At 44.7% G+C, this 117500-nt stretch overlaps 5 protein-coding genes and 1 long non-coding RNA gene across 8 annotated transcripts in view; 2 read left to right on the top strand and 4 right to left on the bottom strand.

The window, feature by feature from the left end:
• Positions 1 to 7886, bottom strand: part of unc93b1 (unc-93 homolog B1, TLR signaling regulator) — a gene marked incomplete at its 3' end in the record, with an annotated part of 24655 nt that extends 16769 nt beyond the window's left edge. The window contains exons 1-6 of the mRNA XM_083764319.1: positions 7728 to 7886; positions 7573 to 7629; positions 5729 to 5926; positions 2377 to 2518; positions 659 to 812; positions 170 to 331 (exon numbers count right to left, since the gene is read on the bottom strand). Of these exons, the coding sequence (XP_083620445.1) occupies positions 170 to 331; positions 659 to 812; positions 2377 to 2518; positions 5729 to 5926; positions 7573 to 7629; positions 7728 to 7730 (716 nt within the window). The 5' untranslated portion in view covers positions 7731 to 7886. The remainder of the gene's footprint in view (positions 1 to 169; positions 332 to 658; positions 813 to 2376; positions 2519 to 5728; positions 5927 to 7572; positions 7630 to 7727) is intronic.
• Positions 7887 to 8793: 907 nt separating this feature from the next.
• timm10 (translocase of inner mitochondrial membrane 10 homolog (yeast)) lies at positions 8794 to 12890 on the bottom strand. Its single transcript, XM_083765128.1, has 2 exons — positions 12750 to 12890; positions 8794 to 11285 (listed from the first exon to the last, which is right to left on the bottom strand). The coding sequence occupies exons 1-2, from the start codon at positions 12818 to 12820 to the stop codon at positions 11090 to 11092; spliced, it is 267 nt and encodes an 88-aa protein (XP_083621254.1). The 5' UTR covers positions 12821 to 12890; the 3' UTR covers positions 8794 to 11089.
• A 1261-nt stretch (positions 12891 to 14151) lies between these two features.
• LOC310858210 (mitochondrial import inner membrane translocase subunit Tim29-like) lies at positions 14152 to 14850 on the top strand (the record flags this gene model as incomplete). Its single annotated transcript, XM_083764318.1, has 1 exon — positions 14152 to 14850. One exon carries the CDS (start codon positions 14152 to 14154, stop codon positions 14848 to 14850), a length of 699 nt encoding a protein of 232 aa, XP_083620444.1.
• A 13399-nt stretch (positions 14851 to 28249) lies between these two features.
• LOC310859294 lies at positions 28250 to 30373 on the top strand. Its single transcript, XR_014569285.1, has 2 exons — positions 28250 to 29079; positions 29435 to 30373. It is a non-coding gene; the product is annotated as an uncharacterized lncRNA (long non-coding RNA).
• Positions 30374 to 31188: 815 nt separating this feature from the next.
• On the bottom strand, positions 31189 to 99420 carry ctnnd1 (catenin (cadherin-associated protein), delta 1). Of its 3 annotated transcripts, none has more exons than XM_083765731.1 (21): positions 77941 to 78105; positions 72312 to 72389; positions 69778 to 69903; positions 67298 to 67602; positions 66967 to 67057; positions 65802 to 65989; positions 63545 to 63803; positions 61827 to 61898; positions 58489 to 58639; positions 56629 to 56836; positions 52143 to 52260; positions 50765 to 50924; positions 46725 to 46742; positions 45023 to 45091; positions 43959 to 44086; positions 42200 to 42350; positions 40066 to 40261; positions 38900 to 39096; positions 37656 to 37709; positions 36995 to 37077; positions 31189 to 31496 (listed from the first exon to the last, which is right to left on the bottom strand). In XM_083765731.1, exons 1-21 carry the CDS (start codon positions 78091 to 78093, stop codon positions 31488 to 31490), a joined length of 2814 nt encoding a protein of 937 aa, XP_083621857.1. In that variant the 5' UTR covers positions 78094 to 78105; the 3' UTR covers positions 31189 to 31487. The 3 variants fall into 3 exon arrangements, with proteins under 3 accessions (XP_083621857.1, XP_083621858.1, XP_083621859.1); XM_083765733.1 differs by lacking the exon at positions 77941 to 78105 and adding an exon at positions 99323 to 99420 and having other exon boundaries at positions 31192 to 31496; XM_083765732.1 differs by lacking the exon at positions 46725 to 46742 and having other exon boundaries at positions 31191 to 31496.
• An 11430-nt stretch (positions 99421 to 110850) lies between these two features.
• The window catches only part of crybb1l2 (crystallin, beta B1, like 2), a gene marked incomplete at both ends in the record, with an annotated part of 7506 nt that continues 856 nt past the window's right edge, over positions 110851 to 117500 (bottom strand). The window contains 4 exon segments of the mRNA XM_083765120.1: positions 110851 to 111022; positions 112981 to 113123; positions 115165 to 115297; positions 115728 to 115846. Coding sequence (XP_083621246.1) covers positions 110851 to 111022; positions 112981 to 113123; positions 115165 to 115297; positions 115728 to 115846 — 567 coding nt within the window.

The raw sequence follows: 117500 nt of genomic DNA, 5'->3' as shown, positions 1-117500 counted from the left end.
AGCGCGCCACTGAGTGGCGCGCTATGAGCTTGTAGGTCTGCTATTTTAGAAAAATTGAAGAACGACTGACATAGAAACATAGCTTTGCTTTTTCAGGAAAACTGTCAGGATGAAGAAGACATTTTTTTAATTTGATCTAAGGTCTTTCTCTCTCTCTCGCTCTCCTCACCTTGTGATATAGTGCCCCAAAGAGGCCCAGAGAGGCACAATGGCTACACCAATGGCGACGGCCGATGGAACGAGGGTGTAGTATCGCTCCCAGTAATTGGTAGATACAAAGAGTGCGTAGATTCCAGAGGCCAGGAACATCATCCACTTAGTACCTAAGAATCTGAGAGAGAGATAGAGAGAGAGAGAGAGAGAGAGAGAGAGAGAGAGAAATAAAATAAATATAAAACCATTACCTGTGTCCCAAAATTACAATTACAAAATACAAAAAAGTATTTCAAATACGTATTTCAAATACATGTATTTCAAATACATGTATTTCAAATACTGCCCATCTCTGCTACCTGATGAGTACAGGCGTGTACAGCAGTGTGTGTGTGTGTGTGTGTGTGTGTGTGTGTGTGTGTGTGTGTGTGTGTGTGTGCGTGCCTACCTGATGAGTACAGGCGTGTACAGCAGTGTGTGTGTGTGTGTGTGTGTGCGTGCCTACCTGATGAGTACAGGCGTGTACAGTAGGCCTACGATAGGCGTGACGTTGATGCCCATCATCATCTTGTGGTCGATGTCCTCCAGGCCCATGTTACTGTACTTCACCTCTCTGTAGGTGATGTCATAGTGCAGGATGAGCTGCATCTGCAACAGGCCTGGACACACGCACGCACGGACACACGCACGCACGCACGCACGGACACACGCACGCACGCACGCACGCACGGACACACACACGGACACACGCACGCACGGACACACGCACGCACGCACGGACACACACACGGACACACGCACGCACGGACACACGCACGCACGCACGCACGGACACACACACGCACGCACGCACGCACGGACACACACACGGACACACGCACGCACAGACACACGCACAGACACACACACACGGACACGGACGGAAATTAAATTAGGCTAACATAACAGTCGTTCTACAAATAGTAGTATACATTAAGGTATAGAACTTAACAGGGGCGGGTGGAGGTGCCGGTCCGCGGGACACGTGCCACTGGTACGCGAGAGGGGAATTCCAAGTTTTGCGTCGTTTAAAAATCCATTTGAAAACACTGAGAAAAGAGAGAGAACAAACACCAGACCTGATGGCCGTTGCGCGTAGAGCGCGACGCTCAATCACCAATTGGAATGCAAATGCTTGCCTTTCAGGCTGCCTTTGTATCCTACTCGTCTCTTTGAAAACGCTTCTGATTGTGGGTGGCGGGGGACGGACGGACGACGGGGACCAAACGTTGACTGAAAAGTTGACTCGTCCGTTCGTTCACTGACTGATTTATAAACGGCTTGGAGTCAGTGTTACTTCCATGTTGCGTAGCACTGTCCAATCTTTACCACTCTGCGGGCAGCAGCAGCTGTAGGCTATTTTGTCACGATCGCGTTAATGAAACCAAACGCTATAGGTACCGGTACAGGATTATTATTTCATGTCAAAATGAAAAGATTATGTTATCCAGGTAGGACAATATAGAACACATAGGTATGTTATTATCATCACAGCAGCAGTTTGGCACATCATCAGAATACAATCTGCATTACCTTCCACGTGAACCTCCTCCTCCTCCTCCTCCTCCTCCTCCAACAACTCGATAACGTTCTCATGTTAGTTTGTTACTTATTTTCTGAGCCATGCAAATAAACAACAACCTGCACTGACTGGAGACGGAGAGGTTCATGTGCCCCGGCGCGTAAAGCTTGACCAGAAACAGGACAGTCATTGCGTCGGATTGCGGATGTAGCCTCGGAAACCCAGACGTTTTATTTCCAGCACGGAGGTGAGGGGGATATCGTTTGGGGATAAAGTTTGCGCGCTTCTATCTGTTACTTCTCTGACACAGCGCAGTTCAAACTTCAAATTCAGCCAGTCAATAGTGGGACACTGCACGCTGAGAGCCACATACACAGCTGCATTTGGTTTTTAATTAAGGGCGCGTTCTGAATGCAATGCAAACTAATACGCGAGTGCACTCTGGTGCATATATGTAAAGGGAAAGAATGACTTCTGTCCGTGACAATAATCAATGCTACAGTTTGAATTCTGTACACACGCACACATAAAGCAAAAAATATGATATGGGGAAAACCTTTTTTTTTTTTCAACTTTCGACCTAATCTGAATCGATAAAATCGATTATTTGATGAATGCCCTAACACACACACACACACACACACAGACTTCATCAAACACACCCATGTAGATGCTGTAGACCATCATGCCTCCCACACTGGCTGCCAGGACGTTCTTGATGACTTCCAGCCTCTTGCGTCGGTAGAAGCGCCTCTCCTCCTCCTCCTCGTCATACTCTGCCTGAGGGCCCAGGAACTCTTCCATCTGACACACGGGACAGGAGAGGGGGACATGAGGACATGGTGGAGGACATGAGGACATGGTGGAGGAATGAGGGATGAGAGGGGGACATGAGGACATGGTGACATGGTGGAGGAAGGAGGGATAAGAGGGGGACATGAGGACATGATGGAGGACATGAGGACATGGTGGAGGAATGAGGGATGAGAGGGGGACATGAGGACATGGTGACATGGTGGAGGAAGGAGGGATAAGAGGGGGACATGAGGACATGATGGAGGACATGAGGACATGGTGGAGGAAGGAGGGATGAGAGGGGGACATGAGGACATGGTGACATGGTGGAGGAAGGAGGGATAAGAGGGGGACATGAGGACATGATGGAGGACATGAGGACATGGTGGAGGAATGAGGGATGAGAGGGGGACATGAGGACATGGTGGAGGAATGAGGGATGAGAGGGGGACATGAGGACATGGTGACATGGTGGAGGAAGGAGGGATGAGAGGGGGACATGAGGACATGGTGACATGGTGGAGGAAGGAGGGATGAGAGGGGGACATGGGGACATGGTGGAGGAAGGAGGGATGAGAGGGGGACATGGGGACATGGTGGAGGAAGGAGGGATGAGAGGGGGACATGAGGACATGGTGACATGGTGGAGGAAGGAGGGATGAGAGGGGGACATGGGGACATGGTGGAGGAAGGAGGGATGAGAGGGGGACATGGGGACATGGTGGAGGAAGGAGGGATGAGAGGGGGACATGAGGACATGGTGACATGGTGGAGGAAGGAGGGATGAGAGGGGGACATGAGGACATGGTGACATGGTGGAGGAAGGAGGGATGAGAGGGGGACATGAGGACATGGTGGAGGAAGGAGGGATGAGAGGGGGACATGGTGACATGGTGGAGGAAGGAGGGATGAGAAGGGGACATGAGGACATGGTGACATGGTGGAGGAATGAGGGATGAGAGGGGGACATGAGGACATGGTGACATGGTGGAGGAAGGAGGGATGAGAGGGGGACATGAGGACATGGTGGAGGAAGGAGGGATGAGAGGGGGACATGGTGACATGGTGACATGGTGGAGGAAGGAGGGATGAGAGGGGGACATGAGGACATGGTGACATGGTGGAGGAAGGAGGGATGAGAGGGGGACATGAGGACATGGTGGAGGAAGGAGGGATGAGAGGGGGACATGGTGACATGGTGACATGGTGGAGGAAGGAGGGATGAGAGGGGGACATGAGGACATGGTGACATGGTGGAGGAAGGAGGGATGAGAGGGGGACATGAGGACATGGTGGAGGAAGGAGGGATGAGAGGGGGACATGAGGACATGGTGGAGGAAGGAGGGATGAGAGGGGGACATGAGGACATGGTGACATGGTGGAGGAAGGAGGGATGAGAGGGGGACATGGTGACATGGTGGAGGAAGGAGGGATGAGAAGGGGACATGAGGACATGGTGACATGGTGGAGGAATGAGGGATGAGAGGGGGACATGAGGACATGGTGACATGGTGGAGGAAGGAGGGATGAGAGGGGGACATGGTGACATGGTGACATGGTGGAGGAAGGAGGGATGAGAGGGGGACATGAGGACATGGTGACATGGTGGAGGAAGGAGGGATGAGAGGGGGACATGAGGACATGGTGACATGGTGGAGGAAGGAGGGATGAGAGGGGGACATGAGGACATGGTGACATGGTGGAGGAAGGAGGGATGAGAGGGGGACATGAGGACATGGTGACATGGTGGAGGAAGGAGGGATGAGAGGGGGACATGAGGACATGGTGGAGGAAGGAGGGATGAGAGGGGGACATGAGGACATGGTGGAGGAAGGAGGGATGAGAGGGGGACATGAGGACATGGTGACATGGTGGAGGAAGGAGGGATGAGAGGGGGACATGAGGACATGGTGACATGGTGGAGGAATGAGGGATGAGAGGGGGACATGGGGACATGGTGACATGGTGGAGGAAGGAGGGATGAGAGGGGGACATGAGGACATGGTGACATGGTGGAGGAATGAGGGATGAGAGGGGGACATGAGGACATGGTGACATGGTGGAGGAAGGAGGGATGAGAGGGGGACATGAGGACATGGTGACATGGTGGAGGAATGAGGGATGAGAGGGGGACATGGTGACATGGTGGAGGAAGGAGGGATGAGAGGGGGACATGAGGACATGGTGACATGGTGGAGGAATGAGGGATGAGAGGGGACATGAGGACATGGTGACATGGTGGAGGAATGAGGGATGAGAGGGGGACATGGTGACATGGTGGAGGAATGAGGGATGAGAGGGGACATGAGGACATGGTGACATGGTGGAGGAATGAGGGATGAGAGGGGACATGAGGACATGGTGACATGGTGGAGGAATGAGGGATGAGAGGGGGACATGAGGACATGGTGACATGGTGGAGGAAGGAGGGATGAGAGGGGACATGAGGACATGGTGACATGGTGGAGGAAGGAGGGATGAGAGGGGGACATGAGGACATGGTGACATGGTGGAGGAAGGAGGGATGAGAGGGGGACATGAGGACATGGTGACATGGTGGAGGAATGAGGGATGAGAGGGGACATGAGGACATGGTGACATGGTGGAGGAATGAGGGATGAGAGGGGGACATGAGGACATGGTGACATGGTGGAGGAAGGAGGGATGAGAGGGGGACATGAGGACATGGTGACATGGTGGAGGAATGAGGGATGAGAGGGGGACATGAGGACATGGTGGAGGAATGAGGGATGAGAGGGGGACATGGTGACATGGTGGAGGAATGAGGGATGAGAGGGGGACATGAGGACATGGTGGAGGAATGAGGGATGAGAGGGGGACATGAGGACATGGTGGAGGAATGAGGGATGAGAGGGGGACATGAGGACATGGTGACATGGTGGAGGAATGAGGGATGAGAGGGGGACATGGTGACATGGTGGAGGAAGGAGGGATGAGAGGGGGACATGGGGACATGGTGACATGGTGGAGGAATGAGGGATGAGAGGGGGACATGAGGACATGGTGACATGGTGGAGGAAGGAGGGATGAGAGGGGGACATGAGGACATGGTGACATGGTGGAGGAAGGAGGGATGAGAGGGGGACATGGTGACATGGTGGAGGAATGAGGGATGAGAGGGGGACATGGTGACATGGTGGAGGAATGAGGGATGAGAGGGGGACATGGTGACATGGTGGAGGAATGAGCAGCTCTTACCGGTTCCTCTGCGTTCCCCTCTGGGTCGACGTTAACCAGTTGGGCGTCAGGGTGGTCCATGTCTGGGACTATGTCCTCTGGGTGGACCAGAGGGGCGTCAGGGTGGTCCATCTCTGGGACTATGTCCTCTGGGTGGACCAGAGGGGCACCAGGGTGGTCCATCTCTGGGACTATGTCCTCTGGGTCCGCTCCCTCCATCTGACAGCCAGGAGGAGGAGGAGTTTACACTGAGTTTAATATCATATCGTTCATCTTTATCATATCATCATATCATCTTTATCAATATCATATCGTTCATCTGACAGCCAGGAGGAGTTTATACACTGAGTTTAATATCATATCGTTGCTGTTGGGAGGAAACCACCTATTTTTGAGGTGTTGGCATAAATCAGTGCTAGCTTTAAGGCTCATACATAGTCTGGATTTTCGGTGGTGAGGTGACCACCGAACTACAAGATGACGTCACGAGCCGCGGTGAAGAGCAAACCACCACCACCGCTCCAGCCCTTCTCTCTGTTTCTGCTAATGCAACTAACTCCACCACCTCTCTCTCCCCCACTCAATATATAAAGTCACATTCACAATATCAACTTTGATGAGGCAGTATTGCCTTATTAAAAAAAAAAAAAAGACAAATGAATATATAGATATTGTCAAAGTTAACGCACTATTAACTAGTTAACTCACAATCCTTTTAATGGCACTAATTTTTTTAATGCGCGATTAACGCACTGTGAAGTTTGACAGAATGGTTTAGAGACGCATGCATGTGAATGCAGGCAGTCAGTGAGCCCCGCCTCTCTCCCCCCCTCTCTCTCTCCCAGTGAGTCTACACAATTAGAAAACTTAGAAAAAATGTTATTTTGATCAACATGGCCTGTTATCTCTCGTAATGGTACCATTGGCCAACATCAATACAGTTCTTTAGTTTGGGTCTGGAAGGCTAAATCTCATCAAATGGTGGTCCGTGGTTCAAATGCAGAATAAATAATGGGCCTTGATATGAAAAATCTTGAAAACCACTGATTTAAGGTATATTTAGAACGTATACAAAATATGCGATTAATTTGCGATTAATCACAGTTAACTATGGACAATCATGCGATTAATCGAGTTAAATATTTTAATCGATTGACAGTCCTAATATATATATCTTTTTTTAGGCAATACTGCCTCATTAAAAAATCTTCATTTCCAGAAAGAAATACATTTTGGAGTTACGTGGTTAGGTGGTTAGTGTGTGCTACAGCTGACATTTATGCTTCCATTTGGAAGTTATCCCGAAGTTATCCCAAACATGTACATTTACTGCTTTTGACATCATTGACTGTTATAAAACAGACAGAGCAAACTCTCAAAACCTCATTTTCAATGAGCCTACATTGCATGAAATCATGTATAGGCCTACGGCTCTTATACATCAATGACACAATCTGTGGTGATATTTAAGATTAATTAATTTTATATTTATTAAATTAAACTGACATGAAAGTCAATTAAGTCATGAGAAAGTGTACACTAAATTAAAAAACTCAGTTGAAAACCAGTTAGGATTGCGTGTGTGTGTGTGTGTGTGTGTGTGTGTGTGTGTGTGTGTGTGTGTGTGCGTGTGAGACTGTGTGGGGGACTGTGTGTGTGGGGGGGTCATTTTTATTACGATAGGCCAAATGTTAGTAAAAGAAAACTAATAAGAGTTAAAAATACAAGATAATGAATCCGTCGCTAGGGTATTGATTGATAGGTGGGCGGTCAAGTGTCATTCGTCAAGAATTAAGTTCATAGCAGACGTGTTTAGACGGGTGAAACGAAACTTAACAGTAATAATTATAAAGATTATAACTTACATTAGTCGATGTAACTTTGTTTGTTATGTGCCAGCATCTCTGCAATACTGCTCCATACTGACAGCCACACACACACATACAGCACAGTTATTACTCTTTGTTAGTGTTTGTTATTTAACAACAATACATACTACGAGAAAAGGATTTGGACTTACCATCTCTGCCGGTATGCGCTGCCTGGATCATGGGTCTCTACAGTTAAATGTTGATCACGTCTCATGATAGAACTACACGATTCTTTCATTGGTACACTTCCCCTTTCTCACGTAAAAGTGAACCATAAATATAATAAAAACTCCCGGCGGTGGAAATGAAACCTGTTCGTCTTCACTTCCCCAGAGAAGAGCCAAGAGAGGCTGTCCGCACTTCCCCAAACTACACACACACACACACACGCTGGATTCTCTTAAAGATACAGAGCCCTATTTGTAATTCTGATATAATATTTATGATGATTTCCTCTTTTGACTATAGTAGTGTATATTCGTACGTCTCTTAATGTTTTGAAGAATTGAAAATGGTGGGCCCTATTGTAAACAAGTGTAATGCTTTAGTTTATGGTGTCGTCCACTCACAGTTAACAGCTTTAGTATTGAGTTGTAGGCTACTTGAAATGTACTGTAATTCTGCAAACTGTTAATAAATCAATCAAAATGGTTCTCTAACTTTTTCATGTCAAGGACACCCAATGTAATGTAGGCTATTTAATCACGAAACCCCCATACAATATCGTGGATTGTTAAAATTGAAAACATTAAAAACCAATTTTGAAATAGCTTTAGGGTAAAAGTGCTTCAACTGATTTGGAATTTTGGATGCTATATTTTTAAACGATGAGGAAAGCAGCTGTCGTTTTAGATTTTTTGCGACAGCCTATTAAAAAATGCCAGATTATGGACTCCATTTTACACCTAATCTTAATTGCCAATTTTTACTATTTTTAAACATAAGTTTAAAAAAAAATTAAACATAGTTTAAAAATAGTTCAACTAGCCAATCTACATCGACTATTTGTACTGTTTTAAAATAGTAAAAAGATATAGGCTATAGGGCATAGACTATAAGCCACAATTTTTTAATAATCTTGAAAGTGTGAGAACTAGTGATTTAGAAGGCATTAGTAGAATGGACCTCAGGCTAACTCAACTGGTTCCCCTTCAAGGACTTCTTTGAGAACTGTTCTAACGCGCCCATTTCCATTAAATAGCAAAAGGACACAGATTAACGTTTATTACACACATTTTGTGCAGTTGTAACAATAATGCACATTTAAACAATTCCATGTATATGGCAATGTAAGGACGATAAGTAAAACCAAACCAGTGCAATGCCACTCAACAAACATGGTCCACAAATATGATGCAGTCTATCTATACAACCATACGCTCTCAGTCCATCATAACCAAAGCAAATGAATGACATACATTTTTTAAACTGATTACCGTACATGTAAAACAAATCAAAATCAGACACACATCGTCAATATTATTAGGACAGAACTGACTGAAAGTGTAAATTAAGTATAGTGTCTCTGGTATAAAAGAAATAGTTTTTTGCTGAACAGTATTTTGTTGTCTCTCCAATGCTCGGCTTCACCTCTCCAAACTCAAGCTTTTCCAAATAGTTCCTAGACTTGTTTTACCTTCTTGGGGGAGGAGGGGAGGGGAGGGGGGGGATACGACAGGTAGGCATAGGCAAGGCTTTAAGACGATCCCAAAGGTCATTCAAAAAGGTCTGCTGATGACATCCTTGAGGAGTGGGCTGGCTCCCAACTCTGGACTCTCAGGTACAGTACAGGTGAATGCAATTACATAGAAGTAACAGTAACTGTACCAGACATCCTCGAGGTCGGACCCTCACCTCACGGCTTCTTCCACCAGGGCACCACGGTCAGCATGATGATATCATTTAAAAGAGGTGTACCCCCAGGGTCCACCGTTCTCTCATTTAGACCAGTTACTCAACGTCGGGTCCAGGGACCAACAGGGGTAAAAAAGAAAAAAAACTCCAAATGGACCACACTCGACGTTGCAAAATCACAGGTCTGTAACTCTTGAGGTATACATGGGTGGGGGGGGGGGGGGGGGGGGGCTGGGTGTAATTGACAGCAATGCCCAAAACGCTAAAAATTAGTTATTTAAGAAAAGTACAGCAGCACACAGACACTACAACCCTGCTCCATAGTTCCAGCAGTTGGCACTACTGGGGGTTACGCGTGAGCGAGCGCAAAGCTGAAGCACAGCCTATATCCAAATGATTACGCACGCTGCATGCAGAGTTCAGTGCAATCATTTATTGTCTTACCTAGTTTATACGTAAACATATTTGTGTGACCCACGTCACAATCAACACTAAAACAAAAGACTCTTAATCTAGTAAGAGAGTGGTGACACTAGCGTTGACTCTCATTGTAACAATGGAATGCGGAAGTGCTCATTCTATCTCAATGGGATAGTTCCAGTCATAGGAGCAATGTTTGGAACTATAGCCCATAAAACACCCGCTTTGAGGTGAGATCAAAGTGTGTCGCTACTCTCCTACTCTGCTCCAGAAGTGCTTGCTTCTTGTAATAGGCTAATAAGTGGAACAGGATTGTTTGGTCTTTCCCCAATTATCTTTGTGGGGAATTCTGATCAAATAGGCCTCTTGGTATTCTCCAAGATCAACGGGTCGGATACCCATGTTTATTGCCGAGTTTCTAAATGAATGATCAATCACGCGACAGGTGACATAACACATGTCATATGAAAAAAAAAATATCATTTTACAGGACTATTCAAAAATCAATGTATTACAAAACCTAATGGAATTCAGTTGTATTTCTCATGATTATTTTTATTTTGTCAGTTGTAATGCAAGAAGTTTTTTTTTAACATAATTAAAAAAAAGAAGAAGTTGAGGAGCACTAGCTCCCTATCCTATGTCCAGCTTTGAGGGTGTCTACAAACACAAACATTGTCCTAACACAGACATTTAATGCCATTGAAAATGTTCGTGTAAACGCAAACATTGAAGACAAAAAATGAGGACGCAAATTGTGATTGGCCGGAATGAGATGATGTCATGATGATAAGAGCGCCGCTCACTTCACACGGGTGTTCTTTTATTGAACATAAAGTGTTCAAGCCGCCCTCTCAAATCCACATAGGGATCTCAAGTCAAAAACGTATCAGGGGCCACGCCTGATTTGGACCCTTCCCCCTCAGAATACTCACCCCGGAAAGTGAAGACATCTCAGTATCTCACCCCTGGTGAGTTGTATTCACTTTCGGGGTGAGTTGTCCGTCGGACAACTCACCAAAAAGGGTAAAAGGGGTGAGTTGTCTTGTTACCTCCCTCTCAGAGTTACAGACCTGTCCTGTAAGGCGTCCATTTGGACCCCACGTTGAGAACCAGTGATTTCTTTTTTTATACAATCCAGAATGTTTAGGAACCCCTTTTCCATCGATCGCCCCCCTCAAAATGGCCGCCCTTCCTTCCTCCTCTCCCCTCCCCTCCCAGACTCCCCATAGACTCTCTAGCCACTGCCAACGGCCGCCTTCCTCATCATCTCCTCGTCCTGGACCGACAGCTCGGTCAGCTTGCGGCCCAGCCTCTCGTGCAGGTCCAGGTACTTGGCCACGCAGCGGTCCAGGCACACTGCCTCACCCTTCGACAGCTCCGCCTCCTTGTAGTGCGGAGGAACGCATTTCCTGTGGCACGCGTTGGTCATCCTGGAATATAATGGAAAGGAAAGGTAATATGTTTAGTTGTTTACCCAGGGTAACTGGACTAAGCTCAAGAACTTGTTTACAGCCCAGGCCCTGCTCATAGAACATTTCATGGTAGGGGTTCAATGCCTTGTTCAAGGGCACTTCAGCGGTGGTAATTTTAACGTGCCGGTCCGGGGATACGAACTATAGCGACTGTAGGAGCCGTAATGTGTTTGCATTCTAATGTGCTATTATGATTGACGTAAGGTATGTCACTTTAATGGGCACTGCACAGGTAGTGGGCGTGTCACCGGGGCTGGGGCGCTGTCACTCTATTTTCATGGCGTTACCTGTCACTTGGGTGAGGGAAGTTGGATAGAGAGAGGAGGTGAGCGTGGGAGAAGACATTTCTGTTGACCGTATCAAACGCACCTTTTATCACCGTAACAACCACGTTCAGTTATAGCTAAAAGCGTGGGAACTGTTGTGACTCAATACGTGCAGGTGACTGAATAAATGGTCAAACTTACAACTGGAATGGACCTGGATTCATTGCGTGCGCGTCATACAAGCGTCTATTTACTCTCATGTTTAGCTCCTCGCGGCGGCCTTTAAACCGCCGCAACAGCGACCTTCCGATATCAAGACCGCTCCGCAAACCGTTCGGCCACCGCTATAGGGGAGGAGGGGAGGGGGCATACATTATGCAGTCTGTTTTTGAAGCACATAATGCATGCAACAACAACAATAATAATAGTCTGATGAATTGAAAATGGGTGGGACCTATTGTAAACAAGTGTAATGCTTTATGCATATTGCAGTTTTTGTATTGAGTTGTACTTGAAATGTACTGTAATTCTGCAAACTAGCATGACTGAGAGGTCATTTTGACCCTTTTTTTTTTTTTTAAGATTTTGAAGTTGATTATCTTTGAGCCCATGAAGCTTTCAGAAGGTTATTCCCCTTCCATGAACATCATCATTCCACCATCTCAGAAATGTTTGACATCTGAAACATGTTCTAAATATGAATTTAAGCACATGCTACTTGTGTCTGATTTTGCTAGTGCTAATAAATCAATCAATAACATTTCTAGACTAGCAAGAGGCGAGACAGTTTGATATGTTGTTGTGTTATTAAAATAATAGTTTTGTATAAACGTTCAGACAAGCAATATGAATAAAGCCATTCATTCATGTATTGATTGTGCAACATTTTGTCAGTCACCGATGCCTCAGTGTTTCAGCCTGCTGCGACAGATAGCATGCATGTCACAGAATACAGATCCGTCTAAAAACGTCTCTTATACCAAATAATCCATTTTTCATTTAAACCAAAAAACATGCACAAATGTAAATAAAATTCGGGGAATACTGCAGCTCGTGCCGTGATGTACAATAAGATGCATGGACGGGTATGGAAGGCTAAATCACCGGTTATTAGCCCGGCTTGCTACTTTTAGCATTATATAAAGCATTATCTTACCTATTGTACATATCAGCCATCATCTCCACTTCTAACTCCGCCGCCAGCTGCTGCGCCTTCATGGGATCCATGTCGTCTTCTTATTGGCACTAGTCTGTGAAGACCCAACAACAACCGACACCGGGTCAGCTTCTGTTCGGCTGCTTGTGGTCCAGAAACAGATCCGTTTCACTGTCTGTAACCTTCAAATCCTCTCTCTGCACAGAACACACGTGCGCCTTGTTTCACCCGGTCCGCAACAGAGGACGCACACACTTCCGCTACCAATAAAGTTATGATTTCAAAGTAACAGCTGAGAGAGAGGGAGGGGAAGAAAAAAGAAAAGTACCACCGCTGTCTCTTATTGGTATATTAGGAAGAATCACAATTGTGTGAATAATAAAGTGAGGGGCGCAAGATATATTTATATTGGCCATATGTACGTCAGTCTTATTTGATTGGCTGATGCATGTATGATGACGTTTTTGATTGATTGATACATTTATTAACAGTTTGTAGAATTACAGTACATTTCAAGCACAAACTCAATACAAAGACTGTTAACTGTGAGTGGACGACCCAATTAAGCATTACACTTGTTTACAACAGGGTCCACAAGTCCCGTGGCCCGCCCCCTTTCATGGCCTGGGATTTAATTTCCGATTAACTTTTACATTGATTTAAAGGCCGCTCGGACAAAGCCAACTCGGCTCATGACAAATCATGACAATAAACACAATTTTTGGGGGCCGAATAAATAATTAGAAAGGAGAAAAACTCTTAAAGAAAAGTGTCGTACCCCACCCTTTTTTTCTTCTAATTATTTTGTTTACTCGATCTGAGTGACGTCGTCACACTCATGTAACCATGACTCAGCCATAAGTTATGGCCCATAATAACCATATAAGGAGCTTAAGACCCAAATATGGTCTAACCTGAACCTCATGTGTCATAGACTGACACCACAGCGCGTATTCAGGGCGGAGTCACCACCCCCGGGCCCCGGGGGAAGTTGTGATTCGCTCTCGTTCACTGCAATGCAATTTGCGGCATTTCCAAAACAATATTGCGCAGAGTAGCGAATATCAAACGTATTTGCAATGCCATACATTGAAAGATCTGTTGCCCGTGGACAAGGCATGCTACTACCTCCGCAAGTTAGATATTATCGGCATAGATGTTTGTCCGTATGTGATTAAGGATTGGAAAAAAGTTGCATTGGCAGCCATAGAAAATTCTTACCCCGGGCTAAAACCGGATGTGACGTTTATGGGCGTTCCTGTCTTACGTGGTGTCAGTCTATGGCACCAGGAGCAATGCCCATATATGGACATAAAGTGATGACATCACGTATCTCTATATGGTCATAAAAAGACCGACAGTGGCCTGTGTGTTGGTGTCACATTTGAAGAGCTCATGGAGGATGAAGGTGATGATGATGATGACGAGGAGGTCGCTGTGCACCGCCGTCACTGCGGAGGTCACCGTGACCCGGTGGGAAAGGGTCAAACGCAGCAGAGCGGGCGCGTGGTGTCGCGGCCTGGCGTCCGACTACGCGGCGGCGTGCTGGGAGGCGGCCGTCGGCGTCCGGCAGCGACCGCTCGCGGCGCTGACCTGCCTGGGCCTGGGGGGCGGGGCCTGGGCCTTGGCGCGCACCAACCCCGACGAGGACTCCCTCCTCCGCGGGGCGCTCCTCCGGGCCTCCAACCGGCTGGCTCTCCTGTCGCCGCGGACGCGCAGCGGCGCCGCCCACGCCCACATGCGGAACCTGGCCCGGCTGCGCGACGAGGGGCGGCTGCGTCACCTGGGCCTGGGCGTGGCCTCGCTGGCGTGGCGCGCGGACCACGCCCCTGGCGTCTGTCTGTACGAGGCCGAGCACCTGGCGCCGCCGTGGTTGGAGCTGCCCGGGCGCGTGTTGGACGTGGGCGTGGCCGGGCGCTGGTGGGTGCTGGACGCCGTGATGAAGGACTGCGACGTCAACGAGGAGGAGTTCGAGAGACTGCCGACGCACATGCGCGCCACGCTGCCCCCCACTGTACGGGAGGTGGAACGCAACGAGAGCTTGCACAAGGCGTCCTGGCTGCCTCTGAAGATGATGGAGGAGGAGGAGGAGGAGCTATAGAAGACAGCCGCCAGGATGCTGTTGTTGTAGCACCGGAAATAGTAGAAGGGCAAAAGGAAAGCCGAGCGTAGTGACGAGAAAAATAACAACAAAACGAATTAACATTAATAAGGCAAAGCAGACATATAAGCTCAAAACTGCCACATAAATCCATCATCCAGCCATCACCAGCCTCAGCCTAACATCAGGGAGGTCAAGAGTCAGTTTGTTGAGTGTGTTGGGCGTTGACGTCACAGAGTGCGTTCAGTGTGCCTTATTTACGAACGACCACAGCTGACCCCAGCTTCAGGGTAGGGTCGCTCAGTGGACGACCCCAGCTTCAGGGTAGGGTCGCTCAGTGGACGACCCCAGCTTCAGGGTAGGGTCGCTCAGTGGACGACCCCAGCTTCAGGGTTGGGTCACTCAGTGGACGACCCCAGCTTCAGGGTAGGGTCGCTCAGTGGACGACCCCAGCTTCAGGGTTAGGGTCGCTCAGTGCGGGGCACTCGGCACACCCGGTGCGCAGCGCACTGGATTTTCGAACGACAAGGTAACGAGTGCAGACTGAATAAACAAACGACAAGAGATCACACCAGTGCGTTCAGGGCGCATTTCCGAACGAAAAATAATCATCTGCAAGGAATTTCTTGACAGGAAGTAACACGTCTACGGTGGATTTTTATGAAACAAACACTTTGCAGATAGTAAGAGGATAATTCAAGCTTTTCGTACAGCTGCAATGTTGGTGAGTTTGACGTTGTTTAATACAATTAAATAGGACTGTTCTGTTTGGATGAATGGGCTGCCTGTGGGAAGTTGCACCTGGAAAGATGTGCATATCATCAATATGATGTAATCTTCAAAAGCCATGCATTGGAGGGCTCAAAAATAACACCAATGTTAGTATTCAAGTCAAGACATTTTAATATAAAACATGCATTTGCAAACCCAGATAAGTGCAAAATAGTATTGATACGTAATATAATATTATTTTAGAGTCAAAAGATATAAGTGCTTGTTTACGACAAGATTGTACACTTCTCATCACAGGCTGACTGACAGTACGTTGGGGTTAGCCAACAGGCGATGGTCGAAAAGTGGACGGGGCGACGTCGCCCGAAAAGATAAAAATGATTCATCTTTTTTGGGCGACGACGGGTGCTTGGGCGATGTGTCGGCCGATGCTCGATGCCGCTGTTAACCCATTTTGGGCGGGAACCTCTTTTGGTGTTAGCATTATGTTATGCTTTAGCTATTGAAAAATAGCAGATCTACAAGCTTGTAGGTCTGCTATTTAAAAAATAAATCGAAGAACCACTGACATAGAAACATAGCTTTTTCAGAAAACTGTCAGGATGTAGAAGACATTTTTTGAATCTGATCTCAGGTCATATATGTATGATGAGTCACAGCAGGTCTAATATGAATCCAACCTTAGTCTGACTTGTGGTTTTCTCATTTCACTCAATGTTAAGGAAATATGAAGAATAAATGAAATTTGTCATCCGTCTCCTCTTTGCCATGCAGACAGACACGTCATGTTCATGTGACTCGTCATCATGCCCCACACCTCTCTGAGCAACAGGTCTGGGGGGAGAAAAAATAAATAAATATATATCCACCTTCTCTACATGCGTTTCCTGTCGTAGTTCAACCCCATGGCGATGCTGCGGAGCCGAGCGTAGAACGACGTGTCCTATAAAGTCTAAAGTGTTCGAGGGGTTTGTGTCTCAGTCGCACACGACAGTTTGCATTCCCGGAGCATGAGGATGAGTCTATGGATGTAGTCCTCTGTGGCGTCTGCAGGCCGTTGGGTGTCTGACTCCCTGGTGTCTGCAGGCCGTTGGGTGTCTGACTCCCTGGTGTCTGCAGGCCGTTGGGTGTCTGACTCCCTGGTGTCTGCAGGTCGTTGGGTGTCTGACTCCCTGGTGTCTGCAGGCCGTTGGGTGTCTGACTCCCTGGTGTCTGCAGGTCGTTGGGTGTCTGACTCCCTGGTGTCTGCAGGTCGTTGGGTGTCTGACTCCCTGGTGTCTGCAGGTCGTTGGGTGTCTGACTCCCTGGTGTCTGCAGGTCGTTGGGTGTCTGACTCCCTGGTGTCTGCAGGCCGTTGGGTGTCTGACTCCCTGGTGGTCGTGGCGGGCGCTTCCAGAGCTATAGAAGGGAAAGAAGGACGTTAGAATTGTTTAGATGAAGCTTCTCATTTACCAGAATCTCAGTCAACCTCTCACCCCCCCTCCCCCCACCCCCACACACGTGCCCATATAACTATGGCCAAAACTATGAGACTAAATATATTGACAATTTCGTCAACAAATAGAAACTAGACTATGATGTTAGGAAGGGACTAGTGGACAAGAGATCCAGTATAAGTCATTTTACACTTGGTAGCATGCTGAAAATAGCAGATCTACAAGCTCACAACGCGTCGCACTAACACATTCCGGGTGACTAAAATGTGACTAACACATAATCTCCAAATATGGGCAAAAAAAGGACCGGGGCAGGTTAAAATGGGTGCTATGACAACGGATATTGCGTACAATAAAATAAAATTGGATACTAGGGGTATGCGTTCCCGGTTTTCATTGTTAAGTAAGCCGGTGCTCGACGGGGCACTGTAGGTCTACTGTAACTAAAAGCTGATTATAAACTACATATTTTATACACAACTGGATAACATTCAAAATAATTAAACTTTTCACAAACAGTTTTAACTTTCCCATTTACCATTTATGAGCAGCATACTCACGATACTTAAAGGGGAATACCACTCATTTTCAACATTTTACCATGTCATTAATATACCTTTGAGCTGTTGTGTGGACATAATAAAAAAGTCCCCCCCCATTCTGTGTTTCCTAGAAAAATCATTGACAAAAAACATGGTGAACTAGACAAAGTGCCAATCGGCACAGGTCTTCACCAGGGCAGGTCAGGTTGTGGCCTCATGGTGGCGCTATAACAGGCTGTTGAGGAAGATTTGGGCCGGAGGTTCGTATTGGAGGGATGCAGGTACAATGTTTTTCCATGTGTGCATACATAAGTTGTATACAGATCGATAGCTAAAAACAGGAATTGGCCTGTTATAGCGCCACCGTGAGGCTGATTTTGAGGAAAAAATTGTGGCATGTCGTCCTCGGCCTAGTGAAAATGTGCGTGTATAATTTTACGGAAATTGCACACTGTGTTTGTGATTTGTGGCCTTTTTTCGAAATGGACGAATCGTGTGAGCTTTGGAAGCCAATCTTAGCCAATCAGGATGGAAGATGGGAAATGGTGCCGCTCCGTGTTGATCACATGACTATGGAGATAGTGTATACCGATTTGCGTGAAATTTGGATAAAATCTGAAGGAGTAATAATAGAAAATGTGTTTTACATATGTCGGCCTCCTGGTGGCGCTATAAAGAGCAGATGTGAAAAATTCCAGGCAAAGGTTTTTCCTTGGCCTCTAGGGAGTTGGCATACAAAGTTATCCACAGATCCGTGCAGTTAGAGGTAAAAACACTTTTCGGCCAGTTATAGCGCCACCTTGAGTCTGAATTGAAATTGTTCATGTGGCATTTGGTCCTCGGCCTAGTGGGAATGTGGGTGCACAATTTGACGGAAATCACGCGATGTGTTCATGATTTGCAGCATTTTGTTTGAAACTGAGCACTCCTGTGAACTTTGGAAGCCAATCTTAACCAATCAGGATGGAGTGTGAGAAATCTGAAAGACCCGTTTCGTTGAATGGCTCTAGAGAGACTGTGTACCAATTTGCGTGATGTTTGGACAAAGTCTGTAGGTGTACTGTGCAAAAACTTGTTTTGCACAAAGCGGCCTCCTGGTGGCGCTATAACAGGCCGTTCTGGAAAGTTTGGGGCAGAGGTTCATCGTTGGCATCCAGGGAGTGTGTGTGGAAAATGTGGCATCGACCGGGTTAACGGTGGCCGAGATTAGCTGCTCACGGACACACGGACTGACACACACACGGACGGACGGACGGACACACGGACGGACGGAGTGCAAAACATACTCTCCCCACATGCCTTCGGCCTGGTGGAGACAATCACATATTGATGATTGTCAGACCTCCAGTTCTAGGAAACAACAGCTTTAAGGTATATTAATGACATAGTAAAATGTTGAAAATGAGTGGAATGCCCCTTTAACCCATTTTGGGTGGGACCCCTTTTGGTGTTAGCATTATGTTACGCTTTAGCTATTTTTGAAAAATCAAAGAATGACTGACAGAAACATAGCTTTCTCAGAAAACTGTCAGGATGTAGAAGACATTTTTAGAATCTGATCTCAGGTCAAAATGAGTTAAATACTTAATTGATTTACCTTCATCGGGATGTCCCATTTCTCCTCCATTATCTGCCACCTTTAACAAATACAAGAAATTCCTCTGTAGTGGCAAAACAAGGCAATGGCTGGTTCTGGGAGGAAGATTCTGTTTGTTTGTCCTCTTTCCCACTTACTTGGCAGGTTTCTTCCGATGGCACATCGTTTACCACTGCCTCCTTGGAATTAAACAACTCTTCCCCTTCTTTTTCTGTCACAGTTTCACTCCATATATAGTTTTTATTTTGGCTCTGGTGTCCCTGTCGCTTTTCCTCGTGCTGTGAGCGTTTGTCGGCTTCTTGTGGTCCACAAGTCTCAGCTGTGATGATCCTGTGGCTGTGGGGGTTCTGATCAAATGGAAAACCATGTACGCTACCGATTGTTTTCCCTTTGCCTCCCATCTGTGCACTCTCTCTTTCAAGTTCTGATTCCCTGGCAGATTCTTCCTGACTGCTAACCTCCTCTTGACTTTCAGCACCATCATTGGACCTCTTTGGTTCCCTGGTCCTCCAGTGTCTGTGTTGGATGAGCTCCTGAAACTGTCTGAGAGTCACCGTGGGTGGCCGTTTGCTTTTGGCATGCTCTGGAGTCGACTCGTTCTGCCCTTCCGGAGTCGAGTTCGATTTGGGAAGGAGGGAAGGCTCGTCGGAGATTTGGGCTGCGATGTCACACGAGGCTGAAGTGGGGATGTGACTCGAATCAGAAGAGGGAGCAACACGGAACACATGGTCCGGCTTTATCTTACGGGGTCTCCCACGCTTCCTCTTTGGGGCCATGGAGTCTACACACTGAACGCTAGAGCTTGTCGTAGCACGGGGTCTTCTACGTTTCCTCTGTGGGGCCATGGAGTCTACACTCTGAACGCTGCTGCCCAGGGTGGAGTCTACACTGTGAACGCTTCTGCCCAGGGTGGAGTCTACACTGTGAACGCTTCTGCCCAGGGTGCTGCGACCAGAGCGTGTTTTTTCCAGGGTGCTGTGACCAGAGCGTGTTTCTTCCAGGGTGCTGTGACCAGAGCGTGTTTCTTCCAGGGCGCTGCGAACAGAGCGTGTTTCTTCCAGGGCGCTGCGACCAGAGCGTGTTTTTTCCAGGGCGCTGCGACCAGAGCGTGTTTTTTCCAGGGCGCTGCGACCAGAGCGTGTTTCTTCCAGGGTGCTGTGACCAGAGCGTGTTTCTTCCAGGGCGCTGCGACCAGAGCGTGTTTCTTCCAGGGCGCTGCGACCAGAGCGTGTTTCTTCCAGGGCGCTGCGACCAGAGCGTGTTTCTTCCAGGGCACTGCGACCAGAGCGTGTTTCTTTCAGGCCGTCGTTAGAGCTCGCCGTTGACTTCGTCTCACGACGGGGTCTACCACGCTTCCTCTTCGGGGCCGAGCCTGTCGTCGACGTCATCTCACGGGGTCTTCCACGCTTCAAGTCCACGCTCTGAACGCTTCGGCCTGGGGGGGCGCTGGGACCGGAGGAGGGGCTGTTGGAGCTCGTCCCCGGCTTCATCTTCTCCTGTCTTTTGTTTTCCGGTGGTTTCTTTTCCAGCAGCAGCGTTCTGCGAGAGCGCCTCTCAGCAATCTCCCTTTCCTTGGCCATGACGACGCTGCTCGACAGACGGACTGAACACGCACCCAGCCGGAGGACGCTCGGACATCGCTCGCCGAGTTGAAAAGTCGTGCGCGACGACAAAGTATGGCTGGAAGTAAAGCGGCTCCTTCTTTTGCCGCCGTCTTCGACACCGCTTCCTGTAGCTGCTTCAGCGGCGCTCGGCCCGCCGTCGTCACGACACTCCACGGCGCGTGCGGCGCCACAAGCAGCGTTTCTAACTTGACGACGTGGGAGGGACGGACACGACTCTGCTCTGTGAACACGGGGGACGACGAGAGGAAACTGCAATACTCCTGGCTCTGTCATCAGCCAAGACCGCTGAACCGTGTTTCCGTGGTCTGCAGGGCGGTCGTGGGAAGGTCGGCGGGGTTTGGCCGTGTCAGTACGTGGCTCTGACGGTCGGGAAGACTGAGGACGAGCCGGGGAATGTCCACGGGAAGGTTGACCGCCGTGGGGGAACGGAGCGCTCTGGGCGACGCCAGGTGTGTTCTGAGAGCTCCGTTCGTCCAGTCGGGCTGGGCGTCTCAGAGAGTGGGCTGTTGAGGAAGCAACAACATGTAATTTATTTATACAACATACTGTACAGTATAAGAATTCATCGTTGCTGTCAGAAACCTGTAAATGAATGACCTACTACTTCATCATACAAGAGTGTCGTCGCACGGAAGTAATGAAAAGCACATCTACGAGCGGGAACCCCTTTTGGTGTTTTAAGCATTGTTATGCTTTAGCCATGGAAAAAACAGCAGATCTACAAGCTCATAGCGCGGCAGCTTGTAGATCTGCTATTTTTAAAAAATCGTGAAAATGTGGCGCAAAGCTTTGAATATATATTCTTTCAGAGCGAACGTTTTTTAACTCGAATCTTTGCTTCTGGCGGAGTCCCTGGAACTAGATAGTTTCAGATGGGGATCGGTTGGCCGAATACACGTGAATTTTGGCGTCCTTGACATGACATTTTTTTAGCACCACTGACATAGAAACAGAGGTTTTTTTTTCTGAAAACTGCCAAAAGATATCTCGGTACCTCCTGTATCTGCTAATGACGCGCCGTGGCTTGCTGTCCGGTCGTCCGTGCACACTGCAGGATGTTGGAGGTTTGGAGCTGAAGACTGGTGGGTGGTCGTGGTTGTTGTTGCTCCATCAAGGTTTGGTTGGAGGTGGTCGTGCGGGCTGATGTAGTTCCTCTCCAGACTCATAGAGGGCAACATAATGTTAAGACCAATATCCTCCAGGAGCCTCTGTATCTCCTCCGGAGATTCCTCTGGGTCGGCGTCCGCTGGTGCTGCTGGGATGCGTGGGGGGGCAACGGGTCCACGGGAAGGTTGACCGCCATGGGGGAACGGAGCGCTCTGGGCAACGTCGGGTGTGTTCTGAAAGGTCCTTTCGTCCAGTCGGGCTGGGCGTCTCAGAGAGTGGGCTGTTGAGGGATGGCAGGAGGTGGAGGGGCAACGCTGTGGACTCTCGGGGTGGAGTGTGAATTCTGGGTAACACACGAGAAAGCTAATTTAAGTACATTGGGAAAACGATACATTTGTAACAATACTACAGTCAGTGTAACATATTATTATATTATACACGCAATGATCTCAACCAGAACAAGGTTGAGATCATCCTCTATCCCCTTGTGTTAAATATAACTTGTCAAGTTGTGCTCAGAAGAGCTTGCTTGCACAATAAAAGGCAGAACTCTTTAAAACAACACCCAGGGCAGAAAAGAAAATATTCATTCTCCTCACTCATCAAGCCAGCAGACACATAAGTCAAGTTTATTTGTCAAAATAACACATATAATATACGTAGTACTAAGGAATGATTTTCAACATACACGGTTTCCAGACAACAGAACCAAAAGATATCTCGGTACCTCCTGCATCTGCTAATGACGCGCCGTCGCTTGCTGTCCGGTCGTCCGTGCACACTGCAGGATGTGGCGAACCCTGCTTTGATACGCTAAGGTGTGGAGCTGAAGACTGGTGGGTGGTGGTGGTCGTTGGTCTATCGAGGTGTGGAACTGAAGACTGGTGGGTGGTGGTGGTCGTTGGTCTATCGAGGTGTGGAACTGAAGACTGGTGGGTGGTGGTGGTCGTTGGTCTATCGAGGTGTGGAGCTGAAGACTGGTGGGTGGTGGTGGTCGTTGCTCTATCGAGGTGTGGAGCTGAAGACTGGTGGGTGGTGGTGGTCGTTGGTCTATCGAGGTGTGGAACTGAAGACTGGTGGGTGGTCGTGGTCGTTGCTCTATCGAGGTGTGGAACTGAAGACTGGTGGGTGGTCGTGGTGGTTGTTGCTCCATACATATCAAGACCAATCATCATGATATGCTCCAGAAACCGCCCTATTTCCTCCGGAAGTTCCTCCACTGACTCGGGGTTGGTGTCTGGGATGCGTGGGGCATCGGAGAGGGTCTGTTGGCGGTCAGAGGTGGTACAGTAGGCTGGCTGAGGTGAAGGAGGTTCAGGGGTGTTATGGGTGACCTGTGGACACAATGGATTAAAGCAAAAAATAAATAAACTGAAAAATGTTGCTAGGCCAAGTCCTAAATACGCAATTTGTGAAACGGCGTGACTGACAGGAGCCACCACACATTATGAAATATCTGAGATCTTTAGCATGGTTTTCAACGCATCGCAGCTGCGACGCGTTGTGAGCTTGTAGATCGGCTATTTTCAGCAAGTGTACAGTCATTACGACGGCGTCAACGCCCACCAAAATACATTTTAGTCTACTGAATCAACTGTAGATTTATTCGACAAAAAATCATATGATATTTAGTCGACTAAAACTAGACTAACACTAAAACCATTCCAGGTTGACTAAAATGTGACTGAAACTGAATGAAAACTATTGAAGAGACTATTATGACTAAAACTAAAATAGAAATTTTGCTGCCAAAAACAACTGTTATCCCATTCTGAACGGGAACCCATTTTGGTGTTAGCATCATGTTATGCTTTAGCTATTGAAAAATAGCAGATCTACAAGCTCATAGCGCGCCACCGAGTGGCGCTCTACGAGCTTGTAGGTCTGCTATTTTTGAAAAATCGAAGAACGACTGACAATTTTTAGAATCTGATCTCAGGTCAGAATGGGTTAATCAGACCAGTGTGTTGTCCAGTGGAAACCTCGTATGAATCTGATCTCAGGTCAGAATGGGAAAAGCACATTGGTTATTATTATGACTGACCGTGTGCATAACGGTGCACTGTCCGACGTCTCTACGCACTTCCACCAGGCCTCCGATCCTCAGTCGACGGGCCGCGGCCAGCACTTCCTCTCGCTCTGCGGCGTCCTCCAACCTCAGCTCCCCAGAGTACAGAAGGCCCACCAGTTTCACCAGCGTGTGGCAGCTGGTCAGAGACCCGAGCTGGAGGCGGCGCCGGTTCTCCGCAGAAGGAGAGGAGGGGCAGGCGGACAACTTCTGGGACAGATACGGGCTGAGGGCGGCGATGACGCAGCCGTGGGCTGGAACTGAAACGCCTTGTTGGCAAAGGGGCAGGAGAAAAGGAACAGAAAGAGAGACACATTGTTGTTATGCTAGGAGATATATTGGGTAACAAAACAATAATATACTAAGATAGGCTACTGTATTTTACAGACGCAGCAGGGTCATACGCAGTGGTGTAAAGTACATTTACTTAAGTACTGTACTCAACCCATTTTGACCTGAGATCAGATTTTAAAAATGTCTTCTACAGCCTGACAGTTTTCTGAAAAAGCTATGTTTCTATGTCAGTCGTTCTTTGATTTTTCAAAAAATAGCAGACCTACAAGCTCGTAGCGCGCCACTCGGTGGCGCGCTATGAGCTTGTAGATCTGCTGTTTTTCAATAGCTAAAGCATGACATAATGCTAACAACAAAAGGGGTTCCCCAAATTCAAAAGACTTTTGATGCCCATACCTTTGTCCTTTTACTCAAGTAAATTTTGAATCACAGATTTATTTTTTATTAATATTGCAGTATTGATACATGAGTACCTTTCCCACCACTGTGTTCACACGTAAAGCATATTTAAGCACCAGACATAATAAGGGGTTCAATAGAGCGTCACCTGACAGAGGGGAATTTCCCCGGCCGGACGTAGCACGTGGAAGGGACACGTTATTCCGACCAGTTCCTTTCCCCTCCATCAGGCGCCCCGGCTGGCCAGGGGGAGGCAGTTTAGAGACCAGGATTACGGCATGTTTTTGTGAGGGTAAAGTATTTTTAAAGACGTTTACGCCGCGGACAAAGCCAACTCTTGTCGTGACAAATCATGACACAATGTAATTAGAAAGTATTACAGGTTACTTTTTTGTTGTTTTTCTTCTTTGTGATTATTTGTTTGGTCCAAAATATTGTGTTTGTTGTTGTCACGGGGCAACCCATGCCCTGTAGACACTAGAAGACTCCACAATGTGAAACTGAACATTTTTACAAACGTGATGATTTGTCACGACTCCAGTTGGCTTCGTACGACGCTCATAAGGTCTTTAAATAAATACTTTTTAAAATGTCTATGAGGACAAATGCATTGGGATTCATTTCCTGGGCCAGGCGTTGTCACGCTCTATACCAGGGTTCCCCAATAGGCGGCCCGCCCCCTTGTGGCCCCTGGAAGAATTATTTTTGGAGGGGTCCCAGATATAAATGGCATTACATGGGGGTCACTGGGTCAGTAGCCTGGAACTCACCTATGCTTTCTATGGCATAGGCAGCTCCCGGCAGGATCCGCCAGGAGAAACTGTGCGCAGCTGCTGGACATGAGACTAATTAATTAGAGCGACAGAGAGAGAGAGAGGAGTGTGTGTGTGTGTGTACGGGTGTGCGTCTGTGTGTACGGGTGTGCGTCAATTTAACAAAGGTGCAGACGATCAGAAATCAGCAGAGAGTGATCGACGTTTGTGCTACTCTATGCCGTATTGAAGTGGACTCGGACCCAGACTTTTTTTTTCTCCCTGGAAATAAAAATGTCTGGGTTTCCGAGGCTACCGGGTCAGTAGCCTGTGCATGTCAAACTGGGCATCCTTTTCAAATGGGGTCTTGCCCGGAAAATGAATTTTCCGGGCAAGACCTCGACCTCGCGCGTGCGGACTCGGCCCCCAGCCTGGTGGTACGCTAGCCAAAATATGGCCCTTGAGTGTCCATCTCACCACTAGTCTGTAGCAGGGTGTCACAGAGGGGAACCCTGCTCTATACTGTAGTGTAGTGTGTCCATCTCACCACTAGTCTGTAGCAGGGTGTCACAGAGGGGAACCCTGCTCTATAGTGTAGTGTAGTGTGTCCATCTCACCACTAGTCTGTAGCAGGGTGTCACAGAGGGGAACCCTGCTCTATACTGTAGTGTAGTGTGTCCATCTCACCACTAGTCTGTAGCAGCGTGTCACAGAGCAGGTTGCTGTTCTGTTGTCTCTGGATCTCAGCCAGCAGCCGAGGCTCATGGTCCGTTAGGCGGTACCTCCACATCCTGTCATCAGCACTGGGAGGGAGGAGAAAACACATTGAGGGGATTGGGATCAGTGTTGATTGATTGATTGAAAACGGTACAGTTCACAGTTCAATACAAGGTCTCAATACAAAAGCACTTGTTTACATTGGGGTCCTGCATTTTCAATTAATCAGGACATTTAATGACATACAAATAGACAGTAGCTGCCTATGCAAAAAAGAGGGGGAAAAAAATCACATCACATCACATTATAAATTGGACATTTGAGCCACAGACGACCATCTGATGAGATTTATAGCCTCTCAGATGCAATACATATTTGTCTTGTCGTTGGATAGGATTTTGTCCACAATTCCATGCTGCCTGTATTGATGTTGGTACCATTAGGTGAGATAACAGGCAACCGTAGATCAAACTAACAAGTGTACATGCTCTAATTGTGTAGACTTCTTGTAGCCTAAATGCAGGTATAATTTTAACTCTTGAGAGTGTAAAATGAAACCAAGTGGACCCGTTCTTCGTGTTAAAGAGTCCAAGAGTTACAGATCAATAAGGGTCCATACTAGCCCAACCCTCCCATAATTTCAGTTTAACTGGGGACCACCTGGAACCACCTCAAGGGACCACTGGTTGAGAAGCACGGATATATATAAACGGTTGCCAAATTAGCATTTATTTACAACAAACCTGTGACGGACGGTACATCAAGTTAGATTGGACTGTTTAGACATAAATATACAGTAGCCTAGTAATAATAGTAATAGTATTGTTGGCTACTAACTTAATTAAGTAGTAGCTATAAAAGCCTACAATAGGCCTACATTATCAAACGAAGATCATTGTCATAATCATTCAGTCATGACGCTATAGTTTCACCCTGGTGTATACGCACATCGATACATTTACAACGTTTAAAGTCCAACATAAACGTTCACATTTCCAATATAAAGTGCTCACCCCCGTGGCCACGGATGTTAAGGTTCTCCTCGGGTGGTTTATTAACACCTGTGCGTTCCGTATGGTTCAATAAGAACCATTTTTATCAGACCTCTGGCCACTTTCTCACTATATTTTCGCCGCATGCTTTCAACGACGCGACCCTATCGGTTGGGAGGTGTAATGTATTGCAGGGCGGCTGATACAAGTGTTTTGATGGGAAATGGCCACCGATCGGATTAAAATGCATTTTGTATTAAACAATACGCAACAGCACGGGTGTTATTACCGACCCGAGGAGGATTCCAACATCCGTGGCTCCGGTGGAGAGCACTTTATATTTAAAATAAGACCCTTTATGTAGACTTTTAACTTCAATGTTCCACGGTGCGCAACACAGGGTGAAGTTAACCGCCATGACGAGTATCACATTCAAGAGGGATTGCATGGAATCAGTGTTGGTCGATTTAACTCTACACTCTGAGCCTGTACACGTTTTCCCCCTTTAACGTCCGTGTATGAGATGATTTAGTTATTATTTTGTTGCAGATAGAAGTGTAGCCTATTATTTGTACGTCTTTAAATGTTCTGATGGATTGAAAATGGAGGACCCTGCAGTGCAGGAGCTGATGTAAACAAGTCTTTTAATGTGCCTTTTCTGGTCGTATCCTCTTTAGCAGATTTGACCTGCACTTTCTTCAACTGTACTCATTATGCAAACCGTTAATATACATATGTGCAATCAATCAAAGTCATGTGAACCACGGCTAGCCTTTAATTCATAACTAATTTAGCGAATATTGTCTACATTCGATTCTAAATCTCAGCTAAAACACAACACGTTGGTTAGAAATGCATGACATCTGCAGCATGCAGTCAACTTACCTTTTCTGAAGAATGGGAACACACATGTCTGCAAACTATTTTAGGAACCTAAAAAAACTGAACATTTACTGTGAACAAATTCCCACGCCGAAACCAATAATGGCTTTAAAAGCATACTTTAAGATGTAGCCAATGGGAAGTTAGGAACGCCCCAGGCCAGCTCCACAATAAAAATCAAGTGTCCAAATAAAAACATACCCACCGTTCTCTCCAGTGCTGGATGGATGAATCACAAAGAAAACAAGGGTTCTGAAAAATCACTTTTTTCCTTTTATTAAAAACTTGTATTGCTAGTTACATATTTGATTCACCAATGAGAACTGTGCAACATTAAGAGCCAAGGCAGAGATTAAGGTTTTTCAGCTTTTTGATTAGTGTTCAAATAGTGGCTGACATGAGTTTCAGTTTGAGCTCGTTTTGTAATTTAATTAAAATAACCTTTAAATGTTTTAAAATCAGACAGAAAAAATAATAATAAAAGATTGCATATGCATTCACCCAGAGCACCCAAAAACAATTAACCCAAAAATCATAAAATATATATATAAAAAAAAAACGAAATACATAAAACCATTAAAATTAACAAATATTCTCTGGTATATATATAGTTTAAATGTGCTTTTATTTATTTTTCACGTTATCTAAGCAAACAATCACTGTCTGGTCTCTGCCTCCACAAACCGAGGTTTTTTTTTTTTTTTTTTACAAATCTTATAAATCGGGCCCTCCCCAAGTCCTGCAAAAAAAAAATCCTTGCTTCACATCTGTTCAAGAATTAAGGGTAATACAATCTGTCCATTCACTCTTGAAGGCAACTTGAGTCAATTGTAGTCGTTTGTTTGAAGTGGCATATGAACAAAACAAGGGGAAAGAGAATCATTTACATTTACCCACCCCCAGTGCCTTTCTATTTATCTTTCTCAAAATCATCCGCTCAGTAAATATCTACATCTTACTCGGCACTATAAAGAGTATGCAATCTTCTACAGAACAAAGCACTACAAAAAGCACGCAAGAATGTCTCACCCAAAATGTCGTTCCGTTGTTCTGTATAACCTTGAATGACTACCGGCCAATAGTTAGGTCAGGGCTGGGCAACTTTGACGATGGAGAGGGCCACTATACTTCCACACTCACTCCCTAGGGCCATATATTAGCTATATTCAAATTGAAATCTTGAATTTTTGCCATTTTTGAATTGGAATCCTGAAAGTTTACATTTTTATGTATTTTCAAATGCCTTTAATTATACTTGTGTTGAAGCAATGAGCTACTAATTTAGACGGAAGTAATAAAAGCGGGTCATGTTTGCATGTTGTGGAATAGTGACAGCTGAAACCAATATTATCAGTGTTCTGACAATAACCTGAGGGCCACATTAAGTGAAGGTGGGGCCGCATGTGGCCCCCGGGCCGCCAGTTGCCCACCCCTGAGTTAGGTAGAAAGACCACGAGTTTGTGGAAATCAAAAAGAGTTTTATATTCGATATAAAACAAACGCAGACAACCAGACTATGATACATACAGCCTTTACATACAAACATGTAAGTTCAACACATTCCAATAGCACGTGGAATATTGAACTGTTTGAGATCGATCCATACATTCTGAAGTAGTAACTTGCAAATAAAATTAAAAAAAACCTCCCGAACGGTTTACCCAAATTCATCTTGGACAAATCCACACCAGACTCATTGTGCATGAACGAGGCACTCCAGTTAGTCCACGCTGACAGTTTTTGTTAAGAGGCGGTCTCATATTTACACATTTATAATTCATAATAGATTTGTAGATACAAAAAAGAAAAAAGAAATGCACTCAATGAATCAATACTAAATCAAATCCTTTTCTGGTCTCCCAAGAATACTAAAAGTAGATGCTTAGCCGTGATAGAAACATAATGAAAGAATTGTAGAGCATGTGGCTCTAATTCACTTCACTTCTACAGTCCTGGAATACTCGGTACCAACACCTCTATTTTGGTATGTGAAATTCATACTTAATAAAAAATAAAAAAATAAACACACATCACCGTCTTGAGTTCTATCACGAAAGTCTTAAATTACACGGAACATAAGCCAATTAATCACAAGTCAATTCAGTGTAAATTAAGTTTTTTTTTAACTTACACAGAACATAAGCCAATTAATCACAAGTCAATTCAGTGTAAATTAAGTTTGTTTTTTTTAGCGAGGGGAGAAAGGTGTCGGAGTCTACAGTCGCGGCAGTAGTGGTGTCATTTTGGCACATACTGGTACATGAAGCAAGATGACGATCACCAAAACAGGAGTAGAAAGAAGCATCAAGGATATCTAACACAATCCATGAACATTGCTTCTTCTGTTGTAAGAAAAAAACAGTATTTAACCATTAGGGGGGGGAAAAAAACATTTCTCTTCACGTTTGAGGCCAAGTGGTTAAAACAAAATATCATATTATTGTACACGGATATTTTCTGGAAAGGGTCCTGTTAAAAATTCCAAAAGTTTCCCTTTTGATGTGTTTGGCAAGTGTAGTAGTAGTAGTAGTAGTAGTAGTGTATTTGACTTCCTGACCGTGTTCCAAAAAAGTCCCAAGATCCTCTTTTTAGCTGTGTGTGCATTGGCTTTGTTTTACGAAAGACGAGATCGTAGGAGACAGATTAATTTAAAAACAAAACAAAACAAGAAGTGGTTATTGTGTCACGTCAAACTGTCCACAGGGAGAGTAAAGTCATTTTTTTTAATATCCCAGGTATTTCAATAGTGGCTAAAAGTCGGTCTGGTCTGATTCAGCACAGGAATGTAAAGAAACAGACTGAGAGGAGAGAGAGAGAGAGAGACAGCCTGGACACACTTGACCTTCCATGCGCGGCCAAAAGGAAGCCGTGTTTTGCGTCATCTCCGGGTTTTTAACCCATTCTGAACGGGAACCCATTTTGGTGTCAGCATCATGTTGTGCTTTAGCTATTGAAAAATAGCAGATCTACAAGCTCATAGCGCGCCACCAAGTGGCGCGCTACGAGCTTGTAGGTCTGCTATTTTAGAAAAATCGAAGAACTACTGACATTTCTAGAATCTGATCTCAGGTCAGAATGGGTTAATCAGAGCAGTGTGTGTCCAGTGGAAACCTCGTATTGAATCTGATCTCAGGTCAGCTGGTGGATGGAAAAGAAGCTCCACCCAACGCGGGGGAAAGGCTTTTCCCGGGAATCTGGCCCGACGCGTCAATCTTCCGCGTGGGGGGTGGAGCTTCATTTCCATCCACCAGCTGTCTAAAAAAAAAACGGAAATGATGCAAAACACAGCTTCTTCTGTCTGTCCGCGCATGGAATCTAAAGTGTGCTCAGACCCAGAGAGTGTAGTCTGTAGTGTAGTGGCGGTGGTCCCAGATCAGAGACCTAGAGTAGAGAGAGAAAGAGTGTAGTCTGTAGTGTAGTGGCGGTGGTCCCAGATCAGATCAGCAGGGGGCAGTAGGCGGGAGGCTGCGGTCCTCTGTTGTTGATGCACACGATCAGTTTTTCTGAAAAGAAAAAAAAAGTGTGGGTTGAATTTGACGCATTTCTTTTAGACCCCGCGGACGATTCTACAAAATGTCTTCTAAATCCTGACATTTTTCAGGAAATAAAAAAACTCATGTTTCTATATCAGTGGTTCTCTAATTATTTCATGTCAAGGAGGACCCCGGAAATTATATGTACTTGGCCGTAGACCCCCCCCCCCCCCATCTGAAAATATGTTGTTCCAGGGACCCCCCAGAAAGCAAAGATTTGAGTAAAAATCTAATAAAGCAATGCCTGTGTATGAATAGATACTTGAACACAATATTGAAACGTGTAGCGGAGCGCGTTTTTTTGCAACATGGTACGTACGACACACAGTACGACAAGACATCAGCAGGTGGCGCACAACGCAATTAGCAGAACACACCGTACAAGATCCGACTGTACACAGAGAATGAGACTGTACACAGAATGAGACTGTACACAGAATGAGACTGTACACAGAGAATGAGACTGTACACAGAATGAGACTGTACACAGAATGAGACTGTACACAGAATGAGACTGTACACAGAATGAGACTGTACACAGAGAATGAGACTGTACACAGAGAATGAGACTGTACACAGATAATGAGACTGTACACACAGAATGAGACTGTACTGTACACACAGAATGAGACTGTACACAGAGAATGAGACTGTACTGTACACACAGAATGAGACTGTACACAGAGAATGAGACTGTACTGTACACACAGAATGAGACTGTACACAGAGAATGAGACTGTACACAGAATGAGACTGTACACACAGAATGAGACTGTACACAGAATGAGACTGTACACACAGAATGAGACTGTACACAGAGAATGAGACTGTACACAGAATGAGACTGTACTGTACACAGAGAATGAGACTGTACACAGAATGAGACTGTACACAGAGAATGAGACTGTACACACAGAATGAGACTGTACACAGAGAATGAGACTGTACACAGAGAATGAGACTGTACACAGAATGAGACTGTACACAGAGAATGAGACTGTACACAGAATGAGACTGTACACAGATAATGAGACTGTACACACAGAATGAGACTGTACACAGAGAATGAGACTGTACACAGAATGAGACTGTACACAGAGAATGAGACTGTACACACAGAATGAGACTGTACTGTACACAGAGAATGATACTGTACACAGAATGAGACTGTACACAGAATGAGACTGTACACAGAGAATGAGACTGTACACAGAATGAGACTGTACTGTACACAGAATGAGACTGTACACAGAGAATGAGACTGTACACAGAGAATGAGACTGTACACACAGAATGAGACTACACACAGAATGAGACTGTACACAGAGAATGAGACTGTACACAGAGAATGAGACTGTACTGTACACAGAGAATGAGACTGTACACAGAGAATGAGACTGTACACAGAGAATGAGACTGTACACAGAGAATGAGACTGTACACAGAGAATGAGACTGTACTGTACACAGAGAATGAGACTGTACACACAGAATGAGACTGTACACAGATAATGAGACTGTACACACAGAATGAGACTGTACACAGAATGAGACTGTACACACAGAATGAGACTGTACACACAGAATGAGACTGTACACAGAGAATGAGACTGTACACACAGAATGAGACTGTACACAGAGAATGAGACTGTACACACAGAATGAGACTGTACACAGAGAATGAGACTGTACACACAGAATGAGACTGTACACAGAGAATGAGACTGTACACACAGAATGAGACTGTACACAGAGAATGAGACTGTACACAGAGAATGAGACTGTACACAGAATGAGACTGTACACACAGAATGAGACTGTACACAGAGAATGAGACTGTACACACAGAATGAGACTGTACACAGAATGAGACTGTACACACAGAATGAGACTGTACACAGAGAATGAGACTGTACACAGAGAATGAGACTGTACACAGAATGAGACTGTACACAGAATGAGACTGTACACAGAGAATGAGACTGTACACAGAATGAGACTGTACACAGAATGAGACTGTACACAGAATGAGACTGTACACAGAATGAGACTGTACACAGAGAATGAGACTGTACACAGAATGAGACTGTACACAGAATGAGACTGTACACAGAGAATGAGACTGTACACACAGAATGAGACTGTACACAGAGAATGAGACTGTACACACAGAATGAGACTGTACACAGAATGAGACTGTACACACAGAATGAGACTGTACACACAGAATGAGACTGTACACATAATGAGACTGTACACAGAATGAGACTGTACACAGAATGAGACTGTACTGTACACAGAGAATGAGACTGTACACAGAATGAGACTGTACACAGAATGAGACTGTACACAGAGAATGAGACTGTACACAGAATGAGACTGTACACAGAATGAGACTGTACACAGAGAATGAGAATGTACACAGAGAATGAGACTGTACACACAGAATGAGACTGTACACAGAGAATGAGACTGTACACACAGAATGAGACTGTACACAGAATGAGACTGTACACAGAGAATGAGACTGTACACAGAATGAGACTGTACACAGAGAATGAGACTGTACACAGAATGAGACTGTACACAGAATGAGACTGTACACAGAATGAGACTGCACACACAGAATGAGACTGTACACAGAGAATGCCTCCAAATGGAAAAAAATAAAAATCACTTGTGTCTTTCCAGCAGGGGGAGCAATAATACAGTCCAAGACAAGTAACTATGGCGGTTCACTCATACAACTGGTCACATAAACTCACGCTGCGACACACACACACACACACACACGCACACACACACAGTCACACACACACAGTCACACACTCTTTGACCATGCAGTGAGGGCTAGTAGGATACACATAACATACCATGCGCTCACATGCAGTGTGACAGACTGTAGGTGTAGCCTAACCATCATATGAATCCATGAGAGGCACTGAGGCCTGCCGTTCCCCATACACCCCTCCCTGAGAGACACACACAATGACACAACCATAGAGAGAGAGAGAGAGAGAGAGAGAGAGAGAGAGAGAGAGAGAGAGAGACACACACACACACACAATGACACAACCATAGAGAGAGAGAGAGAGACACAATGACACAACCATAGAGAGAGAGAGAGAGAGACACACACACAATGACACAACCATAGAGAGAGAGAGAGAGAGAGAGAGAGAGAGAGAGAGAGAGAGAGACACAATGACACAACCATAGAGAGAGAGAGAGAGAGAGAGAGAGAGAGAGAGAGAGACAATGACACAACCATAGAGAGAGAGAGAGAGAGAGAGAGAGAGAGAGAGAGAGAGAGAGAGAGAGAGACACACACACACACAATGACACAACCATAGAGAGAGAGAGACACACACACACACACACACACACACAATGACACAACCATAGAGAGAGAGAGAGAGAGAGAGAGAGAGAGAGAGAGAGAGAGAGAGAGAGAGAGAGAGAGAGACACACACACACACAATGACACAACCATAGAGAGAGAGAGACACACACACACACACACACACACACAATGACACAACCATAGAGAGAGAGAGAGAGAGAGAGAGAGAGAGAGACAATGACACAACCATAGAGAGAGAGAGAGAGAGAGAGAGAGAGAGAGAGAGAGAGAGAGAGAGAGAGAGACAGAGACACACACAATGACACAACCATAGAGAGAGAGAGAGACACACACACACACACACAATGACACAACCATAGAGAGAGAGAGAGAGAGAGAGAGAGAGAGACACACACACACACAATGACAACCATAGAGAGAGAGAGAGAGAGAGAGAGAGAGAGAGAGAGAGAGAGAGAGAGAGAGAGAGAGAGAGAGAGAGAGAGAGAGAGAGAGAGAGACAGAGAGAGACAGAGAGAGACAGAGAGAGACAGACACACACAGTGACACAACCATAGAGAGAGAGACAATAACACAACCATAGAGAGAGAGAGAGAGAGAGAGAGAGAGAGACAGACACACACACAATCATAGAGAGAGAGAGAGAGAGAGAGAGAGAGAGAGAGACACACACACAGTGACACAACCATAGAGAGAGAGACGGTGAACCATTGAGGAGGAGGAGTAGTAGGAGGAGGAGGAAGAGGAGGAGTAGTAGTAGTAGGAGGAGGAAGAGGAGGAGGAAGAGTGTTGGGGAAGAGAAGAAAAGAAGAGTAGAGAAAGATGGACGTGTTTGTGGACAAAAACGGAAATGACGGACAGACGTGTGCGTCACACACACAGACGAGAAAAGGAGAGAACGTTTACAAGTTTAGTTCAAGTCAAGAAGAAATATAAGACACGTTAGTGAGGGGATATATAAGTGAGATTTACATATAAGTGGTACTGTTCAGCAAAACATGCATCAACATGCTCTCCGCGTGTGTGTGTGTGCGTCACCGTGCACACCCAACACCTTTCACAGTGAAGTGATGTAACCGGCCCTCATGTGCAGTCAAGTACAAAATGTGTCCTTTTGAGTTCAAGTTGTTCGTCTGCAATCTTTGCCAGATTTGAATCGTGGACGTTTCATATTGTGTCATTTCCGTGCTCTGGTGGACTTGAGTCTTCAGTGATGTTTCACCATCATATTCATATTTATATATTAGGGCCGGGACTTTAACGCGTTAATCGAGATTAATTAACTACAGAAAAATGTAAAGGACATTTGAGTATTCATATACACATTGAAGACACTTTATATAGGCACTTGCTGCCTATATATATCACCTTATATCACTGTTGGGATAAAACGCATTTTTCTATGGAGTTGTGTGCACTGGAAATAATAAAAAGTCCCCCCATTCTGTGTTGCATATAGAACTGGAGGTCTGAAAAAAAACAGTAACATTATGAAGTATACGCCCGGAAGAGTGTGGAAGGCACGCCATCACGCTGCTGCCACTCAAGTGACTATACTGGCCAATCACAGCGCATCTTTTCCGGGACTTACTTACAGACCCCCAACATGCGCTCTGTGACGCAACGCTCACGCTTCCGCGGGGCATCGCAAAGGAATCTGGGGAAAGTGTTGCCCCTCCCCCTTGAGCACACATACGCTCCAGAGCGTCTACGTTTATCAAGGGTCAAGGTAAACTTTATTGTCTTGGGCTTTCACCCCAGCTACAGCCACACATAAAACATCAATGACAACACAAATACATCACAGAGGAAGACACAACATTACACAATTGCACACGTGATGTGGATAATCAGGCCTCACGTAGTTACCGCTGTTTCAGAGCCTCGTTCAGCATCTTGGTTGATGCTGATACAAACGATTTTTTAAATCTAGTGTACTTCCACTTTGGTTCTTTGTATCTTCTCCCAGAGGGCAGAAGTACAAACTCGCCATTTAAGACATGGGTAACATCACTGACAATGTTTTGAGCCTGTTTTAATGTTTTATATGTCTCTGTGTGTGTGTGTGTGTGTGTGTGTGTGTGTGTGTGTGTGTGCGCGCGTACCTGCACTGTGTCTTTATCAGCAGGATCGAGTGTGTCGTCGAGAGTGTTTCTCCTCCCTCTCTGGTCCAGTGTGGAATAGGCATCTGAGGAAGACAGAAAGAATGTAACCCATTCTGACCTGAGATCAGATTCTAAAAATGTCTTCTACATCCTGACAGTTTTCCATTCTGACCTGAGATCAGATTTTAAAAATGTCTTCTACATCCTGACAGTTTTCCATTCTGACCTGAGATCAGATTCTATAAATGTCTTCTACATCCTGACAGTTTTCTGAAAAAGCTACGTTTCTATGTCAGTCGTTCTTTGATTTTTTTTTAAATAGCAGACCTACAAGCTCGTAGCGCACCACCGAGTGGCGCGCTACGAGCTTGTAGATCTGCTATTTTTAAATAGCTAAAGCATAACATAGTGCTAACACCAAAAGGGGTTCCTGGCGCCCAAAATGGGTTAAGGACAGCAATATACAACAAATACTTACCGACACCCGAGGCACTACTCTCATCACCTGATCCCATAGATAAATAAAACCTACTCCCGTGATAACAAACTTGTCTCCGAGGCATAGCGTGTGTGTGTGTGTGCATTAATTAATGTGCTGCATTAAAAAACGTACCCGGTCCCTTAAGTTACATTAATTAATGTGCTGCATTAAAAAACGTACCCGGTCCCAAGTCGTTCATTGGAATCATGTCTCTTTCACCGTCTGCTTTTACCCCTGTAATGAAAACCAAAGACACAATAAGCATACAGTATATTACAGCCATATCAATGCTTCTCATAAAAGGTCTCTGCCACGGCCTTAGTTAACACATAAAAGGTCTCTGCCACAGTCTTAGTTAACACATAAAAGGTCTCTGCCACGGCCTTAGTTAACACATAAAAGGTCTCTGCCACAGTCTTAGTTAACACATAAAAGGTCTCTGCCACAGTCTTAGTTAACACATAAAAGGTCTCTGCCACGGCCTTAGTTAACACATAAAAGGTCTCTGCCACAGCCTCAGTTAACACATAAAAGGTCTCTGCCACGGCCTTAGTTAACACATAAAAGGTCTCTGCCACAGCCTTAGTTAACACATAAAAGGTCTCTGCCACAGTCTTAGTTAACACATAAAAGGTCTCTGCCACAGTCTTAGTTAACACATAAAAGGTCTCTGCCACAGTCTTAGTTAACACATAAAAGGTCTCTGCCACAGTCTTAGTTAACACATAAAAGGTCTCTGCCACGGCCTTAGTTAACACATAAAAGGTCTCTGCCACGGCCTTAGTTAACACATAAAAGGTCTCTGCCACGGCCTTAGTTAACACATAAAAGGTCTCTGCCACAGTCTTAGTTAACACATAAAAGGTCTCTGCCACAGCCTTAGTTAACACATAAAAGGTCTCTGCCACAGTCTTAGTTAACACATAAAAGGTCTCTGCCACAGCCTTAGTTAACACATAAAAGGTCTCTGCCACAGTCTTAGTTAACACATAAAAGGTCTCTGCCACAGCCTTAGTTAACACATAAAAGGTCTCTGCCACAGTCTTAGTTAACACATAAAAGGTCTCTGCCACAGCCTTAGTTAACACATAAAAGGTCTCTGCCACAGTCTTAGTTAACACATAAAAGGTCTCTGCCACGGCCTTAGTTAACACATAAATAATAAAAAAATAAATAAAAAAAGAAATAGTGAAAAATAAATAAAATAAAAACGTTCGCTCTGAAAGAATATGTTCAAAGATTTGCACCACATTTTCACAATTCTTCAAAAACAGCAGATCTACAAGCTCGTAGCGCGGCACTCGGTGCCGCGCTATGAGATTGTAGATCTGCTATTTTTCAATAGCTAAAGCATGACACAATGCTTTAAACACCAAAAGGGGTTCCGGGCTAATAATGATAACTATTTGGTCCAGGAGTCTAACCTTTGTCTATGAGAGGCAGGGTGCTGCTGTCCTCGTAGCCTCCGTTGGCTCTGGTGTTGACGGTGGGAGGGCTGAGGTTGACCATGAAGTCAGTCTTCTTCCAGCTGTCCTTCTCCAGGGTGCGCCTCAGCTCCTTGTAGGCCCAGACCGTCTGCAGCACCAGGCCCGCCCCGCGCACCTCGCGCTCAGAACGGTTACTGCATGGTGGACAGACACGGACACAAAGGAGGAAGAACAGAGTCAGGCGATGATAGGCCTATTCATAGTCTGGGATTTTCGGTGGTGAGGTGACTGACCACCACTCCGGTGGTGAGGTGACCACCGCTCCGGTGGTGAGGTGACCACCGCTCCGGTGGTGAGGTGACCACCGCTCCGGTGGTGAGGTGACCACCGCTCCGGTGGTGAGCTGACCACCGCTCCGGTGGTGAGCTGACCACCGTTCCGGTGGTGAGGTGACCACCGCTGAGCATGAGTGAGCTACTTCTAGCTCACTCATGATCTAGCTACTTTTTCTGGTGAATTGGGGACAAATCGTGTTGACAGTCGCCAGAGATAAAACCCTCCTTTTTCTTAATTCTCCCTCTCTCAGCCTCAAATCCGCTAGGTTGGCAACACTAAAGTGCTCCGGCCAGCTCGGCGCGTCTGGCTTCCTCGGCTCGGTTATGTGCACAGAGCAAGGAAATGGTTTTCTGGGCTGGCTCCATATTTCCGTTGCTAGGGTCACCTAAAAGTCGCTAGGGGCAACGTGCGCGCGCATATCCCACCCCTAGCGACTTCTAGCTACTTTTCGAGGAGCCACTAGCTATTTCCGTTACTGGAGAGTTGGCAACACTGCCCCTTACCCGTCTATCTGCCCCTTACCCGTCTATCTGCCCCTTACCCGTCTATCTGCCCCTTACCCGTCTATCTGCCCCTTACCCGTCTATCTGCCCCTTCCTTACCCGTCTATCTGCCCCGGCCCTTACCCGTCTATCTGCCCCTTACCCGTCTATGTGCCCCTTACCCGTCTATCTGCCCCTCACTTACCCGTCCTTGTTGATGAGGACCAGTCTCTCTCTTACCCGTCCTTGTTGATGAGGACCAGTCTCTCTCTTACCCGTCCTTGTTGATGAGGACCAGTCTCTCTCTTACCCGTCCTTGTTGATGAGGACCAGTCTCTCTCTTACCCGTCCTTGTTGATGAGGACCAGTCTCTCGATGCCCTGCGAGGCGCGGAGCGTCTTGGCGGCGTCCAGACTGGACCCCAGAACCTCATGGAGCGTGCTCAGAACCGACACCACCGTCTCCTCAGACAGCGCTCTGACCGGCTGGCTCTGACCGCCGCCCGGCAGGTTGGCCACCAGGTGGGGCACCGCGTGTTTTCCTGACACACACACACACACACACAGAGACACACACACACACAGAGAGAGACACACACACACACACACACACAGACACAGCTATGAGTATACATTATAGAGTGCTACGGCTACATAACATGCTAAGTTATAAATCTAAATGACATAGATTGAGCCTTTGCATACGCCTGTAAGGTCGGCGAGCCTATAGTGCAAGTGCTACGGAGTCTGAAAAGGTGAAAGCTCACTACGGCGGAAGTGAGACTTCCTTCTAAGGGACGAGCAGACCCCATGTCAGAACCATTTGGACCCCCTGAAGGTGACCCCAGTCTGTTAACCCATTTAGACCTGAGGACGATTCTATAAATGTCTTCTAAATCAGGACAGTTTTCTGAAAAACCCTATGTTTCTATGTCAGTGGTTCTCACAGGGTTAAACCCCTATGTTTCTCTGTCAGTGGTGCTCAGAGGGTTAAAACCCTATGTTTCTATGTCAGTGGTTCTCACAGGGTTAAAACCCTATGTTTCTATGTCAGTGGTTCTCACAGGGTTAAAACCCTATGTTTCTATGTCAGTGGTTCTCACAGGGTTAAAACCCTATGTTTCTATGTCAGTGGTTCTCACGGGGTTAAAACCCTATGTTTCTATGTCAGTGGTTCTCACGGGGTTAAAACCCTATGTTTCTATGTCAGTGGTTCTCACAGGGTTAAAACCCTATGTTTCTATGTCAGTGGTTCTCACAGGGTTAAAACCCTATGTTTCTATGTCAGTGGTTCTCACAGGGTTAAAACCCTATGTTTCTATGTCAGTGGTTCTCACAGGGTTAAAACCCTATGTTTCTATGTCAGTGGTTCTCACGGGGTTAAAACCCTATGTTTCTACGTCAGTGGTTCTCACAGGGTTAAAACCCTATGTTTCTACGTCAGTGGTTCTCACAGGGTTAAAACCCTATATTTCTACGTCAGTGGTTCTCACAGGGTTAAAACCCTATGTTTCTATGTCAGTGGTTCTCACAGGGTTAAAACCCTATGTTTCTATGTCAGTGGTTCTCACAGGGTTAAAACCCTATGTTTCTACGTCAGTGGTTCTCACAGGGTTAAAACCCTATGTTTCTACGTCAGTGGTTCTCACAGGGTTAAAACCCTATGTGTCTACGTCAGTGGTTCTCACAGGGTTAAAACCCTATGTTTCTACGTCAGTGGTTCTCACAGGGTTAAAACCCTATATTTCTACGTCAGTGGTTCTCACAGGGTTAAAACCCTATGTTTCTACGTCAGTGGTTCTCACAGGGTTAAAACCCTATATTTCTACGTCAGTGGTTCTCACAGGGTTAAAACCCTATGTTTCTATGTCAGTGGTTCTCACAGGGTTAAAACCCTATGTTTCTATGTCAGTGGTTCTCACAGGGTTAAAACCCTATGTTTCTACGTCAGTGGTTCTCACAGGGTTAAAACCCTATGTTTCTACGTCAGTGGTTCTCACAGGGTTAAAACCCTATGTGTCTACGTCAGTGGTTCTCACAGGGTTAAAACCCTATGTTTCTACGTCAGTGGTTCTCACAGGGTTAAAACCCTATATTTCTACGTCAGTGGTTCTCACAGGGTTAAAACCCTATGTTTCTACGTCAGTGGTTCTCACAGGGTTAAAACCCTATATTTCTACGTCAGTGGTTCTCACAGGGTTAAAACCCTATGTGTCTACGTCAGTGGTTCTCAAACATTTTCATGTCAAAGAGCCTCAGAATTATCTGTATTTGGCCGCTGACCCCATCATGAAAATATGTTGTTCCAGGGAACCCCCCCTCCGAAAGCAAAGATGTGAGTTAAAAACGTTAAAAAATCTAAGATCTGCACTACAATTTCACGATTTTTCACGAAAAAATAGCAGACCTACAAGCCCATAACGCGGCACTCTGTGCTTGTAGATCTAGCTATTTGCTACTAGAACACAGTAGGGCCTTACCCAGCAGGTCTCGGTTGCGTGCGTCGATGGCCAGGTTACGCAGGGCTCCGGACATGGCGCGGACCACCCGGTCGTTGCTGTGCGCCAACAGCTCCGTCATCATAGGCAGGCCTTTCTCCTGACGCAGCAAGGCGCGGATGTAACGACCGTACTGCATGGTGGACAAACACATCAAAATGGACATTAGAATAAAGCAATAAAGTGCTGTCACCTCACAGCTAGAAGGTCCTGGGTTCGATTCCCGCTCGGGACGCTGTGGGTGCTGGCGGCGTGTTTCCTCCTCTGCGTCATCAGTGCCCATACCTGAGGCGGGGTTGGCGAAAGGGCCTTTCTGTGTGGAGTTTGCATGTTCTTCCCGTGTCCCCTAGGGTAGATACCCTCACAAAAAACATGCAGTAATCCTGGTCTCTAAACTGCCTCCCCCTGGCCAGCCGGGGCGCCTGATGGAGGGGAAAGGAACTGGTGGGAATAACGTGTTCCTTCCACGCGCTACGTCCAACCTGGGAAACTCCCCCCTGTCAGGTGTAAAGGAGCAACTTGGACACTCAGGCATGAAGGAAGCATGAGTTAAGTCCGTTGCTCTCCTCATGTCCCCCATATATGGGGACTAGGTTGGCGGAGGGTGTGTAGAGCAGAGATTGACACAGGGGTGAAAAATGGGTTACAAAATCGTGGGATAAAAAATATATTTTGAAAAAGAATAAAGCAATAAGCCACGAGAGGTCTCAGGTTACCGGGTATTTTACAATGGCTGGGGGCGTAGACAGACCAGAGTTAAACAAATAACATTTTCATTTGTTTCCCCATATAATATTTGCTCTGTGTGTGTACAGAATTCAAACTGTAGGATTGGTTATTGTCACGGACAGAAGTCATTTCTTCCCTTTTGCAACTGCATCGTAGTTCAGCCTTAATTACAGTTGTGATTCTCCTTTGATGTGCGCTCTCAGCGGTGTCCCACTAATTGGCTGGCTGATGTTGGGCGGGAACCCCTTTTGGTGTTTCAAACATTATGTTATAATTTAGCTATTGAAAAATAGCAGATCTACAAGCTCATAGCGCACCACCGAGTGGAACGCTATGAACTTGTAGGTCTGCTATTTTTTGAAAAATCGTTAAAATGTCCCTCAAATCTGGCCCAGGCCGTAGCGTAACGGTCTGGGCACCGGACTGGTAATCCAGTCGCAGTGTGCCGCGGGTTCGACTCCCGGACCCGGCACGGCCTTTACTGCATGTCTTCCCCCATCTCTCTCCCGTTTCCTGTCAGCCTACTGTCTGTCCCTTCAAAAATCAATAAAAGGCGTAAGCCGCAAAAAAATAATGTCCCTCAAATCTTTCCGAAAATTTTCATGATTTAGAAAACTTTTTTTAATTTATTTCGACTTCAGGCCTGAATGGGTTAACTGCGCCGTGTCAGAGAAGTACGGAAGGGCGCAAAAAGATAGGTCTACATATGGTGGGTGTGTGTGTGTATCCCCCTTATGGTGTGTGTGTGTGTGTGTGTGTGTGTGTGTGTGTATGTATGTGTGTGTGTGTGTGTGTGTGTGTGTGTGTGTGTGTGTGTGTGACGTGTGTGTGTGTGTGTGTGTGTGTGTGTGTGTAAAGATAGGCCTACATATGGTGTGTGTGTGTAGTGTGTGTATGTATCCCCCTTATGGTGTATGTATGTATGTATGTACAGTATGTATGTATGTATGTATGTATGTATGTATGTATGCCTTATGGTGTGAAGCACCAACTCAAAGCCGGGTCCACTTACATTCCAGCGTCCGGCACAGAGGTTCTGCACGGCTCCGGCGGAGGCCTCCAGAACCGTGGGGTTCTGAGACTCCTTCAGCAGGGAGGTGTAGATGCGCACCACCTCCGGCTGGAACAACAGCTCATAACCTGCCCCACGGGACGGAGGAGAACACACGTTAGGGACCCATTTAGTCCTGGAACAACAGCTCATAACCTGCCCCACGGGACGGAGACAGAATGTTAGAAACCCATTTAGTGTGGAGTTTGCATGTTCTCCCCGTGTCCCCTAGGGTAGGTGCCCTCACAAAAAACATGCAGTAATCCTGGTCTCTAAACTTCCTCCCCCTGGCCAGCCGGGGCGCCTGATGGAGGGGAAAGGAACTGGTTGGAATAACGTGTTCCTTCCACGCGCTACGTCCAACCAGGGAAACTCCCCCCCGTCAGGTGTAAAGGAGCAACTTGGACACTCAGGCATGAAGGAAGCATGAGTTCAAGTCCGTTGCTCTCCCCAGGTTGGTGGAGGGTGTGTAGAGCCCAGGATCACATTAGATGATTGACACGGGGGTGAAAAATGGGTTACAAAATCGTGGGATGAAAAAAAAGAAAAAAAGAAAAAAGAAAAGTATTTATTTGGCAAGCTTTCGGTCTACTGACCTTCTTCAGGCATAATCAAAAAGTGACATATAGGACAGAATATAATGTTCATCACTTGATTGGATGATTGATCACACCTATGTCAAAACATTTCAATTTGAATGATAACTCATGGGAGTTGTAGTTCTCAGTGGACTACAAGGCACCCAAAGACACCAAGTCAAGTCACGTCAAGGACCCCCCCCCCCCCCCAGAAGCAAAGATTTGAGTTAGAAATGTTCATAATATATTCCTAATTTGTGCCACATTTTCACGGAATTAAAAAAAAATAGCAGATCTACAAGCTCGTAGTGCGGCACTCGGTGCCGCGCTATGAGCTTGTTAGATCTGCTATTTTTCATGGGATAAAAATTTGATATGAACTTATATTCTTTATTTTTTTTGCAGAAAGCATATGGGGACAGAGATCTGCTGGGTGACTCGTTTTACCTTTGGCAGGTGCGGTCCGCTTCGGAATGTCTATTACAACATCTGCTGCAGCATCCTCGTCTTTCCTCCCTGGAACACATTCAACAAACACCACCACAGATTAACAAACAAACAAACAAACAAACAGACCGACATACCAGTCAGGGCAGATTCCCAAACCGCCTGGTCAGACTAGTTTGGTTATATTACACCACTAAATGACTAGAACATCCCCTTCATTGAGACGGTCAGGATCAACACCAGGGCTTTAACCCAATTAGGCCTGAGGTCAAAAAAAAAAAAAAAAAAAAGTCTTCTAAATCCTGACAGTTTTCTGAAATACCTCATGTTTCTATATATCGGTGGTGCTCAATATTTCATGTCAAGGACCCCAAAAATTATATGAAAGTGGCCACCGACCCCCCCATCTGAAAATATGTTGTTCCAGGAACCTCTCAGAAGCAAAGATGAGAGTTAAAAACGTTCACTCTGAAAGAATATTCAAAGATTTGAGCCACATTTTCAAGATTTTTCATAAAAAGCAGACCCACAAGCTCATAGCGTGGCACTCTGTACCGTCACCTTGACCTCAGGATACTGCATTAACCCAATTAGACCTGAGGCCCATTCAAAAAAATAAAGGCTTCTAAATCCTAACATTTTCTGAAAAACCTGTTTGTGTTTCTGTGTCAGTGTTGCTCAACCTTTTTCACGTCAAGGACCCCCACAATTATCTGTATTCGGCTGCGGACCCCCATCTGAAAATATGTTGTTCCAGGGAGCAAAGATTTTAGTTAAAAAATTTGCTCTAAAAGATGTTCAGAAGATTTCGACTTCAAAAATAGAAGATACTACAAGCTCGCAGCGCGGCACTCGGTGCAGCGCTATGAGCTGCTATTTAAAAAGCTGCTATTTAAAAAATGATCTGCTAAAGTATAACACAATGCTTAACCCATTTTGGGCGGGAACCCGTTTTAGTGTGTTAGCATTATGCTACGCTTTAGCTATTGAAAGATAGCACATTGACAATGAATGGCTTTGAGCAGCTCTGAGTGTTTGTGTGAACGCTAACATTGTGTAAGACAAACATTGAAGACAAAAGTGTGGGACGCAAATTGTTATTGGCCGGAATGAGATGTATAAACTATGAAGCGCACTGTGATTCACTTCACTGTGATGTCTACCTTTCAATCTGGGAAGCCCTTTTGTGGTATATAGTTGCTGCTACGTACAGTTACAGTATATAGCAACATCTTTTTTTTTCTTCTGAAAACGTAGGTCAGGATTTAGAAGGCATTGTTAGAATCGGCCTCAGGTCTAAATGGGTTCGACTGCATTGAAATAATGTTATGTTTTTGTATCGATTAAAAACGCACACAGAGTGTGTGTGTGTGTGTGTGTGTGTGTGTGTGTGTGTGTGTGTGTGTGTGTGTGTGTGTGTGTATATGTGTGTCAGACCTGCCAATCTGCACAAGCACAAACTACACAACACACGCGCACACACACACACACACACACATACATACACACACACACACACACACACACACACACACACACATAAAGTAACAACACTATAAAGTAAGGTTAAGGACGGTTAGTATACAGCTACAGAGATCTGTTATTAGCTCAAGACTGGTTATGATTACTACAGCATGCACAGCTGCAGCAAAGCACAGCTCGGTCACACAGCAGCAGCAGGAAGCAGCAGAAAGGGGCTTACCTTTGGAAAACCACTCATCTGTAGCCCACGGCCAAGAAGCAGAGGAGGAGGACGGAGGAAGGAAGGAAAGAGGGAGGAGAGGAAGGCCAGAATGGAGGAGAAAGAGAAAGAGAGCAAATTAAGTGAGAGGCGAGCAGCCACATCCCAAAGCCACCAAACATTGACATTTTTGTTCACATCCCAGACAAGTGGCACCGTCCGCTCCACCACAGGGATATACATCAGGAGGCAGAGGAGGGCAAAGAGTCGACCATTAAGAGCCATAAACGTCAATTGCCAATGAAGTACCGGATTTTTTTTTCATCCATTTTTTGAAAATTCCTCTAATCTGGTGTACAGGTGATGACATACACATTACATGCATACTATAATTACAAATTATTTCTTTCTTTATAATGGGAGAATTGGCACTCAAAGCCTAAACTGGTGACCACCAGGTGGCGCTGAAAGAGTTTAAAAGGAGAATTCCATGCTAGGAGGCTTTCTTACCTTTCTTTGTAGTCGTTACGTCGCCATCAAAGAGGTCCAGGTGTTTTTTTGTGTGCAAAAACTCCTTAATGGCTATTTCCCCTACCATAAGCCCTCAATGAATTGCATTGAATGGGAATTGAATGGGGCTATGGGGGTGTTGTGCTAATTCGCTTATTTCCATCGAAATAAGTAGTAAAGTGTGCCGCTTGGGATATTATTTACATTAAGAAGAGAGGATATATACAAAAAAATATATATATGGAAATAAGCAAATTAGCACAACACCCCATAGCCCCATTCAATTTAATGCAATTCATTTAGGGCTTATGGTAGGGGAAATAACACCTGGACCTCTTTGGTGGGGACGTAACAACTATACAAAGAAAGGTAAGAAAAACTTTTAGTATGGAATTCTCCTTTAAAAGACGATAACACTCCAGAGAAGTTATCTCACATATTAAGACAGGTAGCAGAGTCACAACACTGTCTGAAAAAAATATGTCAGTTAATATAAAAAAACGCCTAGACATAACAGGGAAATACGACCATATATATCATAATGGAGGAAAAAACACACACACACACACACACACACACACACACACACACACACACACACACACACACACACACACACACACACACACACACACACACACACACACACACACACACACACACACACACACACACAGGGTCTCTGCATGCTATGCGGGGTCAAGCTTTCGCCACCTCTGGTGTTCTTATTTTTGCATGGCCGTGTTGTCGAACATTAAAGGCTCTTACAAAGTCTGGATTTTCGGTGGTTAGGTGACCACCGAACTACAACATGACGTCACTGAGGTGACCACCAAACTACAACATGACGTCACTGAGGTGACCACCGAACTACAACATGACGTCACTGAGGTGACCACCAAACTACAACATGACGTCACTGAGGTGACCACCGAACTACAACATGACGTCACTGTGGTGACCACCGAACTACAACATGACGTCACTGAGGTGACCACCGAACTACAACATGACGTCACTGAGGTGACCCACCGAACTACAACATGACGTCACTGAGGTGACCACCGAACTACAACATGACGTCACTGAGGTGACCACCGAACTACAACATGACGTCACTGAGGTGACCACCCAACTACAACATGACGTCACTGAGGTGACCACCGAACTGCAACATGACGTCACTGAGGTGACCACCGAACTACAACATGACGTCACTGAGGTGACCACCGAACTACAACATGACGTCACTGAGGTGACCCACCAAACTACAACATGACGTCACTGAGCCGCAGAGCTGCCAACCTGCACACATTTTGTGTACCAACCACGCAATTCTAGGTGTCTATACACCTAGAATTGCGTGGTTGGTACACAAAATGTGTGCAGGTTGGCAGCTCTGCTGAGGTGACCACCGAACTACAACATGACGTCACTGAGGTGACCACCGAACTACAACATGACGTCACTGAGGTGTCCACCGAACTACAACATGACGTCACTGAGGTGTCCACCGAACTACAACATGACGCCACTGAGGTGACCACCGAACTACAACATGACGTCACTGAGCCGTGGTGAAGAGCAAACCACCGCCACCGCTCCAGCCCTTCTCTGTTTTTAATCACCACCTGCTCAGCGTTATTTCAGCTCCGGTGGTCAGCTCACCACTGGAGCGGTGGTCACCTCACCACCGAAAATCCAGACTATGAATAGGCCTTTACACGGCTTAACGTCGAGAGAGTTACACGCCTGACCCGACCAGGTGATGGCAATAACACTAATGACCGTAGTCTTATACCGTGCAACATGAAAACTCCTGCCGGGGCGGTCGTTAAGAGTTGATTTATCTCCCTGTCATTTCCTCGTATTGGGGAGGTACTCAGCGAGAGGCTAATTACCGGCTTGCTTCAAAATGAGAGCTACAGGTCTGCACGGTACATACTTTAGTGTAACGAAGTCAACTAATTGGCGTAGATAAGTAGACGTGCATTAATCGCTTAGTTAAACACAGACATGAAGCTCAATCAGAGAGTCGGACATTCTTGGAGTTCTTAGCATACCAAATATCCACCTCTTTGAGTTGTTTGCGTGACTTGACTGAGACTAGAGGGCAGCTTCCTGTGTGTGTGTGTGGTGATTAGTGCTGAACAATTAACACATTTAGGCCTGACGTCGATTTTTTTTTTTTATCGTCTAAATCTGAAATAAATATTTTCACGATTTTTCAAAAATAGCAGACCTACAAGCTCAATAGCTAAATTATAACAATGTTTAAAACACCAAAAAGGGGTTCCCGCCCCAAAATGGGCAAAAAAAAAAAGAGAATTGTGATCTCAATTCTTGAGGAAAAAGATTCACATTTTGAGCAGCACTAGTTGTGATGTTTTTCAGTAGACAAATTCAGTAGCACTCACACAAGACGCTTATAGAGTCAACATTACATCATCACTGCCCATCCCATAAATACAGCTGTGTGATCTATGTGACCGAGACTGATTTGCAACATCTATAAAAGATATTATATTGCCTTTGAGCACACATGACACTCCTCGCTCTGACGAAGCACACAGACACAGGTTTGTAACACTTAATGTGTACTAGGGGAGGCTCAAGAGGTACAGCGGACCTTCTACCCGGTTCCATTTGGTTCTGTACCTGCTTGTACTACCAGCAGTTGTTTTCAACCTTTTTCATATCAAGGCACATTATCGGTAAAGGGGACCACGGACCACCATTTGATGAGATTTAAATCGCTATCGTCCCTTATTTGTCATATCGGTTCATATCGGTGTATATGCCAGTCTAACCACAAATCCGACACAGGGGTAAGGGGTTGACACTATGCCAGTCTAACCACAGATCCGACACAGGGGTAAGGGGTTGACACTATGCCAGTCTAACCACAGATCCGACACAGGGGTAAGGGGTTGACACTATGCCAGTCTAACCACAGATCCTACACAGGGGTAAGGGGTTGACACTATGCCAGTCTAACCACAGATCCGACACAGGGGTAAGGGGTTGACACTATGCCAGTCTAACCACAGATCCGACACAGGGGTAAGGGGTTGACACTATGCCAGTCTAACCACAGATCCGACACAGGGGTAAGGGGTTGACACTATGCCAGTCTAACCACAGATCTGACACAGGGGTAAGGGGTTGACACTATGCCAGTCTAACCACAGATCCGACACAGGGGTAAGGGGGTTGACACTATGCCAGTCTAACCACAGATCCGACACAGGGGTAAGGGGGTTGACACTATGCCAGTCTAACCACAGATCCGACACAGGGGTAAGGGGGTTGACACTATGCCAGTCTAACCACAGATCCGACACAGGGGTAAGGGGTTGCTTTGGAGTTGCCCCAAACTGCAAGTGCTCATATGAGTGAGGAACAGAAATTGAGGTTATCGGGATCGGAAGCGAAAAAAGAGTATGGGGACATCCCTCGTAGCGACGGCTCTGCAAAAGGCACAGGGCGGTCGGTACAAGAGCACACACAGACGAGGTCAGAGGTCAGGTCAGGCTGACCGACGGACTGACCTTTGCCCTTCCGAGAGGTGAAGCAGCCGGTCTTCTGGCTGGCGGCGGGGGCGGGGCCCTGGTTGAGGGGCAGGGCCTCCTGGTAGCGCTCGAAGCCCGGGATCTCACGGTGCACGTGATAGGACAGGTTCCTCAGCAGACACACACTGTTCTCTATCAGCTGGGGGGGATGGGGGGGGGGGGGCATTTAATGTCTTCTAAATCCTGACAGTTTTCTTGAAAAACCGCATGTTTCTATGTCAGTGGTTCTCAAACATTTTCATGTCAAGAGCCCCCAAAAATATGTGTAATTGGCCGCTGAAAATACGTTGTCCCCTGCCCCCCCACAAAAATAGCAGACCTACAAGCTCGTAGCGTGGCACTCGGTGCACCGCGCTACGAGCTTGTAGATCTGCTATTTTTCAATAGCTAAAGTATAACATAATGCTTAAAACACCAAAAGGCGCTCCCGTCCAGAATGGGTTAAACCTAAACCATTTCAAATTAATTGTACAGGTAATCTTCCTATGATGATGATTATTATTATTATTTTTAATATAAGTGTATATTTGTTGTACGTCTTTAAATGTTCTGATGAATTAAAAAATGGAGGACCCTGATGTAAACTAGTAATTAGTGGTTTTTCTGGTTCATCCTCGTAGCAGGTTTTCCATTGACCTGTACTTTCATTTGAACTGTACCCAATTCTACAAACTTTAACTTTCATTTTCAATTAATCTATGACAAACTTTAACCTTTATTGTCATTCAGGAATGGGTCGAATCAAGTGTTGATTTTGTCGACTAAAAATGTTCCGTCGACTACCTTTTTTCACCGACGAAAACTAAATGAAGACTAAATGAAAACTAAGCTATGATGACTAAAACTGAGACTAAATATATTGGACAATTTCCTCAACAAATAAAAACTAGACTCAAATGTTAGGGAGGGACTAGTGGACAAAATATCCAGTGCAAGTCATTTTACACTTTGTTTGAATGCTGAAAATAGCCGATCTACAAGCTTACAACGCGTCGCCACTGGCGACGCGTTGTGAGCTTGTAGATCGGCTATTTTCAGCAAGTGTGAAAACAGTCATTACAACGGCATCAAGGCACCGCCAAAACACATTTTAGTCGACTAAAAGCTAAAATCTAAATTTGCTGCCAAAAACAACACTGGGTCAAAATTCAAGTTAACACATTTTGGTGTTAGCATCATGTCGTGCTTTAGCTATTTAAAAATAGCAGATCTACAAGCTCATAGCGCGCCACCGAGTGGCGCGCTACGAGCTTGTAGGTCTGCTATTTTTGAAAAATCGAAGAGCGACTGACATAGAAAACATTTTTAGAATCTGATCTCAGGTCAGAATGGGTTAAGAAGATTGTTTCCAACGCACCTTGTTGTCCACGTCTTTACAGTCAATCTGGGATTGGACAATGTACATGAGCGAGTCGACCAATCCCGTGCACTCCCTCAGCTTTCTCCTCGCCTCACTGCGCTCTGAACTCACATTCCTGGAGATGGAGGAAAGGTGAGAAGGAAAGGGGGGGAGAAAGGTGGAAGAACAAAAGGATTAGGAGTAGCAACCAAAAAAAGAAAAGCACTGTTGGTTGTGGGAACGAGGGAGAAAACAATGGGACGTATCGTATGGGAGGGGGAAAAGAGAGAAATCAAATGAGTCCATTTTGGTTTGGTTGGAAAGAAAGGGATTCCAGCACACAATGCCCAAGACATTAACCTGTTTTGGGCGGGAAACCCTTTTGGTGTTTTTTTTAACCAATTCCGACCTGAGATCAGATTCTAAAGATGTCTTCTTCATCCTGACAGTTTTCTGAAAAAGCTACCTTTCCATGTCAGTCGTTCTTTGATTTTTCAAAAATAGCAGACCTACAAGCTCGTATGAGCTTGTAGATCTGCTATTTTTCAATAGCTAAAGTATAACATAATGCCAACACCAAATGGGGTTCCCACCCAAAATGGGTTAAGCATTATGTTGTATTCTAGCTGTTGAAAAATAGCAGCTCTACAAGCTTGTAGATCTGCTATTTTTGAAAACCTGTGAAAATGTGGCCCCAAATGTTTGAATATATTCTTTCAGAGCGAACGTTTTTAACTCAAATCTTTGCTTCACCTGACCCCCAAAATGTCTTGGTTTGTCCTGGGTTAGTGGGTTGCCCTCTCATTCCTTCCCCTGAACCCCCAAAATGTCTTGGTTTGTCCTGGGTTGCCCTCTCATTCCTTCCCCTGAACCCCCAAAATGTCTTGGTTTGTCCTTGGTTAGTGGGTTGCCCTCTCATTCCTTCCCCTGAACCCCCAAAATGTCTTGGTTTGTCCTGGGTTGCCCTCTCATTCCTTCCCCTGAACCCCCAAAATGTCTTGGTTTGTCCTGGGTTAGTGGGTTGCCCTCTCATTCCTTCCCCTGAACCCCCAAAATGTCTTGGTTTGTCCTGGGTTAGTGGGTTGCCCTCTCATTCCTTCCCCTGAACCCCCAAAATGTCTTGGTTTGTCCTGGGTTGCCCTCTCATTCCTTCCCCTGAACCCCCAAAATGTCTTGGTTTGTCCTGGGTTGCCCTCTCATTCCTTCCCCTGAACCCCCAAAATGTCTTGGTTTGTCCTGGGTTAGTGGGTTGCCCTCTCATTCCTTCCCCCCTGTGTTGTAACGATCTATCAAGTCTCTACAAGTATCTCCTCTGACCCCTTAAAACAGTTTAAGAGCCATAAACGTCAAGACGTCTAATTGCCAATTAAGTACCGGATGCCACGGACGACAAGACGTCTTCCATATTTAGAAAATTCCTCTAATCTGGTGTGCAGGTGATGACATGCACATTACATGCATAATAGAATTACAAATTCTTTCTTTTATAATGGGAGAATTGGCACTCAGAGCCTAAACTGGTGACCACCAGGTGGCGCTGACAGAGTTTAACATGCTGAATATCAACTGTTGACCTCCATGAGGCAGTCCCGCAATATAGGAACAACAGGCTAAAGAACTCTTTTGTACACAGTCTGTTCTGCTTTTAAACCAAAATCGGTCAACCAAGAGGATATGTTCTGTTGTTCTTGTTCCTGTCTGCTGCTGTGATGCGTGTCCTGTAATGTATCTTGTTGTAATGTATTGTGTTCATGTCTTGTCTGTATCTTGAACGGTGACGTCATGGACGCAAGACAAATTGCAGTGCAAGCTGACATTAAAGTTGTATCGTATCGTACAATGGGCGGTATTTTGTCTTATTCCCAAATAACTTGAGTAAACTAAAGACCTGGAGGCGTGATCAATGCCATTTGGCTATTCTGAGTGTCCAAAGAGCATTGATCACGCCTCCAGGTCTTTAGTTTACTCAAGTTAGGTAATAAGACCTGGTACTTAAGACACGCAAAATACAGCCCCTTGTCTCTTCTCTCTACTACTACTAACTCCTACTTCTTTTCACCTCCTCCATATTCATTGGCAGCCTGGGACAGTGCAGGGACAGGGACAGTAGGCTAAGTGATAGAGTAGAACATTGGCATTAACCCATTTAGACCCGAGGACGATTCTACAAATGTCTTCTAAATCCAGACTGTTTTCTGAAAAACTATGTTTTCTATGTCAGTGGTTCTCAAACTATTTCATGTCAAGGACCCCCAGACTGTATTTGGCCACCGACCCCCATCTGAAAAGATGTTGTTCCAGGGACCCTCCAGAAGCAAAGATTTGAGCTAAATAGGTTCGCTCTGAAAAGAATATGTTAAAAGATCTGCACGATTAAAAAGAAAATAGCAGATCTACAAGCAACTAAAGCAGAACATAATGCTATGAAACACCAAAAGGGGTTCCCGTCAAGTAGGGATGCCAAACGACTCATATTTGGCCAATCGAGGCCGAAAATCGACGTGTCAAACGACTTTTTTCCTTTTTCATTATTTTTATATTTTTGTTGTTGCTGCGCAGCAGTTGAGGAGAACGCAACTATGCATTCCTTTAAGCAACACAACTTCTGCAGCTGCATCCATATGTTTAGAATTTGCATCAATGATCAAATCCCAATAATAAAAAATTAACTTTATTTTGTAAACAACGAAACTGAAGGAGCAGCAGCGCTATCGGCTAGTAGTCCCAACTCTCAAGTGTCTGCAGCCTGTCACGAGCCCCGTAATGAACTGATACGGGACGCACGTTGTTCCGTATTTTAATGTCTGGTCGGAGAATAAATACAGTATGAATGACGGCGCGATTTATTTGACAACTCGGTCCTGCTTTCTTCATGAGAAGAGAAGAGCGCTCACCGCTCAGAACAGAGCAGACCTGTGGCTGTCAGTTCACTTTACGGCATGTGTAGATGAGATGTGAACCTGGGTCTGGGAAGCTCAGAGCTGCAGCCATTGGCTCATGATACGAGCACACGACCAATGGGACAGATCATTCAGTGTTGCTAAGATACCACCCCCCACCCCCCACACACACACCCTTGGACGATGGGGTCCAAAGCGCTCTGCTCAAAGTTAACTTGCATGTGACGAGCGGCACAGACAGGCGCAGCAGCACAGCACAAACACGTACCTCTCCCATTTGGAAAAGAATTTAAACAGCAACGTTTATAACGTTTTACATTACAAAAAAATAAAATAAATAAAATAAAAACGATTTTTCGACTCATACGTTTTTTCAACATCCCTACCGTCAAGAATGAGTTAACCAGCCCAAAATTCTATTTTGGTCCCACTTTTACACACAGAATGAAACATTTTATCACATTTCTTAACCTTGGACATTATTATTCCGACATATTTTCAGCAGTATTTTGCTGAACATTTAGGCTGTTCTAAACTGTATCCAGTTGTGACTGACTTCCCACTCCTGCCCTCCTCTCAACAGACGTCACACAACAAGCACTTGTTGTACATGCACAATATTATCGTTAAATACCGAAATAAGGATACATTATTGCAGTAAGTAATCTTTAGTGCAACACACACACACACACACACACACACACACACACACACACACACACACACACAGTCACACAGTATGCAGTTGCTCCATTTACACAAATATTCTCTTTCCCTCACCTCAGAAACCAAAGTTTAAGCTTTAAGACAACAGGGGAAATGAAACATTTGGAAGAGCAATGATTCCATCAGTAAACAATACAACAACAATCGACAATAGAGAGCCACAACGTCATATAATCATTTTGGAAATATTAAAAATTTCACAAAATTTCACATTCACAGTATCGGTATCTGCCGATCATGAGAAAAACTCAATCGGTGATCAGTCCCAAAAGACCTGATGGGAACTCTGAACTGTGACCATAGATAGACTGTAAAAAATATGGACAAAGCGTTCCCCGGGTCTAACATGAACGTAAAATGAAGCCTGTAATTCCTTGCCATATTTCTAGATCCGTTTGGGCCCAGCTGGCCCATTGGCTGGCTCCGTTTGGGCCCAGCTGGCCATTGGCTGGCCCAGACAACGAGGCGGGACTTGCCCCCCCTTACTCTTCGTTGGTTTTTATTTTGACTGAACGGGGGGTGGATCCCGATTCCCGATCATAGACTGTAACGGTAGCCACGCCCCTCAGAACATACGCGACTTTATGGTAATTTTTTTTAATAAATGGGACCATAATTTTCCAAAAAGAATATTATGACATGAGAAATGAGACTTTAAACTAGTGACTGGAAGCAGAAAGTATTCATGACCATGTTTATTAAGGTAATACAGTCTAGGTGAAGTTGGGCCCAAATACATGCGGGCCTCTATGGGGCTATGTTTTTTTTTTTTTGGCCCAATGACAGCGCCACAACAGGTCATTATATGAACTTTCAGGATGTCCCGATTTCCTTAGTGGCTTCACAAAATATCTGTCTGACTGCCCCCCTGGTCCTACCTCAGGCAGCCGGCCGTGTTGGTGAGAGACGTCTCCCACTCCAGGTGCCGGGGCTTGCAGTTCTCCTCCCCGCCACCGCCGGCGCCGTTGCTCATGGCTCGCTCCCAGCCCGAGTGGGCGACCATGACCTCGTCCGAGAGGGCGTGCAGCGCGTGGTCCACGATCTCCATCTTCACCGAGTCGTGAGACGACAGGTTCCACAGCGTCCCTAGTAGAGGGAGGACAGTGTACAGTGTCATGTACAGTACATTACATCTTCACGGAGTCGTGAGACGACAGGTTCCACACAGTGTTGTTTTCGTCGACTAAAACTATGACGAAAAATGTTCGTCGACTACCTTTTTTCACGGACAAAAACTAAATAGAAACTAAATGAAAACTAAGCTATGATGACTAAAACTAAGACTAAATATACTGACAATTTCGTCGACAAATAAAAACTAGACTAAAATGTTAGGAAGGGACAAGAGATCCAGTATAAGTCATTTTACTCTTGGTTGCATGCTGAAAATAGCCGATCTACAATCTCACAACGTGTCGCGTTGCGACGCGTTGTGGGCTTGTAGATCGGCTATTTTCAGCAAGTGTAAAAACAGTCTTTACGACGGCATCAATGCCCACCAAAATACATTTTAGTCGACTAAATCAACTGTAGATTTAGTCGACTAAAATTGCAGGACATTTAGTCGACTAAAACTAGACTAACACTAACACTAAGACACTAAGACATTCCAAGTGACTAAAATGTGACTAAAACTAAATGAAAACTATTCAAAAGACTATGACTAAAACTAAAATCTAAATTTGCTGCCAAAAACAACACAGGTTCCACAGCGTCCCTAGTGGTGGGAGGACGACGGACCCCCGGGTCGGCATCACGACCAAATCACAATGTACAGTTGTATACATTTCACGAAACAATACTCGTATAGAGGCTTTGGAAAGTAACCCATTTAGACGCGAGGACGATTCTACAAATGTCTTCTAAATCCTGACAGTTTTCTAAGTTTAACCCATTCTGACCTGAGATCTGAGTCTAAAAATGTCTTCTATGTCAGTCGCTCTTCGATTTTTCAAAAATAGCTAAAGCATATGATGCCAACACCAAAATGGGTTCCCGCCCAGAATGGGTTAAAAACTCATGTTTCTATGTCAGTGGTGCTCAACCTTTCATGTCAAACACCCCCAAGATTATATGTATTTGGCCACCGACCCCCATCTGAAAATATGTTGTTCCAACTTCCAGGGACCCTCCCCAGAAGCAAAGTTTTGAGTTGAAAACGCTCGCTCTGAAAGAATATACATTCAAAGATTTGCGCCACATTTTCACGACCCACAAGCTCGAGTGCCGCGCTACGAGCTCGTAGATCTGCTATTTTTCAATAGCTAAATTATAAAAGAATGCTTAAAACACTGTGCCGTGCACAGACACGGGCATGTGCTCGAGTGACAAAGGGCACCTTGTGTCACCATCTGCCTTAAGTGGTACTGTCTGAACGTCAAAATTAAATTATCTGTGCACCTGTGTGTGTGACCTCACTGCAGCCGAGCACCGATTGGCGTCTACTTTGAAATGTCTGACACAAAGGAGTGTTTGTCCTCATTCTGATGAAGACTAAAGGCTCCATTTTCGTCACCACTGAAACCCCTTTTTTTTACTAGTTTGAAAACATTTTTGAATAGTTAAAATGGCCAGTCTACAAGCTCACAACGTGTCAATGTAGATTGGCTAGTTTGAACTACCGGTATAAAAAAATGTTTTTCAAAATAGTAAAAAAAAAAAAGCCAAAGAAGTTTAGGGATAAGGGGTTTAGAGGTGACGAAAATGGAGCCCTATGTGTCCAAACTTTAACCACTAACCTGTAATGGTGTCGGTGAGGTCCTGGTCTCGAGTCTTCCTCAGGAGGCGGATCAGGGCGGGGACTCCGTCACAGTTTTTAATGGCGATCTTGTTGTCGGGATCTCTGCCGTACGAGATGTTCTTCAGGGCTCCACAGGCTGCATGGTGCACCTAACACAGAGACACAACAAGAGGCATGGTTTAACCTGCTCCACAGGCTGCATGGTGCACCTAACACAGAGACACAAGAGGAGGCATGGTTTAAACTGCTCCACAGGCCACATGGTGAACCTAACACAGAGACACAACAAGAGGCATGGTTTAACCTGCTCCACAGGCCACATGGTGCACCTACACAGAGACACAAGAGGAGGCATGGTTTAACCTGCTCCACAGGCCGCATGGTGAACCTAACACAGAGACACAAGAGGAGGCATGGTTTAAACTGCTCCACAGGCCGCATGGTGCACCTACACAGAGACACAAGAGGAGGCATGGTTTAAACTGCTCCACAGGCCGCATGGTGCACCTACACAGAGACACAAGAGGAGGCATGGTTTAACCTGCTCCACAGGCCGCATGGTGAACCTAACACAGAGACACAAGAGGAGGCATGGTTTAAACTGCTCCACAGGCCGCATGGTGCACCTACACAGAGACACAAGAGGAGGCATGGTTTAACCTGCTCCACAGGCCGCATGGTGAACCTACACAGACACACAAGAGGCATGGTTTAACCTGCTCCACAGGCCGCATGGTGAACCTAACACAGAGACACAAGAGGCATGGTTTAAACTGCTCCACAGGCCGCATGGTGAACCTACACAGAGACACAAGAGGAGGCATGGTTTAACCTGCTCCACAGGCCGCATGGTGAACCTACACAGAGACACAAGAGGAGGCATGGTTTAACCTGCTCCACAGGCCGCATGGTGAACCTACACAGAGACACAAGAGGCATGGTTTAACCTGCTCCACAGGCCGCATGGTGAACCTACACAGAGACACAAGAGGAGGCATGGTTTAAACTGCTCCACAGGCCACATGGTGCACCTAACACAGAGACACAAGAGGAGGCATGGTTTAAACTGCTCCACAGGCCGCATGGTGCACCTACACAGAGACACAACAAGATGTATGGTTTAACCTGCTCCACAGAGACACAAGAGGCATGGTTTAACCTGCTCCACAGGCCGCATGGTGGTGAACCTACACAGAGACACAAGAGGCATGGTTTAACCTGCTCCACAGAGACACAAGAGGAGGCATGGTTTAACCTGCTCCACAGAGACACAAGAGGAGGCATGGTTTAACCTGCTCCACAGAGACACAAGAGGCATGGTTTAAACTGCTCCACAGGCCGCATGGTGGTGAACCTACACAGAGACACAAGAGGCATGGTTTAACCTGCTCCACAGAGACACAAGAGGAGGCATGGTTTAACCTGCTCCACAGAGACACAAGAGGAGGCATGGTTTAACCTGCTCCACAGAGACACAAGAGGCATGGTTTAAACTGCTCCACAGAGACACAAGAGGCATGGTTTAAACTGCTCCACAGAGACACAAGAGGCATGGTTTAAACTGCTCCACAGGCCGCATGGTGGTGAACCTACACAGAGACACAAGAGGCATGGTTTAACCTGCTCCACAGAGACACAAGAGGAGGCATGGTTTAACCTGCTCCACAGGCCGCATGGTGAACCTACACAGAGACACAAGAGGAGGCATGGTTTAACCTGCTCCACAGAGACACAAGAGGCATGGTTTAAACTGCTCCACAGAGACACAAGACGATGCATGGTTTAAACTGCTCCACAGAGACACAAGAGGCATGGTTTAACCTGCTCCACAGAGACACAAGAGGCATGGTTTAACCTGCTCCACAGAGACACAAGAGGCATGGTTTAAACTGCTCCACAGAGACACAAGAGGCATGGTTTAAACTGCTCCACAGAGACACAAGAGGCATGGTTTAAACTGCTCCACAGAGACACAAGAGGCATGGTTTAAACTGCTCCACAGAGACACAAGAGGCATGGTTTAAACTGCTCCACAGAGACACAAGACGATGCATGGTTTAAACTGCTCCACAGAGACACAAGAGGCATGGTTTAACCTGCTCCACAGAGACACAAGAGGCATGGTTTAAACTGCTCCACAGAGACACAAGAGGCATGGTTTAAACTGCTCCACAGAGACACAAGAGGCATGGTTTAAACTGCTCCACAGGCCGCATGGTGGTGAACCTACACAGAGACACAAGAGGCATGGTTTAACCCAGGGGTGGGCAACTGGCGGCCCGGGGGCCCCCACCTTCACTTAATGTGGCCCTCAGGTTAATGTCAGAATACTGATAAAATATTGGTTCCAGCTGTTTACAATTCCACAACATGCAAACATGACCTGCTTTAATTACTTCAGTCTAAATTAGTAGCTCAATGCTCAACACACGTATAATTAAAGGCATTTGAAATTACATAAAAATGTAAATTTTCAGGATTCCAATTCGAATATAGCAAAAATAGCCGATCTACAAGCTCAAAATGTGTCTCAGCGCGACGCGTTTTGAGCTTGTAGATCGGCTATTTTTGCTACGACAGTAATATATGGCCCTAGGGAGTGAGTGTGGAAATATAGTGGCCCTCTCCATCGTCAAAGTTGCCCACCCCTGGTTTAACCCATTTAGGCCCGACTTCGAAATTTAAAAGAAATATTTTTTCAAATGTATTTTTTTCTGAAAAGCCTCATGTTTCTATATCAGTGGTTATCGATATTTCATGTTGAGAACGACTAATTATACAACATTATAAAACATTCTTCCTTTGCCTTGAAGGTGGAAAGAAAATAACGAACAGGAACAAATTGCACGGCTCCCGTTACTTAAGATTCTAAAAATGTTCTTCTACATCCTGACAGTTCTCTGAAAAAGCTATGTTTCTATGTCAGTCGTCTTCGGTTTTTCAAAAATAGCAGACCTACAAGTTCATAGTGCGCCACTCGGTGGCGCGCTATGAACTTGTAGATCTGCTATTTTTAAATAGCTAAAGCATAACATAATGCTAACACCAAAGGGGGTTCCCACCTAAAATGGGTTAAAGGAAGGGCAAGTGATTTTCCTTTGGTTAAAATAAGTTCTCATACAGAACAAGATAAATTGTGATGACACAATCTTTTTTTTTTTTTTAAACAAACACTATCTATTGCAGTGATTACTATCGCAATACAAAACCTTTGAACAGTGACAACGTTTTGAAGGAGCTTGTCCTTGTTTTAAGACTTTAAGAATGATATAAAAGTAAAGCGTTCCATACAGATTTATTGGCAGAAAGACGTTCCGTTAACGGGGCGTAACGTACCTCCTTCTTGGGATTGTCCAACATGCTGACCAACGACGGGATGCCCTTCATACGACGCACGTCGGTCTTCACCTGGAAAATACATTCACACGTTAACGGCACTTCTTAACCCATTCTGACCTGAGATCAGATTCATACGAGGTTTCTACTGGACACACACTGGTCTGATTAACCCATTCTGACCTGAGATCAGATTCAAAAAAATGTCAGTCGTTCTTCGATTTTTCAAAAATAGCAGACCTACAAGCTCGTAGCACGCCACTCGGTGGCGCGCTATGAGCTTGTAGATCTGCTATTTTTCAATAGCTAAAGCACGACATGATGCTAACACCAAAAGGGGTTAAAATCTCTTTGAAACCTGGGATGGAACTCTTTCATTTTGTATTGATAACGAGCAACCTTATCGAGACGGGTTCTTATCGAGCCCCAATATCGAGCATTTTCTATGTTTGTGCCGGTATGTACCGTATGTATGTTTGTTTGAAATTCTTTATTTAGGAATACCCCATTGAGATACAGTATCTCGTTTTCAAGAGGGTCCTCACTACAATCAATACAATACACAAAAAAGTAGAAAAACTAAACACAAACACAAAACACAAAAAACAGGGTATTACAATAATAATAATAAAATGTATGTTTTTACCATGGCCTCCAAATACAGTACTTTTCTAACAGACGGAAGACAATTGACCTTTTTTTACTTGGGGAAAATATTGAAGAAACTGTAAACTGGTTAATGTGTGGACCTTTAAAGCCTCAAACAAAGCCAACAACTCCCGACAGACACAATGTTGTGAAACCGAACAAATAATTAGACAGAAGCAAAAAATGATTAACAGAAGAAAAGCTAATAAAGTTCTGCAAATAAATACTTTCCGAAATGTCTATGGGGGGAATGGGAAATTCTCTTCCCGGTGCCCTGGAAGTGGGACCCCGGAACTGTGACGCTCACTCCCTCCTCTGGGACCCCTAGGACTGTGACGCTCACTCCCTACTCTTACCTTGTCGTTCTTTTTTTTAAATAATTTTTATCCCACAATTATCTAATGTGATATCCTGGGCTCTACACACCCTCCGCCAACCTGGGGAGAGCAACGGACTTGAACTCATGCTTCCTTCAAGCCTGAGTGTCCAAGTTGCTCCTTTACACCTGACAGGGGGGGGGTGGGGTTTCCCTGGTTGGACGTAGCGCGTGGAAGGAACACGTTATTCCGACCAGTTCCTTTCCCCTCCATCAGGCACCCCGGCTGGCCAGGGGGAGGCAGTTTAGACACCAGGATTACTGCATGTTTTTTGTGAGGGCACCTACCCTAGGGGACACGGGGAGAACATGAGGGTACCTACCCTAGGGGACACTGAGAGAACATGTGAGGGTACCTACCCTATAGGGGACACGGGGAGAACACGTGAGGGTACCTACCCTAGGGGACACGGGGAGAACACATGAGGGTACCTACCCTAGGGGACACGGGGAGAACACATGAGGGTACCTACCCTAGGGGACACGGGGAGAACACATGAGGGTACCTACCCTAGGGGACACGGGGAGAACATGTGAGGGTACCTACCCTAGGGGACACGGGGAGAACACATGAGGGTACCTACCCTAGGGGACACGGGGAGAACATGTGAGGGTACCTACCCTAGGGGACACGGGGTAGGCGGTCTTACCTTGTCGTTCTTGAAGGTGAGGTGCTGCAGGTAGGCGGTCTTACCTTGTCGTTCTTGAAAGTGAGGTGCTGCAGGTAGGCGGCGGCGTTGCTCCTCACGGGGTCCAGCCTGTAGTTGAGCATGGCGATGACCTCGGGCAGCTCCGGCTGGCGCCAGCTCCCGGGCGGCGGCGGGCCTTTCCTCAGCGTGCTGTCCAGCGAGGCCATGCTCCCCCGCTCGCCCTGGGCCAGGGGCGCCCCGCCTCCCCAGTAGTACATGTCCCCCGCCGCGCTCATGTCCCCGTCCAACGTCCCCTCGTAACTCCTGAGACGAGAGGTCGGGTCGTTAGTAGTACCAGTGTTGTTTTCGTCGACTAAAACTTAAAAGACGAAAAATGTTCGTCGACTACCTATTTTCACTGACAAAAACAAAATGGAAACTAAATGAAAACTAAGCTATGGTGACTAAAACTAAGACTAAATATACTGACAATTTCGTCGACAAATAAAAACTAGACTAAAATGTTAGGGAGGGACTAGTGGACAAGAGATCCAGTATAAGTCATTTTACACTTGGTTGCATTGCGTTGTGAACTTGTAGATCGGCTATTTTCAGCAAGTGTAAAAACACTCATTACGACGGCATCAAGACCCGCCAAAATACTATTTAGTCGACCAAATCAACTGTAGATTTATTCGACTAAAATCTTTAGACTAACACTAAGACATTCCAGGTGACTAAAATGTGACTAAAACTAAATTAAGTTTCAGTCCAAAGACTATGACTAAACTAAAATAGAAATTTGCTGCCAAAAACAACACTAGTTAGTACCAATTTATATTTGCCGTATTTTAGCTTCCACCGCTGCTACGGCAAAGGTTGCTTCTGTGGTGAGACGTTGGTTAGTACTGACTCAAAACACGTGTCGACTAAATCAACTGTAGATTTAGTCGGCTAAAATCGTGTGACAAATAGTCGACTAAAACTAAGACTAATACTAGACTAACACTAGCACATTCCAGGTGACTAAAATGTGACTAAAACTAAAATTATTCAAAAGACTATGACTAAAACTAAAACTTGCTGCCAAAAACAACACTGGGAGAGACGAGAGGTCGGTTCGTTGGCACCAATTATATTTGCCGTATTTTTAGCTTCCCGCTGCTAAGGCAACTAGTCCACTTGTCAGAATATGAACCTGGACATTTTGAGTACCCTAATGTTTTATTGTTAGAAATGTTGAGTATGGGTCTCCCCTAGCATTTAGAAACTGCCGGATGCTAACTTGCATTATGTTGGGCAATTTTCATAATTAGCATAATAAGCTGGGGTACCATTAACAACCCCATACAATGTGCTCCCATACTGATGTCGAAATTTAAAAAAAATAGTCTTCTAAACAATTTTCTGAAAGATTTGAGGCACATTTCAAAGACTTTTCAAAAATACAAGTTCATAGTCCATTTTGGACTGATTAAAAAAAAGGCTTCTAAATCCTAATAGTTTTCTGAAAAACCCACGTTTCTATGTCAGTTGTGCTCAACCTTTTTCATGTCAAGGACCCCCAGAATTATCTCTATTGGGCCACGGACCCCCATCTCAAAATATGTAGTTCCAGGGACCCCCCCCCCCCCCCAGAAGCAAAGATTTTAGTTAAAAATGTACGCTCTGAAATATATATTCAAGATTTGCACCTACATTTTGACAACTTTTCACAAATAGCAGACCTACAAGTTCATAGCGCGGCACTAACTTGTAGATCTGCTATTTTTCAACAGCTAAATGATAACATAATCAGTGTTGTTTTCGTTGACTAAAACTAAGACGAAAGATGTTCGTCGACTACCTTTTTTTCACTGACGAAAACTAAATGAAAACTATCTATGATGACTAAAACTAGACTAAATATATTGACAATTCTGTCAACAAATAAAAACTAGACTAAAATGTTAGGAAGGGACTAGTGGACAAGAGATCCAGTATTTTACACTTGGTTGCATGCTGAAAATAGCCGATCTACTATTGTAGATCGGCTATTTTCAGTAAGTGTAAAATCAGTCATTACGATGGCATCCAGGCCCACCGAAATACATTTTAGTCAACTAAATCACATGCAAATTTAGTCGACTAAAATCTTATGACATTTAGTCGACTAAAACTAGACTAACACTAAGACATTCCAGGTGACTAAAATGTGACTAAAACTAAATGAAAACTATTCAAAAGACTAAAATCGAAATTTGCTGCCAAGAACAACACTGAACATAATGTATGTTAACACCAAAAGGGGTTCCCCGGGGAAGGGGGGGGTTCTGGCCTTACCCGGTCCGGCGCGGGGGTCCGTGCAGGAAGGCGTGGTGGTTCCGGGGCACGGTGCTGTAGTGAATGGGCGGTCCCATCCCGTAGTCGGGCTCGTCGTAGCCCATGCTGCGCTGGTCGTCCTCCAGGCCGTAGGGTTCTGGGACGAACCTCTGGAGGCCCGACAGCTCCATGTTGCTGCCCATACGGACCTACACACACCAAGGTTACAATAGTTAAAGCAAGGTGCATAACTCAAAGGGTGCTCAAACATAAAGCAAAGTAGTCACAGCGATCAGACGTAAATAAAGTAAATAAAAGAAAGCAAAATAAGCGGTATAAAGCGGTCTGTCTCTCACTGTGTGTGAAGCAGGTGAACTAGGTGAGGTATTGAATGAATCAGGTCCGCCCCTATATGCCCGTCAATCATCCACATTATTAATCACCGGTGACAGCCCACTCATTTCATAGACCAAACATAATAAACCAATTCATGGCTCCTACAGTAAGATGTTATCAAGCAGCTGAACAGTTCATTTATTATGAGACAATACAATCTGACAATCTGTCACATACTGTATATATCTTCGGAAAGATCGGCTTGTCGCAGTGGGCAAGATGAAACATTTTTACACCGGGCTAAAATTCTTCCCAGAACACCTTCAACACCGCTGCGTGCTCTCATGTCAATCAAGGAATATTCACCGTGACAACTCTGGTACAGAGTACTTGTAATTACCAGAATAATGTAAGTTCAGAATAATCAAATCCAACTACCGGTATTAAGCCTAACCCATTTTGGACTGATTTAAAAAAAGGCTTCTAAAAATAGTTTTCTGAAGAACCCACGTTTCTATGTCAGTGGTGCTCAACCTTTTTCATGTCAAGGACCCCCAGAATTATCTCTATTGGGCCACGGACCCCCATCTCAAAATATGTATCTCAAAATATGTAGTTCCAGGGACCCCCCCCCCCCCAGAAGCAAATATCTTAGTTAAAAATGTCCGCTCTGAAATATATATTCAAAGATTTGCACATCATTTTGATGACTTTTCAAAAAATAGCAGACCTGCAAGCTCGTAGCGCGCCACTCTGTGGCGTGCTATGAGCTTGTATCCATCCACCCATTCACCCATCCACTATCCACCCATTAATCCATCCATCCATCCACCCACCCATCCATACACACCTGAGGCTGAGCAGCGTAGGGGTCCAGCTGGTTCCTGCTGGGAGCTCTGTAACTTGGATCCAGAGTTCTGTAGCCGTCTGGGTGGACTGGTCTGTGGGGGGGGTTACGATGAGGAGAAGAGGAAGGACAGGGGGGGGGGGGGGACAGTTTATATGATCAATATTTGCTGTCAAAATCAACAGTGGAATGTAGGAACATCTGAGGATTTAACAAACGCTTGTTTTTGGCAAAAGACGACGGTGTGACGAACACCGTCGTTCTATTCCAACGCACGCATGCACGCACGCACGCACGCGCGCGCGCGCGGCACAGTCGTCACACCGCCGGTTACCTGTAGCGGTCGTCCATGCGCGCCCCTCTGGTCAGACTGGCGTAGGTTTCGGAGGGCGGTCCGGGGCGGTAGTCGTCGTAGACGCCCCCCGGGGGTCCGTAGTGGTAGTTGCGCGGCACCGTGTGGGTGGGGTAGTCCATGGGGACCCCCCCTGGCCCCAGGGGGGGTCCCGGGGCCTGTCGGTAGACGCGCTCCATGGGCGTGGCGTAGCCCCCCACCCCCGAGCCCCCGCCGTCCAGAGACATGGTGTCGGACATGGAGGGGATGACCGTCCGCGTGGTGGTGGTCTTCACCACCTTCTTCACCTGGGAGAGAACAGGAGAAGGAGAAGAAGCTATTTAGGCATTTAGCAGATGCCCTTAATGTAGACGGGGTGCTGTGTGTGAGTGTGTCTCGCTACTTTCGCACCGCGTGTGTGTGTGTAGAAAAATCAGTTTAGGTTTAGGGGTCCTGCATGGGGGAGTTCCCCCATGTCGCCCAGCTAAATGATAGTTTAGAACCAAATGAAACCACACCAAATTAACCCGCATTTACACTCTCAAGAGTTCAATTAACATTTATCATTTATACAAATACTTTCATGTTATAGTACTGTTTTTATTCATTAAAAAAAACACAAAAATATTTTATACAAGTTAAAATGACTGGTAATTAATATTTCTGGGGGGCAATATCTCACAACGGGTAAGGACTAGTACAGGGGTGGGCAACTGGCGGCCCGGGGGCCACATGCGGCCCCCACCTTCACTTAATGCGGCCCACATGTTGATATCAGAATGCTACAGTATTGACTTGTTAATAGCTGTTACAATTCCTCACCTGCTTTAATTACTTCATGACTAGTATTAAATGACCAGTACTTAATGCCTAGTATTAGAATGTTATCTTTTTGTGTCCAATAGTTATGTTAACAGTTCATAAAGTTATAACTAAATGCTTTTGAAATTCAATAAAAGTAACTTTTCAGGATTCCAATTCAAAAATAGCAAAATATTATTCAGGTTTTCAATTCAAATATAGCAAAAAATAGCTGACGGAAAAATAGCCGATCTACAAGCTCAAAACGCGTCGCAATGAGACGCGTTTTGAGCTTGTAGATCGGCAATTTTTTGCTACGACAGTAATTATGCACTGTGGCCCCTCTGGAAAGAGTGTGGAAATATATTGGCCCTCTGCATCGTCAACGTTGCCCAACCCTGGACTAGTATATATAACATACGGTAGTCTCTGTGCGCCGCGTGGTCCTAGTATATATAACATACGGTAGTCTCTGTGCGCCGCGTGGTCTAGTATATATAACATACGGTAGTCTCTGTGCGCCGCGTGGTCCTAGTATATATAACATACGGTAGTCTCTGTGCGCCGCGTGGTCCTAGTATATATAACATACGGTAGTCTCTGTGCGCCGCGTGGTCCCGTCTAGTATATATATAACATACGGTAGTCTCTGTGCGCCGCGTGGTCCTAGTATATATAACATACGGTAGTCTCTGTGCGCCGCGTGGTCCTAGTATATATAACATACGGTAGTCTCTGTGCGCCGCGTGGTCCTAGTATATATAACATACGGTAGTCTCTGTGCGCCGCGTGGTCCCGTCTAGTATATATAACATACGGTAGTCTCTGTGCGCCGCGTGGTCTAGTATATATAACATACGGTGGTCTCTGTGCGCCGCGTGGTCTAGTATATATAACATACGGTAGTCTCTGTGCGCCGCGTGGTCTAGTATATATAACATACGGTAGTCTCTGTGCGCCGCGTGGTCCTAGTATATATAACATACGGTAGTCTCTGTGCGCCGCGTGGTCTAGTATATATAACATACGGTAGTCTCTGTGCGCCGCGTGGTCTAGTATATATAACATACGGTAGTCTCTGTGCGCCGCGTGGTCTAGTATATATAACATACGGTAGTCTCTGTGCGCCGCGTGGTCTAGTATATATAACATACGGTAGTCTCTGTGCGCCGCGTGGTCCTAGTATATATAACATACGGTAGTCTCTGTGCGCCGCGTGGTCCCGTCTAGTATATATATAACATACGGTAGTCTCTGTGCGCCGCGTGGTCCTAGTATATATAACATACGGTAGTCTCTGTGCGCCGCGTGGTCCTAGTATATATAACATACGGTAGTCTCTGTGCGCCGCGTGGTCCTAGTATATATAACATACGGTAGTCTCTGTGCGCCGCGTGGTCCTAGTATATATAACATACGGTAGTCTCTGTGTGCCGCGTGGTCCCGTCTAGTATATATAACATACGGTAGTCTCTGTGCGCCGCGTGGTCTAGTATATATAACATACGGTAGTCTCTGTGCGCCGCGTGGTCTAGTATATATAACATACGGTAGTCTCTGTGCGCCGCGTGGTCCTAGTATATATAACATACGGTAGTCTCTGTGCGCCGCGTGGTCTAGTATACATAACATACGGTAGTCTCTGTGCGCCGCGTGGTCCTAGTCTAGTATACATAACATACGGTAGTCTCTGTGCGCCGCGTGGTCCCGTCGTCGCTGGTCTCCACAGAGATAACGGGGATGGACTCCTGGGGGTCTTCCTCCACGGTGAACGTCTCCTGCACCATCTGGCCAGGCTCCATCCTGAACTGTACAAGGAATAAAGCAAAAATATATATATATAATCTCTTAACCCATTCTGACCTGAGATCAGATTCACACGAGGTTTCCACTGGACACACACTGGTCTGATTAACCCATTCTGACCTGAGATCAGATTCACACGAGGTTTCCACTGGACACACACTGGTCTGATTAAAGACTGAAAAATGTAATGATGATGTTTTATTTAGACCAGAACACCAGATGTAGAAATCACAGATTGATTTTGGAACGGTTGCCGTTGATATTTCCGTCAACCCGTTTCCGAGACCCGTTCATGTTTCTGGAAGACGATGCTTCTAAACGTGTATTCTATTGATTATAGTTTGATCACTTCAAATACTCTTTCATCTTAACCCATTCTGGGCGGGAACCCCTTTTGGTGTTTTAAGCATTATGTTATACTTTAGCTCGTGAAAATGTGGCGCAAATCGTTGGAATATAATCTATATTCCAACGATTTCATTCACGATTTCATTACGTTTACGTTTTTAACTCAAATCTTTGGTTTTTCAGAAAGCTTTTAGGATTTAGAAGACATTTTTTTCAGAATCGGCCTCAGGTCTAAATGAGGCCGCAATCTTTCCAGCGATTCCTTCCAAATAGGAGCTCTGGGGTGTTGGGAAAACATAGCCGCTTTTACTCTGAAAAATAACTCTATATCGCTAAAAGCTAAAATTAAGCGCTTAGTATATCCATCAGATCAAAACCACGGAGAGCGTCCGGGATGAGCAGAAACGAGGCATTCTTTCTGCCGCGCTAACAGCTACGTGATTGGGACGCTAATATGAATGAAGAGAGAAGCGTACGGTGGCCTTTAAGGCTCACTCAAACAAAAAAAAGAGAAAAAAGAATCTGAATAATATTAATCTCTCTCCCGATATCATTGAGGATGCAGGACGTGTACAGTGTACACACGTCCAATTCATCCATGGATTGGACTCCCTATGACGTGTGGACACTTCGGGTGGACGGAACCGCCATGAGCTTGTAGATCTGCTGTTTTTCAATCTCTAAAGCATAACCTAATGCTAACACCAAAAGGGGTTCCCGCCCAAAATGGGTCAAGAATACTTGCACAAGACAAGACTGGGGTACTATTGCCTATATTATTTTATTACTCACCGTATGCACACGTATATTTGATATCGTTTTGTTCTTTGACTTTTATTAATAAAGACCGCGTCAAAACAACAATGAATAAATAATGAATTATGGATACTTGTGTGAATCACGCAGACAGTCGAGACAACATTCCACATTCTCTTCCATTTCCTGGTTGTCGAGGTGCAATGCAGTCACTTTGGCAGCACGTGATAGACGGTATGTTATTTTGACTGAAGTGATGCAATATTAATATGAATGTAAAAAATAAACCAATATACACACACTAGGGAAGACATCGTCTAGAAGAGGAACGTCAACTCCGGTCCATCGGACGCTATATAACGGAAACGCTACCAAAATCGTGCTTTGAGTTTGTTGATAATAAGTTGTGTACACTGTACACTCTCAGAGCTAAATCAACATTGATTTTACGATATAAATGGGCGGGCCCCAGAGATAGAAATGCCATTAATTAACCCATTTTGACCTGGGAACGATTCTGCAAATGTCTTCTATTGTTCGACTGTAAAGCGATGTTTTTCCTATGTCAGTCCTTCTCAAACACTTTCATGTCACTTTTCACGATTCTTCAAAAATAGCAGACCTACAAGCTCGTAGCGCGCCACTCGGTGGCGCGCTATGAGCTTGTAGATCTGCTATTTTTCAATAGCTAAAGCATAGCATAACACTAACACCAAAAGGGGTTCCCGGCGCCCAGAATGGGTTAAATGCATATTAGTGTTGAGACTAATATGCATGTCAAACTGGGGGGGGGGTCCTTGAAATTAAACGGGTTTGAGAATCACAGCTAGAGCCGTCAAAATCTTTTCTGTACGGGGAGGAGGGGGGGGTCCCTGGCATATCTTTTCAAACGGGGGTCTGACGCGGGGCTGTGAATACTGTAAACGTGGGGGTCCTTCCTTCGTACGTGACAACGTTGGGGAGCCAGCTGACTACTTTTTTTTTATATATATATATTTTATCCCACGATTTTGTAACCCATTTTTCACCCCTGTGTCAATCATCTAATGTGATCCTGGGCTCAGTCTACACACCCTCCACCAACCTGGTCCCCATATATGGGGGACAAGGGGAGAGCAACGGACTTGAACTCATGCTTCCTTCATGCCTGAGGGTCCAAGTTGCTCCTTTACACCTGACAGGGGGGAGTTTCCCTGGTTGGACGTAGCGCGTGGAAGGAACACGTTATTCCAACCAGTTCCTTTCCCCTCCATCAGGCGCCCCGGCTGGCCAGGGGGAGGCAGTTTAGTGCCAGCTGACTACTTACGTGATGTGTCCCGTTGATGTATCCCTCGTTCAGTGTGAGCCTCTCCAAGTCGTCCGCATCACAAGGAATACGCCCGTTCTGCAGAGAGGGAGGAGGAGGAGAACGCAACGGAGACGTTAGGACAGGCCACGCAAAGCTAGGAGATGAAACCAGTGTTGTTTTTGGCAGCAAATTTCTATTTTAGTCATAGTCTTTGGACTGAAACTTCATTTAGTTTTAGTCACATTTTAGTCACCTGGAATGTCTTAGTGTTAGTCTAGTTTTAGTCGACTAAATGTCATAAGATTTTAGTCGACTAAATCTACAGTTGATTCAGTCGACTAAAATGTGTTTTGGCGGGTCTTGATGCAGTCTCTTAATGAGTGTTTTTACACTCACAACGCGACGCGGTGAGCTTGTAGATCAGCTATTTTCAGCATGCAACCAAGTGTAAAATGACTTATACTGGATCTCTTGTCCACTACTTCCTTCCTAGCATTTTAGTCTAGTTTTTATCTGTTGACAAAATTGTCAATATATTTAGTCTAGTTTTAGTCATCATAGCTTAGTTTTCATTTAGTTTCCATTTAGTTTGTCAGTGAAAAAAGGTAGTCGACGAACATTTTTCGTCTTAGTTTTAGTCGACAAAAACAACACTGGCTATAGGAGATGAAACCAGTGTTTTTTTTGTCGACTAAAACTAAGACAAAATGTTTTCGTCGACTACCCTTTTCCACTGACAAAAACTAATGGAAACTAAATGAAAACTAAGCTATGATGACTAAAACTATAAGACTAAATATACTGACAATTTCGTCGACAAATAAAAACTAGACTAAAAATGTTAGGAAGGGACTGGTGGACAAGAGATCCAGTATAAGTCATTTTACTCTTGGTTGCATGCTGGAAAATAGCTGATCTACAAGCTAACAATGCGTCGTGTTGTGAGCTTGTAGATCGGCTATTTTCAGCAAGTGTAAAAACAACTCATTACGACGGCATCAAGGCACCGCCAAAACACATTTTAGTCGACTAAATCACCTGTAGATTTAGTCGACTAAAATCTTATGACATTTAGTCGAATAAAACTAGACTAACACTAAGACATTTTTTCCAGGTGACTAAAATGTGACTAAAACTAAATTAAGTTTCAGTCCAAAGACTATGACTAAAACTAAAATCGAAATTTGCTGCCAAAAACAACACTGGATGAAACAGACGCATCATCTCAGGAGGAGCCATGCAACATGTGTTGGAACACAGGGAGGGAGCGACAGGGATGGATGGATGGACACACCGATGAGATGTGGACGACACAGCAGCGACGCACATAGAATGACTGGACAGTACGCCACTGTTCAGGGCAGCTGAACTATACACCAAACACTTGGAGCAGCAGCTTACATACTACCGAACAACCATGAAAATGAGTATGAGTATCACACATAAATGTGGGTGGCTGCATGCACACATCATGCACAAAGACTACAGCGCTTTTTTTATGATCCATACATACATTCCTCTCACCCACAAAACAATGACAAAGCCATGATGACATGAACAATCAGGGGAAAAGAAACAACTTTTCTGTTCTTTTCGTTTTTTTTTCCAACATTAATGTCAACATTACCCCGACCACATGGGGAGGTGATAACGGGCGTGGCAGTGTGTGGTGTTTGGCCCATTCCTGCCACACGGGGAGCCGAGCGCTAACCAACCAACGACAGTTTACAACAAAAGGTGTAAAAGAAGTACAGAGAGAGAGAGAGAGAGAGAGAGAGAGAGAGAGAGAGAGAGAGAGAGAGAGAGGGGGGGGGGGGGCTCGTTGCTCAACAACACTGTTAAGCCATTCTGACCTGAGATCAGATTCTACAAGCTATGTTTCTATGTCAGTCGTTCTTCGATAATAAAAAAAAATAGCAGACCTACAAGCTCTTAGCGCGCCACTCGGTGGCGCGCTAAGAGCTTGTAGATCTGCTATTTTTTCAATAGCTAAAGCATAGCATAATTGCTAACACCAAAAGGGATCAGATAAGACCACTGTTACCCCACTGGGTCAGGAACCATTTATGGGTTTATTTTTGTCGTAGGGGAGGGAGGAAGTAAGGAAGTAAGGAAGTAAGGAAGTAAGGAAGTAAGGAAGGTTCGGAGGGAGGGATGGAGGGAGGGATGGAGGGATGGAGGGAGGGATGGAGGGAAGGATGGGAGGGAGGGATGGAGGGAGGGAGGGAGGGAGGGAGGGAGGGAGGAAGGAAGGAAGGAAGGAAGGAAGGAAGGAAGGAAGGAAGGAAGGAAGGAAGGAAGGAAGGAAGGAAGGAAGGAAGGAATCTAAGAAATTCCATGAACTAGAACCAAAAATATTCAAGTAGTGAAAATAGCTGATCTATTCCTTCCTTCCTTCCTCCCTCCCTCCCTCCCTCCCTCCCTCCCTCCCTCCCTCCCTCCCTCCCTATAGGAAGGAAGGAAGGAAGGAAGGAAGGAAGGAAGGAAGGAAACGTAACAAACAAGCAGCTCCCGAGAATAGAACCCAGCTGGTAGAGAGAGCGGCAGAGAAGAGAGGAGAGTGTCTGCCTGGCAGAACGGAGAACAAGTGAGAACCTGTCAGTCTTTTTAACCCGTTCAGGCCTGACAACGTCGAAATTTAATGTTGCTACATCAGTGGTTCTCAATATTTCACGTCAAGGACCCCCAAAAACTTACATGTAATTGGCCTCCGCCCATCATCTGAAAATATGTTGTTCCAGGGACCCCCCCCCCCCCCACCACCACCACCAGAAGCAAAGATTTGAGTTAAAAATGTTTAATGATTTCCCCGATTTAAAAAAAAATAGCAGACCTACAAGCTCGTATGAGCTTGTAGATCTATTTTCCAATAGCAAAATTATATAACATAATAAATAACCAAAAAAGGGGTTCCCGCCCAAAAGGGTTTATTAAGAGCGAGTGTTTGGTTGCCTTGTGGAGGGAGAGAGAGGCAGAGGCATGTCGAAGGCAGCCTCTGGCCTTTGTAAACACCACGATAGAAGATAAGAGAACCGGCACAAGCCACATTTCTCACGCACGCCCGTTAACACTATTTAACCTGCATTCTGACCTGAGATCAGATTCTAAAAAAAAACGTCTTCTACGTCCTGACAGTTTTCTGAAAAAGCTACGTTTCTATGTCAGTCGTTCAGTCGATTTTTCAAAAAAATAGCAGACCTACAAGCTCGTAGCGCGCCACTCGGTGGCGCGCTATGAGCTTGTAGATCTGCTATTTTTCCAAAAGCTAAAGCATGACATAATGCTAACACCAAAAGCGGTTCCCGCCCCCAAAATGGGTTAACCTGCATTCCGTGCTACATTCTGTGCATTTCTGCCTTTATCAACCCCGGGCCACAGATTACCTGGGGAACCGAGACTCACTTGACCCCCCTGCCCCGGTAATGTGTGTGCACACAAGGCAATCAATCAATCAATCACGCAAGAGAGAAAGTATAAATTGCGGTGTGGTGGACAGGACACTATAGAGCTATAGCTTGGTTTCCGTTGGGCGTTTGGTGTGTTTCAGAAGTAGCCTCTGGGCCACATTATGTGACACAGTTTTAGTAAACAAGGAGTCATGTGGATGTCGTCGGTATTTTCATGTATGGGCGTCAGAGGAAATGAAGAGGAGGAGGAGGATGTCACATTTCTGTCTGTATTAACCCATTTTGGTGTTAGCATCATGCTATGCTTTAGCTATTGAAAAATAGCAGATCTACAAGCTCGTAGAGTGGCGCGCTACGAGCTTGTAGGTCTGCTATTTTTGAAAAATCGACTGAACGACCGACATAGAAACATAGCTTTTTTCAGAGAACTGTCAGGATGTATAGAAGACATTTTTAGAATCTGATCTCAGGTCAGAATGGGTTAAGGCCACGGACTGACTACCTGGTCATACAGGTGGTGGTGGGGGGGTGGGCGTGGCAGAAGACTGAGAACAGATTAAAAAAAATGTCTTCTACGAACACTTACGTTATGTATCTGCAGTTTCTGCAAAGTACAAATCCAACTTTGTTTAGTGTGGTATAATAATGCTGTGTGCGTGTGCGTGCGTGCGTGTGTGTGTGTGTGTGTGTGTGTGTGTGTGTGTGTGTGTGTGTGTGTGTGTGCGTGTGCACGCACACAGCTGCGCTGCATAATAATTAGGAGAGAGAGGACAAGAGTTTAGGCGCGGAGCGAGAGAGATATAATGTAAAACACGTTGTTTCAAAGTCTTTATAGTTTTTACCAGATTTTTGTGTGCTTGTGTGCGTGTGTGTGTGTGTGTGTGTGTGTGTGTGTGTGTGTGTGTGTGTGTGTGCATGGAGCAGACAGCAGCATGCTGCAGCGCTGCTGAAGCAAGTCCAGTCTGGCTGAAATTCACATCGGAAAATGTATATAACGGCGTGTGAGCCCGCCTGGCCCACGGCCCATTGGTCAGAGACAGAGACGGCCCGGCCCGTTTTGGCGGGCCGGGCCGGGCCCCATCGGGTCCCGACGGGCTTTCAGGTCTCTATCTAAGCCCTAGATATGGACTCAAATGACACGATTACAATCACGACAATGCTTTTTAAGAACACACTCATCATGATCCAAACAACAACAAAAAGCAGAACAAGGCACAACAATGACAATAATATATCAAAGCAAGCTGTGGACCTCTCTGTCCTCTGCATGCGGACATGAAGTGAGTTGAATGGAGGACACGGTCGCTCTGTTGGGATGACGGACAGGAGGGAGATATGATGATGGGAACGTTATTCAGGAATGACACGGAGGAGGAGGAGGAGGAAGGGTTACAGAGGACCCGATGGGAGGGTGGAAGCGATGCGTGAATTTGTGACGGTGATCACCAATGGATCAGTGTTGTTTTCGTCGACTAAAACTAAGACGAAAAATTTTCGTCTACTACCCATTTTCACTGACAAAAACAAATGGAAACTAAATGAAAACTAAGCTACGATGACTAAAACTAAGACTAAATATACTGACAATTTCGTCGACAAATAAAAACTAGACTAAAATGTTAGGAAGGGACTAGTGGACAAGAGATCCAGTTTTATGCTGGGTTGCATGCTGAAAATAGCAGATATACAATCTCACAACGCGTCGCAACGCAACGCGTTGTGAGATTGTATATCTGCTATTTTCAGCATGCATCCAAAGTTCCAAAATAGAAATTTGCTGCCAAAAACAACACTGATGATCACCAATGGATGAGGATGAGAATGAGGATGACGACAACGGGGTGGGTGAACTCACTCGGACCCACAGCCAGGCAGGGTCCGGGCGGGGTGGGTGAACTCACTCGGACCCACAGCCAGGCAGGGTCCGGGCGGGGTGGGTGAACTCACCCGGACCCACAGCCAGGCAGGGTCCGGGCGGGGTGGGTGAACTCACCCGGACCCACAGCCAGGCAGGGTCCGGGCGGGGTGGGTGAACTCACTCGGACCCACAGCCAGGCAGGGTCCGGGCGGGGTGGGTGAACTCACCCGGACCCAGCCAGGCAGGGTCCGGGCGGGGTGGGTGAACTCACTCGGACCCACAGCCAGGCAGGGTCCGGGCGGGGTGGGTGAACTCACTCGGACCCACAGCCAGGCAGGGTCCGGGCGGGGCGGGCGGGCGGAGGGCTTGGTGGTTGTTTTACCTGCATGGTGGTGGGGAGGGGGACGCGGGGCAGGGTACCGGTGCACGACCTCCTCTCCTCCTCCAGGGCGCGGCTCAGCATCTCAAACTGCCTCTCCTGCTCCCTCACCGAGGCTAGCAGGGAGGCGGTGCTCTGAGTCGCACACTGCTCCATTCACACCCTGTCTGTCTGTCTGTCTGTCTGTCTGTGTGTCTGTCACGCTGAGAGGCACAGCACAGCCAAGGAGGAGAGATGTGGAGTCAAGATAAAAGATGTTATTCTTTTTTAAACCGGCATCCAGTGTAAAGAAAGAGTTAAAGGCACCAATATGATTTACCCTACAGCAGAAACAGGTTAGACGGAAGAAAAAAGAAACACCCGAAACCGACAAAACCAGTGAACCGTCAAGTTAGGATACAGTCAGGATATAGGCAGGGGGGGGGGGGGCACACAACAGGTGCGCCAGTGCGCATGCGTCGTCAAAATGTTTTGACATGAGAAATTAGACTTTAAACTAGTGACTGGAAGCAGAAAGTATTCATGACCATGTATATTAAGGTAATACAGTCTAGGTGAAGTTGGGCCCAAATACATGGGCCTCTATGGAGCTATGGGGGTTTTTTTGGGCCCAATGACAGCGCCACAACAGGCCATTATATGAACTTTCAGGAAGTGAGGATTTCCTACTGGCTTCAGACGCTATTGGCTCCACTGCCGCCCTGCATGGAACCTGCAGCAGTATGTGAGTAATTACTTTTATCTGTGTTTGTTTTGGGTTTCTGGTTGAGCTGCTAAACAAACCTCTTCCTGCTACTTAACGACTAGCCTACAAAAACTACAAATACACCGTTTCGTCTGCCTGTGTGGGTGACATAACAGTAGAAATGTCCGTAGGCCTATCAAAATTCCAAAAGTCCAAGGGCCACTAAAAATCATGAAAAAAAAAAAAGCAAAATACATTTTCTACTAAGGTCCGTGTCTCAAAGGAGGGCTGTGGGCAGTTCAGAAACCGTCTTCCAGTGACATCATCGATGGGGAATACAAGCTAATAAAAACTGCAGGCTTTCTAGTCCTGAAAAGTTGCAATGCGAAAATGGAAGCCATCGTTCTCACGATAATGAAAATCTAAACATTTTTATAAAAAGAATCTTGTTTAAAACAAAATCTGCCTAATGATGATGTCACTGGAAGACGGTTTCTAAACTGCCCACAGCCCTCCTATGAGACACAGACTGAGTAGAAATAAATCGTGCCATTTTAACACGATTATTAGTGAGGACCTATTATATGAAGATAGGGTGAAAAGTGGTGAAGTGGTCCTTTAAGGAAACACACATTAAAAAGAGACTAATTTCCATCTATATAAGGCCAAACCTCAATGAACCAAAACATTGTGATTATTTAATGAAGTTACAAAATGAGGTGAAACAGATATACTTTCTCTTGGAAGAAACAATACAATACCCACAATCTTGTTCAAAACAATGAAAATAATGAGCCTGTCGCGCCTGTCACAGACATGAGCAGAGCAAGTTCAGTCAGGAAACCTCACTGCAGTTGCTGCGGGCCCTTTAATTGGGCCGCCTGAGCATCACGTTCACATGATTCACTTCATCCAATCACACACTGACTCATTCCATCTTCATACCGGCTATTTAACTAATTTTGACCTGAGATCAGATTCTAAAAATGCCTTCTACGTCCTGACAGTTTTCTGTCGATTAAAATAAATAAATAGCAGATCTACAAGCTCGTAGCGCGCCACCGAGTGGCGCGCTACAAGCTTGTAGAACTGCTATTTTTCAATAGCTAAAGCACAACATAATGCTAACACCAAAAGGGGTTCCCGCACAGAATGGGATAACCGTCACAATCTACAATCCATCTCCGCAGCCATTAGGCTAACAGCGGCTCAATAAGATCACAGAGGCCACTGAACACCATTTGAACAAAATTGTGTGACACTGATAAATAAGCACAATGAGCAACAAAAACCTCTGGAAAATGTTCCACAAATATATATTTCTTTCGCCCCAAAACCACAGTCGTCATTCGCCAATGATTGTGTGAGAGCTGATTTCCGCCCTAATCATGCAGTCCTAGATGAAACTAACAACATTTAAACTTCCCTGCAACTCCTCCTCCAAAAACAGCTTTTAAAATAGGAGGTGGTGGAGAACGTTCTATCGCTTTAACTGTACAGCCTTTAAGACCAGGAAAAGGCAATATCTCACATCAGAATACATTTGTATTGGCCTAGTGTGATCGAATATGACATTGAGGAATTTGACTTGGCTCTTACAAGCCATATCATGATTTAAAAACTTGTCTTACAGTTACAAAGGTACTGATACTTTCCCACAGAACCAACTTTTTACGGCAGTTTTTTGTTGTGATAATCATCAATACAACAATATTAAACTAAATAGATTACTGTTTTAGCCCTATAAGCATGCGGTCCTAGATTAAACTAACACAATATATGACTTCCCTGCTGCAACTCCTCTGTAAAAAAACAGATTTAAAAATAGAGGTGAAACTGAAAAGTGAGAGAAAACAGAGCAGAGGAGAAGAGTGTGTGTGTGTGTGTGTGTGTGTGTGTGTGTGTGTGTGTGTGTGTGTGCGAGTGTGTGTCACAGTGTGTATTCATGGACAGCGTGTGTGTGCGTGTGTGTGTGTGTATGTGTGTGTGTGTGTGTGTGTGTGTGTGTGTGTGTGTGTGTGTGTGTGTGTGTGTGTGTGTGTGTGTGTGTGTGTGTGTGTGTGTGTGTGTGTGCATGGACAGCGTGTGATGCTTGTTAGCACGTCTTCTGTCTCTGTTCCCACTGGGTGGAGGGAAGAGAGAGACGTGGAAGGGAGATAAATGCATGCGAGAGTGAGAGAGACAGACTTCTACATCCTGACAGTTTTCTGAAAAAGCCATGTTTCTATGTCAGTGGTTCTTCGATTTTTCAAAAAATAGCAGACCTACAAGCTCTGGCTCGTAGCGCGCCACTCGGTGGCGAGCTATGAGCTTGTAGATCTGCTATTATTCAATAGCAGCTAGGGATGCCAAACGACTCATATTTGGCCAATCGACGAATCGAGGCCAAAAATCGACGTGTCAAACGACTTTTTTCCTTTTTTTTCTTCATTATTTTTATATTTTTGTTGTTGCTGCGCAGCAGTTGAGGAGAACGCAACTATGCATTCCTTTAAGCAACACAACTTCTGCAGCTGCATCCATATGTTTAGAATTTGCATCAATGATCAAATCCCAATAATAAAAAATAAACGTTATTGTGTAAACAACGAAACTGAAGGAGCAGCGGCGCTATCGGCTAGCCGCTAGTCCCAACTCTCAAGTGTCTGCAGCCTGTCACGAGTAATGAACTGATACGGGACGCACGTTGTTCCGTATTTTAATGTCGGGTCGGATAATAAATACAGTATAAATGACGGCGGGATTTATTTGACAACTCTGTCCTGCTTTCTTCACTAGAAGAGAAGAGCGCTCACCGCTCAGAACAGAGCAGACCTGTGGCTGTCAGTTCACTTTACGGCATGTGTAGATGAGCTGGGTCTGGGAAGCTCAGAGCTGCAGCCATTGGCTCATGATACGAGCACACGACCAATGGGACAGATCATTCAGTGTTGCTAAGATACCAACCCCACCACACACACACGCACACACCCTTGGACGATGGGGTCCACAGCGCTCTGCTCAAAGTCAACTTGCATGCGACGAGCGGCACTGACTGACTGAAAAAATAATAATACAAATAAAAACGATTTTTCGACTCATACGTTTTGAGTCGCGGGAGGCATGAGTCGATAATCGAGTCGATTTTCAACTTTTTTCAACATCCCTAATAGCAGCCATAGCATGATGGGGGGTGGTTGGTTGGTGAACCAATAGGAAGTCGGCGTCAGGTTTCCAGCGCTATAGTTTGTCCCGCCCCTCTATGCCCCGAGAAGCATATAGGGGTCATAGGTCATAGGTAGGGGTCATTCAGGCTACACAGAAGTGTGTGTGTGTGTGTGTGTGTGTGTGTGTGTGTGTGTGTGTGTGTGTGTGTGTGTGTGTGTGTGTGTGGTGAGGAATGAATGGGCGTAGCAGCTCAATTGGGGGAGAAAAAGAGTGTAAAAATGATTGGATAGTAACACAAGAGAAAAGGCTGGAATTCTTCATAATACTATGCACTGAAAATAAAATAATTAAAACAGGCGGTATAGCGGCCTCTAGCTGCAGTCAGACTTCTGTGCTCTATATCGACCAAACTTTAGCCTACACGGACACACATCTGCCTAAGGCCTCATTTCAGCCTTCTAATGCAGTGGTTCTCAAACTGAGGGTCGGGACCCCCAGAGGGGGCCCCACATATTTCGGGGGGGTCCCCAGGTGACAGTGAGTGAAGTGACCATTTAACCCATTCTGACCTGAGATCAGATTCTAAAGATGTCTTCTACATCCTGACGGTTTTCTGAAAAATCTATGTTTCTGTCAGTTGTTCTTCAATTTTTCAAAAATAGCAGACCTACAAGCTCATAGCGCGCCACCGAGTGGCGCGCTATGAGCTTGTAGATCTGATATTTTTCAATAGCTAAAGCATAACATAATGCTAACACCAAAAGGACTTTTGAGACCTTTTTTAATGCCTCAAAAAGAAAAACTAAATGAAATACCTCAACTTAATTTCTACAATTTCAAGTGCTTTTCAGGTGAGGTGGGGGGGGTCCCCAGTTCAACTGTGGTTATTTTGGGGTTGCCAGCCTGAAAACCACTGTTCTAATGAATAGGTCGACCTGGGGCTAGGCACAATTTAACAATTCAAATCACAATACTGTCTGTGTAATGTTTCACCTGACAACTGGATATGGATAATTAAATTAATTCAAACATTCCATCACTGTACATTAACCCATTCTGACCTGAGATCAGATTCATACGAGGTTTCCACTGGGACACACACTGGTCTGATTAACCCATTCTGACCTGAGATCAGATTCTAAAAATGTCAGTCGCTCTTCGATTTTTCAAAAATAGCAGACCTACAAGCTCGTAGCGCGCCACTCGGTGGTGCGCTATAAGCTTGTAGATCTGCTATTTTTCAATAGCTAAAGCATAAGACACATTCACATTCACATTACATCTGTTTATTGGCCTAGTATGTTCGAATTATGAGGAATTTGACTTGGCTCTTGAAATGATTTAAAACTTCGTCTCACAAACTTACTGACACTTTCCCACAGAACCAACCAACATTTTTAACCCATTTAGACCTGAGATCAGATTCTAAAAAAAGGTCTGGTTTCAGATGGGGGGTCGGCGGCCAATTACATATATTTTTGGGGGTCCTTGACATGAAAATCTTTGAGAACTACTGACACAGAAACATGGGGTTTTTCAGAAAACCGTCAGGATTTGGAAGACATTTAGTAGGTCTAACCTTATTCCGAACCTTAACCTCAGCAAACCGGTGCCAATACGCAGCCCTATTCATAAAACTCAACTCCAGTAAAACTGTGCCTGACCCTGAACTTATTTCTATTTTCTGACCTTATTCTCGGTTAAACAAATACAACATTTCCAGAACCTCCACAGCCAGCCTCTCTCGGCGTGAGCGAGCGAGCGGTGGAAGAGAGTGAGGGCGAGCGAGCGGCCAAGCGTGTTTTAACCCATTTAGACCCGAGGACGAATCTACAAATGTCTTCTACATCCTGACAGCTTTCTGAAAAACCCTATGTTTCTATGTCAGCGGTTCTGTTTCCATGTCGAGGACACCCAAAAAATATATTTAATTGGCCCCCACCCCCAGAAGCAAAGTTAAAAACGATCACTCTGAAAGAATATATATTCAAAGATTTGTGCCACATTTCCACGATTAAAAGAAAATAGCAGATCTACAAGCTCGTAGCGCGGCACCAAGTGCCGCGCTACAAGCTTGTAGATCTGCTATTTTTCAATAGCTAAAGTATAACATTACACTTAAAACACCAAAAAGGGTTCCCACCCATTCTGACCTGAGATCAGATTCTATAAATGTCTTCTACATCCTGACAGTTTTCTGAAAAAGCTATGTTTCTATGTTAGTCGTTCTTCGATTTTTCAAAAATAGCAGACCTACAAGCTCGTAGCGCGCCACTCGGTGGCGCGCTACGAGCTTGTAGATCTATTTTTCAATAGCTAAAGCATAACATTACACTTAAAACACCAAAAGGGGTTCCCGCCCCAGAATGGCTTAAGGCGGTTACCCAGGCCAACTATTCGAATCTGATCCCATCTCAATTACCTCTCGCAATGTCAATTAAAAACAAATATATATGGATTAAAAAAGTACCACTGCCACCACAAGAAATGCAAGAATAAAAAGCAGCATTATAATGACAAAACGAAGCAAATTAATGAAGACAACATCTCTTTCACTGCCTGCTGATCAGTCCCCACACCCCTCATTCTCACGTTATTTTGTTAAACCCATTTTGGGCGGGAACCGCTTTTGGTGTTTTTAAGCATTATGTTATACTTCAGCTATTGAAAAATAGCAGATCTACAAGCTCACCGAGTGCCTCGCTACGAGCTTAAGTTGTAGGTCTGCTATTTTTGAAAAATCGTGAAAATGTGTTGCAAATCTTTGAATATATATTCTTTCCCAGCTCAAATCTTTGCTTCTGTTCTGGGGGGTCCCTGGAACAACATATTTTCAGATGGGGGTCGGTGGCCAAATACATGAAGTCCTTGACATGAAATAATGAGCACTACTGATATAGAAACATGAGGTATTTCAGAAAACTGTCATGATTTAGAAAAAAAAAAATTAAATGTCGATGTCAGGCCTAAATGGGTTAAACAGACATACAAAGACAGACACACGGACAACAGCCTTCCATAAAACATACACAAAGACAATTTAGTTTGGCACTAGCCAAACTCTTCTCCACTGATCCTGGTGTTCAGAGAGAGCTGGTGAGTGAGTCGACATGATTGAGTCAGGACGTATAAAAGTCCTTTTCAAACTTCTGTCTAGTTAGTACTAAATGACACACTGGATGACAGATGCAGGGCTCATCTCCAAAATTGGTAAAAAAAAATAATCTTCTACAGTCAGAGTCCACTGACTCAGCCAGGCAGATCAAATCAGCACCCCCACTAGCAGTCAGCAGCACTGACTGTATTCCCTGTCTGTTGGCACTAGGCCCCCGTCAACCTCTGACTCACACACACACACACACACACACACACATACCTGTCTGTGGCTTTGTGGACAATGAGACCTGTATTGAGTTTGAGTATGCTGGTGTAAGTGTGTATGTGTCAGCGAGCCAGAGAGAGAGAGAGAGAGAGGGGCTGACACTAAATAAAAGTGTGTGACTGTAGTGTTTGTGGTGCACGCGCATGAGTGAGTGCGTGCGTGCGTGCGTGTGTGCGTGCGTGCGTGCAGAGGGGAGGGGCTGTATCTGACGTTTGTTTGACCCTTGGAAACTCAAACAGGGCAGCAGTGAGTGCGAGTTTCGGTGAAATGAATCCCGTCTTCCCCATTCCTTTCCCTTTCCCTTTCCCTGGGAAGCATGCATACATTAAACCACACAGCAGGTCGATAAGGCAGCGAGACAGAACTGTGCACCGGCGTCTCTCGTCACGCATTCCAGCGGGGAGCTTTTTGCATGTTACATCCTGTTCCCCGCTGGAGAGGAGCCTTCCTGAGGAGATCTACGCTCCCTCTTTCTCCCCACAACACTTCATCCTTCGAATGTTGCATCATACCTTTCTCCCCCCCCCCCCCCCTCTCTTACCTCACCAGGTAATTTACGGTGAGACAAAGCGCAGCAAGGCAGGGCGTGGTTACTTTTAACCCATTCTGACCTGAGATCAGATTAAAAAAATGTCTTCTACATCCTGACATTTTTCTGAAAAAGCTATGTTTCTATGTCAGTCGTTCTTCGATTTTTCAAAAATAGCAGACCTACAAGCTCGTAGCGCGCCACTCGGTGGCGCGCTATGAGCTTTTCAATAGCTGAAGCATAACATAATGCTGACACCAAAAGGGGTTCCCGCCCAAAATGGGTTAAATGAAATATCCGAGACTATTAAGATGTCATCATGTCATGGAAGATGTTTAACATTGTTGCTTCACAAATGCCACTTCAAATGCTTCAATCATTCTTTTAACCCATTCAGGCCTTAAAAAATGTCTTCTAAAAATGCTGACAGTTTTCCGAAATGCCCCATGTTTCTGTATAAGTGGTGCTCAATATTTCATGTCGAGGACCCCAAAAAATATATGTAACTGGCCACCGGCCCCCATCTGAAAATATGTTGTTCCAGACACCCCCCAAGAAGCAAAGATTTTAGTTAAAAACGTTCACTGTGAAAGAATATATATTCAAAGATTTGCGACACATTTTCACGATTAAAAATAAATAGCAGATCTACAAGCTCGTAGTGCGGCACTCAGTGCTGCGCTATGAGCTTGTAGATATGCTTGCTAGCTGCAGGTTCAGACCTATGGCTATAGCTGCAGAATCAGACCCATGGCTATAGCTGCAGAATCAGACCCATGGCTATAGCTGCAGAATCAGACCCATGGCTATAGCTGCAGCATCAGACCCATGGCTGCAGCATCAGACCCATGTCTAGCTGCAGCATCAGACCCATGGCTGCAGGATCAGACCCATGGCTAGCTGCTGGATCAGACCCATGGCTAGCTGCAGGATCAGACCCATGGCTAGCTGCAGGATCAGACCCATGGCTAGCTGCAGAATCAGACCCATGGCTAGCTGCAGGATCAGACCCATGGCTAGCTGCAGAATCAGACCCATGGCGGCAGGATCAGACCCATGGCTGCAGCATCAGACCCATGGCTGGCTGCAGGATCAGACCCATGGCTGGCTGCAGGATCAGACCCATGGCTGGCTGCAGGATCAGACCCATGGCTGGCTGCAGGATCAGACCCATGGCTATAGCTGCAGCATCAGACCCATGGCTGCAGGATCAGACCCATGGCTGGCTGCAGCATCAGACCCATGGCTATAGCTGCAGCATCAGACCCATGGCTATAGCTGCAGAATCAGACCCATGGCTATAGCTGCAGAATCAGACCCATGGCTATAGCTGCAGCATCAGACACATGGCTATAGCTGCAGAATCAGACCCATGGCTATAGCTGCAGAATCAGACCCATGGCTATAGCTGCAGCATCAGACCCATGGCTATAGCTGCAGCATCAGACCCATGGCTATAGCTGCAGCATCAGACCCATGGCTATAGCTGCAGGATCAGACCCATGGCTATAGCTGCAGAATCAGACCCATGGCTATAGCTGCAGCATCAGACCCATGGCTATAGCTGCAGGATCAGACCCATGGCTATAGCTGCAGAATCAGACCCATGGCTATAGCTGCAGAATCAGACCCATGGCTATAGCTGCAGCATCAGACCCATGGCTATAGCTGCAGCATCAGACCCATGGCTATGGCTTCAGAATCAGACCCATGGCTGGCTTCAGAATCAGACCCATGGCTGGCTTCATTTAGCCCATTCTGAACGGGAACCCATTTTGGTGTTAGCATCATGCTATGCTTTAGCTATTGAAAAATAGCAGATCTACAAGCTCATAGCGCGCCACCAAGTGGCGCGCTACGAGCTTGTAGGTCTGCTATTTTTGAAAAATCGAAGAACGACTGACATTTTTAGAATCTGATCTCAGGTCAGACTGGGTTAATCAGACCAGTGTGTGTCCAGTGGAAACCTCGTATGAATCTGATCTCAGGTCAGAATGGGTTAAGACACTAGCTGCAGGTTCAGACCCATGGCTGCGTGATCAGACCCATGGCTATAGCTTCAGAATCAGACCCATGGCTGGCTTCATTTAGGAGGAATAGAAAGCGGTAGAAACAGAAAGCAGCACACTCAGCCCATTCATCATTTGCCAGGTGCACATAACGGCTCACAATGTATAATAAAACAAAGAATGTCCGGCAGCACTAGGCCCAACGAAGTCCGGTATACGGTTTTTGTTTTGTGTGTGCGTGCGTCAGCCAGGCCGGCCCTTCATCAGTGTGTATCAGAGAAATGAAGCGGTCCCAGTACTGATGTTGTTTGTACCATGGGGGCGGGACGGATACACAGACATTGACCCGTTTCGGCCTGAGAATATATTCTAGTACAAATGTCGTCTAAATCATGACAGAAAACCCTGTTTCTATGTCAGTAGTGGTGCTCAAACTATTTAATGTCAAGGACCCCAAAACATTATATGTAATTGGCCGCCGACCCCCATCTGAAAATATGTTGTTCCAGGGACCCCCAAGAAGCAAAGATTTGAGTTAAAAACGTTCGCTCCAAAATAATATATATATTCAAAGATTTGTTCCACATTTTCACGACATTTCAAAACAATCTACAACGATCTACAAGCTCACTATTATTATTTTTTAATCGTGAAAATGTGGCCGAGCGCTGTCAAGCACCACTGATACAGAAACATTGAGGTATTTCAGAAAACCGTCAGGGTTTAGAAGACAAATTTATTTTTAATTTCGACGTCAGGCCTAAATGGGTTCAAATGGCTTCAGCATTTCCAAGCGCCATCGATTGTATCAAAGCCTATTGTAAAGCCATTAGTAACTCATCGTCTTGTGTGTGTACTAATGGGAAAGCCCTGGCATTACGCGGTTTAGGCACTTACAAGGAACAGCATGCAGCTGACTGTATATACTGGAGATTGGATCATTGCACCAATTACCATATCGAAGCCATTACTACTACACCGCCTGTTTAAATCACTGGTACTCGTGGCAGCCAGGCAGGGAGAGACGACATGCATTTCTGTTCAATCTACTACACACACAGTCAGAGTCAGACACACACAGGCTGAGGCTAAGCTATGGTAAATTGCTATTGTGGCTTGGCCAGTGATACTGCTGACTCAGTCAGTCACATTTGAATGGTCACAGAGATTTGTGCCTGTGTGTGTGTGTGTGCGTGTGCCTGTGTGCGTGTGTGTGTGCCTGTGTGCGTGTGTGCGTGTGTGTGTGTGTGTGTGTGTGTGTGTGTGTGTGTGTGTGTGTGCCTGTGTGCGTGTGTGCGTGTGTGTGTGTGTGTGTGTGTGTGTGTGTGTGCCTGTGTGCGTGTGTGCGCACGTGTGTGTGTGTGTGTGTGTGTGTGTGTGTGTGTGTGTGTGTTGGCTCAGGTTGTGACCAAACACTACCGCCTGTGCCATCGTTAGACTTCGGCCCATGAAAGCACTCTATGCGACCCGTATAGGGCCCACAGTCTCTAAGCACCGAATGTAACGCACGTGTGTGTGTGTGTGTGTGTGTGTGTGTGTGTGTGTGTGTGTGTGTGTGTGTGTGTGTGTGTGTGTGTGTGCACACACACCCCTTCTAAGATGCGGTACCACAATTTACTATTTTGAGGGAGGAAAGAAACATGCTAGAAACAACTATAATTGTGGATTCATCATTCATGGGAGAAACTAGAGTAAACTACAGCACAGAACCAGCCCAGGTTTACCCTATAGTGTCTCATCCTAACTTCCTCCTGTTTAAGCCCACAGTTAGCCTAATACAACTAATCGATGTATAATTTAATAATACTCAGGAACGATGCAAGTCAGGAACGATGCAAATAGGAAATGCATGCCCCGCCCAGTTATTCAATAGTTCCAGGCACCGTACTATTCGTCTGCATCCCTTTTATGCCCATATATGGAGATCCCTGATGGAGCTGGGTTGCTGGACAACTGGATCTCCATATTTGCCCATTTATGGGCATATCGGTCGGATCGACTGTTCTGGACAACTAACTGGCCAGTGTTGTTTTTGTCGACTAAAACTAACGACGAAAAATGTTCGTCGACTACCTTTTTCCACTGACGAAAACGAAATGGAAACTAAATGAAAACTAATCTATGGTGATTGACTAAAACTATGAGACAGTTATACTGACAAATATACTGACCATTTCGTCAACAAATAAAAACTAGACTAAAATGTTAGGAAGGGACTAGTGGACAAGAGATCCGGTAGAAGTCATTTTACACTTGGTTGCATGCCGAGAATAGCAGATCTACAAGCTCACAATGCGTCGCGCTGCGACGCGTTGTGAACTTGTAGATCTGCTATTTTCAGCAGGTGTAAAAAAAACAGTCATTACGACGGCATCAAGACCCGCCAAAACACAATTTAGTCGACTAAAACTAGACTAACACTTAGACATTCTGGGTGACTAAAATGTGACTCAAACTAAATTAAAACGTTTCAAGAGACCATGACTGAAACTAAAATAGAAATTCGCTGCCAAAAACAACACTGCAAATGGCTACCCAAACCAAACGACTCTATGGTCGGCAATTCACCCTCGTTAGGCCCAAGCGACGACTAGTTCAGTCAACATGTTGAAATCTGACGGGTCTCTCACAAAACGGGGCATTAATGGGCTGATCACACCGACCAGACACTGTTTGCAGGGAGAAAAACACGGGGGGGGGGGGGGGGTTTCTGTACAGTCTACAAAGCAGAGCAGAGCTTGCAGCGCCTTCTGTCTTCATGTTGCCAGGCAACGCAGATAACGCACCTGTCACTCACTTTCAGCCAGGCCCCTTTCCACCAATCACACAGCAGGCAGGAGTCGTCTCTATACTGTGATCTAATACTTCAGTTCACTGTTATTTCAACACATTTAGACCTGAGGACGATTCTACAAATGCCTTCTAAAGTCGTAACAGTTCTCTCAAAAACCCATGTTTCTATATGTCAGTGGTGCTCAAACTATTTCATGTCAAGGACCCCAAAAATATATGTATTTGACCTCTGACCCCCATCTCAAAATATGTTGTTCCAGGGGGACCCCCCCCCCCCCCCCCAGAAGCAAAGAGTTGAGTTCAAAACATTTGCTCTGAAAGAATAGATATATTCCAAATTTGAAATTTGAACACATCGACACGATTTTTCAAAAATAGCAGATCTACAACCCCTATAGATCTGCTATTTTTCAATAGCTAAAGTATAACATAATGCTGAAAACACCAAAAGGGGTCCCCGCCCAGAATCCTACAGCTGCTACTTAGTACGTAGTGCTGCACAATTAAATGAAAAGAATTATCAGAAAGATGGAGATCTAGATTCAGATGTGATCTCGTGCAGCACCACTCGGCTGTCAATTAATTTAATTTACTCTTATGTTTTTGCTGCAAGAGAGGTTTAGGTTTAGGTCAAGCACTTTGAATGATGTTGTCCATTTAAAGCCACAGTGGTTGGATCCAAGTGCCACATTTGAAAGTGGTAATGTTCAGCGACTACAGACTAAAGACAATTATTTTCGTGGAAAAATGTTGAATCGCAATCGAGAGAAATCTCAATTCTTGTTGAGGAAAATCGAGATTCACCGTTCACATTTTGAGCAAGAATCGTGCAACACTAGTGCGAACTGCGAAGCAACATCCATTCTACACCCAGCTTTTCCAACATGTTTAATGGCATTGAATGTTCTGCTCTGTTCGTGATAAATGGAAAATGGTGCATCGCCTTTATCCAAGGCACTTTACATAGTTTGTGTGAGGTGCATTACATTCACTCATTCACACCTACACACATTCATACACCGATGGCGGCGGAAACCATGCAAGGCACCGACCCGCACATCAGGAGAAATTTGGGGTTCAGAGTCTTGCTCAAGGACACTTCAACAGTAACTCGACTCTGGGGGAGCCCACAGGGTTCGAACTGGGAACCTTGCGGTTACCATCCAGCCACTGAGTCACCGCCACCCCATATAGACCCTCTCAACTCATCCCATTAGAGTGGGGGGAAAAAAGAGAAAGAAAAGAGTCCTGCCAGCCTCTAGTTATGGGTGCCTGACACAGTGCCCTGCCAGCCTCTAGTTCTGGGTGCCTGACACAGTGCCCTGCCAGCCTCTAGTTCTGGGTGCCTGACACAGTGCCCTGCCAGCCTCTAGTTCTGGGTGCCTGATGCAGTGTCCTGCCTCATCCTTCTCTCTCTGACTCTGTCCGTGACCCGTGGTAGGTCCCCACGACTACAGTACAGAGTCTGTACTGTAGACTGACTGAAAGTTACTTGAGCAAGACTAGCGACATACTGAGGATTCAGTTGCTAGCCTTGGGTATCAATCACTGCACCGGGATTCAGTGTTGACAACTCTTACGGGGGGATTAAAATAAGCCAAATCTCCCATTGGAAAAACAAGCCCAATAATATGGCCATATAATATAAATGTCTATAATAATGAATGTTTTGGTAATTTATTACACACATACTTTAGCCAGGGCTTGAGTAGAGACCCCAGACCCATTATGTCATGTGATCACACTCCCCCAAACCAATGTGTATTTAATATTTATAGTACATCCCATTTTGGGCGGGAACCCCTTTTGGTGTTAGCATTATGCTATGCTTTAGCTATTGAAAAATAGCAGATCTACAAGCTCATAGCGCGCCACCGGGCGCGCTATGAGCTTGTAAGTCTGCTATTTTTTGAAAAATCGAAGAACCACAGACATAGAAACATAGCTTTTTCAGAAAACTGTCAGGATGTAGAAGACATTTTTAGAACCTGATCTCATGGTCAGAATGGGTTAATTAAAACCGCGAAAATGCAACCCGCGAACTTTGGAATAACACAAGCACTATCTTGTGACGCAACTTGAGGGAAAAAAACTAGCCAAAAGTTGCGGGAAATATAAGCAGACTTCCAACCCTGACTGGGATTCCTCCTCTGTTTGGCCTTGGCCCTGCATGATCGCTTATTAGCCGGCGTACTCAACTCAACTCAACACTCGCCTTGATAAGAATGAAAGAAACTAAGAAAGACAACTGACACAGACCATTCCAACAGCAACACACACAGACCACAGAAACTAAGAAAGACAACTGACACAGACCATTCCAACAGCAACACACAGACCATAGAAACTAAGAAAGACACTGACACAGACCATTCCAACAGCAACACACAGACCATAGAAACTAAGAAAGACAACTGACACAGACCATTCCAACAGCAACACACAGACCATAGAAACTAAGAAAGACAACTGACACAGACCATTCCAACAGCAACACACAGACCACAGAAACTAAGAAAGACAACTGACACAGACCATTCCAACAGCAACACACAGACCACAGAAACTAAGAAAGACAACTGACACAGACCATTCCAACAGCAACACACAGACCATAGAAACTAAGAAAGACACTGACACAGACCATTCCAACAGCAACACACAGACCATAGAAACTAAGAAAGACACTGACACAGACCATTCCAACAGAAACACACAGACCATAGAAACTAAGAAAGAAACTGACAGACCATTCCAACAGCAACACACACACACCACAGAAACTAAGACAGACAACTGACAGACCATTCCAACAGCAACACACAGACCATAGAAACTAAGAAAGAACACTGACACAGACCATTCCAACAGAAACTAAGACAGACAACTGACACAGACCATTCCAACAGCAACACACACACAGACCACAGGTGTAACCGCTCAGCAGGGTCGGGGGGAGTGTATAGAGGAAGGGCATTTAGGGCAAATATATAAAAAAATAACCCAGCTTCCGTGTGTCAGCGGGACACACCCATGGTGCACTCTGAAAGACCCGTCATTACCCGGGCTCAGAAATGATACCTCTGGCTGGCTAGAGTGACTGGCTGAGCGCTGAGCTACTACTACTACTGCTACTACAAAACCACAGTCAGTTGGATGAGCACTAGTAAAATAGTAAAAAACTAGAAAAATACCTTCTATGTGAAAACCGTAAGTATAGACAGGCTATTTGCAACCTTAGGCTAAACAACACAAGAATCCCAAAGGTCATCGGTAGATATAAAGGATTGGAAAGAAGTCAGAGGATTTGTAACCTATGTAATGAAGCCAGAATCATGTTTTGTTGGAATGTAAGAATACTGGCATTATGAATTTCAGGCAAAAATACCTGCCACTTTATTTTTTTACCCACCCTTCTATGTTTAAATTAATTGCATTACTAAAATCTGAAAAACCAAAAGTAATCAGTATAAATTGGGGGCTTTTCTTCCACTGTACAAATAGGGAAAGCCTTCCGATATGTCTATGTATATCGTGTGTAATGTATTGTATACTTTTATGAATCTGTGCTCCAAACCATGTGATCATGGTCGTGAGTAAAATAAATGATGAGGAAATAAATACATTCTTCTGGCAGGCACTGGCAAAGAGAAAAGTTAGTTTTTTATGTGTATGACAATAAACAAACAAGTATTAACCCATTTAGACCCGAGAACTGATTCTACAAATGTCTTCGAAAGCATGACAGTTTTCTGAAACATCTGTTTCTATGACTCAGTGGTGAATCAACCTTTTTCATGTCAATGACCCCAAGAATTATCTGTATTTGGCCGCCGACCCCCCATCTGAAAATATGTTGTTCCAGGGACGACCCCTCCAGAAGCAAAGATTTGAGTTAAAAAATAACGCTCGCTCTGAAAGAATATATTCAAAGATTTGCGCCACATTTTCACGATTTTTCAAAAATAGCAGACCTACAAGCTCATAGTGCGGCACCGAGTGCCGCACTATGAGCTTGTAGATCTGCTATTTTTCAATAGCTAAAGTATAATAATTAGTAATACATGCAAATAAAAACTGTTACACAGACATATAAAACAGACTCTCCCAGCACAGGTCATGCCTCTTTCCCTTATTCCTGTTATTTCCGTCTCTTAAATTACAGTATTATATAATAACACAACGAGCATAAAGATGATAGTGAAATGCAGAAGTACCGTCAATCAATTTGACATAATGTTCAATAAAAACCAAAGAATAAAATAATAATACAACACAACCCAGGGATGAAAAGAAGTCAATATAATGTCAACCAAAGTCAGCAAACTTCTCCAAACGCGTTCACAATCATCACTTCCAAATCTAGACCCTTTTTTTTGGTCAGCCTGTTGGGCTGGAATCTATAGACGGGAATGTTGTGACATTATTCCGTCGACCTCTTGGTACTACGGACACAGAGAAATGGGTTGCAACTTGCACGCCAGTAGGGCTGCAACCAACGATTATTTTCATAATGGATTCATCTGCCGATTATTTAAACGATTAATCGGATTATGACACTTATTTAGCTATCACCTTAAAAATATATTTTAGGATTATTTTAGACAAAAAATATAATTCATTCAAAAAGTCATTTAATTAGCTGCTGTTCAGACTGCTATTCAAATAAAAGACAAACTACATTAAAATTAATTAAAGCAACTCATGGTGTCTTTCTTTAGGCTTATTCTAACTACATACATTTGATTAAAGAATAGCTACACATGTGTCAGTCTAGAAGGAACAGTACTCTTCTGAACTCAAATAGGTTAGCTTAGTTACACTTAACACTGGAATAAAACTATGGGGAATCACCTATGATAAATTGCAATAAACTCTAGTGATTAGTTGCCGATTTGATTAATAGATTACTAAATTAGTTGACAACTAATTGAATAATCGATTCGATTATGATTAATCGTCGAATCGTTGCAGCCCTACACGCCAGGCAGCGAGGGTGGTCAGAGAGCCAAATGAACATGCATCTGTGTGTAAAAAAGGGACAGGCGACATGGAAGGACAGGTGTGTGTGATGTACCATGTCCACGCAGCTTTCTGCCTCCAACTGCTCCCTGCTTCTCTTAAAGGAGAATTCCATACTAGAAGCCTTTCTTACCTTTATTTGTAGTTGTTACGTCCCCACCAAAGAGGTCCAGGTGTTATTTTGTGCAAAAGTGCATTATTGGCTATTTCCCCTAATATAAGCCCTCAATGGGGGTTGGGTTTTTGTGCTAATTCACTTATTTCCATCAAAATAAGTAGTAAAGTGTGTCGCTTGGGATAGTATTTACATTATGAGGAGAGGATATATACAAAAGAAATAGATTTTTTTGAGCGATGGAAATAAGCGAATTAGCACAACACCCCATAGCCTGATTCAATTCAATGCAATTCAATTCATTGAGGGCTTATATTAGGGGAAATAGCCAATAATGCGCTTTTGCACAAAATAACACCTGGACCTCTTTGGTGGGGACGTAACAACTACAAATAAAGGTAGGAAAGCCTTCTAGTATGGAATTCTCCTTTGATCTCTTCACTTTCTCCTCCAATCTATTTCCGACACATCTCACATTGTCTGACGTGTCTCTCTCACACACACAAACGCCCCACTAGTAGTGACTGAAGTGATGTTTTAGTTTTTTTTGCTGCATTTTAAGCATTCTTAATCTCTTCACTTTCTCCTCCAATCTATTTCTGACGCATCTCACGTTGTCTGACGTGTCTCTCTCACACACACAAACGCCCCACTAGTAGTGACTGAAGTTATGTTTTGCTGCATTTAAAAATATGTTTTAGTGCTAAGTTAAACGCTACTTTCACAACCACAATTTCCCATGGAACTTAATTTAGGAGTGAGCGGTCGTGAGCCTGTCCTGACCTAGTCAAGATGAGTTTACTACTCCCACATTTTCCAAACGCTTCCTTCCATGTATCCGTCCCGTGTGTGATCTGGAAGCTCTGAAAATGGAGTAGTAAATAAATAAGCCTAAGGCTGATGATATACAGTGGCAGTCATTTCTCCATTATCTACCTACCGACAACAGCTGTCATCTCAAGATGTGTGTGTGCACACGTGTGAGAGGAACAGAGAACAAGACCAGAGTTGAACCCATTTAGACCAGACGTCAAAATAAATAAAAAGTCTTCTGAAAGAATATATATTTAAAGATTTCCACGAAAGCATTTTCACAATTTTTCTAAAAATAGCAGACCTACAAGCTCGTAGCGCGCCACTCAGTCGGTGGTGCGCTATGAGCTTGTAGATCTGCTATTTTTCAATAGCTAAAGTATAACATAATGCTTAGTTAAAACACCAAAAGGGGCTCCCGCCCAAAATGGGTTAATAATAATCTCTCTTCCACTTGTCCTACAAAATAAATCAAATCAAATGTGTCAATCATAACACATAAACACATCTGATTCCGGAAAAAACATGCCATTTAAAAGCACACATGGGGGCGGAGTTTAGCAGTTTACACCGACTTTGTTTGGTTGAATGTTCTGTGGAGAAGAAAAAAAAGCCAGCATAATAATACGTAACATTCTCCTTTACATCAATATTGTGGGATTCATCTATGAAAAGGGCTTCTGTTTACGAGTCATATCCTATGACTGCAGCGATTGAGTGGCCAAGTATGACAAACATCTCTTTGTAATAGATTAGCTTTCTGATCAGCTGATTATATGAACGATGTGACATAATTTGCATTTGCGACCGTCCGAATGCTGGTAAATGTTGAATGTGGCCGTCCGAGTAAGCTTACTTTATGTACAGTCCAGTTTGTCAGGCAAGAATTACTCACATTTAGCAGCCCTGTTATATTCTAACAAATCATGCTGGCTGGTAAAAAAAAAAAGAAGAAGCTAAACCTAACAGGGTGACTTTTGGGAATGTCCAGCCCACTGCAAGACAAGAGATGTGTCGTCCCTGGTTATGCCACTTTGAAACATCGAATCACAGCCAGGCAGCTACTTTATATGAGATTAGGTCAACGATTAGGCTTTACAATGTCTTTGTTAAAAGAATGTCTATTAGGGAATACTAGGCATTGTACTATGAAGTCGAAAAATGCAAGAAGCCAGCCAGCCCGGCTAAAACAAGCACATATTATAGTCATGTTGATGGACATGCCAGTACTAGCCATCTTCATGTAATGCACAAGGAACTATCAACAGCATTTCATATCAACATATAGACTGCTATAGCTACTGCACATGTAAACAGAGCTGCTACCTTTTTGTATACTATTTAACTAGGCTTCAGACAAAATGCTGCTATTTGTCCCAAACTGACTGTAAAAAGTGCTGCTGTTTAAAAAAAAAAGCTTTATACACCCGTATAACATGTTACATATAACGACGCAATGTGACAGCTGTTTACAAAATGCTGTACCCCCGCCAACTGTATATACTTTCCCCATTTTCAATAATATATTTTGAGTTGACACTTGCTTTGTCGAATGGAAAACCGTATAGGTTTTCTCCTGCCAATAAAGCTCCTTTGAGTTTAATTGAATTGAGTGACCAATACATAAATCTAACTAGTCCAAAGTCTTTTGGTGGAGGGAGGGTGTCCCTTGCTTGCTTCAGTTGCCTGCTTCTTGCCACCGACTACTGTAAGTTGAGAAGGTGTCAGCGTAGACAAGAGCCTGTGAATAATGCAACAACAACCACGCCCAACACCCTACCACACCCCACACAAACAGAACAGGTTCCCCCCCCCCCCCCAACACACACACAGTTAAATTCAAAGGGGCGAACAACCCCGCACACACTAACTAATATGTTTTCGATGTGGCCGACCAGAGACCACATCAGAGACCAGGTGGGACATGATGATGAAAGGGGGGGGGCTGTTTCTTCTTTTCCATTATGGACGAATACTATTCCAACTTAAACAACAATACTACAATAAGTGAAAAGCATTTGTTGGCTTCCATGCATGTTTAGCTTGCAGAGAACACACACACACACACAGTAGAAAAAACGGTGGGCGGTTTCAGGTGGAATTCAAACTCGAAGTGGGCATGATGTAATTCCATTCCATGGCAAATTAATAACGCCTAGAGAGAAAGAGTGGACTTTGATTCCTTTCCTATCATGGTGGAGGGAGAGAGAGAGAGAGAGAGAGAGAGAGGTGGTGACTTGACTTCCGTGTATTCTAGTAGTCTCACCACCTGGCTCTATAGTATAAAGTTTGCTTGTCAATGTCAACTCATCCCCAATAGAATCAACTAGAGTCTAGTAGTCCAACATTCTTAGATCCCGTTGCATTGATGTATATATATATATATATATATATATATATATATAAAATAAATACACAATAATAACAGCTTTAACTATATTATATTCTCCATTCAAAAGCAGCAGACCAGATAGCACCCCACACACACACAACGACAAGCACGAGATTTACACCCACAAAAAAATCACGCCGTTCCAACCACAAACAAAACATACTTAAAAGAAAGCTCGCTTGGTGAATATAGGAGAGATGCCAGCATTGTTATTTTTTAAACACCTTGCTTGTCTTTTTCTTGCCAACAAAGAGTGTATGGCTGCTGCTTCCTTTGGCTAAAAGCAGCTGTGTGTAAGAACTAGTGTGAAAACACAGCTAAAACTAGCGTTAAGGCTAGCCCCAGCTAGCAAGACTTAGCTCGCCATTATAACGTTGCTAGTGGGGCTATCAATAACACTTTTTTTAAGTTAACTAAATTCATTTGAAAGCCTCTATTTCCCCCCTAACTGGGGACAAACTGGACGTAGCAAAGAAAACAAAATAAAAAGCACATTACCCAGTCAGGAGAATGTTTGTCGCGTCTTGTGTTTTTTTTTTTTTTTTCTCCCAAAAGGTTCCAGAGAGTATAGCGACCGATTGTTAGGCCTGCCTCTCTCTCTCTCCGAGCACCAACCAACTCTGTCTCTGTCTGGGGCTGGGTGGGTGGCTGCTGAGGCGCCTGGGGTACTTATTTTGCCCCCAACAGGGATTAAAAAACCGTATTGTGTTGGTTTATTTGTTTATTTGTTTATTTTAGATCGCCGTTTAGTCACTGACTCAGCAGAGACTATTCTTCCTGGGGGTCAAATTACAATTAAAAAAAAAACGTTTACAATACATTGAAATGAATACAACATTTACACACAAAAATGTCAAAACATTTTTTTTTAGCAAAAAATATCAATTAAAGAGCAAATAGCCTACAGTATGCACATCCATGTACATACCAAGGACAAGAACAATTATCTTAAATTATGCATTAAAAATATACCTTAAAGTACATAGAAAATCAATATAATATACCATGATATCCCTCTGTTTTGGGTAACTATCGACCCATTTCAAATCTACCCTTTCTGGGCAAGGTTTTAGAAAAATGCATCTCCCATTAACTGGATGTATTTCTACAGAACAATAATGTGCACAACAAATTCCAATCTGGCTTTAGGAAAGGTCACAGCACAGAAACAGCACTTGTAAAAGTAATGAATGATCTTAGGGTGTCTGCTGACAAGAAGCATGATTGTATCCGTTCTCTTACTTCTAGATTTAACGGCTGCATTTGACACGATTGATCATTCAATTTTAATACAGCGTCTGGAGCACTGGATAGGGCTGTCTGGTACGGCCCTGTCCTGGTTCTCCTCCTACCTATCAAACAGAAGTTACTTTGTCAATCTAGCCGAGTTTGACTCAGACAAACACGACATCAGTTCTGGTGTTCCACAGGGCTCGATTCTTGGTCCTCTGCTTTTCTCCTTGTACATGCTGCCATTGGGCGAGCTCATTGCCAATCACGGAGTCAATTTTCATTTCTATGCCGATGATACCCAACTATATCTTTCTGTGGCCCCAGATGATCCCTGTGCCTTAGACCCACTGCTGACCTGTCTGTCTAGCATCAAATGTTGGATGAGTGAGAACTTTCTCAAGCTAAATGAGGATAAGGCAGAAGTTCTCATAATCGGTTCTAGCGAGCAGAAATAATCAATAATAAGCAGGCTTGGCAACCTGACTGTAGAAAGTAACAGTACAGTAAAGAACCTGGGGGTTATTGTTGATTCTGAATTGAATTTTAATTCACACATTAATCATGTTACCAAGATTGCCTTTTTTCACCTTAGAAATATTGCACGAATCAGAGCCTATTTGTCCTTGGACGATGCAAAAACGCTAATCCACGCCTTTGTTTTTTCTCGGCTTGACTACTGCAATGCGCTCTTTTCAGGACTGCCTAAGAAAACAACTGACAGACTACAACTTGTACAAAATGCAGCAGCTAGAGTTGTAACTAGAACTAAGATGAGAGAACATATTACTCCAGTTTTGGCATCACTGCACTGGCTTCCTGTTGTTTTTAGGATTGATTTTAAAATTATTTTACTTGTCTATAAAGCTCTCAATGGTCTCGCACCTTCCTACCTACATGACTGCCTGCCTAAATATGTCCCAAACCGGCCCCTAAGGTCTTCCACTGCTGGCCTGCTCGCTCTGCCTAAAACAATGGCAACTAAAAAATACAGGGAACAGCTTTTTGCTTCTACGGGCCGTCGGCATGGAACAAGCTCCCAATGTACCTTCGTCAGGCAGCCTCTGTAGACATTTTTAAAGCTCAGCTCAAGACCCACCACAACATAGCTTTTAAGTGATCTTTTATTTTTATTTATTATTTTTATTACTATTTTTAAATGTCGTTGCCTTATTTTATCTGTTCTTATCTTTGTACCACTGCCTTCTCCGGATTTGACACTGCGTTATTGTCCTATTGTTTCAACTGCTTGCCTGTTTTAATACTGTTTTATTTTGCTTTTGTTTTTATTATCTTCTCTGCTCTGTAAAGCACTTTGAGCTACATTTATGTATGAAAGGTGCTATATAAATAAAGTTTATTATTATTATTATTATTATGATAAACAGAAACACACAAAAATTTATTTAAACAAAAAGAAAACAAATAGATCAAAAGAAAATAAATGACCAGACAGCCAGCCAAACTCAGTTGGCCTAGCCAGCCAACAAATATAGTTGAAACCGACCGACACACATTAGACACAATCTAACACAATCTCTTTCCTCAACACATCTCTTCTTGTGTGTGTTTACTAAACCATGATGAATTCCTGTTCTGTTCTTTAACTATATAGAAGTGTCTATTTGTACGTCTCTAAATGTTTTGATGAATTGAACATGGTGGACCCTGTTGTAAACAAGTGTAATGCTTAATTGGGTCGTCCACTCACAGTTAACAGTCTTTGTATTGAGTTTGTGCTTGAAATGTACTGTAATTCTACAAACTGTTAATAAATATTTCAATCAATCAATCAATCAATCAATCAAACAAACCAGTGGTTCCCAAACTTGTTCATGTCAAGGACCAACACATTGACACTAATTAGCCCGCGGACCCCCATTTGAAAAGATACACCAGGGACCCCCATAAGAGAAGATCTTTATGGCTCTAGCAGTGATTCTCAACCTGTTTAATTTCAAGGTTTTGTTTTTGATTGATTGAAGTATTTATTAACAGTTTGCAGAATTACAGTACATTTCAACTCAATAGAAAACTGCTAACTGTGGACGACACCATAAAGCATTACACTTGTTTACAATAGGGTCCAGTGGTAACAAGACAACTCGCCCCGTTTCTGTTTTCCTCCCAGAATTTTCCCCAGTGAGGGGTGGGAGAGTCTGGACAGCAGACGGCTGGACTTTGAATTTCTCTAACTATAAACTTTCATGACAGCAGAACAGCCTAAGTACAAATATAATTTATGAAAAGCTACTACAGTGAAGTCTGTTCACAGAAGTTGTTGTAGGATATGTGGGGATTATCTGACGAGGTACCATTTGAGGGGGAAAAACCTTACATATACTAAATAATACTAAATTGTTTATAGGTTCAATATAAGTCAAATAATATAGCCTTTCCACAGGAGTATCTTTTTATATTTTTCCAAAAAGAATACAAACAGCCAATAGCATATTACAAAGTTATCCCCCTCACTGGGGAAAATTCCGGGAGGAAAAACGGGCAAGCACCGGGGCGAGTAGTCCAGTATTCGCTGGGGTCCACCATGTTCAATTCATCATAACATTTAGAGACGTACAAATATACACACTTATAGCCAAAAACAGGAAATCATCATAGAGGAGGTAATAAGGGAAAAGAAACATATAGCCTATACTGTGAGGAGAAAAAGGAGTGGGGGGGTGATTCAGATTTTCGAATTGCAGCCGTCTGTAGGTGCCGTTTGAGAGCGGTTTTGAAGGAGTCAAGGGATTCACATGTCTTAATGTCCGTTGGTAGGGCGTTCCACATTTTGGAGGCATAGGAGCGAAATGAATTTACTCCCTTGTTTGTGCCGAATCTGGGTTGCACATGGTTAGTTGAACTCCCTCTGGTGTTGTGGGTGTGGACTTCGTTGACATTAAGGAATTATCTAGACAGGTACATGGGTATGTTGGTGGTGTAGCGAATCTTGTGGACGAGATCCATTGCAATTAAGATGCTGTACTCTGTCGTCAACCCTAAGCCATTCTAATATATATAGCCTATATCTGGTCCACGTCCACCCTAAGCCATTCCAGCCTGTCAAAGTGGGCAGGGTTTTCTATTTTGACATGTTTTCTCATGCCAATAAAGCTAATTTGAATTGAAATTGTTGTTCCTGTGCTGTGTTTAGTTCTCCTGAGCTGAGCACTTGCAAGTGTGGCTGCACCGTTTTGAGGGCAAAAACACAACACATGCTTCGGGGCGAGTTCTACTCTGGTTGGTGTTTGGTCTTTGGTGGTGGATCACTGCCTCGCTCGGTCTGTTCTGTAGGATTTGTACTTCCATAAATCCCATTTGAGGAGGACCGGGTCGGTACTCGGTAGTCGGTAACAACGTGAACAATATAGCATGGTCAAATAAAACGCCTAAATCTGAACTATAATATATAGGTCTACAAACACACCGACAGATCACAGAGAATGGGGGAAAATAGCGAGACAGACTCCCACCTAAAAGTTTGCTGTGCACAGTTGAGTACACTCTCTCTCTCTCTCTCTCTGGGCGCCAGGGCGGTTGCTTGTTCACTTGTGCTCCTCTCTCTATCTCTTCCTCTCTCTTCGCTGGGGTGGGTTGAAGGGGGGGGGGGGGGGGGGGGCATCATGTTTAGTGGCATGATCAGAAGCCTATATATATTGCAATGTCTGCGCAATAGAAAGTCTTACAAAAGTTAATATGCAGTGACGCCACATTATGCAGTCCCACTAACACCACTGTTGATTCTGTTGAAAGGGCTTGAATATCGTTGCTATTAATAATGGTGTTACTGTTAGGCCTAACTAACTCAGAGTTATACATTCTGACTTGTGGAGAATGTGCACTAAACATCCTGTTTTGATTCTTGCAGAATCAACACTGCTTCACACATAGGCTACAGGGGGGAAATATAGGCTAAATTTAGTCTAGCCTACGTTTTGTTTGTGATCAAAATTTCTATGAACTTTTCAATTTTATTTTGGCTAGGGGTTAGGGTTGCTCATTTTATAAAAGAAAGAAAAAAGAAGAAAAAATAAACGAATGTATGTATTATTTATTTTGTGCATATTATACCAGTAGCCTATGCACATATGAGGTAACACATACCTGAAGCTAGTACCTACCTGTGAACTTGCCTATAGGCCTATGTGTTTATGAAAATATATTTTAATGTCCATAAAGTGTATTTGCATATTTTTGGCAGTATACATGATGCGAAAGGTATATTTGAATAGTGTTTAAAGTCCATTAAATTAATCTAGGACACGTACTGTCCACTATAGACATAGTCACATAACCCATAACTAGTTTTAATACATTTATTTTATTACTATTATTTATTATTATTTTATTAAAGTGGGACCCTATTATTAGTTACAGTCAACATGTATTACATTGTTATACATCTTTGCTTTTTTCCCCTGTCACTTCCCCTTTTATGCATTTAGAAAGGACAGAAATTAACTTTGGTTAAATGTATAGAGATTATATTATCTTCTGATAATTGTCACAAACCTATGATTTTAACAACCATATTACTTTTTACTTAATAGTTTTACAAAATATTCATGTATCAGTGGATTTTTATTTAAATACAATTTGTACAAAAAGTAACATGTAATAGGCTATAATGTGTAATATAATATATTACTCTTGATTCCAAGTAATACGTAATATATAGTATTATTACTTTTTAAGGAGTAATATATAATAAGTAGCCTAACATATTAGGCTATACTCTCTTGAGTAATATTGCCCAACACTGATGATCAGAAGAGCTATAGAGTTATAGCCAAATAATCGCCATCATTGATTATCACAGTCTGAGATCAATCACCATTTCATGTGACCTCTGCCCTTGCTCTTCATCAAAGCAGATTCTCCATTTTATCGATTTATTTATTTGTAATCAAAAAATGATGTAATAAATGTATGTGTTGTTGCATGAACTCATGGGGCTTTAATTAATTCAAATTGCGATTAGGGCAGCCAGGAAGAAATACCAAGAGGAGGGTGTTGGGCTGTGGAGGTTGTGGAACCAATAATGTGCTTAAAATGCATTATTGCTGCCATCTAGTGGCTCACAAGGCACATGACATCCTCAACAGAAAGCAAGCAAGTTTATTTTTTCAACGTCCAGAATTTAATTTTGTATTGATTGATTGAAATATTTATTAACAGTTTGTAGAATTACAGTACATTTCAAGCACAAACTCAATACAGAGACTGTTAACTGTGAGTGGACGACCCAATTAAGCATTACACTTGTTTACAACAGGGTCCACATTGTTCAATTCATCAAAACATTTAGAGACATACAAATAGACACTTCTGTGTAGTTAAAGAACAGAACAGGAATTCATCATATAGGAAGCAAAAAGGGAAAAGATACATACAGTGAGGGGAAAAGGGGGGGGGGGGGGGGATTCAGAGGCCAGTTTCGAATTGCAGCCATCCGTAGGTGCCCTTTGAGAGCGGTTTTGAAGGAGTCAAGGGATTCACATGTCTTAATGAATGACTGTTGGTAGGGCGTTCCACATTTTGGTGGCATAGGAGCGAAAATAATTTAGTCCCTTGTTTGTGCCGAATCTGGGTTGTACATGGTTTGTTGCACTCCCTCATGGTGTTGTGGGTGTGGACTTCGTTTACATTAAGGAAGTATTTAGACAGGTACATGGGTATCTTGGTGGTGTATAGAATCTTGTGGACCAGACCCATTGCAAGATGCTGTACTCTGTCGTCGACAGGTACATGGGTATCTTGGTGGTAGGCCTATATCGAATCTTGTGGACCAGACCCATTGCAAGATGCTGTACTCTGTCGTCGACCCTAAGCCATCCCAGCCTGTCAAAGTGGGCAGGGGTGAGGTGGGTTCGGGGGGTGAGGCCAAGTAGGAGCCTGACCAGTTTGTTTTGGGAGGTCTGGAGCCTTGTTTTAAGGGCCTTTGAGGTGCTGTGGTACCAAGAGGTGGATGCATAGTCAAAGAAACCTTTTACGAGGGCTCCTGTTATAGGGTCTTCAAGGTGTTTTTGTTGAATCTACTTGGTTACTTTAAAGTATAGGTCTATCATAGGCAGTGGTTTAAAGTAACTAAGTAAATGTACTTAAAAGGGAATACCACCCATTTTCAACATTTTGACTATGTCATTAATATGTGTTACTATAGGCTACTTAATTACTATAAATTTGAGGTATTTCTCCTTTACTTGAGTATTTTCAATGTCCAGGACTTTTACTTCTACTCCACTACATCTCAGAGGTAAATATTGTACTTTTACTAAACTACAATTATTTGAAAACTTTAGTTACTTTGTAGATTTTGATTATGATTACTTCAGCCCTATAGTCCCCTAGATACATTTCGGCCATTTGAAAATAGCCAATCAACAAGCTCACATATTTTAAAACTTGTAGAATGAGTACTTTTACTTTTGGTACTTTAAGTAGCCTACATTCCAATGCCAATACTTTTGTACTTTTACTCAAGTACATTTTGAATTCCGGACTGTTACTTGTAACAGAGTATTTCGTATTTATACTTTTCCCACCACTGTCTATAGGAGAAAAACATATTTTGAGTTGCCAAAATGTGTCTTAAAAATATTTTTTAAATTGTCTTCTCATGGTGTGAAATATACATTTTTTGGCTGTATAGACTAGTCTCTGTCTCAAGACAAACCCAAATGGAGGAAAACTCAGACATATCTTAAAAAACAACAACATTATTTAATGTGGGAATGATGACCATGGGACAGTACGCTACTAAACTCATTATGTTAACTACAGCACCATTATGTCTGCAACAGCTATGATGTAATAGAACTTGAAATTAAAATAGATGAAAACAGGAAATTCAGCTGATATAGAGCGTCGCAGTCCCGCCCCCTACCAGGGCCCAGGAAATGATTCCCCGTTCATTTTCCTCATAGACATTTAAATAAGTATTTATTCAAAGACCTTTTGAGCCTCGTACAAAGCCAACTCGATTTGTGAGAAATCATGACAACAAACACAATGTTTTGAGCCAAACAAATAATTCGGTCCAAAATGTTGTGTTTGTTATCATGATTTGTCACACCTCAAGTTGGCTTTGTCCGCGGTGTAAACGTCTTTAAATAAATACTTTTTGAAAATTAATGGAGAATTCACTTCTGCATGGGTCTCACGTCGTCAACTTTCCAGCATAGATACAAAATAAAAAGACAAGAGACTTGACTTGACACAGTTTCATAAAACAGTGCCATAATCCAAGCCTTCATCTTATATAGACCATTTAAGATAATATTATGGCACTGATTTGTCAGGCATTTTGTGTTACCATGTGAGTTCACAGTTGCTCATCTTAGAGAATTCAACAGATTAGTTCAGTGGTTCTCAAATGTGGGGTCCAGGGACCCCCAGGGTCCCTTGAGGGGGGTTCCAAATGGACTCCAAATGGACTCTTACAGGTCTGTGTAACTCTCTTGTTGTTATGGCGGTCGTTGTAAGTGGTTTGAGAACCACTGGATTAGTTGAGGCAGTGGCAGCCTCAGAAACATTGAACCTTTATATATAAAAAAACGAGAACTTGACCGGCCTTCTGCCGGTCTCGCGCTAGCGCCACGCCACGCCACGCCACGCCACGCCACGCCACGCCACGCCACGCCACGCCACGCCACGCCACGCCACGCCACGCCACGCCACGCCACGCCACGCCACGCCACGCCATCCAGGTGGCCAGTTGTCCAGGTGGCCATTCGTCCGGGTGGACCATATGAATGCTGGGTGAGCAGTCACGTTGGACTATTGGCATGTCGGACTATTGGGGTGTCGGGCTATTGGGGTGTCGGACTATTGGCATGTCGGGCTATTGGGGTGTCGGACTATTGGCTGTCGGACTATTGGCTGTCGGACTCTTAGTACGCCGGACAAATGCCTGCCTGCACCCCCTGAGATCCTCAGAGGAGGCCCTCCTACAGGTTTGCGCGACACGCCTAGTCACCAAGGGTGACCACGCCTAGTCACCAAGGGTGACCACGCCTAGTCACCAAGGGTGACCACGCCTAGTCACCAAGGGTGACCAGGCTTTTGCCGCACGAGCACCCAAATCCTGGAACACGTACCCTACCCCCGGCAATTAGAAAGGCAAATGTTTTGTCATCTTTTAAACCGCTTTTGAAAACACGTCTATTCAGGAAAACCTTTTCCTAGATCTCCTCAATCTAAGCTTTAATTTGTATCTGTTTTATTTGATATACCTGCACTGAGACCATTAAAGTTATAATCGTTTTGAATTTTCTTAGTTTACTAATTTAGAATTTAGTATCCTATTTAGGACTTATGGAGTTGACATTTTATGGTTGAGACACATCGGATAGCAATATTATTTAATGCATTTATCAAAAAAATAGAAGGTTTGCAATAGCTTCCGCAGCTTTCCTGCCTTTTTTAAACCAGGACATGAGACAGGGGACCTTAGGATACCTGTTTACGCCTGATAAAATACCTGATAAGATTATGTTTTTGTAGTGTATCTATATATATTTTTTAAAACAAAGATAGTACGTTCTTACACCTATATGTCATCAATATCTATGCATGGTTAGTTTGCGAACACTTTGAACAAATAATTATTTTTAAACATGTTTGAAGTTGTGAAACCTTGTCTGAGAGGTGCCATGTCATTAGTCAGAAGGTTCATTGTTCCGAAATGACTATCCCTATCTCTAACCTAAACATAACCGCAAGCACGGGAGCAGTGCATGTTCGCCAACCTTAATGCGTGTTCGGACTAACGGGACTTCGGATCTATGGGCGGTTCCCGTCTGGGACAAGGGTGCACAAGAGTGCAAGTTTAAATGTTAAAGATGGAGTGCCACAATTTTTGTATTTTTCCAGTTTTTGTGTTTTGTGTCTATGAGGTGACAGTACTTCATTAGACACCCTGGAGTCGTTTTTATGTGCAATGGTGTAATAACTTTGTATTTAGGGTTTCTTCCTGGAGGCTGAACCCTTGACAGTCAAACGGGCCAATGATATAAAACACAGATAGTGTGACGTATTACTATTGCACGCACACACGCACCTCCCCCTCTATGTATTTGTTTAAATATGACAACCTCTGTGGGCGGAGCTGCCTGCCACATACACACGTGTGAATTATTTATCATACGTCATCTCATGAACAACTGAATGTATGTGATTGGTCAGCCGATTTGCTCGTCTACATATGACGTACATTTCCCCTTCATTGATGACGGCGTTTAAATTTAATGTTTGTGTTGCCACAAATGTAGGTCATATTTGAGGCACATGTGACCTAATTTCTCCTTTCATTGTTAATGGCAAATATGAGACGTGTGAGGACAAACGCTGTATATAGGAGGGGCTAGTGCCCCTCAAAAATAATAATAATCACACCCGTGTGAAGTGAGGGGCGCTCTTGTCATCATACATCATCCATCATCCCATTCCGGCCAATCGCAATTATTTGCGTCACTTTTTATCCTCAAATTATGTGCTTTGCCCAGCCAATTAAATCATCGCTATGGGGGCGATCAGCCAATCAAATCATCACACAAACACACAAAGCTGGGCATATAGGAGGGGATAGCGAGGGATAAAACATTGATTGATTGATTGATTGATTGATTGATTGATTGATTGATTGATTGATTGATTGATTGATTGATTGATTGATTGATTGATTGATTGAAAGTTGTATTCACAGTTTACAGACTGGGTATACAGTTCAAACGAAAGTACAGGTCAATACTAAAAGTGCTACGAGGATAAAACCAGGAAAAGACTATAGTTTACATCACGAGGGTCCTCCATTTTCAATTCATCAGAACATTTAAAGAGGTACAAATATAATAATAATATTGATTGATCCCATAATAAGGGATCTGAAGAATCAGACGGATCACACACAGAGCATGCAGTTCGAGAGAGCCTTTATTAGGGTTGAGGGAAACATGTGGCTTCAGGATCCCAATGCAGTTACAATGACATGGAGAGAGCAAAGCATGACCACCCACCCCAAATCTCTCTTTACAGTACAGACCCTCCCTCCCTCCCTCCCTCCCTGAGGTCAACTCCTCCCTCTCCACATCAGAACCTGGCTCCACCACAAACACCCGTGTGCACGCACACACACGCACGTGCACTCACACACAAACACACACACAGACACACACACTCACACCGGTAACCCCCCAATCAGTCACATAATTAGGCTGAGTGAAAGTTGAAGGTTTAGGATGGTGATATTAGAACACCCAAGTGTGTGAGGGTAAGAAAGGTCTAGGGTAGGGGAAGGGAAATGGAAGATGGAAAGGTGGGGGAGGGGAGGGGGGGGCTGACAAACAGAGATGGGTAAAAAAAAAGGGGGGGGGGGATGGAGAGGATAAGGGAGGGTTTGTCGTCAGACCAGAATTAAATGAATGGTCCCTCGATGGTTTCCCAGCTATAGGGGGGACGACAGCACGCCGGCTTGGCTCATTATTTCAGTTTGATCTCATGCGTCACCAATAAGGACAACTAACCCTCCTATATATCCCTCTCCATCTCTGACTTCAATAACCACCCGGGGTGGTACTTCGGGGGTTCGAGGAAGGAGCACATCGTCGTCATCGTCATCACACCCTCTCCCTCCTCCGTTCCTTCTTCGCTCGGCTTCCCCCTCCTCCTCCTCCTCCTCCTCCACCTCCTCCACCCCCGGATCCCCCTCCTCCATCTCTATGCCCGCCGCCGCCAACTCCTCCCGCCTCCATCATCTCTCCTCCGCCCGCGCCTCTCTTCCTCGCCCTCAGTGGATTTCACTTGGCGGCCATGGTGTAGCAGCCATGCTGGTGCCACTGCATGTCGCGGATGCGCCTCATGGACTGCATCTGGGGGCAGCGGGCGCCCCACTCGTTGAAGTGCCTGAACTCGCCCTTCTCCAGGAGGTACTGGCTGCCACGGTATCCGGGGTACTGGTAACCCACCCAGCTGGTGAAACACAGAGAGAATGGGTATCATTATGGTACATTAGGGTACACGGTATCCGGGGTACTGGTAACCCACCCAGCTGGTGAGACACAGAGAGAATGGGTATCATTATGGTACATTATGGTACACGGTATCCAGGGTACTGGTAACCCACCCAGCTGGTGAGACACAGAGAGAATGGGTAGGCCTATCATTATGGTACATTATGGTACACGGTATCCAGGGTACTGGTAACCCACCCAGCTGGTGAAACACAGAGGGAGAGGGTTAGGGTTAGGGTACTGGTAACCCACCCAGCTGGTGAAACACAGAGGGAGAGGGTTAGGGTTAGGGTACTGGTAACCCACCCAGCTGGTGAAACACAGAGAGGGAGAGAGAGGGCAGAACGGGTATGAAATGAGATTCATATATAGCGGAAGGTTAGAAATAAATCAGTGTTGTTTTTGGCAGCAACATTTGATTTTATAGTCATAGTCTATTTGTCTTTTAATTTAGTTTCAGTCACATTTTAGTCACCTGGAATGTTTTAGTGTTAGTCTCAATTTTAGTCGACCAAATCTACTGTTGATTTAATTTAGACTAAAATGTATGTTGGCGGGCCTTGGTGCCGTCGTAATGGCTGATTTCTCAGCATGCAACCAAGTAGTCTTTTAGTGTTTATCTGTTGACGAAATTGTCAATATAATTAGTCATAGTTTCAGTCATCATAGCTCAGTGTTCATTTAGTTTCCATTAAGTTTTTTCGTCAATGAAAAAAGGTAGTCGACGAACATTTTTCGTCTTAGTTGTGGTCGACAAAAACAACAGTGAAAAAATAGGTCGGTCACAAAGTAGAGACCAAGAAGAGATGGAGAAGGAGAAGGAGAAGTGGTCGGTGGCGCCAGTGATGTTTTGATTGAGGAAAAATGAGAAACAACAGGAGATAAACAAACAAAAAAAGATTGACTCCCCTTTCAAAATGAAACGCTATATTATACCTCCTGTCTTCCAGCAAGCCGCAGGTAGTGTTGTTTTGTTCATATTATAGAACAACTAATCACGCCGGCAGTGAAACTGTGGGGATGTCACACGCCTAGGCGTGTCGACACGGATAGACACCGCTGAGCCGTGACGTCTGCGGCGGCCTGCGATCTCCTTCATGGACTGCTGTAGTGTGACTATAGCAGTCAATAAAGAAGGTCTATTTTTACCCTCCCTCCTCCCAGACAAACGGATACGGCGGCTCAGATATCCTGTGCGGTGAGTGACTACACATCAGTTTCCCTGATTATTATGTTGTGAAGTCTGACGTCATCTGTGAGACTGAGAGTCGGGGGCATTTCTTTGTTTCTTGTTTTCTACTTATGAATGAGCACCATGCTGGGAAAATACTGAAATGTGTAGTAGATCAACATTTATTTTTATTTTTCGTCCTCCAACTTCAGTCATTGCCAATTCCTCTACGTGTTGGTCTTGGGGAGAGCGTATAGACAAGTGCATGTCTCCTCCAATATACAGTCATGATATGCATATCACCAATTATTTTGTCACCCTGTTGTTTTTGGATATATGGCTCTTGCTCTTTTTGAAGTCAGGACAAGAGCATCTGCTGTGTGCCTAAAAACTGGGGTGCTGGGGGGGCTGGAGCACCCCCTCCCCCCCCCCCCCCCCCCCTCGGACAGGAGGGGGATTTATTTTTTATTTTTTATCAGAACAGATTTCCGTTACTAGCCTAGGCCTAATAAATATGCTGTCACAGTATCGGCGCCTTATCCTTGTTAATTGCTTGTGTCTGCAGTTTGCTCATGCGTGGGGAGAGGGAAAGTTTAAGCCACTTTATCCCCCGTGAAAATGCGCGTGCACGAGGCGTGTGCACGCACATATTGCGCACACCCCCTGCTGCTGAACATTCAGCAACTCCTACTGTAAATATCTCCCCATGGCCATGTGTGTGTGTGTGTGTCGAGAGGATGACTCACGTTCCGCAGCTGACCATGATGCTGGCCACACGGTCGGTGAAACCGTAGGAGAACAGGCTGGGCACGTCATCGTCCATGATCTCCATCTTACGGCCCTTGAACTCTCCGACCTCGAACAGGCAGATCTTGTGCTTCTCGGGGTCCTGGAGCAGAGAGGAAAGAAAAGGGGGAGACGGGTCTTTTTTCCTGTTTTTTACTTAGTAAGAGGAAGGATAATAGCCTCTAAAGTGTGATTTATACGTCGCCTGATCTTGTTGATAAGGAAACTCTGTTGTTAACCCATTCTGACCTGAGATCAGATTCTAAAAATGTCTTCTATGTCAGTCGCTCTTCGATTTTTCAAAAATAGCATACCTACAAGCTATGAGCTTTTAGATCTGCTATTTTTCAATAGCTAAAGCACGACATGATGCTAACACCAAAATGGGTTCCCGCCCAGAACTCTGTTGTTAAGGACCCTTACGGCCCATTTGGTTTCCTTTTACTCTCTCAAGAGTTAAATTATTGTTAAACTTCTGCAAGTCTACACAATTAGAGAATGTAGAATAATTGTTATTTTGATCGTACCAACATCATGGAATTGTGGACAAAATCTTGGCAACAAAATATTTTTTTGTTTTGGGCCTGAGAGGTTAAATAATGTCACCAAATGGTGGTCCGTATACGTGGCTCAAATGGCAGATACATAATGTATACCTTGGTATGAAAAAGGTTGAGAGCCACCGTGATAAGACGTTTGGACTGCATTGGATCTTTTACCTAGGATAGACGTCAGGGCTGCACTGAGACAAAAATTCGGCCCTGATATTTTCGCGGAATTTGGCTCAGACTGGCCCACTATACAACCTCAGACTGGCCCACTATACAACCTCAGACTGGCCCACTATACAACCAGCCCACTATAGACTGGCCCACTATACAACCTCAGACTGGCCCACTATAGACTGGCCCACCATACAACCAGCCCACTATAGACTGGCCCACTATACAACCAGCCCACTATAGACTGGCCCACTATACAACCAGCCCACTATAGACTGGCCCACTATACAACCAGCCCACTATAGACTGGCCCACTATACAACCAGCCCACTATAGACTGGCCCACTATACAACCAGCCCACTATAGACTGGCCCACTATACAACCAGCCCACTATAGACTGGCCCACTATACAACCAGCCCACTATAGACTGGCCCACTATACAACCAGCCCACTATAGACTGGCCCACCATACAACCAGCCCACTATAGACTGGCCCACTATACAACCAGCCCACTATAGACTGGCCCACTATACAACCAGCCCACTATAGACTGGCCCACCATACAACCAGCCCACTATAGACTGGCCCACCATACAACCAGCCCACTATAGACTGGCCCACCATACAACCAGCCCACTATAGACTGGCCCACTATACAACCAGCCCACTAAAGACTGGCCCACTATACAACCAGCGTGCAGATACTCTACTGACGTTTTGGGGCCGAGGTACATACAAAATACTTGAAATAGATAATAGCCCTTAATTAATACCAAGACGTTTACAGAACGACAATAAATAATACACAACCGAAACAGATCAACTACACAGAAACAGACAACTCATTTAGCATTTGGCCCTTGTGTTTCGCTCATGCGCACTGCCGTTCACTTCCATGTTTACGGCTCAGAAAGAAAGCCTCGTATCTCCTACTCTAGGGAACTCTCCATGGTTTTTCACCAGAAGGAACAATGTTCTGTCTTCATTTCTGACTTCAGCACGCCTCTCGTTTGGAATATTAACGTTTCCAGAGAGACTTTAATAGCGTGACCAGCGTGAGGTAAGAATGTAAGATTATGCCTCCCGGTTTTGGGGGGGTTCTTTCAGAGTAAAATCTGCCATATGTGCTGGCACTCTATTGCCTTTATTTTGAAGGATGCTCGTGGCGGCATCGGTCGCGTGTTAAGTGGCCAGTCCAGGACTGATAGACGTTTAATGTGGATGTTTTTACCATGATAGACGTTTAATGTGGATGTTTTTACCATGATAGACGTTTAATGTGGATGTTTTTACCATGATAGACGTTTAATGTGGATGTTTTTACCATGATAGATGTTTAATGTGGATGTTTTTACCATGATAGACTTTAAATGTGGATGTTTTGGTCCATGATAGACTTTAAATGTGGATGTTTTTACCATGCGGACGGGCCTGAAGGACAGCAGGTAGTCGTTCTTCTGACAGTTGCTCCAGGAGTCCCAGCGAGGGTACTCTCCCTTCTCCAGGATGAACATCTCGCCGCAGAAGTTCATCTGCTCGTAACCCACGAAGCTGCATGGGTGGAGGGGAAAAGGGGACAGCGGTGCTATCAGAGGTGGAACAGAGTACTCACATTTTGTGACTCAAGTAAAAGTGTCAATATACTGCAATGTAGAACTACTAAAATGGTAAATGTATATAGCGCCGTTATTTAAGGAGCTTTACATAGTGCATTACATTCACACATGCATTCATACAACCGATTGCAGCGGAAGCCATGCAAGGCACCAACCAGCACATCGGGAGCAATTTAGGGTTCAGTGTCTTGCCCATAACTTCAACATGTAGACAGGAGGAGGAGGAGCCGGGATTTGAACCGCAGACCCACGGGTCATTGGACGACCTGCTCTACCTCCTGAGCCACAGTCGCCCCTACAAGTACACGTAAAAGTACGGTATTCAAAAATGTACAAAATTAGTACCACAAGTGGTGTATACTCACGGTCCACAGTCGACGCGCAGAGAGCGCACCCTGTCCATTCCAAAGTCGCACACGTTGACGCACTCGCCCATGATCTCAAAACAGCGTCCCTGGAAGTTCTCCTGGTCGTACACGCACATCTGTGGCGGGGTTTAAAAAACACAAAACAAAAGCAAACCACAAACAGGATTACAAGTAAGCAAAGTTTAGCGAGGCAATGACAAAGAAAAGGAAGGCATGGGAAGAAAGGATGAGGTGAAAGGATAATGATGATCATTATTTACACACACACACACACACACACACGGCAGGCCATTTTGATCTTTATTTTCCCAACCACGATTATGAGGTAATTGGGGCTGCTATACATGTATGTATGCGGGAGAGGCTGGGAGGTGTGAGTAGGAACAAGCGTAACGGTGAGGTGGCACTGCACCTAATAGTCGCAGCTTTCACTTCAAAGGAGGACCGACCTTCTTTGAAGAGAAACCATACATGGTTTTGTACAGTATGTATGTGTCACTGTTGCTGTTGCAGGTCCACCGCCTCCACGTTATAGCTATGGCAACTGGCTGATCCAGAAAGTATAGCCGCTATACGTTCATAACAGCAGATCACTGTGTCTAAATGTACCGTCTGAGGAGCAGCATTCCTTTTTATCAAACGGATTCGCATTACGGGTGGTTTGAAAAGGCACTTTCCGCGTTGTCCTATAAACATGTGTGCACGAGATAGCAAATACAGGGAAAGCGAATCGACGCGCCTGCAGACACACCTCCTCCACCCACAAATATAGGTGTCGATAAAATGAATAGTGTGGCCGTAAGATAACGTTTACGCACAGTGGAAGCTCCTAAATGCGTAATTCACAGAAAAATGTTTATTACTTGCGGATAAAGAATGGCGTACGATGGAGTCCTAAATGTAACATGATGTTGTTTGAGTCTGAAGGATTAGTGTACATTAGTATACATTAGTATACATGCGTCGTCCTCGCCTGCATGCCGGCTTTTTGGTGGTGGACATTTCTGTCAAAATAATTTTTTTGCCACGGACGGTATAATCGCTAGCATGTCGGAATCGGCCATATCGGACCGGTGGTCAAAATAATCCAGATTATTATTTTCACAGATATTGATGACGCAATTATACTGTGACCGTCGTTATGGCTCTTTTGTCGCTTTTGTGTTGTTGTGTATTGCTAATGTTTGAAGGCAGCATAATCGGTATAATATCGGAATCGGCCAGATACGACCCTGCAAATAATCGGAGATCGGATATCGGTCATAATTTCATCCCTCTCCTCTGTTCTGTTCAAGTTTATCTCCTGTGCTCAGTACAGAGCTCGTACATCTTTCGAGCCGGGTTCTTATCGAGCCCCACTATCGAGAGCATGTTCTATTATTTTGTGGAAAGACAATAAATTCTGAACAGAACCAGTATCTTTTACTATCGGGCCTTCAAAAACTACAATACTTTTCTAACAGACGGAAGGCAATTGACCTTTTTAACCAATAAAATAATATTAAAGACACTGTTAACTGCATGGTTAACGTGTGTATTGTCACTTAAAAAACATAGGCTACTTTAGTTTCTCCGGGCAGCGCTGGTTGGCAGGTATCAATACACTGTTAGACTGACATGTTTGTGCCAACATGGATGATTACGTTTTTTTTTTTTTGTATATAAGATAGGCTGAAAGTAGTCTGACAGGAACGGGGAGGGAGATGGTGGGGGGTCGGGGGGGGGGGGGGGGGGGGGACACGCGGCAAAGGCCGTCGGGATCGGGAGTCG

The sequence above is a fragment of the Protomyctophum parallelum genome, assembly GCF_964188405.1.
Source record: "Protomyctophum parallelum genome assembly, chromosome: 5".
Lineage (NCBI taxonomy): Eukaryota > Metazoa > Chordata > Actinopteri > Myctophiformes > Myctophidae > Protomyctophum > Protomyctophum parallelum.
This window is presented reverse-complemented; position numbering and strand designations above follow the sequence as displayed.

Coding starts and splice junctions, on each gene's coding strand:
- timm10 (XM_083765128.1), bottom strand. CDS start 12,820: ATGGATCCCATGAAGGCGCAGCAGCTGGCGGCGGAGTTAGAAGTGGAG. Junction 11,286..12,749: donor ATGGCTGATATGTACAATAG/GTAAGATAATGC, acceptor ATTATATTCCAG/GATGACCAACGCGTGCCACA.
- ctnnd1 (XM_083765731.1), bottom strand. CDS start 78,093: ATGGAGCAGTGTGCGACTCAGAGCACCGCCTCCCTGCTAGCCTCGGTG. Junction 72,390..77,940: donor CCCTCCCCACCACCATGCAG/GTAAAACAACCA, acceptor CCCTCTCTGCAG/AACGGGCGTATTCCTTGTGA. Junction 69,904..72,311: donor ACATCAACGGGACACATCAC/GTAAGTAGTCAG, acceptor TTCCTTGTACAG/TTCAGGATGGAGCCTGGCCA.